This window comes from Tachyglossus aculeatus, chromosome 14 (assembly GCF_015852505.1).
Source record: "Tachyglossus aculeatus isolate mTacAcu1 chromosome 14, mTacAcu1.pri, whole genome shotgun sequence".
Taxonomy (NCBI): domain Eukaryota; kingdom Metazoa; phylum Chordata; class Mammalia; order Monotremata; family Tachyglossidae; genus Tachyglossus; species Tachyglossus aculeatus.
Window position 1 is genome coordinate 37,372,761 of NC_052079.1, and position 144,179 is coordinate 37,516,939.

Below are 144,179 nucleotides of genomic sequence, written 5' to 3' on the forward strand. Positions count from 1 at the left end.
CTTGGTAGCACCATATTTGCAGTGGTGTTAAGCCTAATTAATCATCATCATCTTCATCAATCATATTTATTGAGCGCTTACTGTGTGCAGAGCACTGTACTAAGCGCTTGGGAAGCAAATTGGCAACATATAGAGACAGTCCCTACCCAACAGTGGGCTCACAGTCTAAAAGTCTAATTAATCCAATGGGGCTCCACGTTTCTGTCATTTACCCCTTTTTTCCTCGTTCCTTGATTTTTCTTAGGGAAAAAAGCACATCTGGAAAACCAAAATAGAAACCGCGTAAATGCAAAATAGCGTCCCTCCCTACTGCATTCCTTTCTTCTGTCCCTCTAATCGCCTGAGCACCATTCTTGTCCAAATGACAAGGAGCCCTTGGTCTTTAGGTTAAGTGGATTGTTTCTAAAGCTGTCACGGTGAAAACATTGCAAAAGGGGTTGTAAATGTATTAACACTTTGTTTTTTTGCATATGGCATCTCAATTAGGCAAGGGAACATTCCGGGGCTGGATGTCAAAGGGGGCTTCCTGTGGGGGGGTGGTTGTTTTTTGTTTTTTTTCTTTTGAGGGAGGAAAGGGGGCTGATTATTTGGGGACGGATATTGTCTGTGATTGTTTTATGTGGGTTTATTCTTAGCCCTCATAAAGCGACGCCCCGGCAGAGCGGGACTCCTTCCACACTCATTGATTCATTCAATCATATTTCTAGACTGTGAGCCCATTGTTGGGTAGGGACTCTCTATATGTTGCCAACTTGTACTTCCCAAGCGCTTAGTACAGTGCTCTGCACACAGTAAGCGCTCAATAAATACGATTGATTGATTGATAAAGCGATTATTGCGTGCAGAGCACTGCACTAAGCGTTGACTCCCCAAGAAGACGGATGGAAACACCCCTGGGACCCGCCCTCCTCCTCCTCTTCCTCTCCCTCCCTCCATCATCATCATCGTCAGCACCAATCGTATTTACGTGGACGTGGATTAGAACCCACGTCCTCTGGCTCCCAGTCTTCATCCCCATTTTAGAGATGAGGTAACTGAGGCACGGAGAGGTGAAGTGACTTGCCCGAAGGAGGCGGCATTCGAACCCACGACCTCTGACCCCCAAGGCCCATTTTAGAGATGAGGTAACTGAGGCTCAGAGAAGTGAAGTGACTTGCCCGAACTCAGCTGCAAATCGGCAGAGGCGGGATTCGAACCCACGACCTCTGACTCCCAAGGCCCATTTTACAGATGAGATAACTGAGGCACGGAGAATAATAACAATGATGGCATTTGTTAAGCGCTTACTATGTGGAAACACGAGGTGATGAGGTTGTCCCCCAAGGGGCTCCCAGTCTTCCTCCTCATTTTAGAGATGAGGTAACTGAGGCACAGAGAAGTCCCAAGCCCCGTTTTTCAGATGAGGTAATTGAGGCACAGAGAAGTCCCAAGCCACATTTTACAGATGAGGCAATTGAGGCACAGAGAATAATAATAATAATAATGATGGCATTTGTTAAGCACTTACTATGTGCTAAGTACTATTCTAAGCTCTGGGGAGAATACCAGGGAATCAAGGTTGTCCCACATGGGGCTCCCAGTCTTCATCCCCATTTTCCATTTGAGGGAACTGAGGCACAGAGAAGTCCCAAACCCCATTTTACAGATGAAGTAACTGAGGCATAGAGAATAATAACAATGATGGCATTTGTAAAGCACTTACTATGTGCGAAGAACCATTCTAAGCGCTGAGGGAGATACAGGGTGATCAAGGTTGTTCCCTGTGGGGCTCCCAGTCTTCATCCCCATTTTAGAGATGAGGTAACTGAGGCACGGAGAGGTGAAGTGACTGGCCTGAAGGAGGCGGCATTCGAACCCACGACCTCTGACTCCCAAGGCCCATTTTAGAGATGAGGTAACTGAGGCTCAGAGAATAATAATGATGGCATTTGTTGAGCGTGTACTATGTGCGAAGCACGAGGTGTTGAGGTTGTCCCCCGTGGGGCTCCCAGTCTTCATCCCCATTTTACAGATGAGGTATCTGAGGCATAGAGAATGATAACAATGATGGCATTTGTAAAGCACTTACTATGTGCGAAGCACCATTCTGAGCGCTGAGGGAGATACAAGGTGATCAAGGTTGTCCCCCGTGGGGCTCCCAGTCTTCATCCCCATTTCAGAGATGAGGTAACTGAGGCACGGGGAGGTGAGGTGACTTGCCCGAAGGAGGAGGGATTCGAACCCACGACCTCTGACTCCCAAGTCCCATTTTACAGATGAGATAACTGAGGCACAGAGAATAATAATGATGGCATTTGTTGAGCGCGTACAATGTGCGAAGCACGAGGTGTTGAGGTTGTCCCCCGTGGGGCTCCCAGTCTTCATCCCCATTTTAGAGATGAGGTAACTGAGGCACAGAATGGTGAAGTGACTTGCCCGAAGGAGGTGGGATTCGAACCCACGACCTCTGACTCCCAATGCCCACTTTACAAATGAGATAACTGAGGCATAGAGAATAATAATGATGCATTTGTTAAACGCTTACTATGTGCGAAGCACGAGGTGATGAGGTGTCCCCTGTGGGGCTCCCAGTCTTCATCCCCATTTTAGAGATGAGGTAACTGAGGCACGGAGAGGTGAAGTGACTTGCCCGAAGGAGGTAGGATTCGAACCCACGACCTCTGACTCCCAATGCCCACTTTACAGAGGAGATAACTGAGGCACAGAGAATAATAATGATGGCATTTGTTAAGTACTTATTATGTGTGAAACACGAGGTGATGAGGTTGTCCCCCGTGGGGCTCCCAGTCTTCATCCCCATTTTACAGATGAGGTAACTGAGGCACAGAGACGTCCCAAACCCCATTTTACAGATGAGGCAACTGAGGCCTTGAGAATAATAACAATGATGGCATTTGTAAAGCACTTACTATGTGCGAAGCACCATTCCGAGCGCTGAGGGAGATACAAGGTGATCAAGGTTGTCCCCCGTGGGGCTCCCAGTCTTCATCCCCATTTTACAGATGAGGTAACTGAGGCACAGAGACGTCCCAAACCCCATTTTACAGATGAGGCAACTGAGGCATAGAGAACGATAACAATGATGGCATTTGTAAAGCACTTACTATGTGTGAAGCACCGCTCTGAGCGCTGAGGGAGATACAAGGTGATCGAGGTTGTCCCCCGCGGGGCTCCCAGTCTTCATCCCCATTTTAGAGATGAGGTAACTGAGGCACAGAGAAGTCCCAAACCCCATTTTACAGATGAGGCAACTGAGGCCTTTAGAATAATAACAATGATGGCATTTGTAAAGCACTTACTATGTGCGAAGCACCATTCCGAGCGCTGAGGGAGATACAAGGTGACCGAGGTTGTCCCCCGTGGGGCTCCCAGTCTTCACCCCCATTTTACAGATGAGGTAACTGAGGCACGGGGAGGTGAAGTGACCGGGCCGAAGGAGGCGGGATTCGAACCCACGACCTCTGACTCCCAAGTCCCATTTTACAGATGAGATAACTGAGGCACAGAGAACAATAATGATGGCATTTGTTGAGCGCTTACTGTGTGCGAAGCACGAGGTGATGAGGTTGTCGCCCGTGGGGCTCCCAGTCTTCATCCCCATTTTAGAGATGAGGTAACTGAGGCACGGAGAGGTGAAGTGACTTGCCCGAATGAGGTAGGATTCGAACCCACGACCCCTGACTCCCTAACCCCATTTTACAGATGAGGCAACTGAGGCATAGAGAATAATAACAATGATGGCATTTGTAAAGCACTTACTATGTGCGAAGCACCATTCTGAGTGCTGAGGGAGATACAAGGTGATCGAGGTTGTCCCCCGTGGGGCTCCCAGTCTTCATCCCCATTTTAGAGATGAGGTAACTGAGGCACAGAGACGTCCCAAACCCCATTTTACAGATGAGGCAACTGAGGCCTTGAGAATAATAACAATGATGGCATTTGTAAGCACTTACTACGTGCGAAGCACCATTCCGAGCGCTGAGGGAGATACAAGGTGATCAAGGTTGTCCCCCGTGGGGCTCCCAGTCTTCATCCCCATTTTAGAGATGAGGTAACTGAGGCACGGGGAGGTGACGTGACCGGGCCGAAGGAGGCGGGATTCGAACCCGCGACTTCGGCGTCCCTCCCCCCAGCGGCGCGCCACGGTGGCGGCGTGGCGCGCAGGCGCAGTGCGCGGGGGCGGGGTGATTGACAGGCGGCGGCCGCTGGCGTTGGAGCTCCGGTTAAATAGAGGGAGCGGGGCGGGTGCGGTAGCCGGCGGAGCGGCGCGGTAGCCCGGCGGCCAGCGGCGGATCGGCCCCGTCCCGGGCCCCGCCGGCCCCCAGCGGCTTCCATGGAGGAGCGAGGGGCGCCCGGTGGCGGCGCTTCTTCGGCTTGGCGGCCGGCCTGAGCGCCCAGCCCGCCCCCGCCTTCCTCCTGGGCCGCCTGGGCCTCCTCCGCCCCCATGCTGCTGGTGCTGATGATGATGATGATGATGATGAAGTTCAAGCCGAACCAGACGCGGACCTACGACCGGGAGGGCTTCAAGAAGCGGGCGGCCTGCCTGTGCTTCCGCAGCGAGCGGGAGGACGAGGTGAGAGCCCCGCGGGGGGGGGCCGCCTTGTCGGTCGTAGTGACTGACCTTTTGCTGTGTTTGGAGCACTGGACTGAGCGCTTGCGAATCAATCATTAGTGATCAGGGGAGGAGCGACCCCGACTAAGCTTCTGCCTCCCCCGGGCTGAAAGTCAGCAGGCCACACAGGGCGAAGACCCCAAGTTGGCGACAGCAACAACGGGCTCACATTCATTCCTTCAATCGTATGGTTTTGTCTCCCCCTTCTAGACCGTGAGCCCACTGTTGGGTAGGGACTGTATATGTTGCCGATTTGTACTTCCCAAGCGCTTAGTACAGTGCTCTGCACACAGTAAGCACGATTGATTGATTGATGAATTGCTTACTGTGTTGGCAACAGATAGAGACGGTGATGGTGACGTTTATTCGTTCATTCAGTCGTATTTATTGAGCGCTTACTGTGTGCGGAGCGCTGGACTGAGCGCTTGCGAATCAATCAGCAATGATCAGGGGAGGAGCCGAGAAGGAGCGACCCCAACTACGCTTCTGTCTCCCCAGGGCTGAAAGTCAGCAGGCCACACAGGGCGAAGACCCCAAGTTGGCAACAGCAACAACGGGCTCACATTCATTCCTTCAATCGTATGGTTTTGTCTCCCCCTTCTAGACCGTGAGCCCAGTGTTGGGTAGGGACTGTATATGTTGCCGATTTGTACTTCCCAAGCGCTTAGTACAGTGCTCTGCACACAGTAAGCACGATTGATTGATTGATGAATTGCTTACTGTGTTGGCAACAGATAGAGACGGTGATGAGGACATTTATTCGTTCATTCAGTCGTATTTATTGAGCGCTTACTGTGTGCGGAGCGCTGGACTGAGCACTTGTGAATCAATCAGCAATGATCAGGGGAGGAGCCGAGAAGGAGCGACCCCAACTACGCTTCTTTCTCCCCAGGGCTGAAAGTCAGGAGGCCACACAGGGCGAAGACCCCAAGTTGGCGACAGCAACAACGGGCTCACATTCATTCCTTCAGTCGTATGGTTTTGTCTCCCCCTTCCAGACTGTGAGCCCACTGTTGGGTAGGGACTGTATATGTTGCCGATTTGTACTTCCCAAGCGCTTAGTACAGTGCTCTGCACACAGTAAGCACGATTGATTGATTGATGAATTGCTTACTGTGTTGGCAACAGATAGAGACGGTGATGGTGACATTTATTCGTTCATTCAGTCGTATTTATTGAGCGCTTACTGTATGCGGAGCACTGGACTGAGCGCTTGGGAATCAATCATTAGTGATCAGGGGAGGAGCGACCCCGACTAAGCTTCTGCCTCCCCAGGGCTGAAAGTCAGCAGGCCACACAGGGCGAAGACCCCAAGTTGGCGACAGCAACAACGGGCTCACATTCATTCCTTCAGTCGTATGGTTTTGTCTCCCCCTTCCAGACTGTGAGCCCACTGTTGGGTAGGGACTGTATATGTTGCCGATTTGTACTTCCCAAGCGCTTAGTACAGTGCTCTGCACACAGTAAGCACGATTGATTGATTGATGAATTGCTTACTGTGTTGGCAACAGATAGAGACGGTGATGGTGACATTTATTCGTTCATTCAGTCGTATTTATTGAGCGCTTACTGTATGCGGAGCACTGGACTGAGCGCTTGGGAATCAATCATTAGTGATCAGGGGAGGAGCGACCCCAACTACGCTTCTGTCTCCCCAGGGGTGAAAGTTGGCAACAGCAACAACGGGCTCACATTCATTCCTTCAATCGTATGGTTTTGGCTCCCCCTTCCAGACTGTGAGCCCACTCACTGTTGGGTAGGGACTGTATATGTTGCCGATTTGTACTTCCCAAGCGCTTAGTACAGTGCTCTGCACACAGTAAGCACGATTGATTGATTGATGAATTGCTTACTGTGTTGGCAACAGATAGAGACGGTGATGGTGACATTTATTCGTTCATTCAGTCGTATTTATTGAGCGCTTACTGTGTGCGGAGCGCTGGACTGAGCGCTTGGGAATCAATCAGCAATGATCAGGGGAGGAGCCGAGAAGGAGCGACCCCAACTAAGCTTCTGTCTCCCCGGGGGTGAAAGTCAGGAGGCCACACAGGGCGAAGACCCCAAGTTGGCAACAGATAGAGACGGTCCCTACCCAACAGCGGGCTCACATTCATTCATTCAATCGTATTTATTGAGCGCTTACTGTGTGCGGAGCGCTGGACTGAGCGCTTGGGAATCAATCAGCAATGATCAGGGGAGGAGCCGAGGAGGAGCGACCCCAACTAAGCTTCTGTCTCCCCAGGGCTGAAAGTCAGCAGGCCACACAGGGCGAAGACCCCAAGTTGGCAACAGCAACAACGGGCTCACATTCATTCATTCAGTCGTATGGTTTTGTCTCCCCCTTTTAGACTGTGAGCCCACTGTTGGGTAGGGACTGTATATGTTGCCGATTTGTACTTCCCAAGCGCTTAGTACAGTGCTCTGCACACAGCAAGCGCTCAGTAAATACGATTGATTGATTGATTTATGAATTGCTTACTGTGTTGGCAATAGATAGAGACGGTGATGACATTTATTCGTTCATTCAGTATTCATTCATTCAGTCGTATTTATTGAGCGCTTACTGTGTGCGGAGCGCTGGACTGAGCGCTTGGGAATCAATCAGCAATGATCAGGGGAGGAGCCGAGAAGGAGCGACCCCAACTAAGCTTCTAAGTCTCCCCAGGGCTGAAAGTCAGCAGGCCACACAGGGCGAAGACCCCAATTTGGCAACAGCAACAACGGGCTCACATTCATTCCTTCAATCGTATGGTTTTGTCTCCCCCTTCCAGACTGTGAGCCCACTGTTGGGTAGGGACTGTATATGTTGCAAATTTGTACTTCCCAAGCGCTTAGTACAGTGCTCTGCACACAGTAAGCACGATTGATTGATTGATGAATTGCTTACTGTGTTGGCAACAGATAGAGACGGTGATGAGGACATTTATTCGTTCATTCAGTCGTATTTACTGAGCGCTTACTGTGTGCGGAGCGCTGGACTGAGCGCTTGGGAATCAATCAGCAATGATCAGGGGAGGAGCCGAGAAGGAGCGACCCCAACTAAGCTTCTAAGTCTCCCCAGGGCTGAAAGTCAGCAGGCCACACAGGGCGAAGACCCCAAGTTGGCAACAGCAACAACGGGCTCACATTCATTCCTTCAATCGTATGGTTTTGTCTCCCCCTTCTAGACCGTGAGCCCACTGTTGGGTAGGGACTGTATATGTTGCTGATTTGTACTTCCCAAGCGCTTAGTACAGTGCTCTGCACACAGTAAGCACGATTGATTGATGAATTGCTTACTGTGTTGGCAACAGATAGAGACGGTGATGATGGCATTTATTCGTTCATTCAGTCGTATTTATTGAGCGCTTACTGTGTGCGGAGCGCTGGACTGAGCGCTTGGGAATCAATCAGCAATGATCAGGGGAGGAGCCGAGAAGGAGCGACCCCAACTAAGCTTCTGCCTCCCCGGGGGTGAAAGTCAGGAGGCCACACAGGGCGAAGACCCCAAGTTGGCAACAGATAGAGACGGTCCCTACCCAACAGCGGGCTCACATTCATTCATTCAATCGTATTTATTGAGCGCTTACTGTGTGCGGAGCGCTGGACTGAGCGCTTGGGAATCAATCAGCAATGATCAGGGGAGGAGCCGAGAAGGAGCGACCCCAACTAAGCTTCTAAGTCTCCCCAGGGCTGAAAGTCAGCAGGCCACACAGGGCGAAGACCCCAAGTTGGCGACAGCAACAACGGGCTCACATTCATTCCTTCAATCGTATGGTTTTGTCTCCCCCTTCTAGACCGTGAGCCCAGTGTTGGGTAGGGACTGTATATGTTGCCGATTTGTACTTCCCAAGCGCTTAGTACAGTGCTCTGCACACAGTAAGCACGACTGATTGATTGATGAATTGCTTACTGTGTTGGCAACAGATAGAGACGGTGATGGTGACATTTATTCGTTCATTCAGTCGTATTTATTGAGCGCTTACTGTGTGCGGAGCGCTGGACTGAGCGCTTGGGAATCAATCAGCAATGATCAGGGGAGGAGCCGAGAAGGAGCGACCCCAACTAAGCTTCTGCCTCCCCAGGGCTGAAAGTCAGGAGGCCACACAGGGCGAAGACCCCAAGTTGGCAACAGATAGAGACGGTCCCTTCCCAACAACGGGCTCACATTCATTCATTCAGTCGTATTTATTGAGCGCTTACTGTGTGCAGAGCGCTGGACTGAGCGCTTGGGAAGGACAGGTTGGCAACATATAGAGACAGTCCCTACCCAAACCCTTCCCTATTTTGGTGGCTTTTCAAGGGGCAGCTGTTCAGCCTCCACCCTGTTCTGTTGTCTGTCTCCCCCCTCTAATAATAATAGTGATGATGATGATGGCATTTATGAATTGCTTACTGTGTTGGCAACAGATAGAGACGGTGATGAGGACATTTATTCGTTCATTCAGTCGTATTTATTGAGCGCTTACTGTGTGCGGAGCGCTGGACTGAGCGCTTGGGAATCAATCAGCAATGATCAGGGGAGGAGCCGAGAAGGAGCGACCCCAACTAAGCTTCTGTCTCCCCAGGGCTGAAAGTCAGCAGGCCACACAGGGCGAAGACCCCAAGTTGGCAACAGCAACAACGGGCTCACATTCATTCATTCAATCGTATGGTTTTGTCTCCCCCTTTTAGACTGTGAGCCCACTGTTGGGTAGGGGCCGTCTCTATATGTTGCCAATTTGTACTTCCCAAGCGCTTAGTACAGTGCTCTGCACACAGTAAGCGCTCAGTAAATACGATTGATTGCTTTATGAATTGCTTACTGTGTTGGCAACAGATAGAGACGGTGATGATGCCATTTATTCGTTCATTCAGTCGTATTTATTGAGCGCTTACTGTGTGCAGAGCACTGGACTGAGCGCTTGGGAAGGACAAGTTGGCAACGAATAGAGACGGTCCCTACCCAACAGTGGGCTCACAGTCTAGGAAACCCTTCTCTATTTTGGTGGCTTCTCAAGGGGCAGCTGTTCAGCCTCCACCCTCTGTTGTCTGTCTCCCCCCTTATAATAGTGATGATGATGGCATTTATTCATTCATTCAATCGTATTTAATGAGCACTTCCTGTGTGCAGAGCACTATACTAAGCGCTTGGGAACTACAAGTTGGCAACATAGAGAGACGGTCCCTACCCAACAGTGGGCTCACAGTCTAGGAAACCCTTCTCTGTTTTGGTGGCTTCTCAAAGGGCAGCTGTTCAGCCTCCACCCTGTTCTGTTGTCCGTCTCCCCCCTTTTATTAATAATAATAATAATAATAATGATGGCATTTATGAATTGCTTACTATGTTGGCAACAGATAGAGACGGTGATGATGACATTTATTCATTCATTCAGTCGTATTTATTGAGCGCTTACTGTGTGCAGAGCACTGTACTGAGCGCTTGGGAAGTACAAGTTGGCAACACATAGAGACGTTCCCTACCCAAAAGTGGGCTCACAGTTTACAAAACCCTTCTCTATTTTGGTGGCTTCTCAAGGGGCAGCTGTTCAGCCTCCACCCTGTTCTGTTGTCCGTCTCCCCCCTTCTGTTAATAATAATAATGATAATGGCGTTTATGAATTGCTTACTACGTTGGCAACAGAGAGACGGTGATGATGACATTTATTCATTCATTCAATCGTATTTATTGAGCGCTTACTGTGTGCAGACCACTGGACTGAGCGCTTGGGAAGGACAAGTTGGCAACAAATAGAGACGGGCCCTACCCAACAGTGGGCTCACAGTGTAGAAAACGGTTCTCTATTTTGGTGGCTTCTCAAGGGGCAGCTGTTCAGCCTCCACCCTGTTCTGTTGTCTCTCTCCCCCCTAATAATAATGATGATGATGATGGCATTTATTCATTCATTCAATCATTTATTAATCAATCAATCGTATTTATTGAGCGCTTACTATGTGCAGAGCACTGTACTAAGCTCTTGGGAAGTACAAATTGGCAACACATAGAGACAGTCCCTACCCAACAGTGGGCTCACAGTCTAAAAGGGGGAGACAGAGAACAGAACCAAACATACCAACAAAATAAAATAAATAGGATAGAAATGTACAAGTAAAATAAATAAATAAATAAATAGAGTAATAAATATATACAACCATATATACATATATACAGGTGCTGTGGGGAAGGGAAGGAGGTAAGATGGGGGGATGGAGAGGGGGACGAGGGGGAGAGGAGGGAAGGGGCTCAGTCTGGGACTGAGCGCTTTATTGAGCGCTTACTGTGTGCAGAGCGCTGGACTAAGCGCTTGGGAAGGACAAGTTGGCAACGTATGGAGATGGTCCCTACCCAACAGTGGGCTCACAGTCTAGGAAACCCTTCTCTATTTTGGTGGCTTCTCAAGGGGCAGCTGTTCAGCCTCCACCCTGTTCTGTTGTCCGTCCGTCCCCTTCTAATAATAATAATAATGATGATGATGGCATTTATGAAGCGCTTACTATGTGCAATGCACTGTTCTAAGTGCTGGGGAGGTTACAAGGTGATCAGGTTGTCCCACGGGGGGCTCACAGTCTTCATCCCCATTTTACAGCCGTGTCTCAGTGGAAAGAGCCCGGGCTTTGGAGTTCATTCATTCATTCATTCATTCATTCATTCAATCGTATTTATTCATTCATTCAGTCGTATTTATTGAGCACTTACTGTGTGCAGAGCACTGGACTAAGCGCTTGGGAACTACAAGTTGGCAACATCTCGAGACGGTCCCTACCCAACAGCGGGCTCACAGTCTAGAAGGGGGAGACAGAGATCAAAACAAAACATATTAACAAAATAAAATAAATAGATCAAAGTCCGTGTCCCACACAGTTCATTGCGTGTGGACATGTCTGTCCGTCTTCCTTGTTAGAATGTGAGCTCTTTCATTCATTCAGTCGTATTTATTGAGCGCTGCTGTGTGCAGAGCACTGGACTAAGCGCTTGGGAAGTCCAAGTTGGCAACATAGAGAGACGGTCCCTACCCAACAGTTGGGCTCACAGTCTAGAAGGGGGAGACAGAGAACAAAACAACATATTAACAAAATAAAATAAATAGAATAAATATGTACAAATTAAATAGAGTATGGGTTCAAATCCCGGCTCTGCCACTTGTCAGCTGTGTGACTTTGGGCCAGTCACTTCTCTTCTCGGTGCCTCAGTTCCCTCATCTGTAAAATGGGGATTAAGATGGTGAGCCCCCTGTGGGACAACCTGATTACCTTGTATCTTCCCCAGCGCTTAGAACAGTGCTTTGCACATAGTAAGCGCTTAATAAATGCCATTATTATTATTACTACAGATGAGGGAACTGAGGCACAGAGAAGTGAATCAATCAATCAATCAATCGTATTTATTGAGCGCTTACTATGTGCAGAGCACTGTACTAAGCGCTTGGGAAGTACAAATTGGCATCACATAGAGACAGTCCCTACCCGATAGTGGGCTCACAGTCTAAAAGTGAAGCGACTTGCCCAAAGTCACACAGCTTACACTAGGGACCATCTCGATATGTTGCCAACTTGTACTTCCCAAGGGCTTAGTACAGTGCTCCGCACACAGTAAGCACTCAATAAATACGACTGAATGAATGAATGAATTGGCGGAGCCGGGATTTGAACCCATGACCTCTGACTCCAAAGCCCGGGCTCTTTCCACTGAGCCACGCTGCTTCTCAGACTGAGAGCCCCTTGTTGGGGAGGGACCGTCTCTCTCTGTTGCCCACTTGTCCTCTCCCAAGCGCTTAGTACAGTGCTCTGCATCCAGTAAGCGCTCAATATATATGAATGAATGCCTGGCACTGTCCTAAACGCTGTTGTAACCGAGGCCCTTCTCTCTCCTCTTCATTCAGTCAATCGTATTTATTGAGCGCTTACTGTGTTTGTCTGTCTCCCCCCTTCTAGACCGGGAGCCCCTTGTTGGGGAGGGACCGTCTCTGTTGCTGACTCGTCCTCTCCCAAGCGCTTAGTACAGTGCTCTGCACACAGTAAGCGCTCAATAAATACGATTGAATGAATGAATGTGCCTGGCACTGTTCTAAATGCCTCTCTCCTCTTCATTCAATCAATTGTATTTATTCATTCATTCAATCGTATGTATTGAGCGCTTACTGGGTGCAGAGCACTGGGCAGAGCGCTTGGGAACTACAGGGTGGCAGCCCGTTGTTGGGTAGGGACCGTCTCTGTGTTACTGTGTTTATTTATTTATTTTATGTGTACATATCTATTCTATTTATTGTATTTTGTTAATATGTTTTGTTTTGTTCTCTGTCTCCCCCTTCTAGACTGTGAGCCCACTATGTTGCCAATTTGTACTTCCCAAGCGCTTAGTACAGTGCTCTGCACACAGTAAGCGCTCAATAAATACGATTGATGAAATACGATTGATGATGTTGGGTAGGGACTGTCTCTATATGTTGCCAACTTGGACTTCCCAAGCGCTTAGTACAGTGCTGTGCACACAGTAAGCGCTCAATAAATACAATTGATTGATTGATTGCCGACTTGTACTTCCCAAGCGCTTAGTACAGCGCTCTGCACACAGTAAGAGCTCAATAAATGATTGAATGAATGAATGAACGTATAAAGACGGTCCCTACCCAACAATGGGCTCACAGTCTTCTGAGCGCTTACCGTGTGCAGAGCACTGTACTAAGCGCTTGGGAAGTGCAAGCGCTCTAAGGGCCGTGCCGTGGCGTGGTGGATGGAGCACGGGTTCTAATGAGAAGCAGCGTGGCTCAGTGGAAAGAGCCCAGATTTGGGAGTCAGAGGTCGTGGGTTCTAATTCTGACTCTGCCACTTGCCAGCTGTGTGACCTTGGGCAAGTCGCTTCACTTCTCTGGGCCTCCGGTTCCCTCAGCTGTAAAATGTGGATGAAAACTGAGCCCCACGTGGGACAACCTGACTACCCTGTATCTCCCTCAGTGCTTAGAACAGTGCTTGGCACATAGTAAGCGCTTAACAAATACCAAAATTATTATTATTATTCTAATTCCGGCTCCACCACATGTCTGCTGAGTGACCTTGGGCAAGTCACTTCACTGGGCCTCAGTTACCTCATCTTTAAAATGGGGATTAAGACAGTGAGCCCCATGTGGTTCAGGGACTGTGTCCAACCTGATTAACTTGCATCTACCCCAGTGTTTAGAGCAGTGCTTGGCACTTAGTAAGTGCTTAACAAGTACTATTTTTATTATCATTATTATTATTAATAAGGGCCCCTCCGTGCGCCCTTGGTGGACGGGCCGGGGACAGGGGGCTCCGTAGGCCCAGTGTACTTTCCCAAGCGTTTAGTACAGTGCTCTGCACGCAGTTTGTGCTCAATAAATATGAATGAATGACCCTGCCGCTGGGCGGGATGGTGAGGGTCACCGCACCCTGCTGCCTCATCGGGAATTAATAATAATAACATAATAATGATATTGGGAATTAATAATAATAATGATATTTGTTAAGCCCTTACTTACCATGTGCTAAGCGCTGGGGCAGGTACAAGGTAATGAGGTTGTCCCACATGGGGCTCACAGTCTTCACCCCCCTTTTACAGAGGAGGTAACAGAGAAGTGAAGTGACTTGTCCAAGGTCACACAGCAGACAAGTGGCGGAGCCTGGATTAGAACCCACGACCTCTAACCCCTCCCAGCCCGGGCTCTTGCCACTGAGCCACTTTGCTTCTCAGGGGTCCGGGGTCCCCAGGGTCGGACGAGAAACAAAAGAGGATTCCCCCCTTGCAAAGAACCAACAAAAGCTGTCTTAATAATAATAATAATAATAATAATAATGATGGCTTTTAAGCGCTTACTATGTGCTAAGCACTGGGGAGGTTACAAGGTTATCAGGTTGTCCCACAGAGGGCCCACGGTCTTGATCCCCATTTTTCAGATGAGGTAACTGAGGCACAGAGAAGTTAAGTAACTTGCCAAAAGTCACACAGCTGACAGTTGGCGGAGCTGGGATTTGAACCCATGACCTCTGACTCCAAAGCCCGGGCTCTGTCCACTGAGCCACGCTGCTTCTCCCACCCGGACAAATGAGGGGTTTTTTTTTTTTTGGTGTTTTTGTTTCTTTTTTTAAAAAAGACTCATCACCTTTTCAGTGTCAAGATGGGGAGAAGACGAGGTCTGTTGCTGAAGAGTGTCAATGTCACCAGGGAGGGGAGGAGAAAACTAGTTTTTTCAAACCACCACCCTGTTGCGGTGTTAACTTCATCTCGGGATTAATTGATTCTTGCCTCTGCGTTAACGTGCGAGCCCAATGATGTGACAAAAGGTGGTTGAAAGCCTTTTCGGAATAGTAGATGTTTAAGTGCTCATTTCAGGGAGTCGAAATTTGTACCCTCATCATCATCAATTTAGGAGTAGAGGCCAAACCCTTTCTGTGTGTGTGTGATTATTCTCCCAGTGCCCACCAGTTTAAAGGATGTGAGCTCATTGTGGGCAGGGACGGTGGCTGATGTGACATAGTACTGTCCCAAGCATTTAGTACAGTGCTTTGCACACGGTAAATGCTCAATAAATAGGATAAAGAATAATTGCGCCTCTTGGATGGCGATTCTCGGTTCCGTGCCCTCCGACCGGATCTCACCCATATGTAGACCGATTTTTCGCTATACGGTGCTTCTCATTTACTCCTCTGACTGCACGGTGAAAGGCATTGAATTTGAAACAGAATTAAAGGCAAATGATTCCTGGCCGATGGAGGCAGCTAATTAGTGGACATTATAAAGAAGTTGGATGGACTTTCCGAAGCCTGGTTTCTTGGCTCTTGCAAGCGATTTCACAAACTTTGGGGGAAAATAAGGCCAAACTTTTGTTGACAAGTGGTTGCGTACTATTTTAAAAGACAGCTGAAGGCGAATAAAGTGTTTTGGTAGGTGAAAGCATTCCACTGCATTGATATCCCTTTTTTTTTTTTTTCCCCCGTGGCTTTCGGATCCTGATGGTTTTACTGAAATGGGACAATCCTTTTTCCCATAACCAGATCACTTTGCTTCTGATTAAACACTGAAACTTCATTAGATGTTTTTATAACTTGTCCAGTAAATTGCAGCCGATCCTCAAGTTGGTAAATTTAACTATTTCAGGTGTACTTAGTGAGGTAGCTAATATATTCAGAGGCTTTAGTTGAATTTGCTGTGGCAGCCACAGCTGAATCTCTGTAATCACAATTATGTGTTGCTGTGAAAGGCTAGTTTCAAGTCTTATTTATCTGTCTGTAAAGACAAAATCAGGGCAGTAGTGTAGCTTTTAGTACTGATCTTCTAGTGTACTAAATTGAACTATATGAAATAGTGACTGGCATTCAGGGTCTTCTCAGACAACTTACTACTGCGTTATTGAATGTCGAGTCTTTCAGGGTAAGTGGCTATTTGGTAATGGTTGTCTTGTGTGCATTTGATGGCAAGGAAAAAGCTTGTTGTAAACTTATTTCTTGACCAGAATTTAGAGGTAGCATTTGGCAGGGAGAAACTTACTTTTGAAATCTGTTCTGTTGTCTAAAACTGATTCATAAGTTGTTTGCAATTGCACTGAAGAAATATTTAGCTAAACTTGTCAGAAAGTACCTTTCTAGTTGGAAACACAACTTGGAATGTACAGCTTGTGTGGCACTACTTTCATTGGAAGCAGGATTGATTGATATTGATTCTTTAAAAGAACAAAACTTGGCTAATGGTTTTAAATCAGTTGGATTTTCTTGTTTTTTGTTTCCTGAAATCTCAATAGAGAATCCATGGATGGATTGCCCTGTATAGTATAGATTACTATACAGAAATAGGTGAAAAAATGTATAATATTTCATTCCTTATAGCTATGTTAATGATAGCAGTTGTAATGTAGACCTTTATGAAGTCATTCCATTGTCTCTTTAAATCAAAGCTATGATTTTCATATTTAAAACACCATCCCAAAACTGCTGGGTAATTTCAGTTTATTGGTGTCCTCAGATCCCATAACAATTATCATTATTATTAACAACTGTATTAAGCACCTACTATGTACCAGGCACTGTACTAAGTGTTGGGTTAGATACAAGATAATTGGGTTGGTCACAGTCCCTGTCCCACATGGGGCTCAGTCTTAATTGCCATTTTATGGATGAGGAAACTGGGGTGCAGAGAAGTGAAAGGAGTTGCCCAAGGTCATAATGCAGAATAGTGGCAGAGCTGGGATTAGAACCCAGGTCCGCTGACTCCCAAGCTGGTGCTTTCTCCACTAGGTCATGCCGCTCCTCATTCTGTAGTGAGAAAGTTACTGATACCATGTAGTAACTTTATTTCTGCAATTTGGCATCATAGTCCCATGTGGTTTTGAGTACTCCTCCAGCGCTTAGAACAGTGCTTTGCACATAGTAAGCACTTAACAAATACCATCATTATTATTAATCTATCTCTATCCTTTTGTTTAGTCCATTATAAGTAGGCTTGTCTTCAGTTTTTGTGAAAGTAATTTCTTTCCCTGAAACCTGATAGTCTTGTGGAAAATGATCTCTTTAGGATGGATTCTGATCATGTTGGCCATGAGTCCACAATTAATTTTGCTACACAAATTGTTAGGTGTAAATAAACAGCTCAATGTTAAAGTGTTCTTAGTTTGATTCCTATGCTCAATCTTGTAAATTTTCATTTTTATTTTGTATTGTAGTCGCTTACCTTCTTGAGACCATATAAAAATACAAACTGGTTGCTCTCTAATACAGAATATGGTTTTGGTTTTGGGTTTTTTTTGTTATGTACTGCAAGAAGTATACTATTTTCTCTGTAGTACCAGTGACACTACCTTCTTGAGACCATATAAAAATACAAATTGGTTGCTCTCTAATACAGAATATGGTTTGGGGTTTTTTTTTTGTGTGTTATGTACTGCAAGAAGTATACTATTTTCTCTGTAGTACCAGTGACACTACACTTCAGTGATGTTCTGTACACCTTTTTAGGTATTCTCGAGCATTAGTAGCAGCCAACCATTACCAACATTAGAAAATGAATATGGCTGAAATGATATTTCTTGTCTTGCCCTGACTCTTTCTGTTCCTTTTTTTTTTTATGAGAAAAATGTTTGTGAATAGCTTCATTCAGTAACCTCATTCCTTGGGTCTCATGTGAGGCTTCACAGAATTTTCCTCTAGTTTAACCAGATTTGCATATGTACATAGGGAATTTTAAATTTGTTTTTTTTAGGTACTAAGGCTAGTGGTTAGTAGAATGTAGTTGGCACCATTTTTTACATCTGTCTAGTTTTAGCATACTATATACAAAGTCACCTAGTAAAGGGAATCATTATGCTGAGTAAAAACCTGTCTAGTTTTTGAGTAAAAACTTGAGTTGAGAAAAAGTTAAAAAAGCTGAGTAAAAACCTGTCTAGTTTTAGTATACTATATACAAAGTCACCTAGTAAAGGGAATCATTATGTTGAGTAAAAACCTGAACAAAACACAATGTGTCAACTATTGATATGGGTAGTTAAGTTTCTAACTGAATTAATGGACCACTTGGTAGAGCACTTTAAATTTCTAGTATGATCAATTTTTTTTAATCTTTCTGAATTTTTACTAGTTACAGTAAACACACTTTTCAGTCAGATAACTTTCTGCCATATCAAAAGAGCCCAGATGTGACTATGGTCTTTAACAAAAAAAAACTGAGTGACTCAGGAGGTGGCTGGGAGAAGATGATTTATGTTCATTTTCTTTCCCATACAAGGAATAGGAGTCTGTTTCCCACCTTGTGACAACCTAGTCCCTCTCAGCATCAGTATTTCTTGAGGACCTCCTAGATGCAGAGTATTGTACTGGCACTTGGGAAACATATAGAAGACATGATCCCTGACTTTGAGCTTACCATGGAGGGAGGGAGACAAATTTTACGTACAACAATTTAACATGAAAAAAGAAATAGGCAGTAAGCTAAATCCATTAAAAAATGGATAGGCGCGATGAGGAACTGTCATGAGGTTGAGGCATAGTGGAGAGGTGGCTCTTTTGGAAGGAATTTTGAGGGGAAAGCTACGGTTTGGTGAAGCAAAGCATTACTATTTAAATCCGTTCATAACTGCCCCAATGTAGAAGCGGTTCACAGAATTGTGCGGTCTAAAGCTGCTCCTAGTAGGGAGAGTAAAATTCCCTGTAATGTTTTCATAATAATGTTTTAACCTAGATAAACATTTTCCTCATCAATCATGGGATAAATACACTGTGACTGCAGGTCTTCATGGTTAAGCGTAGCTACACAGCTACCATCCTCATATTACATCCCTGTTCCTGGATGATTTTTTCTAGTGCCCTCTGCATGGACTGAAAACTTGGAGCCCAAACCAACAGAGCCCAGGGAATACGGGGCCTGACTGACTACTTTTTAAGTCCCATGTGCTTGAGGATTTAAGCCATTCCTATCAGAACAAGACTTTTTAGCATGTGATACCATTCCATAAAGTGAATTGGTTGAAGTGGGATGTGACTCTGCCGTAAACGCTGTTCCAAGCAGTATGACGGGAGCCTGTGGCAACCCTTTTAATTAGCGTTCCAGTTATTTAAAATTCATTGCTTTCTGATGATGGATTCTCACTTCAAAAATAATGGAAGACCTGTCACTTCCAGTGTGTTTTTTTGAGGGGTACTTCTGGCGCACGCTCGATCACAGATGGCACCCATGAAGGAGAGCAGTAGTTCTGCAGTGCTCGAAACAGCCTTTTGCAAGCACATCTCTCTACTACATCAGTGCATCTGTCCTAAAAGGACTGAATAACCTAGTGGCAGCTACAACACCAAGAGGCCGTATCCCAGGCTGCAAACTTCTAAGCACTAGTATCAGTAGAAAATGCCCTGTGACTGGCTTTTGGTATGTTCATGTACCTTTTCCGCTGAGGAGAACTCCATTGCCGAGCTTTCTGTGCATAAAGATTAGGTGATCACACCTTGGCAGCCATGCTCCTGTTGTCTGCTTCAGTGCCTCTGATCCAAAGCCTTATAAGACCTCTGTGTTCGGGGTGCAACTTGACATCTCGTGCCAGTGATCTGCCTTGAACTGGGCAAATCACGTTAGAGAGTGTCTGTCCGTGCCTTAAAGCCACGTAGCAGTGTTGTGATGGTGATAATACCATGGTTGACACTGGTCTCTGCCATGACTTTGACTTTCCAGAGCTGTGGTCCAGTTTTCCAGATGCTACACTAGCCATGTTGATGCCTTGTAATACAGCAACCTCAATAGTAGCATTTTCCAAATGCAGTCCGTTCAAGTAGCAGAATTTTTCATCACTTAAGCTGCATATCATCATTGGAGCAGGAGCTGTGGTGTTGAATTTTGGCAGACACATGGCTTTTTTCAGACACTGACTTTTTTTTCTTCATCCCAAAGCAGCGAATGGCTCAAACTTGTTTAGAATATCTTGAAGAATATTGGCCAACAGCATGCAGTCATCTGCAAGTGGTAGCACGTGAATGAGAGTCTTTACCGTCTTTCTTTGAACAGAGTTGCTGCTTAATTTGATTCCACCATCTAGTCAATATTGTAAGATTGACTCCTCACATCCCATGGCTGTGAACTCATCGATTGCTCAGAACATCGTGGCGAAAAGCATCCGTTCGAAAACACAGCTCTTGACGTCACTTGAGACCGAGTTCCGGATCAAGGCTACTTCAACACCTGTTGTTGTCATTCCGTTGTGGCGCGACTTTTATGATAAAAGTTTCTGAGCAGCCAAACGTGCAAAGAACAGCCCACCAGCCATTGCAGTTGACTGAGTCACAAGCCTTTGAGCCCAATATTCAGGTCCTTGTTCTGTTCTCTGCAGTTGTCCAGAAGATCAGATCAGTAGTACCATATCAGAATCAAACACCACACTGCCTTCCAGGAAGTGCTCTTTTTTTTCCCCCCAATTTTTATTTTTTTATTTTTCCTCCCCTCCATTAGCTGGTTAGACAGTCCAGCATTACTCTGGCCAGAACCGTCCCAGCATTGGCCAGGAGAGATCTCATGATTGTTATCACTTGAGGCACAATTGCCTTTCCTCCATACGGAGATCATCATCATCATCAATCGTATTTATTGAGCGCTTACTGTGTGCAGAGCACTGTACTAAGCGCTTGGGAAGTACAAGTTGGCAACATATCGAGACAGTCCCTACCCAACAGTGGGCTCACAGTCTAAAAGAGATGGAAAACGGGCACAGCTGAGCACCTTTATCATTCCCAAATTGAATTATGCACAGTTCACGGATCTTTCCCGTGAGCTCGTGCCCATGAACTCGCACACCCATGTAGGATTGTCACCTGGTCTGAAGCTTGACTTAGTAGCTGTCAGTACTTGTCACGTGGTCGGTGAGAGTGCAAGATGGCTAATTATAGGAAGCTGCTTCTGATCATTTAGGAGAATTTGGGACTACTGGTGGGTAGTTGAGAACTTTTGAAACGTTCAGCCCACCTATCCAACGCTGCAGCTCAATGGGTGATAGTTGTGATTCCTTAGCTTTTAGGATGGGATTAGGGCCCGTAAACTGAATGGGCTCTTCAAAAACTTCTTGCTTTCTTTGTGGTCAGCCAATGCCTAGAGCCCTCAGCTTTCGCCATCCACCACTTGCCTTTCCAGCCCTGCTGTGCCAGATGTGCCAGCTCCTTTTGAGGCCAATTTTTTTTTCAATGGAGTTGATCCATGCTCACTGTTGATCATACTTTGAAAGACAACATTGCATCACAGAAAGACCACGGGGACTCATGTTCTCTTAAGCCCAGCTCTGCCGTTGGCCTATGTGACCTTGGACCAGTCACTTAACTTCCCTGGTGTCAGTCCCCTAATCTGTGAAATGGGAAGAGGATTATGAGTGTTTTCTCTTGGGAAAGCCAAGAAAATCTGTGGACGAGTTGTCGCTGAATACCGACCATCAGATCTCAAGATCTGTGCTTTCGGGATACGAGAGGGAATCAAAAGGCTGTTCCATTTTGTTGGCCAGGTCGTGCCATTTTGGCATCTAGAGCTACGGCTCACGTGATGAATTTCTTCGTAGAGGGCCGGCTCAAATCTCATTTTGCTGGCCACTAGATGGTAGACAGCAAGGGTGTCCCTCCTAAAATGTGACCCTGACACCCTTTCTATCATACTGCCTAATGATGACAATCTCTTAGATGCCAGTGATGGGAGTATGGTGTTATGTCTCGCCGCCAACTGGAACACAGTGTTTGAGATAACTGGCTGGTTCCTCACTCTTCTGAGTACGTGTACGTGTGTGTGCTTTGCCTACCCCAGGCCCAACTAAGACTTTGGACCAGACCTCAGCCACAGCCAACTCTGACATCAGTCACCTAGAATAATGGCTTGTCCTTCCATGGGACTGTCTCGATGGCATTGTCCAGGCCCTCAGAGAAGCGCTGTCTGTCATATACTGCTTACGAGAAAATGACTTGAATCCAAAAGAGCACCAGGCACTGCAAACCACAACCCTAACAGCATTTCTCAGGCCAATTTTTCTACGTGCATAATGCCACTGAGGACCACGTGGGTCCCACAGTAGCCTTTTCGGCTGCATATGCACCCATAGGTGACTTTCACCATCACTGGCATCTTCGAGCATGAAGGACAACTATATATGCTCTCAATTCTACTACCATAATATGTTTTCACTACCTGTTTTGACTAGACTGCTGTTAAGGAGTTTCTTCTAGCAACGCACGTCTGTTTGGACACAGCACACTGTGGTGTCGGAAGGAACGGTTTGTGCGCTTGTGTGCAGCTTCTGAATGGGTGAGTATTACAGCACAAGTTTCCCTTACTGTGGGGTTTTGCCCAAATGCAACCCCGGCATTACAGGAGAACTGGGGGTGTATGTAAAGTTGCAAACAGGTTCCCCATGAGTTGCTAATGTCCACTGTTAAAGTGTCAGAGTAAGGGATAGAAAGTGCAGACTCCTTGAAGCAAGCCTTATAAAGCTTTGTGTCCTTTACAGCCTTCTCGAATTTGCACCAGTGTAACAGACTTTGTCCTGTTTTTGTTTTTTTTTATCTTCAAACCACCTTTCCCCACTTATTGAAATGACTGACTAAACCCCATTTTTGATAACATGAGGGTTTGCAGGAACACTACCGCATTGCCTGGGTTAGTATGTGTGCCAGTGCCATTTCTACTGCATTTGTCTGGAGTCAGTTTTTCTAGCTTTTCATATCTCTCCATTTGTTTAAAATGAAAGGGGCGGGGGGGGGGGGGGGGGTGAGGATGTAAAGCCTGTTGTTCCAGTCTGAGCTTGAGTGTGAAATATCTCTCCCTCTCTGGCTTGTTAGGGAGTGTGGGTGGGGGGCCAGGCTATTATTAATGACTTTAATTCAGAAAGTGGAATACAGTTGAGGAACAGTGGTTCTGTGCAAAGCAACACACTGTGCCTGGTGGCAGGCAAGAGGTGATGCTTGAATCCAAATGGCTCCTTAAATGTTTTATGTTGAATATCCAGCATGCCTTGGCATGTACTTTTTCCTCTGATCAGAGTAGGTTTAAGAAAGCTTTTGGTTTGCGTTAAAAATTGAGTGTTTTATTAACCGGGGTGCGAGAGTGGTGATTTCTGGAAGATCTAGCTTGGGGACTGGCAGTGATGGTTTTCCTTTGTGCTTTCCAAGGGGGAAAAGTACAGGATGTAAATTGGTTCTATGGTTGTCACTGGCCGATACTTGGGTGCCGCAGTTTGCCTACAGGTTCCGGTTGTGCCGACGGTCACATCTCTCCTTTACCTTGAGTGCCACTGCTCCCGTGACCTGAGGCAGAGAATAGGTCAGAGAGAGGACAGCAATGTAGAGAGGGAGGGGGACCTAAGAGGGCAAGAAGGGCCAAAATGTGGCAGGCTATGTCATTCTGGAGCATTGTTTAGTGTTTTGACCCCTTGACCGTGTTCTCCCTCTGACCTGGAGCTCCCTTCTCCTTCATATCTGACAGGCCACTGCTATCCCCCATAATAATAATAGTAATAAGAATTGTGGTATTTTTTTAAGTGCTTACTATGTGCCATACACTGTACTAAGAGCTGAGGAGGATACAAGCAAATGTGGTTGGATACAGTCTCCATCTTCAAAGCCTTAACAAAATTGCAACTCCTCCACAAGGCCTTCCCGTCTGCACAGTCTATGCATTTAGGTCTGTACCCCTTTGATACTCGTCCTACCCACACACTTATGTACATATCCGTATATTCGGGCATTAAAATAGATTATACTTAGAGGAAATGGCAGTCTTCCCCACTCAGCTGTAAGCTTCTAGGGGGCAGGGATCACGTCCACCCACTCTGTTATATTTTCTCCAGTTCTTAGTACGTGGTCTACATACAGTAAATGCTCAACAAATACCATTGTAGTATGTGTTGCTGTGTGGCATGGTCAGTGGGGACTGCTAATGTCTGCTCTGATTTTTCTGGGCCTTAGTTGTTTTTTCATCTAATACTTCCTCCATATTCCTAAACTCTTAGAGTTAAGGATGGAACTGTTGAGTTACTTCACAGCTGTCTTTACTGTAGGTCAATGATGGTGTCTTTGAGTATGAAGAACAGGTTTTTACAGAATTGTGTCATAAGGGAAGCAGTGTGGACTAGTGGAAAGAAGACAAGGCTGAAAGTCTGGAAATCTGGGCTCTAGGCCTCGTTCTGCTACGTGCCTGTGGTGTGATCTTGGACATGTCAATTTTTTTCTTGTAAAATGGGGTTAAGGTGAGCCCGCTGTGGAGCAGGAACTGTCAGATCTGGTTAACCTCTATGTTCAGCACTTGGCACAGAGCTTAATAAATACCAATGTTAATAGGTGTATTTCAAATATTTTCCTTCATTCTTGAAGACAGCACTCTGGTAAATTCATGTTCTTACTATGTGTTTTGGATTGAACACTGTTAGATGTGTCTGAAGAATATTCCCAATCTGAGTAGAACACCAGTGCCTTGCCTGAAGAAAGGTGCACACATTATACATTATTGCACACACATTATTAGAGAAGGAGTGTGGCTCAGTGGAAAGAGCATGGGCTTTGGAGTCAGAGGTCATGGGTTCAAATCCCAGCTCTGCCAATTGTCAGCTGTGTGACTTTGGGCAAGTCACTTAACTTCTCTGTGCCTCAGTTACCTTATCTGTAAAATGGGGATTAAGACTGTGAGCCTCCCATGGGACAACCTGATCACCTTGTAACCTCTCTGTGCTTAGAACAGTGCTTTGCTCATAGTAAGCGCTTAATAAATGCCATTATTATTATTATTTTACCACAAGTTGTCTTAACCCTGAGTTTATCGGGAACGTAACCCCTGTGCTTTAGGATTACTGAGTGTACATCTCTGTCAACACCACCACAATTCTTCCTGTCCCAGGAGCCCTTAGGTGTCTTCTGGTTCTTCTTTTTCAACTGTGAAGGCTGAGCTGGGCAGAACCCACACAGGAGAAGCAAACTCAGAAGTGACTGGCCTGGGGGGAGGTCTCTGAGAAAGGCTGAGTACAGCAGGGAGGACCAAGTCTGAATGGTTGCAGTTAAATCACTGAGGCTAATCAATGGTATTGGGTGTTTACTGTGTGCACAACAGTATACTGAGTGCTTGGAAGAGGACAGTGTAACAGTTGGTAGACACATTCCCTGTTCACAAGAAGCATAAAGTCTAGAGGGAGCTAATTGCCGGGAAATAAGAGGGTTCTGGGGGTGGGAGAAGAAAGTTGTCCCTGCTTAAAGAAAAGGCAGTTATGATATCTCACATTGGTTTAAAGCTATTACCTGATTAAGAATGGTAATTGTTAAAATGTATAATCTATTTTGGAAAACTATTAAGATCACTTACAGAGTCTGGGTTAAGCAGGGAGTGTGTGAGGCTCATGCTTGCCGGAAGCCAAGTTACCTGTAAAAGAGTGGAAAAGGAGGGAGGAGAAGTCAGCCAACTGCCAGCAACCAGCACTCAAGGCAAGACTGGGTAGCTGGATCCCAGCTGATTCCTGTGCCAGTGCTTATCTGGGGGATCAACGGGTGGTGGCAACATAATGAAGTTTCTGGGATCCTTATGGAAAGTCTAAACCACCCCTTTTCATCGGAAGAAAATGGAACAACTCTTGGCATTTGAGCCTTCTTTCCGGTGGTTTTGAAGATGATTCCAGCCCAGAGAAGGACCTAGGAATCACATCTCAATTTGTCACTCAGTTCTGCCCGTGCTTTCTCTGTAACATGCTTCAGCTCTGTCCCTTCCCAGCATGAGGAATGTTTCTGTTTTTCTTTTCAAATACTCAGTGCAGTGCATTTAACTGCAACAACCAAGTGACCATTTCCTGGTTAGAATGTAAGCTCGTTATGGGCAGGGAACATGCCTGCTAATTCTGCTGTATTGTACTCTTCCAAGCGCTTAGTACGGTGTTCTGCATGAAGTTAGCGCTCGATAAATACCATTCATTGATAGATTTGACAAATAATTAGGTCTGTGAAAACTGGGTCTTAAATAGAAATGTAAGATGGAACCAATTTTCCTATAGGAACTACAGTTAGAACGAATGTAATTACATTGAGCAGGAGAATTTCCACAGCAGGGTGGACAACTCCGATTTGGCAATAAAATCAATGTGGACACTCCCTGGTTATTCCACCTGGAAGCCATGTTGCCCTCATCTCTACTGCTCCACCAAGGACCATGCATCTGTTTTATTTTTGAGGAAGTACATTGCTGGAGGCAATAAGGAGAGTTAATATCATAAAGGAGTTTAGGGGAAGAGGTGAAGTGGAAACTCACAAAGCTGAAACAGACTGTAAATTTAGGGGTTTTGAAAATTTACATCTCCTCCAAGAGGCACCTTCCCCAGCTAAGCCCTCATTTCCCCCAATCTCCCGTCTGTGGAGCCCTTGCACTTGGATTTGTACCTTTTATTCACCCTAAGTCCCATGGCACTTAACGTTTATATCTGTAACTTATTTTAAGGTTTCTTTCCTTAGACTGTAAACTCCTTGTGGGCAGGAAACATATCTACCAACTCTGTTCATTCATTCATTCAATCGTATTTATTGAGCGCTTACTGTGTGCAGAGCACTGTACTAAGCACTTGGGAAGTACAAATCGGTAACATAGAGACAGTCCCTATCCAGCAACGGACTCACAGTCTAGAAGGGGGAGACAGACAACAAAATAAAACTTGTAGACAAGTGTCAAAATTGTCAGAATAAATAGAACTGTACCTATATGACATCATTAACAAAGTTAATAGAATAGTAAATATGTACAAGTAAAATAGAGTAATTACTCGGTACAAATATATACAAGTGCTGTGGGGAGGGGAAGGAGGTAGGGCGGGGGGGATGGGGTGGAGGAGAGGAAAAAGAGGGCTCAGTCTGGGAAGGCCTCCTGGAGGAGGTGAGCTTTGAAGGGAGGAAGAGAGATAGCTTGGCGGATGTGTGGAGGGAGGGAATTCCAGGCCCGGGAAAGGACGTGGGCCGGGGGTCGACGGTGGGACAGGGGAGAACGAGGCACAGTGAGGTGGTTAGCGGCAGAGGAGCGGAGGGTGCAGGCTAGGTTGTAGAAGGAGAGAAGGGAGGTGAGGTAGGAGGGGGCAAGGTGATGGACAGCCTGAGGAGTTTTTGCTTGATTTGTAGGTTGACAGGCAACCACTGGAGATTTTTGAGGAGGGGAGTGACATGCCCATAGCGTTTCTATATAAAGATAATACGGGTAGCAGCGTGAAGTATAGACTGAAGCGGGGAGAGACAGGAGGATGGGAGATCAGAGAGGAGGCTGATGCGGTAATCCAGTTGGGATAGGATGAAAGATTGAACCAGCAAGGTACCGGCTTGGATGGAGAGGAAAGGGTAGAGGATGACACCAAGGTTGTGGGTTTGTGAGACGGGAAGGATGGTAGTGCTGTCTACAGTGACGGGAAAGTCAGGGAGAAGGCAGGGTTTGGGAGGGAAGATAAGGAGTTCAGTCTTGGACATATTGAGTTTTAGATGGCGGGAAGACATCCAGATGGAGATGTCCTGAAGGCAGAAGGAGATACGAGCCCGGAGGGAGGGAAGGAGAGAGAGCAGGGGCGGAGATATAGATTTGGGTGTCATCGGCGTAGAGATGATAGCAGCTGTGGAGGGAGGGAAGGGTGGCCTCGGGTGTGGATCCTCCGGTGCTTCGTCAGGGCCGAGTGCTCTATTCTCCCAAGCACTTGGCACAGTGCTCTGCCCACAGTAAACAGTCAATAAATACATGCCATTGACTGATTAACTTAAGTACCTTTCATTGTAGCTCAAAATGTCAACCGAGAGCTGGCTCTTACTGTATCAGCCTCCTCACTGGTTTCCCTGCCACCGTCTTTTTTTTAACTTTCTCTACTGATACTGCACTCCACAGTTCAGGTCATCTACCTCAAATTTTCTGCTCACTTGTCTCCTACTTTCAAAAACCTCCAACGGCTGCCTACTTTCCTCTCCATCTAACAAGCTCGTGGCCATGGACTCTGCACTTTCCACCACCTCTCTCCTTGTTGATGCACCTCTTCATTTCCTACAGAGCTGGAATTCCACAAACCATATCATTTCCCCTTGCTCGAGTCCTTTCCTTTGCTTGGACCTCCTCCGCTTCCACCCCTTTCCCACTGGCCAGACCACCGCTCTTCCCCAAAGTCCTTCTGAAACCTTACCTGCTCTGCAGCGTTTGCCCCATAAGGTTTCCTTCTCCCAACTGCCACTTCCATACTTACTCACAATCCCCTGTAACACTTTTTTTGGTAAATATCTATTTATGTATTGAATTGTTTAAACAATTATTCACTTAACTATCTTTCCTCCCAACTGTAAATAATTTTCTGTCTCACCAGTTAGATTATAAATCCTGGTGGGCAGGGATTGTGTCACTTAGCTGAATTGCATTTTCCCCAAGTGCCTAATGCAGGGCTCTGCACACATGATAGGCAGTCAGTAAATTCACTGCCTGGCTTTTGCCGGCTTAACTCTTGGACCTCTTCTGTGAGCATTTGGGGTTAGGCAGGGTCTGAAGACATGAATACTAGGTCTGTGATTGGGGTGTGACTCAGCAGCTAATGATCAACTCCTGTTTTGTTGAGCCATGTAGCATTAGTCAGAGTGGGAATAAAACTGGATTTGAAATTACTTGATGTAAATCTTAAGTCACTGAAAGATTCTTGTGCTTTTCCCCAACGCTGACATTCAGTGAACACTTCTCATAGATGAGGCTTAACTTTTACTAATATTAAATTTAGATTAATAAATGGCATACATCTCATCAATGCCCTCTCTCCTACTTATACTGTGAGCCCTATGTGGGACAGGGACTGTGTGCAACCTAATTATATTGTATCTACCCTAGTGCTTAGTACAGTGCCTGGCATATATTTAAATGCCTAAAAAATACTTTTTTTTTTTTTAAGGACATCCTGGATGAAGGGCCAACTAGAGGCACTCATTCCCCAAAGTCGTGGCCATTTCAGTTCCCTAAGCAGAGTCTGAGTATGCAAAGCCTTTCTCTTGCAGATACCACCTTCCAAGCTAATGACTTGCTCTGCTAATGCCAGGGTTTTAGTAAATCTACAGTTCAGATGTCTGGGTCCAAGCATCTTGATGACCTCCATTCCTGAGTCTTGATTCCATAGTTCCGGGCCCCCGCACCCTGGATTTTTGAGCCAGCCACATCCTGAGCTTCTTAATTTATCCAGGTGTAGTTATATTCTGAATTCAGAGGGGTGTTTTCTAGTGGCAGAAGTGAAAACCACTCTTTCCTGTGCTTAGAAAACATCATGCCCCACTTAAACTGTCTTTCAATTTTAATTTCAAGATTAATTTCAATCTTTCTATTTTATTTTGTTAGTATGTTTGGTTTTTGTCTCCCCCTTTTAGACTGTGAGCCCACTGTTGGGTAGGCACTGTCTCTATATGTTGCCAATTTGTACTTAAGCGCTTAGTACAGTGCTCTGCACACAGTAAGCGCTCAATAAATATGATTGATTTCAAGTGCACAGATCCATCTGTCTATCCACACCCTCAATTCCGGTCGACTCCCTTGCTGTATACATGATGATGATCATGAAGAGCATTTTCCTTCCCTCCCAAGAAGCACATCACGGATCGATTGGTTGGATGAGCCTCATTCTGACAGTATTATTTTTTAAGCACTTAATGTGTACAGGGCTCTCCTAAGCACTGGAAGAAAATACGTGCGGGAATTAGATGTAGTACTGATCCTCTTGGGGCTGCGGGGTGGAGGCGAGGGTGTAGACAGTGAATCCATCATCAATCGTCATCATCATCAATCGTATTTATTGAGCGCTTACTATGTGCAGAGCACTGTACTAAGCGCTTGGGAAGTACAAATTGGCAACATATAGAGACAGTCCCTACCCAACAGTGGGCTCACAGTCTAAAAGAGCCCAATCCATTCTAAAAGAATCCAATCACAAAGACTTTAGGTCCAAGAAGGAAGTTTAGCGTTGAATGTTTCACACAGCGCCATTTACGATCTCTCCTTCGTGTTGGGCTGTGGGGTGCACAAGAATTTTATGTACACTCCCACTTAAGGCTGAAGTGACCATAACATAGTACCAGGGTTGTGTCTTTGGTCCCCTGGCAGGTTAGCGGGGTTGCCAGGGTAGCAGCTGTGATCTTAACCAGTGCTAACCAGGTACTTTTAGGACTCCTGCTGCCTGTCACCCCCAGCGAAACATCCTAAGGGATCCTCTCATAAACCTTCACCCCTCACACTCCCCTACTTCTGGCTGTTTGTTTTAATCCCTTCCATCTCACGGTGGAGATATGGGTTGGACTTTTAGGAGACCCAGAAAGCATACACGACCGTCCTTGGTTGGTGGATGAACCCTTGACCAGATTGATGGGGTTTTATAGTCTTGTCTGTTGCAAGAATCAAACTTCAAGGTTTTTTGTGACAAATTTTATGATCATCTTTACGAGCAGACAATCTTGAATGGTGAGTAATTTTGTCATTTAGTTGTTGACTGCAGTATACGCTCTGCATTTATATGCCAGTATGTCAACTTCACAGCCATGCGAAAGCTTTACCACCTGTTTAAAGTGTGTGTCACTGCCCCTCTAGGTTGTGAGTTAATCTATTCTATTCTGGTCAGCTGCCTTAATCTTGTTATGCAGGCTTGATGAAGCCAAATATCTTGTCCAGCCTGCCGCGCAGGAGGGCAGATATGCCGGAGAAGGGGTTGGCGGTAGCAAAGCCACCGTATTGCATCTGCCTTTTTATCCACTCGACTCTTAGCAGCCAGGGAGCCACTGCCTTCAGATCTTCTCCCTGCACTGAGACCAAGAGGAGGACCAAAAAGAGACAGTGAAGGGAAGAGTTTAGAGGGTGGGGGAGGTCTTCAGTGCTTCCCCTGAAAGTACCAATGTAGGTGAAGAAACCCTTTTAAACTCAGAGTAAGCGGGGTTGTGTTTTGGAACGCTTATCCTATTGTGGTGCTGAGTCTACATTCCTCAAGACAGGGACACACTGAAAAGCTAGAGAGAGCAAACTCATGCGGTAATGAAGTTTCTCCCCACTTCCATTTTTGAAATTTCTTGCTGATTGGCCATTTCTATTTTCTTCACTGGTTAAAGGGGACCTGTGGGGGCTTAGAGATGTGGACTGTTCACTTTGAAGGTGTGGGGGATTGATTTATTGATATGCTCATTTTCCAGACTCTTGGTGTCTACTGGGGTTCCCAAAAGTATCAGTTCTGAAAGAGATCCTGTCTGAAACATCCCCAGGTCCTGACCTGGGGTGGGAGGGTGGGCAGAGCCAGACCAGAGAACAAGTATGCAGGGAAAGGACAAAAAGGGAGAACTGCCAATTTGGCTGCACTTTTAGCTCTTTTCAGGCTCCCATGAGTGACCCAGGCTAATTCCAACTGCCCACCCTGCCCAAGAAGCTAATGGTGCCCCATCTTAAGTGCCAATCCCCAAAAGGGTAGTGACCTTTCACCTTCACTCCGCACCCCCAGACTGACAGCACTTATGTACATATCTGTAACTTATTTAAAGCTGCTGAAGGTCAGGGAGTGTGTCTGTTTATTATTATACTGTACTCTCCCAAGTGCTTAATACAGTGCTCTGCACACAACTCAGTAAATAGGATTAACTGACTCCATTTCCCACAGTGGAATTGGTGGTCTGGGTATACTCACGGGCATGGGCCAGTATCCTGACAGGACAAACAATGCAAAATTTTTTTTTTGCATTGGTTAAATAATTCAGGGAAAAACAACATTAATTTAATGTGGTGTTTTGCTGCCATGAAAAGTCCAACATTTGAAGTACATATTTTCTCAACTTCATCCCAAACTTGAAGTCATTTAGAGCGTTATAAATAAGTTCAATTCATTGACAGCATTGGTGAGACAAAACACCTAAACATAAATACCATTTGAATCTGAAAAATACATTTTAATGCTATTATCATTAGTAACATTGCCTTCAAAAAATTGAACTGCTTTATCTTCCCATTTCAGCGTACTATCCCAAAGGTGTTTGTGTCCTGCTACCTTTTATTTTCCACGTTTCCTTTCCATTGGCGTTGGGGTTGCAACTAAGTATTGCTTCAGTGCAGATAAACTGGTTACATTTTAGTGCTTTGTGGATGACTCCTAAATCTGCTTCTCCAACCCAGTCATCGTATTTGCCTTATAATGTGTTAATGCCACCTGCTTTCAGGTCTCCAAAAATTGAACTCCCTTCTGCCTTTACATTGTGTGACCTTCAAGTCTTCCCTTAATTACAGTGATTCTCCCTGTCCCAGAAGCTCACAATCTTAGTGTCACCTATGAGTCCTCTAACACATTGTCAGGCTCTAAAAAGTACCATTTCTTCCACCATAACATTTCACAGAACTGGACTAACGTCCCTTGTGGTTCAGTCCTTCTTCATCTCCTGGCTGAATTACTATAGGAGCCTTCTTACTGATCTCTCTGCCTCGGATTTTACCCTTAAGTCTATGTGGAGGGCATTGGTGCTTCCTAGAGAAAAGGACTGCTGAATTCTTATGTGTTGCCACGGAAAATATTTGACTTGGGGTGTGGTTTCTTTGACTTCTTATCAGTCCGTAGCACTCTGCTGAATGACCAGTGACCCTCCTCTTGCAAATCGGAGGGCCTCTAGTCCATACTAATCCTCCTAGACCTCCCAACTACCTTCAACACTGTGGATCAACCCCTTCTTGAAACGTCCAACCTTGATTTCACTGACATAGTCCTCTCCTGGTTTTCCTATCTCTGACTGCTCCTTCTTAGTCTCTTGCAGGCATCCTCTGCCTCCCATCCTCTGTCAGTGGGTGTCCCTCAAGGCTCAGTCCTGGATCCCCTTCTCTTCTCCATCTACACCCACTCATCTGGAGAGTTTGCTCATTAATTCATTCAGTTGTATTGAGCACTAGCTGTGTGCACAGCACAGTACAGTACTAAGCACTTGAGAGAGTACAATATTCCCATGATTTCAACTACCATCTTTATGCAGCTGATTCCCAAACTTACTTCTCCAGCCTGGCTTCTCTCCTTCTCTGCAGTCTCTCAATATTTTTGCCTGCCTTCAGGACATCCCTACTGGATGTTCTGTTGAAACCTCACACTAAACATGTCCAAAACAGAACTCTTCTTCCCACCCATACCCCGGCTTCCTGCTGACTTTCCCATCACTGTAGACAATACCACTGTTCTCCCAAGGATAATAGCCTTGGCGTTATTCTCGACTCATCTCTGTCCCACAACCCACATACCCAGTCTTACCCAAACCTGTCAAGTTTCACAACATCACTAAAATCCTCCCTGTGCTCTCCATCCAAACTGCTACTGCCCTGAGCCGAGCACTTCCCCTATTCCACCTTGGCTACTGGATCTACCTCCTTACTGACCTCCCTGACTCCAGTCCATACTTCATTTACTGAATGATTTTTGTAAAGAGTTCAGTCCACACCACACCCCACACTCTTCAAGTACTTCAGTGGTCACACATTCACCTCCATCAAACAGAAACTCCTTTTCAGTGGCTTTGTCACTCAACTTTCCCCCTTCTACTTTACTTCACTTATCTCCTACTTCAGCCCAATCCAGACACATTATTTCTCTAGCACCAGCCTGCTCACTGAGCCCCAATCTCATCTGACACACCGCCAACCCCTTTCCCACGTCCTCCCTCTTCCCCCTCCATATTTGCCAGATCACCACTCTTTCTACCTTCAAAGCCTTGTTAAGGGTCACATCTTCTCCAAGAGGCCTTCCTTTATTTAAGCCTTTTTATCCAGACTCCCTCTACACACTCTACACTCAGTAAATACTATTGATTGATTGAACCTGTAAAAGTTACTTGGATAATTTTATATCTTTCAAGAAATAATCACCTGGCTGTGTGTTATTCTGGAGTGCACCAAAAAAGGATTTCTGTCTACCCACCATGCTTCCTGTGTTCACTGAAGCTGCCACTGTTGGTTTTTGCTTTCTGAGGAAATTTAGCTTTCTCTCCCCAGTTCTTTAGGGGATGCTTCCTAGATAGCATAAAAAGACGCTAACTAATAGTAAGATAACAATTGGAATTTTTGAGCCCTGGCCTTGCCCTGGCCTTCAGGGTAGACTTTAAGGCTCTGGAGTAGGTGAAAGGATAACGTTACATCAGCATGCCAAAGGTAGAATCCAGCCTCATGGCAGCCTAAGGTCATTCAACCGAAATAAAACATTCAGGTATATTTCCTGTGAATCTTCCTGCAAACTAAGGGACAAGTTCTAGTAGATTTTTTTATATATATATATATATATATATATGTATATATATATATACATAAAGGATTATGGGAGAAATCGCTGAATCTTGAATAACTTATCAGGGAACTTCAGAAGGTGATGCTCAGAGAAAGATTCAGACACAGCCGGGGCAGTATCCTGTTTGAACACTTTTTCAGTTGGCCTGTACTTTGAAATATCTCTTCAGGACAATGGGATGTCTTTTTACAAGGGTTTTTCCCAAGGACAGAGATCCTGTTCTTCCTCAGGGTGATATTACCCAGCATTTTAACTTTAAAGGCCTAGTAATCTTGTTTCAAACCAGTTTACACCAGCTTGCTATTGCACTCCCTTGTGCTTGAGAGGTTTGGTTTCCTTGTAACGAATTATGAAAAGAATTTGGTGTCTTATACCAGAATTATGGCTCCGCACGTGTTTGTTTTATTTTATTTTTAGAAGGTGGAAATTTGAGGCCGCCTATATTGAGAAACTTGCTTTTGTGATTAGAGATGGATCCCTCTGCTGTTAAGGCATTATGACTCGTCTCAAGCTCTGCCTCTGTTTAGGCCTAAGGGCCTGTAGTGACTTAGACCAGTGAGCGGTGGAGCTCAGCCAGGGCTGGAGGCAAAAGTGAGGAGTTCATTCTGTCCCCAGACCTCCATTCCATCAAGCGATAGTCATCAAGCAGAGCAGAGCCAGGCCCTGGGACCACAGAGTGGACCTCAACAGAAATAAGATCTTTGCTTTAGATTGCAGGGCTATTTTTAAGCCCCGGGGACTAAACTAGGAGCGGGTGTAGCTTGCCTGCAGAAGGCTCAGCATCTAGAATAATGCTTTGGCGTTGCAGCAACTTCTGACCTCACTCTAAGTGATATAAAACTGGAAAATGTACATTGTGGAGGTAGGGAGGCGTCTCGAACTAATGCTAACTTGAAGTATGGCCGAGTGAATTAACCTAACTTCTGGTTCTCCTTACACTTCACCCTTATGGGCAAGGAACATATCTACCAACTGGGTTGTACCCTCCAAGTGCTTAGCAGTGCTTTGCACACAGTAAATAGTAAACAGTGGTTTTTTTCACTTCAGAGGGGTGTGTGTGTGCACGGCATGCTTCTCAGTTCAATGTATCTGGGTTTCAGCTTTACATACATTAAATGTTCTGCGTAGTGCACCGTAAAGATGGATCACAGTAATGGAATTAAGGAAGTTGTCCAAGCATCCTGATTTGACAAGGCAGTCTTGAAACTTCAGAATGGGTCTTTGTTCTTGTCTCACCTCCGACTTCTTAGTTATTCCCTCCTTTCCATCTGGAACTCCCTCCCTCTTCACAACTGGAGGACACTGTTTTCCCCCATCTTTAAGGTCCTTCTGAAATCACATCTCCATGAGGCCTTTCCCTAGTCTCTCATCTCACCACCCTATTTCCTTCCCTACTGCTATTTCAGCACTTCCCACATTATCTAAACACTGGAGTACTCAGCCCTTTCTTCTACATTACAAATCTTTAAAAACTGTTCCTTCCCCCTACCTGTAACTAATTTTAGTGTCTGTTAATTTTAAGCCCACTAATTTTCGTGTCTATTACCGCTACTACATTGTAAGCCCATCGAGGGCGGGAATTATGTCGACTGACTCTGGTGTACTCCCAAGGGCTTCAAACAGGAATAAGTGCCCCATAAATATTAACTGATTTGATAGAGCGAGGCATCTCAGCTGACAGCATGTGGGGGAGAAACCTGAGGAAAAATGATTGTGGCACAGCTTGCTTGGCTGGTGAGGTATGATGGCAGTAAAAACCACTTCCTGACCTTGGCCCACCTGGGTGGTGGTGGTGGTGGTGGTGGTGGTGATGATCTGTGTGTAGGTGACTCCCCGCCACTCTCTGTCTTCAAAATGAAAAGTTGGCACCCCTACACAGGAGTACCTATTGTATTTCTGTTACAGTCACAAATACATTACTTGAAGCAGGAGGCTATTAAGATTTAATTTATGTTTTAACTTTCTTTCAAAGGAATAATCTTTCCGAAGAGGATGACCACCTTTTCAGAATTCCAAGTTCAGTATAGAAACATTAGTAGCTTAGGAGCAAACGTGAGTTTTGACTAGCTTTGTGCATTTGTTATTGACAGTCTCATCAGTGATATGCATATTTGCATTTAATTGGAAAGAGTAACTATTTCTGATGCATTATTCATTGCCTTTGCCACTGCAGACTAAAAGTAATCTTGGAGTAGAGTATTTGAGGGACAGAAAATAGATGCACAAAACCAGGGGTAAGGAAATGAGTTTCTCTGCTATGTCATGCCAACAGTATTAAGCAAGTTTTCCTCTTAAACCTGTCATCTTGAGATTAACTATGTATATTAAACACTTTGAAGAGCAATTCTCCCAAATGGAGAAGCAGTGTGGCTTAGTGGATAAACAGTGCTTGACTTGAGTTTTATGCTCTGATGGAGCCCCTAAACTTCATGCAAAGGAAGTGGACAATAACCCCTCATTTTTCTCCCTTTAACTACAAATACCCTTTCACTAATATTCACTTACTGACTCAGAAATGGTGTGTATACTAAACGTGAGCACAGGAGCCTTCTATAGCTGAGGATGCCAAGGTACTTCACACGTGCGTGTGTGTGTGTGTGTGTTTCACACACATGTGCTTTTGGTCATGAGAACAAGGCAGGAGAGAATGGACAGTTAGGTGCATCCCTTCTAGAAAAGCAGAACAAAGCTTCTGAAAATTGAACATGCTAGTCATGCCAGTATTAGATTAAGAAGCGTGATAAATGTAATTACCATTGATGGATTCATTCATTCAGTTGTATTTCTTGAGAACAGTGCCTTGCACATAGTAAGCGCTTAATAAGTGCCATCATTATTATTATTGTTGAGCACTTACAATGTGCAAAGCACTGTACTAAGCACTTGGGAGAGTACGATACAACAATGAATAAACACATTCCCTGCCCATAGTGATCTTACAGTTTAGAGAGGGAGACAGAGTAAATTATATCTATGTACAGAAGTGTTGAGGGGATGAATAATAAAGGGAGCAAGTCAGGGTGATGGTGCACTCATTGAAAGCTGGTTAATCAGGTGGCAGGAACCTGAGAAAAGGTTAATGGTATCTTCCCAAACAGCACTTCGATTTCAGAAGTTTTTGAGGAAAACCAGTCTTAAATCAACACACTTTGAGATACAGGCCTTCTTGGAAATTCATCATGGGCTACATTGTTTCATAGATCCAAATAGGATCACTTAGGCTCCACTCCAGAACCAAGCCTGTAATTAAAAATGACATTGTAGATCATTTCTAGGGATTTTCTTGAGCATCCTATGTATCCCCAAAACGGCCCCCTCTACCCTCCCAGTTTTTTGTTGGTGGTGATGATGGTTTGGTAAACCAGGGAAATGCGTAACTCCTGCCCAAGCCGACTGCTGGCAGAATGGAGATGCTGGTTGAGGGTGGGATGGGGTAGTCCAAGTATATCCCCGAGTCCTGGCCCATCCTCCATTCCCTGACCTGGTCGTGTTCCCACATGCTGCTCTGTCAGCTTGAGAATCCTTCCGGAATAAATTTTGGTCCTAGCTCCGGCAGGGACAGAGTAACAACTGAGCGAGGGTTCGGTAGCTTTCCTAACACAGACTTTCAGCCCAGCATCTCCACTTCAGCCAGGGTCTCCAAAGGGAGGGGGCATAAGTAGGGGCCAGATGGAAGGCCACAACGAGCTTATTCTGAACTAGGTCAGCAGTTAGTGCAGGGCATAGCTCTAGATTATTTGGGATTGTAATTGTTGAGACTTGGATACCCCTGTGCACATAGATTATTATGCACGTGTAAGTAACAGGGCATTTGTCCTTCAGTTTGTAGAAGGTGAGACAGCATCCATCAGTGGGGGTGTCTGAGAGAGAATGAAAATAGTCCATGAAAATAGTTGTGCAGTTTTTCAAGCAGAGCACTGTACTGTCGAATGATACAAGTCAACTTCTATGCACAGACAAGTCTCTGAGCAGATTTTCACAAGTCAGCATGTGGGTCAAGACCTTCACCAAGGCTCTCAAAATGTCTCTACAGACAGGAAGAGAGAAAACCCCCTCCTGAACTTAAAAGGCCCATCTGGCTTGTTCTCAATCCTAGTTTAATTTGGGAAAACTAGTCACCCAGCCCCAGGTGGTGAGAATTCCACTTGCCGAATCCCACTACATCTCTTCCCCCCGATAGGAGCTTGACAAGATGAAATGTTCTTCGAACCTCACTAACTGAATTCTTCCTATCTTATTTTTGGTCTTTTTACCTTGCTAGACTAAACTTTGGCAGTAGTAATGCAGAAACTTTTAAATAAGACTCACAACACCTTAAAGTTAACAAGTCCAAAACACAACTCCTTTAAACAGAGAGAAGTTGCAGAGGAAGCTGTATCTAAAAATGTAGCCCCTCCCTGAAAGGATGTAGCACAGTGTAAAAATGCCTTGAGTGACAGATGTTCTGGTCTACAGAAAGAATGGCAGCATATGCAATTTTGGCTGTTGTTTTGTGTTTGCTTAGTAAGCATGGCCAGGAATCTGCATCTGTAAAATAACCTTTTGGTGGCCTTTTAGGTGTTATTGGTGAGTAGCAGTCGGTATCCAGACCAATGGATCGTACCAGGCGGTGGGATGGAGCCAGAGGAAGAGCCAGGCGGTGCTGCAGTGAGGGAAGTTTATGAAGAGGTAAGTTATATGAATAAACTGTATGTATCCTGAGTCTCTCTCTGCCATTCCCGCCCCCCTACATTTGCGTATAAGCACATGTATTATATCATTCTCCTTACTGGTCTCCCAGTTCTCATCCATACCTCACACTGCTGTCCAGATCACTTTTCTAAAATGTCATTCTACACCCTTCTCCCCTTCCAGTAGGTACCCATTCCTCACTGCATCAAGTTGAAAGATTTGATCAGTGCTCCTCCTTGCCTTCTCCCACTAACCTCAGGCTAACCTTCGCACTGCCTCACTCTCACCTCTTCCAGCGCTGGCCGTTTTTTCTTACTCTCTCCCCTGCCTTTGGGTATCTATGGTCTTCCAGAACCCTTCTGGAATTCCTCCTGAAAGGGGATTTCCATTACCTTCTATCTCCCCCAGCGACACACAGTAAGCACTTGTGTTATTTAAAAAAAAAATCACCTGGGGAAAAGGAAAAAGTAATCAAGTTTGATACAGCCCCTGTCCCTTGACTACCTGAAGTTTTTAGGGGTTTTTGGGGGGGGGGGGGTTATTTTTGTTTTTTTGCCTCATATCAATCTTTTCCTCTTTCTCTTCTCCCTATCTAATTCATTTTTGTTTCAGTCTTCCCCACTAGATGGTCAGATTACAGCTAGGGGAAAGGAGGATGAAGTGAGTAGCAAGTGCTAAAAGGGATCTGAGTGCATAGGGGATGGCGAATAGGAGAAATGAGAAAGTGTGGCCTAGTAGATAAAGCAAGGGCCTGGGAGTTGGAGGACCTGGAATCTATTCCTGGCTCCACCACTTATCTGCTGTGTGTTACCGTAAGCAACTCATTTCACTTCTCTGTGCCTCAGGTACCTCATTTGCAAAATGGGGATTAAGACTTTGAGGGACATGGACTGTGTCCATCCTGATTAGCTTGTATCTAAGCCCTGGGCTTCATATAGTGCCTGGTACATAATAAGCACTTCATAACTCCCATAAAAAGCCACTTTCAGCCACTATAAAACTCATGGTAAATCTCCATCATTCAATTGCTTACTTGATCGTTTGCATATTTGCCATAGAGGCAACCTATATGGACACCTGCCCTTTTTAGTCACAAAGTCAACTGTAAACTTATTGCAAAGGGTAATATAGGAGTTGGGGCTGGAGCTGGGTCAAATGAGTGTATGTCAGTTGAGGGGAGAGCAGACACAAGTTTTACACACTGGGGAGAAGGGTCTCTGTAATAGTGGTATGTGTTAAGCACTTACAGTGTACCAATCATGGGGTAGATGTAAGATAATCAGGTGGGACACAGTCTCTATCTCACACGGGACTCACAGCCAAAGTAGGAAGGAGACCAAGTAATGAGTCCCCATTTTACCTGAGGCATAAAGAAGTTGAATGACCCGTTCACACAACAGGGAAGTGGCATCATCATCATCATCATCAATCGTATTTATTGAGCGCTTACTATGTGCAGAGCACTGTACTAAGCGCTTGGGAAGTACAAATTGGCAATATATAGAGACAGTCCCTACCCAACAGTGGGCTCACAGTCTAAAAGGGGAGAGCCAGGATTAGAACCGAGGTCCTCTGCCCCGGGCCCATGCTCTTTCCACTAGGCCAGCATGGGTCTCTCTCTCCCATTTTCCCCTCTCCCCAGCATGAACCAGAAGTATGACTTCTCTGGTGACAGCTGAGTGCTCATATTGGAGCAGCTGCTGTGGTCCCTTTTGGACTAGTAACACCTCCCACACACATTTCCAAGAGCCACCAACTCCCAGAAACTGGATCGGGGTGGTGTGGACTGCTGAATGAGTTTTATGTGATTTAGCCTCTAATGAAACTTACTTCCCATTAAGTCACCTTGCTGACAGACTCCAAAAGAGCCTTCATAAGGTACGCTGAGGACCATTAAAATGAGGATGCTTCTAGTTCCAATCGCCTACTTCCCATTTCTGATGAGGGTAGGAGAACTGTTGTTTATGGAACCGGTGAATAATTGAGAAACTCTAGTCTCGAGGCACAAAGGCCTGTACTTTTGAAACAGAAGTTGTCATCTTTATCTGCAGGCTGGAGTGAAAGGAAAACTAGGAAGACTGCTGGGGATATTTGAGGTGAGTTCCCTGTAAAGAGTCAAAGATATTCCCACTCTTCCCTCCTGAAGGGCTGTCCGTCAGAGGGGCATCTGGGTGATTGTGCTGCACTTGGGATGGGGCCCTGCTTTCAACAAGGGCATTGCCCTTTTGTCCTGGTCTCCCTCTGACGTGGGCAGCACTTCATGTCTCAAGTGCCCCCTCCTGATTTCCCAGTCAGGCTTCACCCCATCTCCTCTCTCTTCCCAGCCTGTACTCTTCCTCCTCTCCCCTTTTATGAAGGATACATACAGGAATTTGAGGTAAAACGGGAGGGTTTTGAGAGAAAATCAGTGGGTCAGAGTTTTGAAAAGTGTTCCTGTTTTACCTGTCAAAAACTTGGGCCCCACGGAACAGTGAGGGGACCTAGATTCTTAGGCTGTTGTGAGCTTAATAACGTGATTAGGTTTTTGAAGAACTGTGCCCCGCCCCCAGCAGTAGAATTTTACAAAATACCTGCACATGTTTTAGTTTAGGTTTCTACTAATTCCTGATTGCTGAGGCTGTGTATAATACTGTGAACCCACAGCCTTGGGGATTAAACCTAAATAGGAACAAAAATGCCTCCAGAACTTGCAGAGTATCATTCAACTTTACGGGAGGCCAACCAGAACTTTCCTCTAACAAATCTGTTGGTGATGGACTCTCCGGTTGGGAATGAAGGATGAAGTCTCAGCCCCAAGACATCAAGACCCGTGATCTCTTTGGAGGAACTGATTATAGTGCTAAGGCTCCGTACGGCCCCATCGTCATTGCAGACACTCAGATTTGTGGGTTTTGCTTTTTTCTATGGGCAGGACCCATTTATGGCTTAAGTGACCACAGCATAGAAATAACTGGTATTTAAGCAGTTATTATATGGCAAACTATAATCAGATTAAGACATTGTCCCTGTGCCACAGCATCCCAAGTCTCAGTAATAATAATAATGATGGCATTATGTCCAAAGCACTGTTCTAAGTGCTGGGGGGATACAAGGTGATCAGGTTGTCCCACAGGGGGCTCACAATCTTAATCCCCATTTTACAGATGAGGGCACTGAGGCTCAGAGAAGTGAAGTGACTTGCCCAAAGTCACAAAGCTGACAATTGGCGGAGTTGGGATTTGAACCCATGACCTCTGACTCCAAAGCCTGTACTCTTTCCACTGAGCCACGCTGCTTCTCATGGCTTCTCAGTAGCCATGTAGCCTTTTGGCCAGCTATTTTAAAGGATTCCCACCGGGCCTGTTCACCGTCCAAAACACCCTAGGTAGTTTGTCGGTCAGAAACGTTCCCCACTGATAGCAAAGCCCCTGCGGACAGAACTGGAGCTAGAACCGAGATCTCCCGCTTCCCAGAGTGATGCTCTTTCCACTGCACCAGCAGACATAGCCTTTTGGAAGCGAAGTGTGTCTGGCCGGTGAAAACCAAGCAACTTGGAAATAGGAAAAAAAAAAAAAGTCCAAATGAATTTTTCCCATCAAGGCTTCTCCTGTTTCTTGCATTGCAATCATGCCCTGTGTTTGCTATGAAATCTTGGAAAACTAAGAATCCTGGAAACTTGAGTGTCATATTTAGGGGTGAAAAGTCCATTGCATAGTGAAACTGGAATATTGAGGTAACTTGCATCATAATAATAATTAATAATAATAATAATAATGGCACTTAAGTGCTTACCATGGGCCAAGCACTGTTCTAAGCCTTGGGGCAGATGTTAGGTTGGAAACAGTCCCTCTCCCACATAGGGCTCACGTTCTCTATCTCCATTTTACAGATGAGGTAACTGAGGCCCAGAGGAAGGGAAGTTACTTGTCCAAGGCCTCACAGCAGACGTAGGGCAGGGTCAGGATAAGAGCCCATGCCCTTCTGACTCTGAGGCCCTTGCTCTATTATAATAATAATGATAATATAATAATGATGACATTTATTAAGCGCTTACTATGTGCAAAGCACTGTTCTAAGCACAGGGGAGGTTACAAGGTGATCAGGTTGTCCCACAGGGGGCTCACAGTCTTCAGCCCCATTTTACAGATGAGAGAACTGAGGCCCAGAGGAAGGGAAGTTACTTGTCCAAGGCCTCACAGCAGACGTAGGGCAGGGTCAGGATAAGAGCCCATGCCCTTCTGACTCCGAGGCCCTTGCTCTATAATAATAATGATGGCATTTATTAAGCGCATACTATGTGCAAAGCACTGTTCTAAGCGCAGGGGAGGTTACGAGGTGATCAGGTTGTCCCACAGGGGGCTCAGTCTTCATCCCCATTTTACAGATGAGAGAACTGAGGCCCGTAGAAGTGAAGTGACTTGCCCAAAGTCACACAGCTGACAGTCGGCAGAGCCGGGATTTGAACTCCAAAGCCCGTGCTCTTTCCACCGAGCCCCACGCCACTTTCCCGTAATGCAGCTGGGGTGTGCGGTACTTCTCGTTGATATCTTTTCTTAATATACATTACCAGCGCTTAGAACAGTGCTCTGCACATAGTAAGCGCTTAACAAATATTATTATTATTATTATTATTATTATTATTATCAGCACAGAAAATAGTACTGGTACAAAGAAAACCTGGGGCTAACAGATGCATGTTCTGAAGAGGCTTAATTTATACAACATTTTGGCCAGGGAAGGGGAAAACGGTTTGTTGCACGTGTGAGTTGTTTCCACGGAAGTTGGTGGTTTTGTGAGCAACCACATAGTGCCATCTCCTGGAACGAAATTGGAAGCGGCAACACAGCCGCCAACTTTTACGGATCTGAGATTCCGGGTAGCGTGACGCTATTAATAACGATCGTTTATTTAAAATGTTAGGGGAAGCAACATCCAGGGGAGCAGTGCTGATATTAACTGTCACCTCTTGCTCCGGAAAATACTGGTTGAAAGATTAGGAAAAGTTTCTGCTACTATCATCATCATCAGTCGTATTTATTGAGCGCTTACTGTGTGCAGAGCACTGTACTGAGCGCTTGGGAAGTCCAAGTTGGCAACATATAGAGACGGTCCCTACCCAACAGTGGGCTCACAGTCTAAAAGGGGGAGACAGAGAACAAAACCAAACATACTAACAAAATAAAATAAATAGCTATGTACAAGTAAAATAGAGTAATAAATAAATAGAGTAATTATAGAGTACTTGCTATCATTCAGCACATACTTATCTGCTCCCTTGTACATATCTATTCTATTTATTTTATTTTGTTAATATGTTTTGTTCTGTCTCCCCCTTCTAGACTGTGAGCCCACTGTTGGGTAGGGACTGTCTCTATATGTTGCCAATTTGTACTTCCCAAGCGCTTAGTACAGTGCTCCGCACATAGTGCTCAATAAATACGATTGATGATGATGAAATGGTGTTTGATCCATGGTCCTTGTGCCTAAACAAGAAGGGAGGATAGAGGGGGTCTTGTTTTGTTGAGATTGTCCAACAGTCAGGGCACGCGCTTGTAGACTAAAATGTTTTGTGCGTTTCCCTTTTGATATTCAAGCAGAACCAAGACCGGAAGCATAGGACTTATGTCTATGTCCTGACAGTGACTGAAATTTTGGAAGACTGGGAGGATTCTGTTAATATAGGTAAGTAATGCTGCAAGCTTTTGTCAAGCGTAGATGCCGGTAGACAAATCTTCAGACCAACAATACGTACATACCTATCAAACGCCACCTTCTAGGAACCGTGATTCTCTTTTCCAAAGCTAAGCTTCAACTTCCCTCAGTAGCTTAAACTTTTCTGCCTGGGGCATGAGGCATCTCAACTGGTGGATCCCAGCTGGGAGTCACTGGACGCAAAGAAAGCAGCGTAGCGAACCTGCAACCAAGAAAGGAGCAGCTCTTTGAGGTGAAGCTTGGGAAAGCTAAAGAGTTAAGGAGACGTCAGCAAAAACCGTGCCTGGCCCATATATCACTTGCACAGTGTGGGCAGAACTATGGGTCCTGCATTGAGGTACCTCTGGGTGATTTTCAGAGTCCGGGGCATCTTCTTTGGGGGTGAAATTTTATCTATTTGTGACACTTTACCCTGCCAGTGCCCCTATGTCTGCTGATGCAGTGGCCATGCCTCCTGTATTGCAGTTGGCTCTCAATTGGTTCCGTTAAAAGCGTTCAGCAAAACAGGGCTGAAAAGGTAGTTTCCCTTAGGAAAATTGTACGGTGCGTTAATGCATCCCTGTGACCCAAAACTGTCACAAATGTTGGATAATCCAAATAATGGAAGTGTGCCGTGGTTAAGGTTGTTTTGTGGATGAAGATTAAGTCAAAGCCTTAAGTATTTGACATCGTGTTGAGCAAAAGGGCATCTTGTGCTAGCAAAGTAGAGAATTATCTGTGCTAAATTAAGAAAGGCACTCGTCACCCAAGCCCCGTGCCGAAGTCAAGATACGTTGTTGTAGCTCTGAGTCCTTCATGACCAATATTAAAAGACTGAAATGAGCACAGGGAACATTATATTTTGGTTTTCAAAGAAAGAGCAACTGTGGAGGGGGAGAAGTAGTTAGAGAGGTAGGTGTTAATTCCAGGGATTGAGTAGTAAACTGTGTTTAGGATTAACTAAGAGTATGAAGCCTTCTACCTAGTGCCGAGGAGGCGTACACGGGGAAATTAGACATGATCCCTGACGCTCAGGGGGCTCTCTGGAGACCAAGGCAAGAAACAGACTGAGTGTGGACCCCCTTCCTTCCACACCCAAAATGAGTCCCTTTTCCTCCTTCATACAGTGACCTAAACTGGCAGCTGCAGTTGGCCTTCAAATAGGATGACACCTATCTAGGTTTCCCAGTTTACAAGGTGTTTTGTTTTTTTTAAAAAAAATTATTATTGAAGATACATGTATGTCTTGATGTGCAGCATAGTTCTGCCTAGGAAGAAGCTTGTCAGATTGATCGGCTGCTTTTGCAAGTGTGGATATGGGCTGACAGCGTTACAACGGAATAATATGTACTACTTAATAGGAAACATCAATTCTGTTGCCATGGATTAAACTGTGTAAGATGTCTTGTTTTTCATACAGCTCAGTTCTATGCTTCATGAAAATCTCCCTACCTGAGTGGTCCTGCATTACTGATTGAGCGAGCTATATAGTTTTGTAAGGAAAATGGTCCTTATGTGGACCAGGGCCTCCAAATACATACCTTCTCCCGCTGAGGTGCCCCGAGTATATACAGCGTGTCGGCTCGGTATTTAAGCAGTTACTATATGGCTGGCGCTGTACAAAGTGCTGGCGTAGATATCTACCCTGATATCAGGTTGGACACGATTCATGTCCCACGTGGGGCCTTTAGAGTCTTGATCCTCATTTTACAGATGAGGTAACAAGCGGATAAGTGGTAGAGCAGGCATTAGAACCCAGGTCCTTCCGAGTCCCAGGCCCCAGTTACATCCCCTAGGCCATGCTGCTTCTCTTTGCCAATGTGCCTAATCCATGATCACAAAATAAACCAGAGCTTATTTGCAGGTCCAGCTGTCGGCACCTAATGTGCATTGGCCACCTGCACCCCAATCAGGTGTATTGAGGTCCATTAATATAGCTTAATCTGATAGCACTTTAGATGAACCAAGAGCCACTTGGTGGTGACTTTTTTTCACCCTAAGTATATCAAATAGATTGCCGTGAGACTACTTCTGTAATGGCTTATGATTTCTAATATCTTCCAGGAAGGAAGCGAGAGTGGTTCAAAATAGAAGATGCGATCAAGGTTCTTCAGTGTCACAAACCTGTACATGCAGCTTATTTGGAAAAATTGAAACTGGGCTGCTCTCCAATTAATGGAAATTCCATGGTCCCCTCCCTTCCGGACAACAATTCGTTGTATGTCACTTCTGCACAGACTTCTGGGTTACCATCTGCTGTGAGATAGTTTGTGACCCCTTTCCCCAGGCACCAGTACAGGGAAAGAGGGGCACTTCTGGGTTCCCATGCAAACATCTGCAAATATTTAAATTTTGTCTAAAATGCCATGCATTTATGTATCAAATCATTTTTGCATGTACTTAAGCTATTTTGAAATTATTTTCCCTAACAATGTAAAATACTCAGTAAACCAAAGCCATATATAGAATTTAAGATGCCTTAACTGGCTTTCCCCGACCCCCTTCCCACCAAAGCTCTCAGATTTTCTAGTCTGTCAACTTTCTCAACTACTCCATGGAGTACTTTGTCCAGGGGGAGGGGGTTATTTTATAGGGCAGTCTGAGAGGGAGGAGGCATCACTGTAAATGTATTTAAGAAACTGGCTGGATAAATCTCTTGTCCCCCTTATTTGTGGTATTGGGTTTTACAGACTTTCTGGTGCATTAGCTTTTTCTGTAGTGAAAGGAGAGCATTTTAATTGGGGGCTCCACAATTTTTTTAAGGCTATATTTTTACTATTGCAATTTTGTATGTCACTTCAAAGGAAAATAAACTTATTTCTTTAAAGACTCCTGAAATAATTCCAGCTAAGTATCAACCTTGATCTCTTCGCCTTCTCTTATTCACCATCTCCCCATCACCACCCAAAAAAAGGTAGCTTCCTGTGGTCAGAATGTTTTCTGGTTTTGACCTTTTTCAAGGATCTAAAACTTGCAGTCTTATATTTTTTTCCCCCTCTCTCTCTCTCCCCTAAACAGAGTTCTCCATTTGGGAAGGTGAGACATATTTGAGGATTAGGTCACCTTTTGGTTCCGGAAAGCAGATAGGAAGCTAATACAGTCCCACGGCAAACTCTCCGTAGGGATGATGGTTCAGATTCCGTTCAAACATTCCCCTCCACGACTAGGCAAAGACTGGAATCTTTTTAGACCATCCCATTAGCATGAAGTGATAAGCCAGGATGGGAACTGGCCTAATTACATTGTTCTGGATTTTTAAATGCTTTCCATTTCATCACTTGAACCCATCATGGAGAAGTAATTGATGCAAGATCATATAACAAGTGTGTGCTAATATTCTAAATGCCGGCAAGCAGCCGGTCATTAACAAATTACTTCAAAACCGTTTTTTTTCTAAGCAGTCCCTTGTAAATGCATACGTACCTTTTCTGAGAATTGTTTTCACCTTCCCATAACCACACCAGAATTGTGGCTGAAGTCGAATCTTCTCTATTATGAAGCTCACTTTAGAATAAGTGATCATTGTACACATAGCATTTAAACACTCTGTAAATACTCTAACTGGTAAATAGTGAGTGTAAAATGGAAAGTAAATGTAATTTAAGACTTTGTTACTCAGTACATATTAGTCTACTTTAAACACAAATTGTGTAAAATGCTGCTATAAATTGCGTGCTGTTACACTTTTTAAGGAAATATTGGTGCCACAGTTCTTGTTTAAAAAATGAGATCTTGTGCTTTGTGTGTGTGTGTGTGTGTATGTGTGGACTAATCAGAACCACAAGGATTAAGTACAGGTTTCAGTTCAAATGAATCTAGATTTTGAAAATACTGCTAAATGAAGGGAATAGAAAACTTAAAAGGAATTTAATCACCCTAATTTCAAAATTCTAATTAGGCTGTGGCAAAATCAGGAAACCATTTTTCAGTATCACTTTTCTACTTTGCCTTGTTCAGAGATAAATGTATTTTTTTTAAATCTGCACCTAAACTCAGTCTAATAATTGCCATTAGGTTTTGGCTAAAATCTTTTGTGGAGTTTTTGAACTAAAACAGCACAGTAAATGTGGATTTTTTTTATTTTTCCTCCAAATCCTTGGGAATTAAGGTTGAACATGATACTATTAGCAGTAATGCATGATATTTTGTAATTCTTGAATGATATAATTGATAAAAATGTAAAAATGTACAGTATTGTGTTAAATTCAGAGTTGCTAGCCTATAAATACTTTGTTGTATAATGTTGGGTTAACCATTTGTACTTTGGGCCACAGCAAGATTTTTCAGTGCCATACAGTGTGCAAATCTCTATGCAACTTGCAAATTTCCCTTAATGACCAGTCTTAATTCCTTATGTCTCTTTGTACAATTTAACACTTTTTTTGAACTGCAATGATTGTAAACTTACATGATGCTGGTGGTTTGTTTTTTTTTTAATCTAAAATGCTTGAGTAAAACCAGTGATCAGGTTGCATAGAAGGTGAGTCCATTTTGGGTTCTGAGAAGACTTTAAACTATGATTTAGGAGCAGGGGATACTAACCCTTGCGTTAACGGCCTTGGTCGATGGTCCTGTGGCTTTTCTTCCCCATCTGTCACTTTGAGAACTGTGGTGATTGTATGTTCTTAAGTTGTAGATCTGCTCATTTTCCCACTTTCTACTTCACCCCTCTGCCTCTATTCCCACCACCCGAGGAATGACCCAAGGACACTTGTTGAAACAATCTCAAATCATGTCTTGCAAGCCAAAATTGACATTTTCAAGCTGGTTAAGTGCCATACTCTTATACCGTAAGACCCTGTAGCATGCAGAGGCACCTGAAGTATTCCCTTCAAACCCCACACCTATCACCAAAAGGCCCAAAGTTTGCTTTGCTAGCAACAGGGGGCTAGCATATTTAAAGGAAGCCCCATGTTCTGTTTCTTACAAAATTATGGAGGGAGCAAAACAGGAAAAAAGCTGTAAACATTGCATCACTTTGCATGGTTTTCTTTTGAAACTATTGATGTACAAACAATTTTGACTTTTTATAATGGGGATAAAATACCAAAATAAAAACCTAATGCAAGGGCTATGTGTGTGCCTTAGCTTTCTTTCAGTACAGCAGAAGCTAGGTCAGTTATTCACCTACCTCCATGCTACCTTTGACTTACATGACCAACAGGGCCAAGGATGCCAAGTACAATCCCTTTAATTAGGGCTATGTTTGTACATATTTATTACTCTATTTTACTTGTACATATCTATTCTATTTATTTTATTTTGTTAGTATGTTTGGTTTTGTTCTCTGTCTCCCCCTTTTAGACTGTGAGCCCACTGTTGGGTAGGGACTGTCTCTATATGTTGCCAGTTTGTACTTCCCAAGCGCTTGTACAGTGCTCTGCACATAGTAAGCGCTCAATAAATACGATTGATGATGATGAGGAAAGGTTGGGAAGTGGAATGGAGATAGGGGGATTTTGGATTTTGGACTTATCCACTATTTTGGCTAAGTGGATTTTGGACTTCAACTCTGTGTTTGCACTGTGCTGCACCCCTGCCCACCTTTTCGCTCGTTGTCGCAGCGGGAACGTGACTGACAGGGAGAAGACTGTCACGGGGTGCCGCACTGAATCACCTCCCTCACACAGACGCTGGGTGAGGAAGTTTGTGGGCCGGGACCAAGCTCACCTCCCATCTGCAACATGAGCCTCCATCCCTGGCTATGGAAAGGGATAAAATCCTTCAGTTGGAGTGACTGAGAACAGACTCGTCAAGCGCTTGCTCTGTGGTGGGATGGGACACAAATTTGACCCCACCCAGAACTCACAATCCAAAAGGGAGGGAACACGGTCCATTTCAACAGTAAGGGAACTGATTGATCAGTCAGTGGCATCTGGAGCACCTACTAAGTGCAGAGGTCTGTATTAAGTCAGTACAATAGTGGGCATGATCATCGTTGCTCTCAGCTTACGAGGAAGGAAGCAGGTGGACGCAAATTACACGTGGGAAGAAGGAATATTAAATGCAAGATACGTATGGGGGTGCTAGGTGGGGGGTACCTCCGCCTCCAGAGAGGAAGCAGGGAGGGGGTAGCATCCCCAAGCCCATTCACTCCCCCTCACTTCCCTGTATTGACCCTCAGAAAATCGCCCTCTGGCCTTTCCTGATGCTCAGACTCTGAAGGAGTCAGTTGCCAGGAAGCGGCTCTGCCCTTCTTCCTGCAGAAGTTGGATGGGCCGGTCCAGCGTGCGCTGGAGAACCACCCCGGGAGGGAGACACCCTCAAAGAAGCCTCTTGGTGCCTGGCGTGACTCACTCTCTCCTCCACCCAGAAACCTGTTTCCCCAGAGTCTGAGAGGAAAAGGGCTGGGGGCTCCTCACCTGGCTTCAGTAAAGCACGGCAACAGCAAAACAAACTGAAAAGGTCCTCCCTCACTCCCTCTTCTACCCCTCAAATCCTTCTCCTTCCCACCAGAGCCACTGGAGAGAAGTGCGGTAGGGGAGGGATGGGGACGGGAGAACAGAAGCCCGTGCAAGACCCTCCAGCAACTCTTGTCGGCACGATGATGGAAATGGACCAAGGACCATCCAGGAGGGGCAGGAGGCAAACGGTGGTGGAATATAAGATAGCGAGAAACAACAAGCAGGGGCAGCGGGGCACTACCAAGTCACTTGGAAAAAGATCAAGCGTTGTTCCAGAACCGCGACAGCAGAAAATAGCTTTGATGCTGAGCCAAGATAACAACCCCAAAAGGAATAAGACGCAGAGGGGGAAAGGGCCTCACAGGCACAAAGAGTAGGGAAACCTGCCCACATAACCCAGGGAAGCACGGCTATTTCAGCTCGCTGACAGCGGAACTTCCTGGGACACAGGCCCAGCCCTCGAAAATCTCCACAAACTAAGTCAATGCTGTCCAAGTCGTCGCCAACAGCTCAAGGGGTTAGATTCTTGAAGGCCTCAGGTCTTTCATCTAAAAAAATACATGCAATAGACACCTCTTTAAGAACGGTGCTCTTAAAACGGGCCATTATCCTTATGTATCTTCGTGCATCAATCTGCGTTTTCTACCTTTCTGTAGGAAAGTGTGTGTTTTCTTGTGTGTGCTGAGTATAGCTCTCTTTCGGTTTTAATCGTAAATTCACTTTCTGACAGATTTAGCTGTGCAGAGCAATTGCTTTCAGAGCAGTTGTCCTCTACAACTCTGGGGACGTAGCAGGAAATGCCCAGGACTTTTCACTTGCAGCTCCCACAGTGGGCTCCATCCATTTTTGGCAACTCCTGCCAAGAGAATCTGCCTCCGCGGCCTTCCCAAGGCCAACGGGGGACTCTGCCCCTCTCTCCTTTCCTCCCCATCCCGCCCCAGGCTTTCTCACTGAGATCCACCCATGGCTCCATCAGAGGTCGAAGACAGGCCAGGCCAAGATCCAGGAAGAAAATCATGGCAGGTTCCCACCAGGAATCTCGGATGCGGTTCTTGTTCCTGCACCTCAGGAAGGAGAAAATATCAGGCACAAAGAAGAGTGCAGAAAAGACCCACTAAAATGATCAGGAAGACGGTGCAGCGTCCCGGTCTGACTGAAAGATGAAGACCGAGGGGGACGGGGTCGAAGGGTTTGGACGGAAGACCAAACAGCATGGGCTGAGGAGTCGGGAGGACTTGGGTTCTAATTCCAGCACTGCCACGTGTCTGCTGTGTGACCTTGGGCAAGTCGCAACTTCTCTGTGCTTGTGTTTCCTCACCTGTGAAACGGGGATTCAATACCTGTTTTCCCTCCCACTTTAGACTCAGCCCCAAGAAAGACAGGGACTGTGTACGATCTAAAGTGTTTCATGTATAGTATAATTAGTATATTAATATAGCGTAGAATATAGTATAGTATTTTTAATAAATACCATCATCATTTTCTTGGATTTTGCTCACAAGCAATTGATAATAATAATGGCATTTATTAAGCGCTTACTATGTGCAAGGCACTGTTCTAAGCACCTTCTAGACTGTGAGCCCACTGCTGGGTAGGGACCGTCTCTATGTGTTGCCAACTTGTACTTCCCAAGCGCTTAGTACAGTGCTCTGCACACAGTAAGCGCTCAATAAATACGATTGATTGATTGGTTCTAAGCACTGGGGGGTATACAAGGTGATCAAGTTGTCCCACAGGGGGCTAACAGTCTTCATCCCCATTTTACAGATGAGGTAACAGGCCCAGAGAAGTTATGTGACTTGCCCAAAGTCACACAGCTGACAAGTGGCAGAGCCAGGATTCGAACCCATGACCTCTGACTCCAAAGTCCGTGCTCTTTCCCCTGAGCCATGCTGCTTCTTTAATTAGCTAAATCAGACAGGTGAGCAGAGGGAAACGGTTGTGTAAAGGTGCATTTTATTGTCACACTTCCTCCCAGCATCCCACTGGATCAGACTCAGAAGATGGAGCTGGATGGGCTATTAGGCTTTTTTTAATGGTATTTGCTTACTATGGGTACTATGTGCCAGGCACTGTACTAAGCGCTCGCGTAGATACAAGCTAATCAGGTGGGACACAGTCCATGGTCCAGGAGGGGCTCACAGTCCTAATTCCCATTTTACAGATGAGATAACTGAGGCACAGAGAAGTTAAGCGACTTGCTCAAGATCACACAGCAGACGAGTACAGTCCGAATTAGAATCCAGGTCCTTTCGACTCCCAGGCCTGTACTCTATCCACTAAGCCACGCTGCTTCTCCCGGTAATCATCATCATCAATCATATTTATTGAGCGCTTACTGTGTGCAGAGCACTGTACTAAGCGCTTGGAAAGTACAAGTTGGCAACATATAGAGACAGTCCCTACCCAACAGTGGGCTCACAGTCTAAAAGTAATGACTACTAATGAACCAGAATGCAGTTGCCAAGGGTGACAGTGGATTATTGTCCAAGTAAACTATGCAGGAGCCTAATGGGATCGACCTGTAGGACTAGCAGGGTCTGAACGCCACATGCAGGGCATCTGATCGGACTCTCTCAGTTGCCTTACAACTTTCGCTCACGGCCACAAATCCAGGGGAACACCACTAGCCAGAAAGCAGGGGGCTGCCTCTGAAGAAGGCAATCAGCCCATTTTACAAATGTTGATTTCCAGAAATAAGGCGGGTGAATGGTCATTTTGTTGGTCAACGTCAATCAGGAGCCGCCGGAGGTTTGCGCTTCCCTACTACGGCTGTAAACAGATGTGGCCACCGGGCAGTTCCAAGACGAACCCAATTTATTTATTTTATTTGTACATATCTATTCTATTTTATTTTGTTAGTATGTTTGGTTTTGTTCTCTGTCTCCCCCTTTTAGACTGTGAGCCCACTGTCGGGTAGGGACTGTCTCTATTTGTTACCAATTTGTACTTCCCAAGCGCTTAGTACAGTGCTCTGCACATAGTAAGCGCTCAATAAATGTGATTGATGATGATGAATGAGGAAAGAGCGAACAGCGACCGACAGAACCAGAAAAACACCCACGCAGGATGAGAGATTGACACTGATCCATGAGATGGGTACCAAATCCAGGAGCCACCAGCAAGAAGAAGAATGGTGGTATGTGCCAGGCACTGTACTAAGCACTGGGGTAGATACAAGATAACTGGGTTAGAAACAGTCCCTGTCCCACACAGGTACTCCCACTCAATCCCCATTTTACAGACGAGGAAACAGGCATAGAGAAGTTAAACGGCTTGCCCGAGGTCACACAGCAGACAAGCGGCAGAGCCGGGTGGTTTTCAGTTGTAGAGTCACTTAATGTGAGGCTCATGGAGAAGTTAACACGATGGATTCTACCAGGAAGTTAGGTGTCCCCAGTTTCTTGACTGGAACTTACCTGCGTCTGTAAGCGTGACTCTGCCCCTTTTCATAAAAGGAACGTGCCGAAAACACCCGAGTCCTCTGCCAAGCCGCACGCCAGGGCTGTTAGCCACAGTCATCGGACACGCTCTTGTTCTGGACGGGAGAGATCCGGTCAGAAACCGGCTTTCGACCTCTGCCACTGTGCCCCGCTAGTAGACCGAGGATGGCGGGCACGCACACGCTAACCTCACCCGAGTTGGCCTCCCAGCTCTGGGCGAGGCCGGGCACCAGAATCACTCTCCAGAGTTTAGAGAGGCTCTGTTTTAAGCCAAAGGTCTGAAGGTTTGCAAATATAAGTGCCCTGGCAGGCTGAGGGGCACGTTGAAGGGTCACTGGATTGCAGCGTCCACTCCCTGGTCTCTGGGGTTAGAAGGGTCTTACCTCCAGGTCGGGAAAAATCAACTTCTAGGTGTGTTTATGTTGTTTCTTGGGGTACACAAAGGCTGATCCTGGCCCAGTTAAGGATTTTCCAACTTTCAGTCCCTGCCCATCACATTGCTCTTGTACAGGGCAGCTTCTATGAAACACTTCCCAAAGCCCAGCTTCTCAAGGCCTTCAGGAGGGATTGCATTGCATCTGTAATGAGCAACATCAACCCCAAACTCAACTCAGCCAGGGAAGCCAAGCCCTTGCACTTGGCACTGAATCGTCACTCTGCTTTCAGATCCTTTCCCAGCTAGAAGCCAATATATGCAGGCTTCTCGAGGGCAGGGATCATGTCCCCTTATCTACTGTACTCTCCCAAGTGCTTAGCACAGTGCTCTGACCCTCGAGAAGTGCTCAATAAATACCACTAACCGGGGGGACTCCAGAAAGATTCTGCGATTCTTAGACCTCGCTCAGCCGGCAGTTTTCAGGTAGGAGGGCTGTATGTTCCTCCTGACAGAATGTAAAGCCATAAAAATCCAGCAAGATCTACACTGACTTTGGAACATACAGAAAAATGGGAATATGCAAGGTAGTGGGACCGAAGCAGCCACAATGGCTATCGAGAAGCACATCTTTTACTGAGCTCCTCTCCATCGCACTGGCCTGGAAAACAGTGATAGGTGAGAAGACACAGCTTGTTTTACCATTCAAACCTCTCTCCATTAACACAGAGCAAGGTCAGCGAGTAGAGCCGCATGCACGGCCCCCTTAATTTTTCTAATTTCTTCCCTTAGATGATCTTTTTTACACCCCCGAAACTGGCATTCCTATATAAACTAGCTACCTGGTTTTATTAGTTTCTAGGCAAATGACAGCACCATTTAGCAGAAAGACTATGGGACTGAGTGAGGAGGCCTGGGTTTCGAATCCCAGTTCTGCCTCTTTTCCTACTCAGTAACCTTGAGCAAGTCACTTAACTTGTCTGTGCCTGTTTCCTCGTCTCTAAAATGACGATACCTGTTCTCCCTGCCCAAGACCGTGAGCCCAAGACCGTGACCATATTCGATCCGACACCGTATCTACACTAGTGCTTGGTTCATCATAGTTGACAAACACCAACTTTTTATTCATAATAATTCTGCTCTGCTCAAATTGCTTTGCAATCCCACACACTGAAATTTATCCTATTGTACAACCTTGTGACAAAGAAGTTGCCTGTTTGGGGGGAAAAAAAACACCACCACAAACTTCACTGACCACCAGTTGCAATTATTAGTGGCTGGCTAGTATGTTAATAGCTACTGGAAAATAATCAATTTTCTGGTTCCCAAATGAACCAATATTCGAACATTCCAATTTTCTCACAGATATGATGCTCTAATTCTCAGGGGGAAAAAAAGATCTAAGAATTTGGGGGGCGGAGAGAAAATAGGGTAGAGAGGATGGCAAGGGAGAGTCACTGGGATTTTTTCCCTTAAATACCATGAACTGAAAATAAATATGGAGATATTCAACATTTAAATGCCAAAGTTTATTTTTTTTTTTACATTTTGCACAGACAAATGACTTTTATGACCACTGTTCAACAAAAGCACGGTAGTACCATGAAAAGGACTGCTGTCTTTCAAACTGAGTTCAATGGATATAATGAATAATTAGTCTTCCTTTAATTTCAGTATTTTACATTACAATCAAGACATGTTATAAATGGAACCAGTCATGTCTCTAAGAGTAACCCTCCATTATTCCGAGTAGGAATGTACATACATTTTAAGGGAAATACCATCCCATTCGTACATTTTTACACTGGCTCAACTTTAGCTTGTCCATTAAATTATTAAACGGTAACTAATGGGTTGGGAATACGCTTTCTTGAAAGCTATTAAAGTGACATTTTGTTTTAGACTCCAGAAATCCCCAACCTCGAAAACAAGTTTATTCTAATGATTTTATGTAAAATTACATTCTTAAACCTCATTTCCATGCCAGTGTATGGCTAAGCATCAGACAAGGACAATTCACCAAGAGGATTGATTGTTAGTATAACTATAATAAAAGGTAAAGGACCCTATTCCTTTTTTCTTCCCTAAATACACACACATACACACACAGATCTTAGTGTTAACATGACTAGCGTGATTGTTCTTTTCAATTTAGAGAACTGGGACCCCAAATTTGTGAAATCCACCCTGTGGCTATCAATCCTAATACAGTATATATAAAATAGTCCTATTTTTTTTTTCATTTGATTTTTGTGTGTGTATTAGTTCTCAGAGCAGCCAAAAGCATTCGAAGGGCCACTCGCTCACTGAAGTTCTGTTAATGGGGAGCGGAAAGGTCTGAAAATAGGATCTGCTACATTGAAGGCCAACACATTCATTTCTAAACTATGCGGCATACTAGAATTTCGGCTCACTCCGTCACACTTGGGAATCCCAAATGGAAAGCACAGATGTTGGGGCATCATCAGAGACTCCTGAAAGATATTCCTTTAACACCTGAAAGAAGAGTCACGTGTGTGTGTGGATCGAACACGTCAGATAAGAGAAAGAAGCTGGGGTTGGGGTAAAAATGGAGGGACACATGAGAAGCTTTACACATCAGCCTCAATGAAGACAACTCCCTATCAGAATTCATCCGGGAGATCGAGAGACATGCACACTAACGTGATACAGAGGGATAAAACACATGCAAATACTGTGTGTCCTGTACTGCCCTAAAACGTTGCATTTCATATCTTAAGTGAAACTGCTTAAAAAATAAAAGGTCATGACTGACTCTGAAGAGGAATCTTAGATCGAAATTAAAATTTTTTCCAAGAACTGGTGTGCCTCAAGAAGATTTCTCTTCATGTTTTTACACCCTTTACCAACAGCCTCTTCCAATGTGATTCCAAAGCAAAATCAGTTAGGCCCTACCTCCAGCTCCTTCCAAACCAATTAGACCTAGCCTCCACAGCCTCTAACAGGTCTCTTAAAAAAAAAGAAGAAGAAAAGAAAAAAGGACCGTGAGAGAATGTTTTTATCAAGACAAGTACATCCGTGCAAGCATTTGAAAAGAAAGAAGATGTTATTTGATTATTATCACCAACAGTGCTCTTTTCCTTCGAAAATTTGGACTTAAATAGGTATGTCGTATGGTCAAGTCAGAAGATAACAATTCCGAGCCACCTGCTATGTAAAGATAAGTTCAAACTGAGTCGTGTACTTGATGGAACAGTACCTTGATCAGTTACCTGTAATATGATCAGTTTTCCACTAATGGCATGCACGGAAAGTCCAACAGGGATCCAGACTCCCTCGTCTGGGACAAAAAAATCCGTTTCGGAACTGTAGTCAAAGATGTTTGACCATTCTGATCATTACAGATCTACTGCAAGTTGCAATGTGCCCTCAGAATTTCTGCATGTTTTACAGACTCACAAAAATCTCATTAGTTCTGAATTCAACTAACACGTTCATCTGGCAGAGCATCTTGAGGGACAATACCAGTTACCAGTCACCAAAAACAATTACATTGAAAATGTAATTTTAATAGATATTTCTTCATCTTACATAAGAGCACAATAAAATACACCACATTTTGAAGAAACTTCAGATTTACTGGAATAGGAGTGGGAAGAGGTCAAACAGACTACGTGACTATCACCTTGAATTATAAGAGACGAGGTTTGCACTGCAAGATACAATTTACATAGTTCAGATTGGCCTGTCCACTATTTGGAAAAGAACGAGGAGTCAGAAAAAGGAGGAAGGAAGAAGGCAAAGGAAAGCCTGAGGCGATGGAGAGAAATGATGAAGCAGGGGGTAGGGGAATCAAATCAGAGACCTGGGCCGGAAAACATATTCACCAAGATAAAAACTGAGGTCGAAGAAAATAATCAGCTAAGAAGTTCATCACTCTTCCTAACGAAGAAATATTTTTGGTGGCACTTAATCAGACTAGTTGCTGATGGTTTGTTCTTCAGGTCTGGGGTAATTAATTAGCTCAGTAAATTAAAACCAATGATTAGCAGGGCTTTTGACCTCTAATTTTTCTCCAACCCACAAAATGACATCCCCAGAAATTAACTGGGATTTAAAATAATTTACAAATTCATTCCAGACATGATGTGACATATCAAAGGAAAGTTACACACCGGCCCGCCACAACTGTTGTATTTCTCCTGGACAGTGATTTTCAAACATCCTAAACAGGGCCATTCGATAATCAAACCAATGAGGTTGCAAACGTTTAATCACATTTTCTTAAAATCATTTAGAAAGAACATCCATTACTGATGAAATCTTTGTCTATCCTCCTGGCCAGTTTGTACATACTCGTGCGGCAGGGTGCGATCACAAATCTGCTTCAAAAACAGTAGTTGGCCATCCAACTCTTAACTATTTAATATGTTGGAGGGGGAAGACCAAAAATATAAAGTTGTTCCTTCTGGTTTAAATCCTTAAATACGATTGTCACATTAGGGAACCGAAATAAACACAGCAAAATAAACTGTACAAAGGCAAATTAGAATAACAAAAAAATATTTTACTAAAACATAGGATTTACAGAAGAGTTTCCAGACAAGCCATACAAAATGGTCACAAGCTTTTTCTTGAGAGGTTTCTACACCTGATGGCAGAATCACAATATCAGTAAGGGCTGTGATGCTTTGCTTAATGTTCCCATTTTTGTTCCAAAAAAATAATCAAGCTTGTCCATCTACAGCGTCTAAGGAGTTAGACTTAGCTAGAGGGTATATTCTAAAAATATAACTGGTTAGCTGCTTTAACCAATGCAATTAGCAACACCATAAAAAGGGGGGGGGGGGAGGAGGGAGAAGAGGAGCCCACAGAATTTAAAAACAATAACAAAACAACAAAAAGACACAACCCTGCAGCTAACCCTGACAACTACCTTCATTCACAGTGCTTATACTCAAACCATGATGAAAGAAACGAATAAAAAGCAGGCATATGCCACTGCTCTTAAACCATTTCACAACAATCCAAATGATACTGCTAGTCTCTGCTCATGCTTTATAACAGTGAATCGGGGACAAGACATAGATTTGCTAATGTGCATTTAATCACCAAAGGACTGAAGATGTCTGGGACTTTTATTCTGTACTGTTTCTAAGACTGTGTCCATTAAATGCAAACCAAAAAAAGGGAAGGTCTTGGCAGAAGAGAAGTGATGCCCACTTGATGATCAGATCCAACTTAAATATTGTTCATGGCATATAGCCTAGTCCATGCTCTGGCTGCAGAGAGACAAACATGCACAATATTTAATAAAGAAATCACAAACCGCTGACTTCGGTACGCGCTATTCTATCAAACTCATTTTAATAAGCACAGTGGCGATGAATAGAGTCTGTTACGGCTACAGGGCTGTCATCCTCACCCTCCAAAGTTCCTTTAAAGTTGTTTTCGGCAGACTTGGATGAAAACGCAAATAAGGCCATGGAATCATTGAGGTCTATCAAACTACAATTCATTCATTCATTCAGTCAGTCAATCGTATTTATTGAGCGCTTACTGTGTGCAGAGCACTGTACTAAGCGCTTGGGAAGTACAAGCTGGCAACATAAATAAATAATAAATAACAATAATAAAATAAACAAATAAATAAATAAATAAGTAAATGAATGAATAAATAAATAAATAAATAAACAAGCATACAATCGCATTCCTCTAGCAGAGACAGGTTCAGGGTCCAAGTGCCCGATTCTCCTGGACTCCTAAGGCTACGAAAATGAGCTGGAGGGACCCACGACTCTCTAGGCCAACCCCGCTGTGATCTGTCGGTGAGTTGGCCTATTGACTTGCCTGGACCTTGAGAAGTACAAAGCTAGTACTCGCGGTCACAGAAGCAGTCACTCACTGACAATTCCCATATTTAGATGCATTTTTAAAGCCTTCACCGATGCTGGGTGCCAACAGGGCTGCAGAAACTCAGACCCGGCAGGAGCACACGGAAATGCATACCTGTTTCTATGGCTTGGGCTTCATTGGTCTTCCACTGCTCCGCTACATCATTTGCTAATGGATCGTCAGGATTGGGAGCGCTTAACAAAGCCTGAATTGATAGCAGCACTGTACGGATCTGCAAAGCTGGAGACCATTTATCTAAGAAGACAACAGTCAACAGGTTTCAAAACACATGACCTCCAAGGGGCTTACCGCACCTCCTTCCCACAAAGCTAAACTGTCCTTTAACAAAAGAAAATTAAGGCAGTAGATCGTTAACAACAGGTCATGCTCAAGGGAGAAGGAGAAATTTTGCTAACACAGTAAGGGTGACACTTACCTTTCAAAATATCTAAACATATTCTTCCCAACTTGTCTACATTAGGGTGATAAATTTTGGTCATGAAACGTACTTTAGGAGCTGCCATCGGGTATTCTTCTGGAAGGAAGAGTTCAAGTTTAAATGTCCCTCCCTCAAAGGGGGAATCCTGTGGACCTGCAATGACCACATGAAAATAACGTGCGTTGCTTTCATCTGGTTCTGCTTTTATCCCAGGAACTGGTTCGGCCAGCAAGCGCTGGGTTTCCTACAATACAAAACAGAACACAAAACAGCTCTGTATAAATATCGTTACCTCATAGCTTTGACAAACACGAATAGGTTCGCTTCAGCAGAAGCATCCATAAAAGATTCTTTACCACTTCCTAAATGGCAGGCAGGTTATACAACAAAATTCACTAGTGTAGCAATCAGAAATATAACAGAATTTGGATCGCCTGATTCCATTTGGGCTCATGATTTCCAGCGAACATCTGACTTACCTCTTCACAAAATTACCTTGGCTACCCCTTGCTAAATTTAGATAGCAAATCAGACTCTAAGACTACTAATTACACCTGTTCTGTGATCAGGAATTAAAAGTCACTAGGGTAACCCGCCGGAGAATTTGTAAGGAGTGAGACAGAGTTAATGAGTCCTTTTCACAACTTCAAAAGCATCCAAAGGAAAAAAAATGAAGGGGAAAATTCTCTTTTAAAATTGCTCCCCCCCTTATTAAATACAAAGGAATAAGGGAGCTAGAAATAAAGTTGTCACATCTATAATGTGCCTTCATTCATAGTGCCATGAAAATAATTCCTGTATTCTGCACACAATAAGCGCTCAATGAGTACAATTGATTGATTGAAAACAGACTAGCCTTATCAGAATTCATAAAGTTTATTTCTATAATATGGCATAAAATGAGATGGAAGAAAAAATGGACTTAGCAATGATTCTACTATCCATCACTGAAAAAAAACCAACCATGCCCCCCTCCAAAAAAAGAAAATCACCAAGTTTTCAGTTAGGGAGTGAATTAACAGGATTTACTGTAGACACTTTTTAAAGTCCCTGGGGAATAAAGGCAATGAAACCCCTGGCTGCAGCAACGGTGACAGCTTCAAGAGGCTGGTAGATGGAAAGGCTATCTATTATGGTAGAGTAAAAAAGCTGTGCTCCATCTTTTAGACACTTCCAAACATTTTAACCAATAAAAAGAGAGGTAAAATGACTAAGGTTTGAAAGCAAGCCTTCAGAGACTGTCGTTTAAACGGTCGGGAGCTACCAAATATGTCCTTTGGTAACAGGGTTGGCAAACGGAAAAGGTCAACACAATTGTCCATCAAGACAATTCATACGTTGCACTTGAAAAGTATTTCCAAATGTTTATTTTTACTCTAGGACTTCCATATAAGGGGGTCATAGGAACCCTAAAGAACCCTTCGTTCACAGTTTGAGCAAAGGGGCACCTGATTTAATCGATACTAAGAGCTTGGGTGAGGACAATAATACAGAGTTGGTAGACACGCTCCCTGCCCACAATGAGCTTACACACTAGAGGGGGAAACAAACATAACTTATGCACATCTCCACAAATCTCCGGGGGGCTGAGGTATGGGTGAATAAGGGGTATAAATCCATAAGACTTTTAGACTTTTAGACTGTGAGCCCACTGTTGGGTAGGGACTGTCTCTATATGTTGCCAATTTGTACTTCCCAAGCGCTTAGTACAGTGCTCTGCACATAGTAAGCGCTCAATAAATACGATTGATGATGATAAGACATAAGAGAGTGGGAGAAGAGGAAGTGAGGGCTTAGATGAGGAAAGCCTCTTCAATGAACTGTTCCCGGGGACAAAGTGTTGGGGATGAGAAGTGAAATGGCCAAACACTGCTTTCCTTTCCACACAACAGCACGTATTGAGGAATTACTCTGTACTAAGAGAGTATGGTAATAGTTAGCAGACATGGCGCCTGCCCTCAAGGAGCTTACAATCTACTGGGGGAGACTGACACCAAAATAAATTACGGGTAAGAGGAAGTGACAGAGTTTAAAGATACACATATGCAGGTTACCAGTGGGAAGTGGGGGTTCCTGGGTACTTCGGTGACATCAAAGTGCAGAAGTGGCAGCTGCTTTTGGTGGGGAAGGGGAGGGGGAGGAGAACAGGTTTAAGAGATTAATCAGGGAAGGCCTGCGTCTTGGAGATGGCAATAATAATGATGGTATTTTTTAAGCGCTATGTGCCAAGCACTGATCTAAGCGCTGGAGTATTTCAGCGCTGGAGATTTGAAGTTGGGGTCAGCAGTGGTCTGCTGGATGTGAAGAGGGGAGGACTCTCAGGTAGAACGGAGAGTGTGAGCAAGACCTTGAGAGGGAAGGATACAGCAAGCTCGAGTCCAGCAGAAGAGGGGCAAAGATAAGTGTGGGGTGGGAGGGAAGAGAGCTGATTGAGTCCCTTAAAGATGATTGTCAAAAGTTTCTGCCTGATCCACAGTGAAATGAACAATCACTGGAGGTTTCTGAAGATGGAGGAGACATGGGCAAAACAATGTTTTAGAAAAATGATCTATTTGATCTATCTGATCTATCATTTAGAAAAATGAGGTACGGGCAGGAGAGGGGAGAAACCGGAGTCTGAGAGATCTGGGACGGGGGTTGACGCAGTAATCGAGATAGGACATTAAGGATTTGGACCAACGTGGTAGCAGTTTGGAGAAGCGAGGGACAGATTCTGGAAATGGCGTGAGGAAGTAAATCGACAGGACTTCCTCAGACCTTTCAAGTTTTCCAAGAGACAACTTTTATCCCTTCATTTTAGAACTGCCCGACAGTACCCCCTAGAAACAGTGAAAATTAATAAAGAAAACTTTAAAGCTTGCATGGACATTTTTCTTCCTGGTATTACTCACATATGGCTAATGTGAAATACTTCCTAGCAGGAACCAGAGACCTAAGAAGCCTGGAGGCACTATGGTATGACATAACAGAAGGAAAAAGGGAGGATATTCTGAAAAGCGGGGAGACAATAATATAGTCATTTTTTCAACACTTGACCTCTGCCAACCCTACTACATTTCTGACACATCACAAAACAATTCCACGTTGGATAATGCGATGCTAGGGCACCAGGATTTCTAAATACACACGGGCTGGGCTTAAAAACAAAACCTGGTGAGCCATGCATTAGCAACCCTGGCGTGTTTCAGAATGTTTGAACTGCCTACTGAATAGCTGCTTCTAAAGCTTCAACATCAACCCAGGCCCAAGCTACTCACCTCACCCCTCCCCTCCGCCGTCTGCTGAGAAGCCAGGCGGGGAAAACCGGAGCAGAAGCAGCACAGAGAGCGGTTAAAGCAGTTCAGAATCCCCAACCACCAGGGCTAGTAACAGCTTCTGACTTACCACAGCAGGGCTGACACCCACCCGCTTCCACACCCAATCATTTTCCCTGCTCTCCCTCCCAGAATTACATACCAACAGAGATATGACTGTTAGGGGTCTACCTATGGTAGATTCCGTGTGTTCTGAACTACAGTTACCTCACCAGCACGGAGGCAAATCTCATCCAACTGGAGAGGAATGAAGCAGACAATGGGGGAATACCCAAGCAGCACTGTTTTAGTAAACTGAAATGGGGCCCAAATACAGACAAAAAAGGAAGACCTGACGATGCGTGGTCTCGAACAATGAGGTGCAGCAATGAGGTGTTGGAAAACAAGCGGCCAGGGACGGGTCAGCCTACAACATGGCCATCAGGAAGGTGGGTTGCCTTCCCCGAGCAGAGATTTTGGGGGGCCGGGGGGGGGGGGGAGACAGTTTGGAAAACAGCAAAAAGTAGAGCTCTGCATGCCCAACAATTTATCCAGCCTGAGGAGTAAGTGCCCACAAGAAAGCTGCGGGTTGGGCCAGGTAATTAAGGGTTGTTCCGTTGTACTGGACTCTCCCAAGCGTTGAGCACAATGGTCAAAGCTCAATAAATGCTGTTGACTGACTGACTGATTCTAGCAGTAGCTGTGGCCACCCCGCGGCCTACATGGCGGCTACCCTCCCCATCCTCATCCTTTCCGCCTCCAGAATCCACTCAGGCCCACCTCCTCCTGCCCCGTGGGTCCCCCACCCGACCTGTTCCTTCTTCTCTACTCACTCGCATCCCCTTTGGATTCAGAGAATCTGTGGGAGAGGGCACAACTGACGGGAGCAGAGAAGGCCGTTCTGCCAACCCTGTCTCAGAGTTAGTCAGTCAGTCAATAGTATTTATTGAGTGCTTACTCTAAGCAGGGTACTGTACTAAGCCCTTGAGAGAGTACGATATAACAATAAACAAAGCCCCTGCCCACAACGAGCTTACAATCTAGAGGGGGAGGCAGACATTAATATAAATAAGTACATCAAGGATCCATGATTCCACCTGCAGGAAAGCTGGGGGGTTGGGACAGTTGATCTTCTTTGGGGTTATGGGGTCGTATACAGCGTTAAAACAGGGTACCTCTGTAGGTTATAGGTTGTCTAGCAAAAGGGACTGCAAAGAGCAAACTCAGGATAGAAGCACCATGCTACTTTTGCACGGATATAATGTGCCACTCAAGGGCAAGTGCCTTTAGAACAGGGATCATGTCTATCATCATCATCATCATCAATCGTATTTATTGAGCGCTTACTGTGTGCAGAGCACTGTACTAAGCGCTTGGAAAGTACAAATTGGCAACATATAGAGACAGTCCCTACCCAACAGTGGGCTCACAGTCTAAAGGGGGGAGACAGAGAACAAAACTCTCCCAAGCGCTTGGTAGTAATAGCTCAATAAATACCATTAATTGGTGTGGAATGGATTATTGTTTGCACATTGGTCTTTCCAGCCAAATTCCAATGCATGGATAGCATTTTACTTAATGTCATTTTTCAAAAAGGAAAAAAACGCATATGTAGGTGTGGGTTTATATATACATAAACATGTCTCCATATTTTCATCTGTATACAGTAGCATTAAAATATACACACACACACATACATCTACTGTATACAGATGAAAATATGGAGACATATACATATGTGAATATGTGAGACAATTACTTCGAAGCAAGAGGAAAGAAACAGAAAGGGAAGAGCCCACAGACTGATAGAATGTACTTAGACAGAATGTCAAATTGGTCTCTAAACCAAAATAAATATTTGTCACCAAGAGTGTCACCAAAGAAGCATAGCATGTTAATTCTATTTTCCACCATTTGGAAAACATCTGACTGTTTTAGAACTCTGGGACCAAAAAGACTCAATTCCTGAATAAACACAAAAATAAAAAGGCAAGTGAAGTGGCCCAAAAATGACAACATTCTTTATTCACAGAGATCTACGTAAACCACCTCTCCACATCACAGCAATAAAAATCTCAAAAAAAAACCACCCGAGGAATCTATACTTTCCAAATTTTACATTTCAAAAATTTACTACCTCAATCCCAGTGCTCCCCTTGCCATATGGCCTACAGATCCCCAACTCCCTTTCAACTCCCTGGCTAAGCCACTCTACTAAATCCCAAGAGCTTGGCTGAGTGAACCTATCACAGCAATTACCCATTTGAGGACAGAACATCATCTGTTCCATGCTGAGTTTCCCCTGCCTCCCTACTAATGTCATTTGTACTCCCCAAGCACCTAATACAGTGCACCACAAAGAGGAACTTAGTATTTCCTCTTCTGCACTTTTTAGGTTTAATACCAGTAAGATGACTTCTGCCCTTCTTTCAACTCCCTTGAAGTGAAAACTGGACTCTAGAACTCATACAAGGCATTAGTGAGTCAAAAAATAGCAAAGGGATATTTGCGTCACGGAGAGAATAAGGCTACTACTTTTCTAACAGTGCTGTCACCCTTTGTGCCAACTTTTCATTTTGAGTCTAGGTACAAAAGGGTAGGACTTAGTGGAGGGAAGCAAATGAGATGGGAGGTTTCATGGAACTAGTGTGTCAGCAAATCCCAATTTGGGGAGTCTTCAGGCTACTCAGAAACTCTTTTTAGTCACGGAAACTCTCAGGTATCTTTGGAGACCTGGGATGAGTGAGGCAGGGGTCAAGTCCCAAAAATCAATCAGTGGTATTTATGGACCTCTTACTGTGTGCAGGGCACTGTATGAAGTGCTTGGGAGACGAGAGGTTGTGTAGACAAGTAGTGGGGGGGCCAAAACAATGGTTTCCGCCTTCAAATGACCCCCGCCCCGTGCAACTATCAACTATGTTGTTAGACACAGGATTCAGGCCATGTATGGCTCCTGTACATTTTACAAACCTTTTTTTGAAAGGGGTGTTGGGGGTGGGAGGGGGCTGCAGAGGCTGACCACAGACAAGAAGATGGGAGGACATAATAGCTGAGGGGAAGGATGTTCCCAATCCATCTAATTGCCTGTGAGATCCAATCAGAGACTGCACAGGTGCTGTGAGGAGTGTTAGAGGACAAGATGAAGAGACTAAAAAAGGAGAGTCCTGAGGCTTGTGAGAGTAGGGGGGGAGGGCTGGGTGGGGAAAGGAGCATTGCCTGAGGAGGGGAGGGGAGGGAGGAGGTAGATCTCTGGCATGGGAGTCCATGGGGGTGGAGAGGAACTCATATGTGAGGGAGGAGGTGGAGTAGGGATAGGAGGAGAATAATATCTTGTGAAAGGACAGTGGGTATTGGATGGAAGAAGGGAGGAGGAACGGAGAAAGATTAAGATCTGAAAAATGCATGGCAACAAAACAGGGACCTGCCCAAAGCATTTAGCTTCTCCATTCCACCCGCACTCCTCTGCCCTTAGTAACACCAAGCTGTCTGCACCCAACCCCATGGGGCAATGGGAGTGATCGCCCCCACACGAGGTGGAGCTGAGCTCCCAGGCCTCATCCGCTTCGAGTCTGACAAGCCCCGATTCTCCCCCAAGATGGGCTGAAAAGACCCTATAATGGTGGCTTCTTCCAATCCCATTCCTCTCAGATCTTCTCTTCCCCCAAACCCCTCTCCCGTTCCGCTTTCACTGTGGCAATGTGAAGAGCTGGCGCCTATGCCTGCATCCTTCCCACCTCTGGCCCAAAAATATTTTCAGGAGATAAAATTTGGCTCATGAATGCATGAGTTAAGGTAGCTGTGCCCCAGAGGGTGCCCTAAGAACACACTCATTTATTCTCTTTCTCCCTCTCCATTCCCCACTCCCATTTTTAGCAGCAATGACCCCTGGGGACTTTCTTCCACCCCCACCTAGTGCGTCCAGTCTGACTCGTGGCTTGTCCCAATAATAGCTGGAGGTTGGCACGTCCTCTCGGACCGACATGCTATGGGTTGCCAATCCCTGCCCTGCAAGGGGCTCCTGGTTGCTTCCTACCACTGTTTGAAGAGCTGCTCTTCTGCCTTTCCCAAATGGCAGGGAGGGAGGGAGGCAAAGCAGCCTTCCAAATTTTAGCAATAACTTTCCACTCAGGAAAGTCCTGTTTTTTTGGGGTTGTTCCACTCTTACCCATGATTTCTCGAGCACTAGTCTCCCCTACATCCTGCATCACAATTCAGTGTGCACCTCATATATCAAATGATGTCCCTTAATGTGCAAAAATTTACCTACTCTAAATGCCAAGATCCAACAGAACCTGCCTCTGGCTGTGGAAATACATCAGAGGCATTTTCCTAAAGTACCAAGCTTCACAAACCTTAATTCCTGGAAAAACAACCTTAAAATCCAAACTCCTCATGATCAGAGATCTTTCAGAACTTCTCTATTAGACAGAGGTACAGCTAATGCAGAGACTAGGTTTATTATGGTTATAAGAAAGAGAATCGCTTGGAAAACTAGTCTTGTCTTATCCAGCTTACAGTATGCATCAGAGTTCTGTCTTATTTCTTAAGCTGCTTTTATGTATCATACACACATAGATGGACACTTAAAGAAGACCAAGAAAGGGATATAGCTGGCTGGGGGTGGGGGAAATGCCAGAGAACCTTGAGTTCCAACAAGTAGGGCTTCATAAATAGCAGATCGTGCGCTACTACCTCATCTGTAGAAGGGGGATTAAGACTGTGAGCCCCACGTGGGACATCGTGATCACCTTGTATCCCCCCCCCAGCGCTTAGAACAGTGCTTTGCACATAGTAAATGCTTAACAAATGCCATCATCATTATTATTATTATTATTATTATTATTATTACTAGAGGTGGACCCAGTCAGAAGTACAGGGTCACCCTGAGTACCTACCTCAGAGAATGGAATAACAGCTGCCTCTCCCTCACTGAGCCTCACTCTCCAATTCCCGACTGGGACATTCCACAATGCCACAGAGAGATGCACAAAGGGTGGAAGGGAACAGAAGGCTGCCTGGGTCAGAGCTACAATGAACTAAAATGGGACCAAAGAAGTTCCGTGTCTCAAGATCTCCTGAATGGCCGTGAGAGCAGCAGAGAGGCCCCCACCTCTCTTGATCCATAAAAATAGTTATGGGGGTGGGGAGAATGGTCCAAATCATACCTACCTCACCTGTCATGGTTAGGCCCATCTTGTACAGGGCCCTGGGGGGTTTATCTTGTATCTTAAGGCTCCCTTTATCCCTCTAGGCCCTATTCCCTTATTTACTCTCCCCACCAACTCAAAAGGAAAAATTGGCACGTCTGGCAAAACCCTAGTTTTAAACTGTCTCATTAGTCAGGTGATTTGGCCCTTCTGCAAGAATTCCACTCTGGAACTTGTAGAAAGAAGGGAGAGAGAGAGAGGGAGAGCGTTGGTGTCTGCCAAGGTAAATCCTACCCCTTTACAACTCGCTAACTTAGAACGACAATTAACCATACCACATTTCTCCAGAGGAACATGTCACAATCTTAATCTTATCCTTTTGACAATATAGGACCTGAAATAAGCCTCCCACCGTATTTCACATTCACTTTGCAATGCAACCTTAAATATGGCTATATGTACATTGTAAAAATGGGTCTTTTCCAATAATAATTATTAAGCAATTTCTCCGCACCAAGCATTGTGGTAAAAAACGGTTAACCACATCAGACACAGTCCCTGGTCCAACACGGAACTATGTCTTTTAGAGATGAGGAAACTGAAGGCCAGTGACGTTAGATGACTTGCCCATGGTCACACAGCAAGTCAGTAGCAGAGCTGGGATTCGGGCCTGGGTCTCCTGACCGCCAAACCCAGGCTCTTCCTACGAGAACATACAGTCTCTCTAAATGGCAAGAATGTCCATCTAAGGATGTGTCGTCGTAAAACCAGAAGTACGATCAACAAAACTTGCAGAATACCATCTCTCAAGCCAGAAAGTAGGGAGATGGTGGAAGAGCACCGAGGGGAACTCTCCCACTGTCTGGGCCTGCAACAGGGCCAGGAGGGAAGGAAGGAGTGCAAGACACTCAGTGAGTTAAGGTGAACTTCGCCATTACGTCAGGTGGAGAGTAATTAAGGCCTACTGTTGCCATGTGCAGCTCCAGTCCTCCTCCTCATGCTTCAGCGGTGTTGGATTTTTGTATTTTTCAAAATCTTACACATTGCTACTATCCACATGGCATTCTGTTAAAAAGAAAAGGACTGTCGATAATGGCAGAGGACCCCTGGAAAGATTCAGAAACCCCATTTTCAATGGACACTAGGGAAGAAAAAGAAATAGAAATTCTTGAAATTCAAATGGCAGCTGGTTTCCTGAAGTGAGAATTAGAAATCCCCCAGTGTCTTGATGCCAATAAAGCAATTAACAGCACTCTGCCCGAAACCCATTTTGCTCCCCAAAGCTTTACAGCCAAATTACCAGGTCCAACTTCCCTCTCCCGCCCACTTGTTCTGAAATCTAATTAAACAGTTTCTTAAACTTAAGTACACGTACCCAGACCTAGATACTCAGAAGTCATTCAGGCAGAAGAGGCAGAGTGTGGCTACGACAAAGCCCAGGAGGCTTACTGATTCATTGACTCCCTGAGGTCTTTAAAGGCTCTTTTCCAGACTCACTTCCAATTTCCAGGTTCTACATCCCAAGAAGTTAAAAAAACAAATAAACAAAAACCAGTCCTCTGAGATTTGGTTAAGTGTACTGTTCATCAGACAGGAAAAAGCTACTAAAATGACGGGACTTTCCTCCTCCTGCAGGAGACTACCTCCTTAGGAGTCTCCTAAGGAGACTTCACTCCACCTTCCACACAGGCCCAAATAATCCCACAAACAAGCTCCCTCCACAAACCCTGGGAGGGTGGATGGTAGCCTGACACTCAGAAACACTTGCTCCTACTGAAGTAGCGAGTGCTTTCTGACAAATGACGCTTCAGTGCAGAAAACACGGTATGAAATGGACTTGTGGAACTAATTTTGCGAGGGCCTAACAGTTTCAGTTGGAACTAACGTGCAGGGTAACTACTATCTTGAAGGACTAATGTGGAAAACTTGTGGTCTACAGTTTTTAGCCATGAATAAGCAAAATGGGATGCCTTGCACCACAAGCTTAGGTCACGGTAAGACTTGTTGCTGACTAGCAAATCCACGCACAGTATTGCAAACAATAAGATATTGTCTGCAGAAACAGGCAAATAAAGGATATGAATATTATTATGATATTTCAAGCACTGTTCTAAGCACTGGGGTAGACACGAGTTAAGTAGGTTGAACACAGTCCTTGTCCCACATGGGGCTCAGTCTAAACAGGAGGGTGAACAGGTACTGAATCCCCATTTTACAGATGAAGAAACTGAGGCCCAGAAGTTAAGTGACTTGCCCAAGTTCACACGACACGCAATTGGCAGAGCCAAGATTTACAGACCCCAAGGTCCATGCTCTTTCCACTGGGCCTTGCTGATTCTGTTGCCAATATGAGTGTGAAAAATGCAAAGCTGAAATGGGCATGAACGTTGTGAGGATCGATGAAATACATAATGACTGTGAAGAATTGAGTTCCTGGGTTAATACCTTTAAATATGCCACTGGTGTAAACTGGTTTGTTGGTATGTTTGGTTCTGTTCTCTGTCTCCCCCTTTTAGACTGTGAGCCCACTGTTGGGTAGGGACTGTCTCTATGTGTTGCCAATTTGTACTTCCCAAGCGCTTAGTACAGTGCTCTGCACATAGTAAGCGCTCAATAAATACGATTGATTGATTGATTGATTGGTCAAAACTTTTACGAAACTGCCAAAAACTAACCGCAAACTCTCGGATGTCCAGAGAGATGGGAACCAAACCTATTTCAGAAAATTGATTTGGGTTTTTTTCCTGCACAAACAGAAAGTGGAGAAATCTGAGGACCACTTCCAATTCATGGGTGGTGTCTTCCTGGACCCCATCTCAATCACATACAGCACTTAGTACAGTGCCTGGCACATCATAAGTACTTAACAAATACCATTAAAAAGAAAAACACCTTTGCATCCTGTTCTTCCCCACAGCATTTAACAGGGTGGGCTACACTAACCACCGCCCTGCTCAGATTCCAGGGCTGCAATGGAGCCAGAGGATGCTGGGGTCCCATTTCTGGTCTTGGTAGGGTGGCCCAAAAGAGGCATTCTCTTCTTTCACAACAGTCGCAGCCCTGGAAACCAAGCAAAGGAATGCCGTGACAGAATTCTGATTTTTCCTACCTCTGCCGAAACCCAGAAGTGACTCTGCTCTGGGTCCTCTACCCTTCTCGCTTTCACTCTCTTAGGGAGTTCATCTGCTCACAGCACCTACGTGGATGGCTTCCAAAGCCACTCTATAGCCAAAACTCCTCATCTCCTCACACCTCTATGCCATTCCCACCCAGGTGTCCTGCTGGCACCTCGAACTTAACATGTCTAAAACATACGATTGAATGAATGAACTCCTCATCTTTCTCCTTCTCCTGCCTTCCCTTCCCAGTCGACAATATGAAGAACACCCGCCCCCTTCCCGGTTCCAGAATCTCGCCGTCTTGGGGTCATTCCTGATTCTTGGCTATTATTCATCTCTCACAGTCCATCTACTGCCAGATCCTGCCGGTTTTTCCTGCCCAACCTCCCTCGGATCTGTGCCTTCATCTCCACCCAACTGCTACCGACTCTGGTCCTTCCCCAGCTAGATTATTGCATTAGCTTCCCAGCCTCTCACCTCTCCCACTTGCAATCTCTAGTTCACACTGCCGTCCAGATCATCTTCACGCCGCACTGCTCAGCCTTCACCTCGCCTCTCTTCAAAATCCTCCACTGGCTCAATGCCTCTCGACGTCTCTTTGTGGCAAACAAAAACCCCTCCCAATCAGCTTCAAAGCTCTTCACCATCTGGCTTTATTGCTATTTATTCTGATGACTTGACACCTGTCCACATGTTTTGTTTTGTTGTCTGTCTCCCCCTTCTAGACTGCGAGCCCATTGTTGGGTAAGGACCGTCTCTATATGTTGCCAACTTGTACTTCCCAAGCGCTTAGTGCAGTGCTCTGCACATAGTAAGTGCTCAATAAATACGATTGAATGAATGAATCTGGCCCCACCTGACCTGTCTGCAGTCTTCTTCACTCCTCCCAAGCCAATCTTCTAGCTGTACCTCACTCTCTCCCCTCACTCACACTGTTCCTCTGGCTTGGAACCCTCCCTCCCCATACCTCCCCTCCCACAGTTTTGCCTCTAAGATAGGTTCAGTTCAGTGACACTTTAGCACCAAACTCCCACAAATCTCACTGCACTTTATACATATCTTTATATTCTACTGCTTCCTACCTGCAATTTATTTTAGTGTGTCTCCCCCACTAGACTGTTGAGATCCTTGAGGATCGCGTCTAATAGCTGGCTTCCTCTCCCAAGGGCTATGTTCTACTACTTGACTGATAACCAATTTGCATCCGGTGGGCAAAGATTAAATGATCAAATGATTTCAGTCCAAAAAAACCACTCATTGGTAATTATGTGCAGCTTAAGCAAATGCCAACACAAAGCACAAAAATGAGAAGATATTTTCCAAATGCTAAAAAGTTTCAGAATTATAAACTCAGTAGATATAGCCAAGGCGAGGGACTAATTAAAAAAGACAGTATCAGCAGAGAAGGAAAAATAAGGTTAGATGACAGCTACTACACTCATTTCTCTGTTAAATGTGGCAGTTTCATTCCCAAGGAACCAAGTGTTAAAGAATACTTACATTATTGCACATGCAACATTATTATCATTTGTTAAGCATTTACTATGTGTCAAGCATTGTTCTAAGCAGTGGGATAGATTAAAGCTAATCAGGCTGGACACAGTCCCTGTCCCACATGAGGCTCACAGCCTAAGTAGGAGGAGGGAGAACAGGTATTTAATCCCCATTTTACTGATGAGGAAACTGAGGCACGGACAGTGAAGTGGCTTGCCCTAAGCCACAAAGCAGAAAAGTGGTAGAGCCAGGATTAGAACTCAGGTCCCCTGACACCCCCCCACCCAACCAGGCCCACACTCTTCCCACTAGAGCATGCTGCAACAACCGGTGCTCAGAGCATGCTCAAAAACATACATTCCAACATCACATTATTTTCTATTCAGAGAAGCCCACTGCCAAAAGCACTTTCCCTAATTCCCTAACAGCATTTTACCCAAAACACAGCACACAAACCTGTATTATGGAAAAAAATTACTGAAATAAGAATACCTTGCTTTGGAATAGTACTTTTATTCCCCCAGTGCTCTCACATTAAGTACCTCATTCTTGCCCTCACACAACTCTGTGAGGCAGGTAGGAAGTATTACCCCCATTTTACAAATGAGGAAACTGAGGACAGATTGACTGACTTTCCCATGGTCACATAGCAGGCTAGTAATAGCTCAAACTCAGGTTCTCCGGCTACCAGACCAGAGCTCTTCCAATAATAACCCAATAATCCCGCTGAAAGAAGCCACTCTCTCTTAACATAGCCTGTTTCAAAAAAACACCTTTCAATCAGTGGAGTTTACTGTATTAAAATTTGATGCGGAAATTACTTTTGAAGTCCTGGTCTTCCACTGTTTCCTAGCAGACAGACATTATCCAAATGGCAAAATCAGGACATTGTTTCACATGACCAGTCACCATATCATACCTAAGAAAGTCACGGTTCTGATATTTTACTTGGAAATTTTAATAAATATGTTAATCTGTTTATCAATCCAAATCAATACTATTATCAAAAACACTTTAAAAGTTGTCTCATTCAGTGGCATTTACTGAGAGCTTACGGTGCGCAGAGCACTGTACTTAGCACTTAAGAAAGTACAATACCACAGAATTGGTAAACATGTTCACTAGGGGCCTAGGAGCCATTACAAAGTTCATTTTCCAGCTTTGTTCATTTTCTTTCATTCATTCAATCATATTTATCAAGCGCTTACTGTTTTCAGCGATCACTGGGGGTGCGGGGGTGAGGTAGTAATACTTAACCTATTATTACCATCCCTTAACTGTATAGAGGATTGGGGCTAAAGCCAGAAAATAACTGTCCTTGACCCTCCCTAGCTCCCAATATTTTTAGCCTTTGGAAACAATGATACATATTCTGGTTCATTAAGGGCACTACATTTGAAAATCCAAGTTGACATTTACACAAGCCAAGATGCTACCTACTACAAACAGAAAAACAGAACATAACTAATTGGTCATCTCTAAATGTATATGGTTTCAACTGCATGAATCATGATCATTCGGTTGAGCAGGATCTAAAACATTTTGAAAACTAAAGGTTCCTCCAGAAAAAGTCCAAAATGGGCTGGTTCTTGCCAATTCCTGCTTGGTTCAAATTGTCAGCATTCTCCAGGCAGAAGCAGAAACACTGCTTCTTCCTGTTTTCTTCTTTTTTTTTTTTAGTGCAGATCGCCCACACCAGATCTTTCCTCCATCCCCTACCACATTAAAACCCCCTCCTGCAATGTAAATACTCACCTTAAATGCATTTTATCGATTATTCATAAGTAGTACCATAAAAGATCCAGTATAGAGAAATTCTGGATTATGGTCTTCAATCTTTATCTTTTCACAGACTTGTGGTAGTGGCTTTAAAAATCAATCACTGGCTATGAAATTTATCAAGACAGTTACATTTACCTCACTAGCTCACATATAGGGGGGACCTAGCGTATTGTAATATTAGTCTTTCTTCTGGCATCGGCTTTTAAAAAATCTCCTGATCAACAACAGCTTACATCATCATGCACACACATCATTTACCTACTAAGAAACATCTAGTTCTAGCAGTGATTTTAGCACATTTTTTGCTCCTCAAAACAGCCAATTAAAGCACTTAGGTTGAGGGGTTTAACGCCTCACACTCTCCTCTGCAAAAAAAACAAGGTGAACACTAGCTCTGCTCCTGATTTCTGGGACCATCAAGGAGCCTGCTGCCGGGGAGACCCCAGAAAACGGGGGGGGAATACGAGAAACCTGCAAACCTCGGGCATAAGGGGGACGTACTGTAGGAAAGAGTGGAGGGGGTCTGAAGGGCTGGAGGGGGAGAGAATCAGGGTGTAAGAAGTGGTCAGCCCAAAAGGTCCAACCCTCTGAGCCCCTTTCTCTCAATATGAGGAAAGTTGGCTTGGGTTTCAGGACATGGGAGGCCTGGTGGGGAAGGGGAGTTCCATCCACTTTAGCTGGGCCAGGCAGGGACGGAAATCAATCAAAGGCATTTATTGAGCACTTACTGTGTGAAGGACTGTACTAAGCAACTGGCCGAGCATGATATAACAGCATTGATAAGTACGTTCCCTACCCAGAGGAAGAATTACTGTGCCACTTCCCCCCTCCGGATCTGCCCTAGATTCTGCCACCTAACCCTGGGTGGTGAGTGAAGGACAGAATTTTCCTGAATCCTGAAGAGAAGATAGGTGGGAGGCTTTTTAAGGCATCCTCATTTCAAAGTGGTGAGTGAGACTGCAGAAGGTCTGTTGACACACAAAAGCGGAAATCCAGTAAGGAAGCAGAAGCCGCTCCAGACAGGAAGGGTTTCCTGTTGAAGTGTTTAAGCTGGCTACGGAGGCTGTCCACAGTCTTCCCGGAAAGGGGTGGACCGAGATTATCCCTGTGGTTTATATCCCTGAGGTGCAATCCAGGAGAAATGTACTTTCCTTAATCCTAATGTTGTCTCAAAGCCAGAGTTGTTTCTTCTTCCAGGCTTGTAACTAGAGAGGGGTGGCTAACTGCTTCAAGGAGGCATATAAAGAAGGCAGCCTGAGGTGACCTCGCTCAAGTTACTGAGATTTCCATCAGATTTTAAGATCTGCCCAATTTGACAGCCTCATACCTGATCCCAGCTCTTCCACTTGCCTGCTGTGTGACCTTGGGCAAGTCACTTAACTTCTCTGTGCCTCACTTACCTCATGTAAAAGATGGGGATGAAGACTGTGAGCCCCTGTAGGACATGGACTGTGTCCGACCTGATTATCTTGTATCTATCCCAGCACTTCGTACTGTGTTTAACAAATACCATTTAAAAAAAAAATCTTACCCTAGCACTTACCACAAAGTGCTTAAAAAAGCCAAAATTATTACTATAATTCAAATGTTTACAGTCAAATGCTGACACAACAAAGTTAGGCAAATACATCAAAGAGACTATTAAAAATTAGTATAGATAGCCAATATTATGGGAATACCTTTACTACCTCAATTACAACTACAATTCATAACCAAAATCTCCAAAAAGATACAATTCTCAAGAGCAGAGAAACAAAATGAGAAGGAAGAACGGGAATGATTTCAACGCATCCATCTTCGACTCATAGAAACTGATTTCACTAATGAAGTAGGAATGAGGCTTCGGGTTTCAGGGGTTAGCTACAGGATTATTAAACCATGTTGTAATACTCAATGTTCCTTCAGGTAAAATATAAACCAAAAGGGCCAAAACCAGTAAATTTTAAGCCAGTCTTGTTTTGTTTCCAGCCTACCTGCACACAGGGAGAGTCCCTGAGAGTACAGTTAATTAAATCAATTTTTGCTTCTCATTCAGTGCCCAATCACTGGCTTGGATCCACCAGGTGAATGGCTATTTCTAACACTGTCCAAAAACAGTAACTGAGTCAAGTTGATAAAAAAAATTAACAGGCCAAAGTGACTTTTACCATTAAATACTCAGGATCGGGGACGGGGTGAGCCTAAAATGAGATAACTGTTGTGAAAGAGCTTTGGAAAAATAAAAGTAATGCCCTATATCCGGCTCAGTCTAGTCTCAGCTCTGTCACCGGCCTGTTGTGTGACCCTGGGCAAGTCACTTAATTCTCTGTACCAGTTTCTTCATATATAAAGCGGGGGTGGATTACTCCTGAAACCAAGAGTTTTTATGTACGCAGGGACTGTGAGCTGATTATCTTGGAACTACCCCCATACAAACCAAAATTAGAATTCAAGGTATTAAAAAAAACATAAAAGATTTGAGAGTTTAACAACAGTAGGGCCTCATGAAAGTTTGTCGCCACTTACAACTGTCCCAAAATGTATAGTAAAACAAACTGCTGCATCATATTCACTCTGAATATGGCACAAACAACTGTAAATGATGGCACAGAGGGGAATAAAGGGGGGAACTCTACAAACACCATTTTACAAAGTAACCTCAAAATAACCTCTTCCATCTGGATCAATACAATACAGCTAAACTAAAAAAAAAAGCACCAAAAACAAAACATCACTGAAACTTGACACTCTTCTATTTCACAGCAATGCATCAATGATATTCATTGATTACTTATGTGCAGAGTGCTGGACTAAGCGTTTGGGAGAACACAATACAGAGTTAGCAGACACTTTCCCTGTCCACAACACGTCAGCATTTACGTTAACACATGAGCAATCCTATTCAAAGTAATCAAGCCTCAAGGCAACAAATCCAACCCTGAAATTTAATTTTTAATGGTATTTATTAAGCACTTTCCATGTGCCAGGTAACTGATCCACTGCCTATGAAAAAGATCAAAAATAAGGAATCCACTCTGAGCTGTTGAAAACACCAGCACAACAGCCACACATCACGCAGACTGTTTCGCTTTTGTAAAGAGTCACTGGTAAGGCTCGCCAGTTGTAAACCGAAACTGGGAAGCATAAAACCTAGTGAAAATCCAAGGTGGCAACTTTGTAACCACGGTGGCAGACGGAAAACTGAAACAAGAACTTTTTCCAATTCACTGCACAAAATCTAGGAAATGGGCTTTGCTACAAAGGAGTCCTCTCCCAGGCAAATCACTGTCCAGTCCATCACTGGCTCAGCAGCTTCACCTTCTAACTCCACCCAAACATAGCAGTGCCTAAATGCAGAAATTGGGCTTCACCACTAAAGACTGCAACGTAGAAAACCCTATTTTATTTTCATAAATTGCTCAAACAAGTGATGGTGAAACACCCTTTATTCTTCCTAAAAGGAGTTTAAAACTCAAACAATCACATCCTGCCCTTATATTGTACTCTCCCAAATGTTTAGTAGGGAGTGAGCTCTGCATACCAGCAGGCACTCAAATTTCATCAACTGCCCTGAAAAAACAAGTGGAAGATAAAAGCTTCACAACATCTGCCAATCCATTCCATCACAAATAGGCAGGGGAATTAATAGTGACTCACCTACAAAACTTGGGCCCTCAACAGCTGACTTTCAACCTCCTCACGTAGATCAGGGCCTCCAAAGTAAATATGTACCCTCTCCCTCATAGAAGTGTACCAAATATATACTCTGCAGTGTGTCAGCTCCTCGGAGACTATTTTTTTTTCCTTTATGGTATTTGTTAAGCACTTACTATGTACTGAGAACTACAATAAGTATTGGGGTAGATACAAGATGATAATAATAATAATAATATTGATGATGATGGTATTTGTTAAGCACTTACTATGTGCCAAACACTGTTTTAAGTGCTGGGGTAGATACAAGGTAACCAAGTTGTCCCACTGGGGTTCACGGTCTTAATCCCCATTTTACAGATGAGGTAACTGAGGCACAGAGAAGTTTGGTGGCTTGCTCAAGGTCACACAGCAGACAAGTGGCGGAGCCAGAATTAGAACCCACATCCTCTGACTCCCAAGCCCGAGCTCTTTCCACTAAGCCATGCTGCTTCTGCAAGTAATCTCTGCAGTCATCTCATCCATCTTTCCTTGAGCAGTCAGCAAGAAGAAAAGGTATCCTGGTTGTCAGACACGCATTTTGCAGTCCTTTTTAGAAGGGCTCAGCAGCACCTACCTCTCAATTTCACTGATTTTGGGAGACATTTGCTCTAAAAGCCCAACATGATCTGAAATACTTGCCCCAGCAAATCCTGTAAAACTGCAGCACTCTTTAATTCAGTCAATTGGAGAGCTGCAAAATTTATTAAGTAAACTGAGGACCACCACACCCCCAATCTGAGGAATTCAAGAAAAGAAAAATACCTTGGCCTGAATTGCCTAGAATGGCTGTAAAGAAGAGTCCTAAATTTACTATATAAATATGCAGCCCTTTGTTTTACTTTGGTGAGCACACGAGTCATTAAAAATCCACACTATATTTGGAGCAAATGGCTAAAATGGCTGCTGAGGTATAGCCTAGCTAAATGTGCGCTGAGAGATTTATAACGTGTCCACTCTACAAGCTTTGAAGCATTCTTAATGCTTCATGGTAACATCTATTCTATTCAGAGCGCTTTGCAGGAAAAGCTAAAGGGTGCTCTGAAAACCTTATTTCACAGTTTCAGGTGGGGCATCTAAGATTTTTAAAAATGGCAACCACTGCAAAAAATGTTTTAAGAACTGTAAATTTTGGCATGCAGAGAAAAGCTCTGAGAAAGCGTTTGGGGAATTTACAGAGAACACTGATTTACAAGATTCAAGAGCCAAACTATGTACCACACCCTACCAATGTACAAAAATACTGTGTTACTCAAACAGAGATCAGTGGTAGAGTGCTCTGCCCACATAGTAAGCACTTACTAAATACTACTGATAGATTCATCAGTATCCTCCTGGCTATGGCCTGCTTCTCTTAAGACCAAGAAAAGACAGTCTCCAAAGCTTCAAGGGATCCCTGTGGTTCATTTTTGACCCTCAAAATGGTCATATATGAGATGCTGGGGCCCCCTCCACTCCTACGAACCACTATTTAAGTATGAGCTTTTTTAAAACACAAAAATCCTTCACCTCAAAGAGCACGGTAACAGAGACGAGTTGGAGTAGGGTTGCTCCGGGGGTAAAACAAAAAAAAAGGGGGAGTTTTCTGGCAGTATGTCCGTGTGAATGTGCAGCATTTTGTTAATCTTATCAGTCAAAAAGTAAGGAGTTAGCACACGTGTGCGTGTATGTGTGTACCTAAGCATTTTAGAAAGCTCTGACCACTCCAGTCTATGGTTTAGGACACAACGGACAGTGCTCAGTAAGCACTTTATAAATACTATTACTACGATTTTACAACACCAGGCTTCCAAAGAGATTATATAACCCCTTCCCCTCCCTCCTCCCGGCTCTCTTATTCTTCTTTGCCAAGTTCACACAAGTGCACAGGTCTCCATGCAACCTTCTTCTTCCCCCTCCTTCCCATTCTTTCCCACTGCTGCTGTGGGAGCCTCGGGGTTGGGGAGAGGGATGGAAGGCGTGTAGGGAAGGGAGAGAGAAGACATGTAGCAGCAACAGCTCCCAAACAGACAGTCTGTCTCCAGAACAACCAATACCCACGACTCCAACTAAGAACACTTTAAAAAATCCTTCCAAATTACCGCAAAACTCTTCAGAAACCTCACTCGTGAGCACGTTTTTTGTTTGGAAGCAAAATTTATAAACACAATTTTTAAATTTCTCAATGCATTTTATATCACTTGTGGGCAGAGGTGATGCACGTTGCAGAGTACAGTTCTGAACTCTGTTCCTTTACATACGTGTGCTTTAAACATTCTATGCGATTTTTATGGTGCAGTGATTGTTATTTACAATATAAAATACATTAATGTAGTTTATCTGAAATTGAGAGAGTACCCAACTCGGGGTAGTTTAGGTAAAAATAGGGTATTGGGACTAAGTTGCCAACTTGTACTTCCCAAGCGCTTAGCACAGTGCTCTGCACACAGTAAGCGCTCAATAAATACGATTGAATGAATAAGTTCAGCAAAGGGCCCCTCAGGTTTCGACCTATGTTTTGACTTTAGACATGGTTTTCAAGAGCCAACTGTGCCCAACTCTGAGGATTTCTTGCAACAGTTTCCAAGGTCGTTAAAAAGACTAAAAATCAACCATGCATCCACCAGGGGGGATTAGTAAAGGTTAAAACTCAAACTCCATTCTCAAACTGTACATAGAATTTGGGGGCAACACTGCAGAAAAATACTGCAGTTTTTTCATTATAGGAGTGAGGGTTTAAGACGGGCAGGAGACTCTTCAGAAAACAAGAATGATTTTTTTAATGGTATTTAAGCTCTTCCTGAGTGCTGAGCACTGAGGTAAATACAAAACGATCGAATTGGAAACAGTCCCTGTCCCACAATCTATTTTATTCCCATTTAACTGATGAAAAAATTGTGTGTGGCAGGGAGGTGAGGCACGCGCACAGACAGGTCAAGTGACTGTCTTGCTCAAGGTCACTTAATAATAATTGTGGCATTTGTTTAAGTGCTTACTATGTGCTGGGGTGGATACAAGCTAATTGGGTTGGACACAGTCCCTATCCCACTAGGGGCTCAAGTCTCAAGCTCCACTTTACCAATGAGATAAATGAAGCATGGAGAAGTAAAGTAACTTGCCCAAGGTCACACAGCAAACAGGTGGAGGAGCCAAAATTAGAACCCATGACCTCTTGACTCCCAGGCGTGTGCTCTATCCATTAAGCATCTGGAACCAGAAACGGCATCTTCTTCCTAACAGCCCCATGCTCTTTCCACTAGCCCACAATGCCTCCCTATTGAAACAAAATCCTCTCTTACACACTATTTTGGTCTAGTATGTTTAACATTCAACTGAATCACAGGTTTGATTTTTGACTTTTATAAACCTGCTGCTTTGAAATCCTTAGTTTTATTGCCTAATCTTATAGTTGTGAGTTAGTAAAGGCATCCCTGTTCCAATGGCATAATTTGATCAGTAAAAAAAAAAAAAGGCCTTTTCATTTTCTATTACCAGTTCTGCAGTGGATTTCTAAAATCGTTTTAGGTAAATCAATTTTCTCTCCACAGCCACAATACCTATAACCTTAAATACAGCTGGAAAATTTGAACTACAGATTTGTAAAAGAATGTGATCTCTATACTGACTCCCTCAATGTCTGTCAGAAAGACTCCTATTAATTGGGAAATAGCTAATTAGTTGCTAGCACCTTGGGTCACTCAGGCTACATTTCTGTGCGTGAGAAATGCAGAAATCTTTACTCTGACTTCTGCAAAAGCCATAATTTGCCCTTGCATCTCCCCAAATACCCTATCCATCTGCATCCACACCTGTTAATGACCACAGCGATCCTGGACCCTACTCACCAACACCAGACAACCAATCGGTGGTTGATTTTATTGAGCATTTTCTATTTGCAAGAAAGTGCTTGCAAACTACAATTAATAGAGGTGATAGACACATTCCCTGTTCACAAGGAACTTATATTTGGTTGGGGGGCGGGGGGGGGCAGGGGGGGCCTGTTGCAATAAATTACAATTAGAGGAAATTGGACAGTGCAAGGATATGTACATAAGTGCTTTGGGGATGGAGTGACTATCGGGTGCTCAAACTAATCTAACTTCTGGTGAGGGGAAAGATGATTTAGTTTACTTTTCAATCACAATATTAATGATGGTGTTGTTTCCCCTGAAGTCAAGCAATGGAAAACAAATTATAAATGACATTCCAGTGCATTCAATCGTATCTGAGCACTTACTATGTGCAAAGCATTGTACTAAGTGCTTGGGATGGAATTGGTAGACACGTTCCCTGCCCATAACGAGTTTACAGTCGTTACAGATAATAATTTACAGATAAATAATTTACAGATAGTTTACAGATAATAATAATAATCATGATGATAGTATTTGTTAAGTGCTTACTCTGCACCAGGCACTGTTCTAAGCTCTGGACTAGAGGGGGAGAGACAGACATTAATATGAATAAGCAATTTATAATTAAGACGACTTAATCAGGAAGGCCTCTTGGAGATGTGACCTTAATAATGGAGAGTGGTGGTCTGGCGTATATAGGGCTGGGGGTAAGGAGGGGAGAGTTCCAGGCTAGGGGGATGACTTGGAAAAGGGGTTACTGGCAAGAGAGATCAGTGCAGTGAGCAAGCTGGAGTAATAAATATTACTCTATTTTATTTGTACATATTTATTCTATTTATTTTATTTTGTTAATATGTTTTGTTTTGTTCTCTGTCTTCCCCTTCTAGACTGTGAGCCCACCGTTGGGTAGGGACTGTCTCTATATGTTTCCAACTTGTACTTCCCAAGTGCTTAGTACAGTGTTCTGCACACAGTAAGCGCTCAATAAATACAACTGAATGAATGAATGAATGAATAGAGGAGCGGAGTGTGCAGGCTGGGGTGTATTAAGAGGCTAGTGAGGTGCAGTGGGGTGTGGTGAGCTGATTAAGTGCTTTAAAACCAATGGTAGGAGTTTCTGTTTGATGCAGAGATGGATGGGCAGCCATTGGAGGTTCTTGAGAAGTGGGGAGACATGAACTGAACACTGTTGTTGATATATGATTTGTGCAGCACAGTGGATTGGAGCGGGGAGAGACAGGAGGCTGGGAGGTCAGTGAGGAGGCAGTAAAGGCGGGATAGGATAAGTACTTGGGTCACCATGGTAGCAGTTTGGATGGTGAGGAAAGGGCAGATTTTAGCAATGTTGTGAAGGTAGAACCGACAGGATTTGGTGACAGACTGAATATGTGGGTGGAATGAGAGAGACGAGTCAAAGACAAAGCCAAGATTACGTGCTTGTGAGGTAGACGGGATAGTGGTGTTGTCCACGGTGATGGGAAAAATGGGGAGAGGACAGAGTTTGGGTGGGAAGAGGAATTCAGTTTTGGACATGTTTAATTTGAGTTGTTGGTGGGACATCCAAGTAGATATTTGATGGGTATATTAAATTATACCTTTAGGGCCTGAAAGTGAATATACCTCCAAAACGTGGACAGATTATTTTCCTCAACGGGATTAAGAATCAAGCACTTTAATACAGAACTAAACTAATGACAAATCACTAAAAGAGTTACCCTCCAAAAATGTCTTGTGTGTGTAAAAATAGGGAGCTACTTACTATCTAGAAATGAATGTACATTCAGTACATCCACTTGTCTGTCACCCTTTTTGAGGGGGGCGAAGGGCTGGGAGGGGAACGCCAGGAGAAGAGGTTCATATAAACATATGCCCACCAAGGACGGGCATGACACAAAAGGGGACAAGCAATAAGAGGCAGCATGGCCTAGTGGAAAGAGCACGAGCCTGGGACTCGGAAGGACCCGGGTTCTAATCCCAGCTCCGCCACTTGTCTGCTGTGTGACCTTGGGCAAGTCACTTCACTTCCCTGGGCCTCAGTTACCTCATCTGTAAAATGGGGATTAATATTACAAGCCCCATGTGGGACATGGACCACGTTCAACCCGACTAGCATATATCTACCCCAGTGCTTAGTACAGTGCGTAGCACCTAGTAAATGCTTAAATACCATTTAAAAAGAAAAAAGGAAAAAAAAAAAAGAGAGCCCAGGTCTGGAAGTTGGCCCCTGGGCTCCAATTCCAGCCTCTTCTACTTGCCTGCTGAGTGATCTTGGGCAAAAACTTCTCTGTGACTCATTTTCCTCATCTGTACAATGGACAGTTCTCCCTCGTACAGTGCTCTGCACACAGTAAGCGGGCGATAAATATGACTAAATGACTGAGAGCTCCATAATTATTCTGTATTTACCCCGGTGCTGAGAACAGTGTTTGGCCCATAGTAAGCCCTTACCAAAAGGCAAATGAAGATGATGATGATGGTGCAGAGCTCTGGGCAGGCAGAAGCTAATCGAGGTGCAGCTGCAAGCAAAACAAGGGGGAGCCCAAAAACCAGTCCTATTTCAATGCAAGGCAGGCTGCAGCTTCTCTTCCCCCGCCCCATCCACACACCCACAGACTGGACATGTAGAGGAAGCCCAATCAGCAGCACGGCTACAAGGACTCTGGCAAGCATATTCTCTCCTTGGCCCAGGCCATGAGGACTATACGAAGGGGACACACACACACGGACTTCTTTTCTCTGTACGTGGAGGGAAGCGGAGCACTGAAAGACTACAACCCTTTGTTTTTCTGTAGAAAACAACCCAAAGGACGTACTTGCTCTAAAAAAAATGGACATTTCTGAATTCGCTTTCCTCTCCACTTCTAAAAATGCCCTCTTACACCCCAGGAAGAGATGTGAATCCAGCAGAAAGAATGAAAGACTTTAAGAACTCCATAGAACACACACCACCAGCAATGACAATCCCAGGTTCTTTCTCCCCTTAAGCCGTTAATACGGAGAGAATATCAGACTTCTAGACTGTGAGCCCGCTCTTGGGTAGGGACCGTCTCTATATGTTGCCAACTTGTACTTCCCAAGCGCTTAGTACAGTGCTCTGCACACACTAAGAGCTAAATAAATACGATTGAATGAATGACTGAATGAATGAATATCAAAAAATAACGTGGTACTTATGCATTTGCTGTATGCCAGGAGAAGTAGAGTCTCAAAGAAAACTGATTAGGCATTTTTCAGGTATTTTCAAACTTTGAAAAGCCAGAATGATTAAATTTATTCTCAAACATTTATGGTTGTCAGGTCCCACTGGCAATCACCATCTTCTGCCCCACAACTGGGCTGTTAGAAAGGGGCAGCAGTACTCCTGCAATGATGCATGTACAAAAATACACTTCCTGGTCACCACACCTCTTCCTGTCAACTGCGGCAGTGGGAGCCCAGCATATAGCGCTCAGTCAATTAATGGTGTTTATTGAGTGCTTCCTGTTCACAAGAGCACGGTACACGCTTGGGAGAGTACAAGAGGTGTTAGATACTATCTCTGCCCACAAGGAGCTTACCATCTAGAGGGGGAGACGGACACTGAAATAAACGACAGGCAGGGAAACGGCAGAGTCAGTACTGTGGGGCCAGAGGTGGGGTGAAAACCAAGAGTTTAGGGGCTTGATGATCACATGAAGTCAAGCTGACTAGTCAAAGGACATGGGATAGAAGCTCGATCATCAGCAACGTTGATGAGACTCCTGCTTCTGTAAATCCCTGTAGTAGAATTACGAAAGAAATAGTAGCTACAGTAGGAAGAGCCTTCCTTTATCAAAGACGTTAGGAGGAATGTCAGAGAAACAGGCAGAGGGAGGCTCCTACACCCACTCAGAATTCCAAACCCATTCGCTCCCACCCAGTGATTGATATACTTCCCGATAGACAACTAGGGCACGGAGTAGGGCAGAACAGCAATGGGGGAAGGAGATGGTTTACAGAACGGAAGGTATCGACTCCGTGGAGGCCTGCACAAGGCTGCAGTTTCTCTAAACCCAGCTACTCAGCTGGGCCGGGCTAAGGATTTCTGTACCACAGAATACAGCAATCTGAGGCCTGCACACCCCAGCGACTACGGGTTGAGCACCTGGGCAGCTGTTGCAGCTGCAGCAGTTCTGTGGCAGGCAAGGAGTAACTGAGGAACCGGGAGGAGGCTGTCAGTGGCTGTTCCCTCCCTCCCAGCTATTCTCCCCCTTCACACAAACCCCCCAATTAGCCAGTCTGGCAGGATTTAGGGCTCAGGCTGGGGATTGGGGGGTGACCAGCAGTAGGTAACTGCTGTCCTTCCTCCTCCAGGGCTATTTTCTGTACAGACCATGAGGTCCACGAGGGATGGGGACCATGTTTAAGTCCCACCTGTGTATTCTCTCCCAGTGCTTAGTACTGTGCTCCGCACCCAGAAAGCACTTATTATTACTACTTTGGGAATTGTTTCATGAAAGGGAGTGTGGGGGGCTGCAACGAGCTAGCAAAGGTGGTTACACTGCAGCCCAGGGGCTGTTGGCTCCAGCCATTCACCACCGAGGAATGTGTCTGAACCAACTGGAAAGCTCAGAGACGGCGATCCAGATGGTTACGCTTCCAATTCTATTTCATTTTATTCACATCTATTTGACAGAATAATTTTTCAAATAAAACACAAGGTGAACGAGACAAGCTTTTGTAAAAATAATGGAAATACAGTGACAAATGGTACCTTTAGGATCTCAACTCTCTACACTAGAATTAGTTCAGTCTGACATCCATTTGATCGTATTTATTGAGCACTTACTGTGTGCAGAGCACTGTACAGAGCACTTGATAGGTTTCCTTTCCTTTTTACTTTTAACGTTGTAACCTGTCGCTGTTGGAGACGTGGGCTGCTGGTCAGCCCTAACCCATCTTCCTGCCTCCACAGTTGTACAGGTCCCTGAGGGGGAGTCCATGAGCAGGCCTATTGCCCCTCTCCTCTTCCCTTCTTCCCTCTCTCCTTCCCAAGCAGGCAGAAACCAGAGTCCTCCTCTCTGTCAACAGCAGCAGCCATTAAGAAGGGGCCTTTGCCTGCTCTACCCTTTTCTCCCCTCTGCTGGCTAGGAAATGGAGAAGAGGAGGAGGGTAAGGATGAGGTGGAGGAAAAAAGGAAGAGGAGGAGGAGGAGCAAAAGGAGAAGAGGAAGACGGAAAGGATGAGGAGGAGAAAAGGGGGAAGAGGAGAAAAGGAGGAGCAAGATGCGGAGGAAGAAATGGAGAAGAGGAAGAACAGGAGACGAGGAAGAGGGTAAGGGTGAGGTGGAGGAAAAAAGGAAGAGGAGAAGGAAAGGGGGAAGAGAGGAAGAAAGGGGAGGACGCGGAGGAGGAAATGGGGAAGAGGAGAAGGGGAAGAGGGAAAGGATGAGGTGGAGGAAAAAAGGAGGAGGAAAGGAGAAAGAGGAAGAAGGGGAAGGATGTGGGGGAGGAGAAGAGGGAGAAATAAATGGCCACGAAAACACAACTACCACTCTAGGGTCCTGTTGGCCAAGCCCCCCAACCAGGTTCTTCAGGTATCAGCTCCATTAGGTGTGTCTGTAAGCAAAGCAATTCCACTTACCACGGAAATTTAAGGCCCTGTACATTATAGTGCCTAAAATACATTTAACCAGACTTCTCTTAATGTTGACAACACAAATATTCGTGTCTGCTAATTCTGTTGTATTGTACTCTCCCAGGCTCTTAGTACAGTGATCAGCACACAATAAGCACTCAATAAATACTACTGATTAGACTTCAGAACATTTTCTCATATCCTGAGGACAAAGCACCCAAGTAAACCCACACTAAAAATCAAGAACATGGACAAACCTACATGCTCGCCTTTTAACTTTTCAGTATATCCATTCATAATTTTGGTAAGTATAAACTCCAAGAATGATAATGGGCACGATTTGCATAACTAGAGCTCACTGTATTCTTTTCATTAATTTTCTAACTACTGTCTTCTAATTAGTGTCAAATTTGCTTTTTTGGCATCTACTCGGTCAAGCCATTGCCAAGAAGAAATTGCATAACCTGAAATTTGTGAACCTCATTTAAATCAAATGATACACTTCTTTTAATAAATCCTGGCAAACCCCAGATTTCCACTTGTTAAATCTGAGTGTGACATTGAAACTGACTGAATCTTGGGGAAACGCACATTTTTCAAGTGTTCTTAAGGCTGGATCTTAACAGGGGAGAGCAGAATGCAAACGAGGGAGGCTAGAAGAACACAAATCCATTTGACTCTTGCTGTGAGAGTGCCGCAGGTGATGAGCAAAGGTGTGGGCGATTTGTAAAGGCCAGTGGCAGGCTATGTGCAGCCACCAAAAAACCACCAGTCACTCAAAACTGAATATTACTGTAGCCAGAATTATTTACAAAATACTAGGCAGAGATTCTCAAAGTCACTCAAAGTTCACAAGGAAAAGTGGTACAACCATTTCCCAATTCTCAAAAGATGTGAGCAACAGATGGTTTAAAAAAAAATCTTCCCCTTTTTTTATTTAATGCCTAAACTTTTTGCTAGCACACCAGCAAGTGAAACATTAGAAGCACTCAAATTTCAAGTGTTCGTTTATGCGGAGCCCACCATCCATTTGCAAAAATATACTGCAAGTACAAATGATCATATTTTTTCCATTTTTTGGAACGAGTTATGTAGTTTCACTATCTGAAAAAGGAAACCATAACGAAAGGAAATTGTTGATATTGTGAGCAAAATCACTGCTCGATCATCCTTTCAACCTGACTTATGGCTAGACCATTTAGTTCAGCTGAAAAGTGGATGAGGAAGTGCATTTTAAAAATTTACATTTTAATCTCACTGTGGGCAGGGAAATCTACCAACTCTCCTCCAAGTGCTGGGTACAGTGCTCCGCACAAGGTAAGCGCTCAATAAATACCATCAGTTGATTGATTAACCTCGCCAATAATGTACCTTGGGCTGAAAAGTGTAAAAAAAAAACTTGCCAGGATCAGCTGTTCCAGAGAACTACTTAGTTGTTGAAAACTGGCGTCTCATGTCCAGGTTTAGAGTAATGAATGAAAATTATTATCGTACTTGTTAAGCTCTTACTATGTGCCAAGCATTGTTCTAAGCGCTGGGTTACACGAGTTGATCAGGTTGGACACAGTCCCTGCCCCGTGTGGGGCTCACAGTCTTAATCCCCATTTTACAGATGAGGTAATTGAGGGCCAGTGAAGTGATCAGTCCAAGGTCACAGCAGACGTGCGGCGACGGTGGGATTAGAACCCAGGTCCTTCTGACTGCTCTGTCCACTTCACTCATTTATTCAATCGTATTTATTAAGCGCTTACTGTGTGCTTTTAGACTGAGAGCCCACTGTTGGGTAGGGACTGTCTCTATATGTTGCCAACTTGTACTTCCCAAGCGCTTAGTACAGTGCTCTGCACACAGCAAGCGCTCAATAAATACGATTGATTGATTGATTGCAGAGCACTTGGCAAGTACCATTCAGCAACAAATAGAGACAACCCCTACCGAACAGAGGACTGGGAAGGACTAGAACCTGAAAATGTCATCATCTAGGGAAGCAGCGCGGTTTAGTGGAAAGGGCCCGGGCTGGGAGTAAGGAGGTCCTGGGTTCTAATCCTGACTCCGCCATTTGTCCTCTGTGTGACTCCGGGCAAGTCACTTCACTGGGCCACAGTTCCCTCATCTGTAAAATGGAGATTCGGGCTGTGAGCCCCACGTGGGACCACCTGATTACCTTGAATAATAATGACGGCATTTGGCATTGAACCTAACCCACCGCTTAGAACAGTGGTTGGCCTATAGTAAGCGCCACCCAAAATACCATCATCATCATTATTATTATTACTGTTGTCATTGTTATTTAATCATGGAGGCCTCACGTGCAGTATGAACAAAGGGATCGTTTGGGAAGCTCGAAAACGATGTTAGCCGGCGGCGAACGCTCGAGTGAAGTCCGCCCCGGCGCTTAGAACGGTGCTTGGCACACAGTAAAAGCGCTTAACAAATGCCATCATTAGGATTATTATTTAATCGTGGAGTCCTCACGTGCCCTGTGAGCGACAGGATCGTTTGCACGGCACGTTTGGGAAGCTCGAAAATGAGGAGGTGGGGGACGGAGAGCCGGAGGCAGGGAAACGCTCGAGTGAAGTCTGCCCCAGCGCTTAGAACAGTGCTTGGCACATTCATTCCATCGCATTTATTGAGCGCTTACTGTGTGCAGAGCACTGGACTAAGCACTTGAGAGTGTAAAATCCAGCCGAATTAACGGAAATGTTCCTTACCCATTATGCGTTTATGTGTGTGTGTGCATATATGCATACACACACAAACATATAGATATATATACACATTATATATACATACATTTTTTAGTGGTACTTGTGCTTACTGTTTGTCACACACTGTTCTAAATTCTGGGGTAGATTCAGTCATTCATTCAGTCGTATTTATTGAGCGCTTACTGTGTACAGAACACTGTACTAACCACTTGGGAGAGTAAAATCCAGCCAAATTAACGGAAATGTTCCTTGCCCATTATGAGTTTACAGCATTTATCTGTGTATGTGTGTAAAATATATGCATACATACACAAACATATATATACATTATATACATACATATTTTTTTAATGGCATTTGTGCTTACTGTTTGTCACACACTGTTCTAAATTCTGGGGTAGATTCAGTCATTCATTCAGTCGTATTTATTGAGCGCTTACTGTGTGCAGAACACTGTACTAACCATTTGGGAGAGTAAAATCCAGCCAAATTAATGGAAATGTTCCTTGCCCATTATGAGTTTACAGCATTTATCTGTGTATGTGTGTGCATATATGCAAACATACAAAAACATATAGATATATACACATTATATATATATATATATTTTTAATGGTATTTGCGCTTACTGTTTGTCACACACTTCTAAATTCTGGGGTAGATTCAGTCATTCATTCAGTCGTATTTATTGAGCGCTGTGTGCAGAACATTGTACTAACCACTTGGGAGAGTAAAATCCAGCTGAATTAACGGAAATGTTCCTTGCCCATTATGAGTTTACAGCATTTATCTGTGTATGTGTGTAAAATATATGCATACATACACAAACACATATATATACATTATATACATACATTTTTTTTTAATGGCATTTGTGCTTACTGTTTGTCACACACTGTTCTAAATTCTGGGGTAGATTCAGTCATTCATTCAGTCGTATTTATTGAGCGCTTACTGTGTGCAGAACACTGTACTAACCATTTGGGAGAGTAAAATCCAGCCAAATTAATGGAAATGTTCCTTGCCCATTATGAGTTTACAGCATTTATCTGTGTATGTGTGTGCATATATGCAAACATACAAAAACATATAGATATATACACATTATATATATATATATATTTTTAATGGTATTTGCGCTTACTGTTTGTCACACACTTCTAAATTCTGGGGTAGATTCAGTCATTCGTTCAGTCGTATTTATTGAGCGCTTACTGTGTGCAGAACACTGTACTAACCACTTGGGAGAGTAAAATCCAGCCAAATTAATGGAAATGTTCCTTGCCCATTATGAGTTTACAGCATTTATCTGTGTATGTGTGTGCATATATGCATACATACAAAAACATATAGCTATATACACATTATATATATATTTTTTAATGGTATTTGTGCTTACTGTTTGTCACACACTGTTCTAAATTCCGGGGTAGATTCAGTCATTCACTCCGTCGTATTTATTGAGTGCTTTCTGTGTGCAGAACACTGTACTAACCACTTGGGAAAGTAAAATCCAGCCGAATTAACGGAAATGTTCCTTGCCCATTATGAGTTTACAGCATTTATGTGTGTATGTGTGTGCATATATGCATACATACACAAACATATATATACACACATTTTTTAATGGTATTTGTGCTTACTGTTTGTCACACACTGTTCTAAATCCTGGGGTAGATTCAGTCATTCATTCAGTCATATTTATTGAGCGCTTACTGTGTGCAGAACACTGTACTAACCACTTGGGAGAGTAAAATCCTGTCGAATTACTAATAATAATAATAATAATAATGATGATGGTATTTGTTAAGCACTTACTATGTGCAGGGCACTGTTCTGACTCATCTTCTAGACTGTGAGCCCGCTGTTGGGTAGGGACCGTCTCCATATGTTGCCAACTTGTACTTCCCAAGCGCTTAGTACAGTGCTCTGCTCACAGTAAGTGCTCAATAAATACAATTGAATGAATGAATGAATGAATGAGGGAGATGTTCCTTGCCCATTAGGAGTTTACAGCATGTATGTGTGTGCATATGTGGATGCACTTCTAGACTGTGAGCCCGCTGTTGGATAGGGACCGTCTTTATATGTTGCCAACTTGTACTTCCCAAGCGCTCAGTACAGTGCTCTGCACACAGTAAGCGCTCAATAAATACGAATGAATGAATGATGGAAATGTTCCTTGCCCATTAGGAATTTACAGCATGTGTGTGCATATATGGATGCTTGAAGGATGAATGAATGAACTTGTACTTCCCAAGCGCTTAGTCCAGTGCTCTGCACACAGTAAGTGCTCAATAAATACGACTGAATGAATTAATGAATATGGATATAAACACTTATATATATTTATACATGCATTACATATACACATATATTTTAATGGTATCTGTGCTTACTGTTTGTCAAACACTGTTCTAAAACCTGGAGTAGATTCAGTCATTCATATTTACTGAGCGCTTACTGTGTGCAGAGCACTGGACTAAGCGCTTGGGAAGCAGCATGGCTCAGTGGACAGAGCCTGGACTTTGGAGTCAGAGGTCATGGGTTCAAATCCCAGCTCCGCCAATTGTCAGCTGTGTGACTTTGGGCCAGTCACTTCACTTCTCTGGGCCTCAGTTCCCTCATCCGTAAAATGGGGATGAAGACCGTGAGCCCCCCGTAGGACAACCCGATCACCTCGTATAATAATGATGGCATTTGTTAAGCGCTTACTATGTGCAAAGCACTGTTCTTGTATCTCTCCCAGCGCTTACTACAGCGCTTTGCACATAGTAAGCGCTTAATAAATGCCATTATTATTATTATAAGTGCTTAGAGAAGCAGCATGGCTCAGTGGAAAGAGCATGGGCTTTGGAGACAGAGGTCATGGGTTCAAATCTTGGCTCCGCCACTTGTCAGCTGTGTGACTTTGGGCAAATCACTTCACTTCTCTGAGCCTCAGTGACCTCATCTGTAAAATGGGGATTAAGACTGTGAGGCCCCCATGGGACAACCTGATCACCTTGTATAATAATAATGATGGCATTTGTTAAGCGCTTACTATGTGCAAAGCACTGTTCTTGTATCTCTCCCAGCGCTTAGTACAGTGCTTTGCACACAGTAAGCGCTTAATGCCATTATTATTATTACAGTGCTCTGCACACAGGAAGCACTCAATAAATATGATGTATTTACTCTATTTTATCTGCACATATTTATTCTATTTATTTTGTTAATATGTTTTGTTTTGTTCCCTGTCTCCCCCTTCTAGACTGTGAGCCCACTGTTGGATAGGGACCGTCTCTATGTACTTCCCAAGCACTTAGTACAGTGCTCTGTACACAGGAAGCGCTCAATAAATACGATTTATTTACTCTATTTTATTTGTACATATTTATTCTAGTTATTTTATTTTGTTAATATGTTTTGTTCTCTGTCTCTCCCTTCTAGACTGTGAGCCCACTGTTGGGTTAAGGACCGTCTCTATAATGTTGCCAACTTGTACTCCCCAAGCGCTTAGTCCAGTGCCCTGCATACAGTAAGCGCTCAATAAATACAATTGAATGAATGAATGTGAGCCCGTTGTTGGGTAGGGACCGTCTCTATACGTTGCCGACTTGTACTTCCCAAGCGCTTAGTACAGTGCTCTGCACATAGTAAAGGCTCAATAAATACAATTGAATGAATGAATGTGAGCCCGTTGTTGGGTAAGGACAGTCTCTATGGGTTGCCATTTTGTACTGCCTAAGCGCTTAGTACAGAGCTCTGCACACAATAAGGGCTCAATAAATATGACTGCATGAATGAATGTGAGCCCGTTGTTGGGTAGGGACCGTCTCTATGGGTTGCCAACCTGTACTTCCCAAGCGCTTAATCCAGTGCTCTGCACATAGTAAGTGCTCAATAAATATGATTGAATGAATGAATGAGCCCGTTGTTGGGTAGGGACCGTCTCTATGGGTTGCCAACTTGTACATCCCAAGCACTTAGTACAGTGTTCTGCACATAGTAAGCGCTCAATACGATTGAATGAATGAATGTGAGCCCGTTGTTGGGTAGGGACACCGTCTCTATGGGTTGCCAATTTGTACTTCCCAAGCACTTAGTACAGTGTTCAGCACATAGTAATCAATAAATACGGTTGAATGAATGCTCTGTACACAGTAAGCGCTCTATAAATACGACTGAATGAATGAACGCTCTGCACACAGTAAGGGCTCAATAAATACGATTGAATGAATGAACGCTCTGCACACAGTAAGGGCTCAATAAATACGATTGAATGAACGGATGCTCTGCACACAGTAAGCGCTCAATAAATACGATTTAATGAATGCTCTGCACACAGTAAGTGCTCAATAAATACGATAGAATGAATGGACGTTCTGCCCACAGTAAGCACTCAATAAATACGATTGAATGAGTGCTCTGCCCACAGTAAGCGCTCAATAAATATGATTGAATGGATGAATACTCTGCCTAAGCGCTCAATACGACTGAACGGAAGAACGCTCTGCCCACAGTAAGCGCTCAATAAATACGATTGAATGAATGGATGCTCTGCACACAGTAAGCGCTCAATAAATACGATTGAATGAACGGATGCTCTGCACACAGTAAGTGCTCAATAAATACGAGTGAATGAACGGATGCTCTGCACACAGTAAGCACTCAATAAATACGACAATGAATGAACAATCAGCCAACAGTAAGCGCTCAATAAATACGACTGAATGGATGATCTGCCCACAGTAAGCGCTCAATAAATACGATTGAATGAATGGACGCTCTGCACACAGTAAGAACTCCATAAATACGATTGAATGAACGCTCTGCCCACAGTAAGCTCAATAAATAGGATTGAATGAACGCTCTGCACACAGTAAGCGCTCAATAAATATGATTGAATGAATGCTCTGCCCATACTAAGCGCGCAACATACGACTGAATGAATGAATGCTCTGCCCACAGTAGGCGCTCAATAAATACAATTGAATGGACGCTCTGCCTACAGTAAGCGCTCAATAAATACGATTGAATGAATGAACGCTCTGCCCACAGTAAGTTCTCAATAAATAGGATTGAATGAATGAACGCTCTGCACACAGTAAGCGCTCAATAAATACAATTGAATGGACACTCTGCCCCCAGTAAGCTCTCAATAAATAGGATTGAATGAATGAACGCTCTGCACACAGTGAGCGCTCAATAAATACGACTGAATTAATGGACGCTCTGCCCACAGTACGTGCTCAATAAATACGACTGAATGAATGAATGCTCTGCCCATAGTAATCGCTCAATATACGATTGAATGAATGAATGCTCTGCCCACAGTAAGCGCTCAATAAATACGATTGAATGAATGGATGCTCTGCCCACAGCAAGGGCTCAATACGATTGAATGGATGAATGATCTGCCTAAGCGCTCAATAAATACAACTGAACGAATGAACGCTCTGCCCACAGTAAGCGCTCAATAAACACGATTGAATGAATGGACGCTCTGCACACAGTAAGTGCTCAATAGGATAGAATGGATGAACGCTCTGCCCACAGTAAGCGCTCAATAAATACTACTGAGTGAATGGATGCTCTGCCCACAGTGAGCGCTCAATAAATACGATTGAATGAATGAATGCTCTGCACACAGTAAGCGCTCAATAAATACCAGTGAATGAACGGATGCTCTGCCCACAGTGAGCGCTCAATAAATACGATTGATTGAATGAACGCTCTGCCCACAGTGAGCACTCAATACGATTGAATGAATGAATGCTCTGCCCCCAGTAAGTGCTCAATATACAATTGAATGAATGGACGCTCTGCCCACAGTGAGCGCTCAATACGATTGAATGAATGAATGAATGCTCTGTCCATAGTAAGCGCTCAATATACGATTGAATGAATGAATGCTCTGCCCACAGTAAGCGCTCAATACGATTGAATGAATGAATGCTCTGCCCACAATAAGCGCTCAATAAATATGATTGAATGGACACTCTGCCCACAGTAAGCGCTCAATAAATACGATTGAATGAATGAACGCCCTGCCCACAGTGAGCACTCAAATACGATTGAATGAGTGAACGCTCTGCCCACAGTAAGTGCTCAATAAATACGATTGAATGAATGAACGCTCTGCCCACAGTAAGCGCTCAATAAATACGATTGAATGGATGAGTGCTCCGCCCACAGTAACAGCTCAATAAATACAACTGAATGGATGAATGCTCAGCACACAGTAAGTGCTCAATAAATACGATTGAATGAACGGACGCTCTGCCCACAGTGAGCGCCCAACATACTATTGAATGAATGAACGCTCTGCCCACAGTGAGCGCTCAATAAATACGACTGAATGAATGGACGCTCTGCCCACAGTGAGCGCTCAATAAATACGATTGATTGAATGAACGCTCTTCCCACAGTGAGCGCTCAATAAATACGATTGAATGAATGAACGCTCTGCCCACAGTGAGCGCTCAATACGACTGAATGAATGAACGCTCTGCCCACAGTGAGCGCTCAATAAATACGATTGACTGAATGAACGCTCTGCCCACAGTGAGCGCTCAATAAATACGATTGAATGAACGGATGATCTAAACACAGTAAGCGCTCAATAAATACGACTGAATGAATGAATGCTCTGCCCAGAGTAAGCGCTCAATACGATTGAATGAATGAACGCTCTGCCCACAGTAAGCGCTCAATAAATACGACTGAACGAATGAACGCCCTGCCCACAGTAAGCGCTCAATAAATCCGATTGAATGGACGCTCTTCCCACAGTAAGCGCTCAGTAAATACGATTGAATGAATGAATGCTCTGCCCATAGTAATCACTCAATATATGATTGAATGAATGAACGCTCTGCCCACAGTGGGCACTCAATAAATACGACTGAATGAATGGATGCTCTGCCCACTGTAAGCACTCAATACGATTGAATGAATGGATGCTCTGCCCACAGTGAGTGCTCAATACGATTGAATGAATAGATGCTCTGCCCACAGAGCGCTCAATACGATTGAATAAATGGACACTCTGCCCACAGTAAGTACTCAATAAATGCGATTGAATGGATGAACGCTCTGCACACAGTAAGCGCTCAATAAATACGATTGAATGAACGAACGCTCTGCACACAGTAAGTGCCCAATAAACACGATTGAATGGATGCTCTGCCCACAGTAAGCGCTCAACAAGTACGATTGAATGGATGATCTGCCTAAGCGCTCAATAAATACAACTGAACGAATGAACGCTCTGCCCACAGTAAGCGCTCAATACGATTGAACGAATGAACGCTCTGCCCATAGTAATTGCTCAATATACGATTGAATGAATGAATGCTCTACCCACAGTGAGCGCTCAATAAATACGATTGAATGAATGGACGCTCTGCCCACAGTAAGCGCTCAATAAATACGATTGAACGAATGAATGCACTGCCCATAGTAATCGCTCAATATACGACTGAATGAATGAACGCTCTGCTCACAGTGAGTGCTCAATAAATACGACTGAACGAATGAATGCTCTTCCCACAATAAGCGCTCAATAAATACGATTGAATGGACGCTCTGCCCACGGTAAGCGCTCAATAAATACGATTGAATGAATGGACGCTCTGCCCACAGTGAGCGCTCACAAATAGGATTGAATGAATGCACGCCCTGCCCACTGTGAGGGCTCAATAAATACGACTGAATGAATGGATGCTCTGCCCACAGTGAGCGCTCAATAAATACGACTGAATGAATGGATGGTCTGCCCACAGTAATCGCTCAATATACAATTGAATGAATGCATGCTCTGCCCACAGTAAGCGCTCAATAAATACGACTGAATGAACGGATGATCTAAACACAGTAAGCGCTCAATAAATACGATTGAATGAATGAATGCTCTGCCCAGAGTAAGCGCTCAATATACAATTGAATGAATGGCCGCTCTGCCCACATTGAGCGTTCAATGAATACGATTGATTGAATGAACGCTCTGCCCACAGTAAGCGCTCAATAAATACGATTGAATGAATGAACACCCTGCCCACAGTGAGCGCTCAATAAATACGATTGAATGAATGAACGCTCTGCCCACATTGAGCGCTCAATAAATACGACTGAGTGAATGGACGCTCTGCCCACAGTAATCGCTCAATACAATTGAATGAATGCATGCTCTGCCCACAGTAAGCGCTCAATAAATACGACTGAATGAACGGATGATCTAAACACAGTAAGCGCTCAATAAATACGATTGAATGAATGAATGCTCTGCCCAGAGTAAGCGCTCAATATACGATTGAATGAATGGACGCTCTGCCCACATTGAGCGTTCAATAAATACGATTGATTGAATGAACGCTCTGCCCACAGTAAGCGCTCAATAAACACGATTGAATGAATGAACGCCCTGCCCACAGTGAGCGCTCAATAAATACGATTGAATGAATGGACGCTCTGCCCACAGTGAGCGCTCAATAAATACGACTGAACGAATGGACGCTCTGCCCACAGAAAGCGCTCAATAAATACGACTGAATGAATGGACGCTCTGCCCACAGAAAGCGCTCAATAAATACGACTGAACGAATGAACGCTCTGCCCACAGTAAGCACTCAATACGATTGAATGAATGAACGCCCTGCCCACAGTGAGCACTCAATAAATACGATTGAATGAATGAACGCCCTGCCCACAGCAAGCGCTCAATAAATACGATTGAATGAATGAACGCTCTGCCCACAGTAAGCGCTCAATAAATACGATTGAATGGATGAGTGCTCCGCCCACAGTAACAGCTCAATAAATATAACTGAATGGATGAATGCTCAGCACACAGTAAGTGCTCAATAAATACGATTGAATGAATGAATGTTCTGCCCACAGTAAGCACTCGATACGAGTGAATGAATGAACGCTCTGCCCACAATAAGGGCTCAATAAATACGACTGAATGGACGCTCTGCCCACAGTAAGCGCTCAATAAATACGATTGAACGAATGAATGCTCTGCACACAGTAAGCGCTCAATGTCCACAGTAAGCGCTCAATAAATACGATTGAATGAATGAATGCTCTGCCCACAGTAATCGCTCAATATACGATTGAATGAACGCTCTGCCCACAGTGAGCGCTCAATAAATACGATTGAATGAATGAACGCTCTGCCCAGTGAGCGTTCAATAAATATGATTGAATGAATGAATGCTCTGCCCACAGTAATCGCTCAATATGCGACTGAATGAATGGACGCTCTGCCCACAGTGAGCTCTCAATAAATACGATTGAATGAATGCTCTGCCCACAGTAAGTGCTCAATAAATACGATTGAATGAATGAATGCTCTGCCCACAGTGAGCGCTCAATAAATACGATTGAATGAATGGACGCTCTGCCCACAATAAGCGCTCAATATACGATTGAATGAATGAATGCCCTGCCCATAGTAATCGCTCAATATACGACTGAATGAATGAACGATCTGCTCACAGTGAGCGCTCAATAAATACGACTGAACGAATGAATGCTCTTCCCACAATAAGCGCTCAATAAATACGATTGAATGGACGCTCTTCCCACAATAAGCGCTCAATAAATACGACTGAATGGACGCTCTGCCCACATTAAGCGCTCAATAAATACGATTGAATGAATGAACGCTCTGCCCACAGTAAGCGCTCAATAAATACGATTGAATGAATGAACGCTCTGCCCACAGTAAGCGCTCAATAAAAACGATTGAACGAATGAATGCCCTGCCCATAGTAATTGCTCAGTATACGACTGAATGAATGGACGCTCTGCCCACAGTGAGCGCTCAGTAAATACGACTGAATGAATGAATGCTCTGCCCACAGTAAGCGCTCAATAAATACGATTGACTGAATACACGCTCTGCCCACAGTGAGCGTTCAATAAATACGACTGAATGAATGAACGCTCTGCCCACAGTGAGCGCTCAATGCGATTGAATGAATGAATGCCCTGCCCATAGTAATCGCTCAATATACGACTGAATGAATGGACGCTCTGCCCACAGTAAGCGCTCAGTAAATACGACTGAATGAATGAATGCTCTGCCCACACTAAACGCTCAATAAATACGATTGAATGAATGAATGCTCTGCCCACAGTAAGCGCTCAATAAATACGACTGAATGAATGAACGCTCTGCCCACAGTAAGCGCTCAATAAATACGATTGAATGAATGAATGCTCTTCCCACAGTAAGCGCTCAATAAATACGACTGAATGAATGAATGCTCTGCCCACAGTAAGCGCTCAATAAATACGACTGAATGAATGAACGCTCTGCCCACAGTAAGCGCTCAATAAATACGACTGAATGAATGACTGCTCTGCCCACAGAAAGCCCTCAATAAATACGATTGAATGAGTGAACACTCTTCCCACAGTAAGCGCTGAATAAATACGACTGAATGAATGAATACTCTGCCCACAGTAAGCGCTCAATAAATATGAGTGAATGAATGAACGCTCTGCCCACAGTAAGCGCTCAATAAATACGACTGAATGAATGAACGCCCTGCCCACAGTGAGCGCTCAATAAATACGACTGAACGAATGAACGCTCTGCCCACAGTGAGCGCTCAATAAATACGACTGAATGAATGAACGCCCTGCCCACAGTGAGCGCTCAATAAATACGACTGAATGAATGAACGCCCTGCCCACAGTGAGCGCTCAATAAATACGACTGACTGACTGAATGATTGAATGAAGGAACGAAGGGGAAGGGCGACAGCCCACAACGAGCTCCCAGTCTACAAGGTGGGGGGGGGGGGAGGGGGCGCCTAACAAGTACCATCGTCCTTATCGTTATTATTAGGGGGGGCGTCTAGCAAATACCATCGTCCTCGTTGTTATTAGTGGGATGATTATTACGGAATAGTGGGGGGGGGGAAGGCCCGCGCGCGCTGAGGCGGCTGAGGCGACGGCGTCGTGTCGGGTTTGGGCCGCGGCCCTCCGCCGGAAGTCGGACCACCCCCGTCCGGCGCCGGACCCCTCCGCGGCTGCCGGGCCCGCTGTGGGGGGGGGGGGGCGGGGGCGGCCTCGCCTCAGTCCTCCCCTCCCCTCGCGCGCGCTTCTGCCGTTACCTTGATGATCCTGCGGGGCAGCCCGGCCATCTTGTCCGCTCCCGAATTCGGCCTGCGGGTCTGGTCTCCGGCTCGGCTCGCCTCACGCCCGAGTGGAAGTCCCGGCTCCACTTCCGGGGGGGGGGCGCGCGCATGCGCGCCTGCCCCCCCACCCCGCCGTGGCCCCCTGGGAAACGTAGTCCCGGCCGGCGAGCGGGCGGAGGGAGCCGCCTCCCGCCCGCCTGGGGCGGGCCGGAAGTGACGTCAGGGGGCGCGAGGGACGGGGGGGAAGGGGGAGGGCGCCTGAGGAGAATTGGGCAATGGCGGACGGCCAGTCCTTCATTCATTCATTCATTCGGTCGTGCTTATGGGGCGCTTACTATGTGCAGAGCGCTGTACATCCATTCAATCGTATTTATTGAGCGCTTACTGCGGGCAGAGCGTTCATTCATTCAGTCGTATTTATTGAGCGCTTACTGCGGGCAGAGCGTTCACTCATTCAGTCGTATTTATTGAGCACTCACTGTGGGCAGGGCGTTCATTCATTCAGTCGTATTTATTGAGCACTCACTGTGGGCAGGGCGTTCATTCATTCAGTCGTATTTATTGAGCGCTCACTGTGGGAAGAGCATTCATTCATTCAATCGCATATTTATTGAGCGCCCGCTGTGGGCAGAGCGTTCATTCATTCACTCATATTTATTGAGCGCTTACTGTGGGCAGAGTATTCATTCATTCAATCGTATTTATTGAGCGCTTACTGTGGGCAGAGCATTCATTCATTCAATCGCATATTTATTGAGCGCCCGCTGTGGGCAGAGCGTTCATTCATTCAATCGTATTTATTGAGCGCTTACTGTGGGCAGAGCGTTCATTCATTTAGTCGTATTTATTGAGCCCTTACCATGGGCAGAGCATTCATTCATTCAATCGTATTTATTGAGCGCTTACTGTGGGAAGCGTGTTCATTCATTCAATCGTATTTATTGAGTGCTTACTGTGGGAAGAGCATTCATTCATTCACTCATATTTATTGAGCGCTTACTGTGGGCAGAGCATTCATTCATTCAATCGTATTTATTGAGCGCTTACTGTGGGCAGAGCATTCATTCATTCAGTCGTATTTATTGAGCACTCACTGTGGGCAGAGCGTTCACTCATTCAGTCGTATTTATTGAGCGCTTACTGTGGGCAGAGCGTTCACTCAGTCGTATTTATTGAGCGCTTACTGTGGGCAGAGCGTTCATTCATTCAATCGTATATTTATTGAGCGCTTACTGTGGGCAAAGTGTTCACTCATTCAATCGTATTTATTGAGCGCTAACTGTGGGCAGAGCGTTCACTCATTCAATCGTATTTATTGAGTGCTTTCTCTGGGCAGAGCATTCATTCATTCAATCGTATTTATTGAGCGCTTACTGTGTGCAGAGCGTCCATCCATTCAATCGTATTTATTGAGCGCTTACTGTGGGCAGAGCGTTCATTCAATCGTATTTATTGAGCGCTTACTGTGGGAAGAGCGTTCATTCATTCATTGGTATTTATTGAGCGCTTATTGTGGGCAGAGCGTTCATTCATTCAATCGTATTTATTGAGCGTTTACTGTGGGAAGAGCGTTCATTCATTCAATCGTATTTATTGAGCGCTTACTGTGGGCAGAGCGTTCATTCATTCAATCGTATATTTATTGAGCGCTTACTGTGGGCAAAGTGTTCACTCATTCAATCGTATTTATTGAGCGCTAACTGTGGGCAGAGCGTTCACTCATTCAATCGTATTTATTGAGTGCTTTCTCTGGGCAGAGCATTCATTCATTCACTCGTATTTATTGAGCGCTTACTGTGTGCAGAGCGTCCATCCATTCAATCGTATTTATTGAGCGCTTACTGTGGGCAGAGCGTTCATTCAATCGTATTTATTGAGCGCTTTCTGTGGGCAGAGCGTTCATTCGATCGTATTGAGCGCTTTCTGTGGGCAGAGCGTTCATTCATTCAATCGTATTTATTGAGCGCTTACTGTGGGAAGAGCGTTCATTCATTCAATCGTATTTATTGAGCGCTTACTGTGGGCAGAGCGTTCATTCATTCAATCGTATATTTATTGAGCGCTTACTGTGGGCAAAGTGTTCACTCATTCAATCGTATTTATTGAGCGCTAACTGTGGGCAGAGCGTTCACTCATTCAATCGTATTTATTGAGTGCTTTCTCTGGGCAGAGCATTCATTCATTCAATCGTATTTATTGAGCTCTTACTGTGGGCAGAGCGTTCACTCATTCAATCGTATTTATTGAGTGCTTACTGTGGGCAGAGCGTTCATTCAATGGTATTTATTGAGCGCTTATTGTGGGCAGAGCGTTCATTCAATCGTATTTATTGAGCACTTTCTGTGGGCAAAGCATTCATTCATTGAATCGTATTTATTGAGCGCTCACTGTGGGAAGAGCGTTCATTCATTCAATCGTATTGAGCGCTTTCTGTGGGCAGAGCGTTCATTCATTCAATCGTATTTATAGAGCGCTTACTGTGGGAAGAGCGTTCATTCATTCAATCGTATTTATTGAGCGCTTACTGTGGGAAGAGCGTTCACTCATTCAATCGTATTTATTAAGCGCTTACTGTGGGCAGAGCATTCATTCAATCGTATTGAGCGCTTACTGTGGGCAGAGCGTTCATTCATTCAATCGTATTTATTGAGCGCTTACTGTGGGCAGCGCGTTCATTCATTCAATCATATTTATTGAGCGCTTACTATGGGCAGAGGCGTTCATTCATTCAATCGTTTTTATTGAGCGCTTACTGTGGGCAGAGCGTTCATTCAATCGTATTTATTGAGCTCTTACTGTGTGCAGAGCATTCATTCATTCAATCGTATTTATTGAGCGCTTTCTGTGGGCAGCGCGTTCATTCATTCAATCGTATTTATTGAGTGCTTACCGTGGGAAGAGCATTCATTCATTCAATCGTATTTATTGAGCGCTTACTGTGGGAAGAGCGTTCACTCATTCAATCGTATTTATTGAGCACTTACTGTGGGAAGAGCATTCATTCATTCACTCATATTTATTGAGCGCTTACTGTGGGCAGAGCGTTCATTCATTCAATCGTATTTATTGAGTGCTTACTGTGGGAAGAGCATTCATTCATTCACTCATATTTATTGAGCGCTTACTGTGGGCAGAGTATTCACTCATTCAATCGTATTGAGCACTTACTGTGGGCAGAGCATTCATTCATTCAATCGTATTTATTGAGCGCTTTCTGTGGGCAGAGCGTTCACTCATTCAATCGTATTTATTGAGCGCTTACTGTGGGAAGAGCGTTCACTCATTCAATCGTATTTATTGAGCACTTTCTGTGGGCAGAGCATTCATTCATTCAATCATATTTATTGAGCGCTTACTGTGGGCAGAGCGTCCATTCATTCAATCATATTTATTGAGCACTGAAGAGCATTCATTTAGTCGTATTTATTGAGCCCTTACCGTGGGCAGAGCGTTCATTCATTCAATCGTTTTTATTGAGCGCTTACTGTGGGCAGAGCGTTCATTCAATCGTATTTATTGAGCGCTTACTGTGGGAAGAGTGTTCATTCATTCAATCGTATTTATTGAGCGCTTACCGTGGGAAGAGCGTTCATTCATTCAATCGTATTTATTGAGCGCTTACTGTGGGCAGAGCGTTCACTCATTCAATCGTATTTATTGAGTGCTTACTGTGGGCAGAGCGTTCATTCAATCGTATTTGTTGAGCGCTTACTGTGGGCAGAGCGTTCATTCATTCAGTCGTATTTATTGAGCGCTTACTGTGGGCAGAGCGTTCATTCATTCAGTCGTATTTATTGAGCGCTTACTGTGGGCAGAGCATTCATTCATTCAGTCGTATTGAGCGCTTACTATGGGCAGAGCATTCATTCATTCAGTCGTATTTATTGAGCGCTCACTGTGGGAAGAGCATTCATTCATTCAATCGCATATTTATTGAGCACCCGCTGTGGGCAGAGCGTTCATTCATTCAATCGTATTTATTGAGCGCTTACTGTGGGAAGAGCATTCATTCATTCACTCATATTTATTGAGCACTTACTGTGGGCAGAGTATTCACTCATTCAATCGTATTGAGCACTTACTGTGGGCAGAGCATTCATTCATTCAATCGTATTTATTGAGCGCTTTCTGTGGGCAGAGCGTTCACTCATTCAATCGTATTTATTGAGCGCTTACTGTGGGAAGAGCGTTCACTCATTCAGTCGTATTTATTGAGCGCTTACTGTGGGCAGAGCATTCATTCATTCAATCGTATTTATTGAGCGCTTACTGTGGGCAGAGCATTCATTCATTCACTCATATTTATTGAGCGCTTACTGTGGGCAGAGCATTCATTCATTCAATCGTATTTATTGAGCGCTTACTGTGGGCAGAGCATTCATTCATTCAGTCGTATTTATTGAGCACTCACTGTGGGCAGAGCGTTCACTCATTCAGTCGTATTTATTGAGCGCTTACTGTGGGCAGAGCGTTCACTCATTGTCGTATTTATTGAGCGCTTACTGTGGGCAGAGCGTTCATTCATTCAATCGTATATTTATTGAGCACTTACTGTGGGCAAAGTGTTCACTCATTCAATCGTATTTATTGAGCGCTAACTGTGGGCAGAGCGTTCACTCATTCAATCGTATTTATTGAGTGCTTTCTCTGGGCAGAGCATTCATTCATTCAATCGTATTTATTGAGCGCTTACTGTGTGCAGAGCGTCCATCCATTCAATCGTATTTATTGAGCGCTTACTGTGGGCAGAGCGTTCATTCAATCGTATTTATTGAGCGCTTACTGTGGGAAGAGCGTTCATTCATTCATTGGTATTTATTGAGCGCTTATTGTGGGCAGAGCGTTCATTCATTCAATCGTATTTATTGAGCGTTTACTGTGGGAAGAGCGTTCATTCATTCAATCGTATTTATTGAGCGCTTACTGTGGGCAGAGCGTTCATTCATTCAATCGTATATTTATTGAGCGCTTACTGTGGGCAAAGTGTTCACTCATTCAATCGTATTTATTGAGCGCTAACTGTGGGCAGAGCGTTCACTCATTCAATCGTATTTATTGAGTGCTTTCTCTGGGCAGAGCATTCATTCATTCACTCGTATTTATTGAGCGCTTACTGTGTGCAGAGCGTCCATCCATTCAATCGTATTTATTGAGCGCTTACTGTGGGCAGAGCGTTCATTCAATCGTATTTATTGAGCGCTTTCTGTGGGCAGAGCGTTCATTCGATCGTATTGAGCGCTTTCTGTGGGCAGAGCGTTCATTCATTCAATCGTATTTATTGAGCGCTTACTGTGGGAAGAGCGTTCATTCATTCAATCGTATTTATTGAGCGCTTACTGTGGGCAGAGCGTTCATTCATTCAATCGTATATTTATTGAGCGCTTACTGTGGGCAAAGTGTTCACTCATTCAATCGTATTTATTGAGCGCTAACTGTGGGCAGAGCGTTCACTCATTCAATCGTATTTATTGAGTGCTTTCTCTGGGCAGAGCATTCATTCATTCAATCGTATTTATTGAGCTCTTACTGTGGGCAGAGCGTTCACTCATTCAATCGTATTTATTGAGTGCTTACTGTGGGCAGAGCGTTCATTCAATGGTATTTATTGAGCGCTTATTGTGGGCAGAGCGTTCATTCAATCGTATTTATTGAGCACTTTCTGTGGGCAAAGCATTCATTCATTGAATCGTATTTATTGAGCGCTCACTGTGGGAAGAGCGTTCATTCATTCAATCGTATTGAGCGCTTTCTGTGGGCAGAGCGTTCATTCATTCAATCGTATTTATAGAGCGCTTACTGTGGGAAGAGCGTTCATTCATTCAATCGTATTTATTGAGCGCTTACTGTGGGAAGAGCGTTCACTCATTCAATCGTATTTATTAAGCGCTTACTGTGGGCAGAGCATTCATTCAATCGTATTGAGCGCTTACTGTGGGCAGAGCGTTCATTCATTCAATCGTATTTATTGAGCGCTTACTGTGGGCAGCGCGTTCATTCATTCAATCATATTTATTGAGCGCTTACTATGGGCAGAGGCGTTCATTCATTCAATCGTTTTTATTGAGCGCTTACTGTGGGCAGAGCGTTCATTCAATCGTATTTATTGAGCTCTTACTGTGTGCAGAGCATTCATTCATTCAATCGTATTTATTGAGCGCTTTCTGTGGGCAGCGCGTTCATTCATTCAATCGTATTTATTGAGTGCTTACCGTGGGAAGAGCGTTCATTCATTCAATCGTATTTATTGAGCGCTTACTGTGGGAAGAGCGTTCACTCATTCAATCGTATTTATTGAGCACTTACTGTGGGAAGAGCATTCATTCATTCACTCATATTTATTGAGCGCTTACTGTGGGCAGAGCGTTCATTCATTCAATCGTATTTATTGAGTGCTTACTGTGGGAAGAGCATTCATTCATTCACTCATATTTATTGAGCGCTTACTGTGGGCAGAGTATTCACTCATTCAATCGTATTGAGCACTTACTGTGGGCAGAGCATTCATTCATTCAATCGTATTTATTGAGCGCTTTCTGTGGGCAGAGCGTTCACTCATTCAATCGTATTTATTGAGCGCTTACTGTGGGAAGAGCGTTCACTCATTCAATCGTATTTATTGAGCACTTTCTGTGGGCAGAGCATTCATTCATTCAATCATATTTATTGAGCGCTTACTGTGGGCAGAGCGTCCATTCATTCAATCATATTTATTGAGCACTGAAGAGCATTCATTTAGTCGTATTTATTGAGCCCTTACCGTGGGCAGAGCGTTCATTCATTCAATCGTTTTTATTGAGCGCTTACTGTGGGCAGAGCGTTCATTCAATCGTATTTATTGAGCGCTTACTGTGGGAAGAGTGTTCATTCATTCAATCGTATTTATTGAGCGCTTACCGTGGGAAGAGCGTTCATTCATTCAATCGTATTTATTGAGCGCTTACTGTGGGCAGAGCGTTCACTCATTCAATCGTATTTATTGAGTGCTTACTGTGGGCAGAGCGTTCATTCAATCGTATTTGTTGAGCGCTTACTGTGGGCAGAGCGTTCATTCATTCAGTCGTATTTATTGAGCGCTTACTGTGGGCAGAGCGTTCATTCATTCAGTCGTATTTATTGAGCGCTTACTGTGGGCAGAGCATTCATTCATTCAGTCGTATTGAGCGCTTACTATGGGCAGAGCATTCATTCATTCAGTCGTATTTATTGAGCGCTCACTGTGGGAAGAGCATTCATTCATTCAATCGCATATTTATTGAGCGCCCGCTGTGGGCAGAGCGTTCATTCATTCAATCGTATTTATTGAGCGCTTACTGTGGGAAGAGCATTCATTCATTCACTCATATTTATTGAGCACTTACTGTGGGCAGAGTATTCACTCATTCAATCGTATTGAGCACTTACTGTGGGCAGAGCATTCATTCATTCAATCGTATTTATTGAGCGCTTTCTGTGGGCAGAGCGTTCACTCATTCAATCGTATTTATTGAGCGCTTACTGTGGGAAGAGCGTTCACTCATTCAATCGTATTTATTGAGCACTTTCTGTGGGCAGAGCATTCATTCATTCAATCATATTTATTGAGCGCTTACTGTGGGCAGAGCGTCCATTCATTCAATCATATTTATTGAGCACTGAAGAGCATTCATTTAGTCGTATTTATTGAGCCCTTACCGTGGGCAGAGCGTTCATTCATTCAATCGTATTTATTGAGCGCCTACTGTGGGCAGAGCATTCATTCATTCAATCGTATTTATTGAGCGCTTACTGTGGGAAGAGCATTCATTCATTTAATCGTATTTATTGAGCGCTTACTGTGGGAAGCGTGTTCATTCATTCAATCGTATTTATTGAGCGCTTACTGTGGGAAGCGTGTTCATTCATTCAATCGTATTTATTGAGCGCTTACTGTGGGCAGAGCGTTCATTCAATCGTATTTATTGAGCGCTTACTGTGGGCAGAGCGTTCATTCATTCAATCGTATTTATTGAGCGCTTACTGTGGGCAGAGCGTTCATTCATTCAATCGTATTTATTGAGCGCTTTCTGTGGGCAAAGCATTCATTCATTGAATCCTATTGGGCGCTCACTGTGGGAAGAGCGTTCATTCATTCAATCATATTGAGCGCTTTCTGTGGGCAGAGCGTTCACTCATTCAATCGTATTTATTGAGCGCTTCCTGTGGGCAGAGCGTCCATTCATTCAATCGTATTTATTGAGCGCTTCCTGTGGGCAGAGCGTTCACTCATTCAATCGTATTTATTGAGCGCTTACTGTGGGCAGAGCGTTCACTCATTCAATCGTATTTATTGAGCGCTTACTGTGGGAAGAGCATTCATTCATTCACTCATATTTATTGAGCGCTTACTGTGGGCAGAGCGTTCATTCATTCAATCGTATTTATTGAGTGCTTACTGTGGGAAGAGCATTCATTCATTCACTCATATTTATTGAGCGCTTACTGTGGGCAGAGTATTCACTCATTCAATCGTATTGAGCACTTACTGTGGGCAGAGCATTCATTCATTCAATCGTATTTATTGAGTGCTTTCTGTGGGCAGAGCGTTCACTCATTCAATCGTATTTATTGAGCGCTTACTGTGGGAAGAGCGTTCACTCATTCAATCGTATTTATTGAGCACTTTCTGTGGGCAGAGCATTCATTCATTCAATCATATTTATTGAGCGCTTACTGTGGGCAGAGCGTCCATTCATTCAATCATATTTATTGAGCACTGAAGAGCATTCATTTAGTCGTATTTATTGAGCCCTTACCGTGGGCAGAGCGTTCATTCATTCAATCGTATTTATTGAGCACCTACTGTGGGCAGAGCATTCATTCATTCAATCGTATTTATTGAGCGCTTACTGTGGGAAGAGCGTTCATTCATTCAATCGTATTTATTGAGCACTTACTGTGGGAAGAGCGTTCACTCATTCAATCGTATTTATTGAACGCTTACTGTGGGAAGAGTGTTCATTCATTCAATCGTATTTATTGAGCGCTTACTGTGGGCAGAGCATTCACTCATTCAATTGTATTTATTGAGCGCTTACCGTGGGCAGAGCGTTCATTCATTCAATCGTGTTTATTGAGCGCTTTCTCTGGGCGGAGCATTCATTCATTCAATCGTATTTATCGAGCGCTTACTGTGGGCAGAGTGTTCATTCATTCAATCGTATTTATTGAGTGCTTACTGTGGGCAGAGCGTTCATTCAATCGTATTTATTGAGCGCTTACTGTGGGAAGAGCGTTCACTCATTCAATTGTATTTATTGAACGCTTACTGTGGGAAGAGCGTTCATTCATTCAATCGTATTTATTGAGCGCTTACTGTGGGCAGAGCAGTCACTCATTCAATTGTATTTATTGAGCGCTTACTGTGGGCAGAGCATTCATTCATTCATTCAATCGTATTTATTGAGCCCTTACTGTGGGCAGAGCGTTCATTCATTCAATCGTATTTCTTGAGCGCTTACTGTGGGAAGAGCGTTCATTCATTCAATCGTATTTATTGAGCGCTTACTGTGGGAAGAGCGTTCATTCATTCAATCGTATTTATTGAGCGCTTACTGTGGGCAGAGCGTTCATTCATTCAATCGTATTTATTGAGTGAGTGCTTACTGTGGGCAGAGCATTCATACATTCAATCCTATTGAGCACTTACTGTGGGCAGAGCATTCATTCATTCAGTTGTATTTATTGAGCGCTTACTGTGGGCGGAGCATCCATTCATTCAGTCCTATTTATTGAGCGCTTACTGTGTGCAGAGTGTTCATTCAGTCAATCCTATTTATTGAGCGCTTTCTGGGGGCAGAGCGTTCATTCATTCAATCGTATTTATTGAGTGCTTACTGTGTGCAGAGCATTTATTCATTCAATCGTATTTATTGTGCGCTTACTGGGGGCAGAGCGCTCATTCAATCAGTCGTATTGAATGCTTACTGTGTGCAGAGTACCGTACTAAGCGCTTGGGAAGGACAAGTTGGCAACGTATAGAGACGGTCCCTACCCAACAACGGGCTCGCCCACTGTTGGGTAGGGACTCTCTCTATATGTTGCCATCTTGTACTTCCCAAGCACTTAGTACAGTGCTCTGCACACAGTAAGCGCTCAATAAATACGATTGATTCATTCAGAAGTATTTATTGAGTGCTTACTGTGGGCAGAGCATTCATTCATTAGTCATATTGAGCACTTACTGTGGGCAGAGAATTCATTCATTCAGTCGTATTGAGCGCTTACTATGTGCAGAGCACTGTACTAAGCGCTTGGGAAGGACAAGTCGGCAACGTATAGGGATGGTCCCTACCCAACAACGGGCTCGCATTCGTTCAATCGTATTTATTGAGCGCTTACTGTGGGCAGAGCATTCATTCATTCAGTCGTATTGAGCGCTTACTATGTGCAGAGCACTGTACTAAGCACTTCGGAAGGACAAGTCGGCAACGTATAGAGACGGTCCCTACCCAACAACGGGCTCACATTCACTCATTCAATCGTATTTATTGAGCGCTTACTGTGGGCAGAGCATTCATTCATTCAGTCATATTGAGCGCTTACTATGTGCAGAGCCCTGTACTAAGCGCTTGGGAAGGACAAGTCGGCAACGTATAGGGACGGTCCCTACCCAACAACGGGCTCGCATTCGTTCATTCAATCGTATTTATTGAGCGCTTACTGCGGGCAGAGCATTCATTCATTCAGTCGTATTGAGCGCTTACTATGTGCAGAGCACTATACTAAGCGCTTGGGAAGGACAAGTCGGCAACGCATAGGAACGGTCCCTAACGAACAACGAGCTCACATTCGTTCATTCAGTTGAGGAAGGAAATGAACGAAATAAAAGGAAGACTCAAGACCTTGGTTTGACTTTCACTTCCTTGGTCTCCAACCTCTCTATAATGAATTCTACACCTGCTCACGTGAACACTGAGCCACGCACATGCTCTCCGTGAGTTTCCTTGCGCCCAGCGGCTCGTGTTGCGAGATAGCCGGTAGGAAGAACAGCAGCCGACACATTGAACACCCATTTCACAAGCAGCAGATAAGTGTGATCTGCAAAAAGTGGCTTTAGATGGGGGTAGGGAGGTCTTTTCGACTTTTTTGCAGAAAACAGGCTTTAAACAAAGTAAAACAAAGAACAGCAACTGTAAAATACACTTGTTCAAACATGTGGCAACGGTGAACTTTAAACACTTACGATTAGTTTCCAGTGTAACGCTAACAGACCGATGGTGTTTCTGAAAGAAAGCACAATGCAATTATGCTTGGAAACTTTCCCAAATCGTATTCCCAGTCACATTATGTCCACTTAAGGTTTGAGCTTTGGCCGTGTTCCCCTCCATTTTCATCACGTTCTGTCCAAACCCGCACTAAAAGTGGCACCGTGGCAGGAATAATCGTATTAGATCTGGGCTCTTCTCTGCCACCCCCAACTCCCTAAGAGCATGATAGCCACCGTAGCGATACTATGATAATAATAATAAAAATAATGGTATTTGTTAAGCACCTACTATGTGTCAAACACTGATCTAAGCTCCGGGGTAGATACAATCTCATCAGGTTGGACAAAGACCAAGTCCCACATGGGGCTCACAGCCTTAATCCCCATTTTACAGATGAGATAACTGAGGCCTAGAGAAGTCAAGTGACTTGCTCAAGGTCACACAGCAGACGAGTGCCGGAGCTGGGAATAGGACCCAGGTCCTTCTGACTCCCAAGCCCGTGCTCTATCCAGCGGACCACGCTGCTACTACGAACAGAATTATCTGAAGCCTGGGAAGAAAAGATAAATAGAACCGGCAGAGCCCTGTAAAGTATTGTAGATGGATTAGATGTCAATCCTGGGCTGCCTTCCAAGCTTGGTCACGGATTCACTACATGGCTTTCAATCATACTATTTTGGTTTTTCCAGCTGCTTAAAGGAGGATTCTGATAATACCTGCTGCCAAAATCATGGAGAATAATGAATGAACGTGTCTGATCTCCTCTCAACTGGAATGCTGAGCGGAAGAAAATTTCCCTCCAAAAGTCACCAGGAATTTTTCACCTCCTGGCAACTTTCACAGCCACTGATGAAAAAGCTTTGCAGTGCTCTTTCCAAATTGGCACAGTAAAGACCTTGCTGGGGCACTTACAGGAGTCTGAAAGGGCTCCTTGGAGGATTTCAGAGGGGTGTACTGGTGCATCTCTTCTCCCAGACCAAGCTCCCTTCAAGGGCTGCAGGCCCAGGAGCCGGATTCTATGGCCACAATCAATCAATCAATCATATTTATTGAGTGCTTGGGTGCAGAGCACTGTATTAAGTAAGGGCTTGGGAGAGCACATAAGCACAGAGTTGGTAGACATGTACCCTGCCCACAACGAGCTTACAATCTAAAGGGGAAGACAGACATTAATATAAATAAATTATGGGTATGTACATAGGTGCTGCGGGGCTGAGGTGGGTGGGGGGTGAATAAAGGATGCAAATCCAAGTGTAAGGGTGACACGAAAGGGAATAGGAGAAGGGGAAATGAGGGCTTACTTAGGGAAGGCCTCTTGGAGGAGATGTCCTTTTAATACGACTGAAGGTGGGGAGAGTGATCATCTGTCGGATAAAAAGAGGGAGGGCGGACCAGGCCAGGGGCATGACATGAGCAAGGGGCCCGCAGCAAGATAGATGAGATAGAGATACAAAGAAATGGTTTGCACCAAAAATGCTGCAGCACCTGTATGTGTGAGGGGGTGTCATTCATTCATTCATTCACTCAATCGCATTTATTGAGCGCTTAATGGGTGCAGAGCACTGTACTAAGCTCTTGGAAAGTACAATATAGCAACAGAGACAATCCCTGCTCACAACGGGCATACAAGCAGATGCTTGTCTTATGAGAAGCAATCAATCAATTGCATTTATTGAGCGCTTACTGTGTGCAGAGCACTGTACTAAGCGCTTGGGAAGTACAAGTTGGCAACATATAGAGACAGTCCCAACCCAACAAACGCTCTGGTGAGTCTTCCCCGTGTACATGGGAGAAAAGTCTGGTAAAACCTCTGAGTTGCTTAGAATGTGCTTTATCATTTTTCATATAATTTTATATGCTTTTTTCTACCTAGTTCAGTGGCATCTGCCCATATTGTCAATTAATCAGTTGTATTTACTGAGTGCTTACTCTCTCTGGAGCACTGTACTAACTACCTGAGAGCAGGGAGAGGTACCAGAAGGTTTTTTTAATGGTATTTGTTAAACATTACAATGGACTAAGCACTGTGGTTAATCAGTTAATCAGATTGGAACAGTCCATGTCCCAGATGGGACTCGGAGTCTTAATTCTCATTTTCCAGATGTGGGAACTGTGGCACAGAGAAGAAGGGACTTACCCAAGGTCACACAGCAAACTGGCTGAGCTAGAATTTGAACCCAAGTCCTTCGGACTCCCGTGCCCGTGCTCTATTCACTACGCCATTCTGTTTCTCTCAAAATTATTCTTTTTGTCAGAGGCCATGGCATTCCCTGTTTTACTCTAGCAAGGGATGGCTGCAGGCCACGTTGATTTTAGGCAGGGTTTCCGGAGACAGCTACTACGATGGTTTTGCTGGTCTGGAGCACTGAGAGTAATAATAATAATAATATAATAATAATAATAATAATAATAACATTTGTTAAGCACTTCCTATGTGCAAAGCACTGTTCTAAGCGCTGGGGGGGATACAAGGTGATCAGGTTGTCCCACGTTGGGCTCACAGTCTTAATCCCCATTTTACCGGTGGGGTAACTGAGGCTCAGAGAAGTTAGGTGACTTGCCCAAGGTCACACAGCAGACATGTGGCTCTGACTCCCAAACCCAGGCTCTTTCCACTGACCCACGCTGCCCCACCCTCACAAGCACGGGCCTGGGCGTCAGAAGGTCATGGGTTCTAATCCCGACTTGGCCACTTGTCTGCTGTGTGACCTTGAGCAAGTCACTCTTCTAGACTGTGAGCCCACTGTTGGGTAGGGACCGTCTCTATATGTTGCCAAATTGTACTTCCCAAGTGCTTAGTACAGTGCTCTGCACACAGTAAGCGCTCAATAAATACGATTGAATGAACGAATGAATGAATTTCACGTCTCCGGGCCTCAGTTCCCTCATCTGTAAAATGGGGATTGAGAGACTGTGAGCCCCACATGGGACAAGGACTGTGTCCGACCCAATTGCTTGTATCGACCCCAGTGCTTAGTACAGTGCCTGGCACAGAGTTAAGCGCTTAACAAATACCATTATTATTATTAAATACCATTCTAGACTGTGAGCCCGTCGTTGGGTAGGGCCCGTCTCTATATGTTGCCGCTTGCCCAGCGCTTAGAACAGTGCTTTGCACATAGTAAGCGCTTAATAAATTCATTCATTCAATCGTATTTATTGAGCGCTTACTGTGTGCAGAGCACTGGACTAAGCGCTTGGGAAGTACAAGTTGGCAACATATAGAGACGGTCCCTACCCAACAGCAGGTTCACAGTCTAGAAGGGGGAGACGGAGAACAAAACAAAACACATTAACAAAATAAAATAGAGTAAATATGTACAAATAAAATAGAGTAATAAATATGTACAAACATATGTACATAAATTCATTCATTGAATCGTTTTTATTGAGCGCTTACTGTGTGCAGAGCACTGGACTAAGCGCTTGGGAAGTACAAGTTGGCAACATATAGAAACGGTCCCTACCCAACAGCGGGCTCACAGTCGAGAAGGGGGAGACAGAGAATGAAACAAAACATATTAACAAAATAAAATAAATAGAATATGTACAAATAAAATAGAATAATAAATACGTACAAACATATATACATATATTCATTCATTCATTCAATCGTATTTACTGAGCGCTTACTGTGTGCGGAGCACTGTACTAAGTGCTTGGGAAGTACAAGTTGGCAACATAGAGAGACGGTCCCTACCCAACAGCGGGCTCACAGTCGAGAAGGGGGAGACAGAGAACAAAACATATTAACAAAATGAAATAAATAGAACAAATATGTACCAGTAAAATCAATCAATCAATCAATCAATCGTATTTATTGAGTGCTTACTGTGTGCAGAGCACTGGACTAAGCGCTTGGGAAGTACAAGTTGGCAACATATAGAGACGGTCCCTACCCAACAGTGGGCTCACAGTCTAGAAGGGGGAGACAGAGAACAAAACCAAACATATCAACAAAATGAAATAAACAGTATAGATATGTACAAGTAAAATAAATAAATAAATAAATAGAGTAATAAATTTGTACAAACATATATGAAGGTGCTGTGGGGAAGGGAAGGAGGTAAGATGGGGGGATGGACGAGGGGGAGAGGAAGGAGGGGGCTCAGTGTGGGAAGGCCTCCTGGAGGAGGTGAGCTCTCAGTAGGGTTTTGAAGGGAGAAGCAGCATGGCTCAGTGGAAAGAGCCTGGGCTTTGGATTCAGAGGTCATGGGTTCAAATCCCGGCTCTGCCAATTGTCAGCTGTGTGACTTTGGGCAAATCACTTAACTTCTCTGTGCCGCAGTTACCTCATCTGAAAATGGGGATTAAGACTGAGAGCCCCCTGAGGGACAACCTGATCGCCTGGTAACTTCCCCAGCGCTTAGAACAGTGCTTTGCACATAGCAAGTGCTTAATAAATGCCATTATTATTATTATTAAGGGAGGAAGAGAGCCAGCTTGGCGGATGTGCCCGTTGTTGGGTAGGGCCCGTCTCTATATGTTGCCGACTTTGCCCAGCGCTTAGAACAGTGCTTTGCACATAGTAAGCGCTTCATCAATGCCGTCAGCGTTATTATTGTCCTTCCCTAGCGCTTAGTCCAGGGCTCTGCACACAGTAAGCGCTCAATCAATACGATCGAATGAAGGGATGAATCATTAATATGGTTGCGATGTCCCCATCCTCCTCACCTTACTCCCACAACACCTGTATATATGTATATATGTTTGCACATATTTATTACTCTATTTATTTATTTTACTTGTACATATTTATTCTATTTATTTTATTTTGTTAATGTGTTTGGTTTTGTTGTCTGTCTCCCCCTTCTAGACCGTGAGCCCGCTGTTGGGTAGGGACCGTCTCTATATGTTGTCAACTTGTATTTCCCAAGCACTCAGTCCAGTGCTCTGCACACAGTAAGGGCTCAATAACAGAACAAAACCAAACATACTAGCAGGATAAAATGAATAGAATAGATATGTACAAGTAAAATAAATAAATAAATAGAGTAATAAATGTCTGTTTATTGTTGTATTGTACTCTCCCAAGCGCTCAGCGCACAGTAAGTGCTCAATAAATCCGTTTTGCTGGCCAACTGTTCGCCTAAACGCGTGTATTCAGTAAATGGATTTAATATTAATAATAATAATAATGAGGGCACTTAAGCACTTACTATGTGCAAAGCACTCTAATGAGACTGTGTCCATCCAGTTTGCCTGTATATATGTTTGTATGTATTTATTACTCTATTTTATTTGTACATATTTATTCTAATTATTTTATTTTGTTAATAGGTTTTGTTTTGTTCTCTGTCTCCCCTTTCTAGCCTGTGAGCCCACTGTTGGGTAGGGACCGTCTCTCTATGTTGCCGACTTGGACTTCCCAAGCGCTCAGTACAGTGCTCCGCCCACAGTAAGCGCTCCATAAATACGATTGAATGAATTGTACGTATTTATTACTCTAGGCATTTATTTATTTAACTTGTACATATTTATTCTATTCCTTTTATTTTGTTATTATGTTTTGTTTTGTTGTCCGTCTCCCCCTTCTAGACTGGGAGCCCGCTGTTGGGTAGGGACCGTCTCTCTATGTTGCCAACTTGGACTTCCCAAGCGCTTAGTACAGTGCTCCGCCCACGGTAAGCGCCCAATAAATACGATTGAATGAATTGTACGTATTTATTACTCTAGGCATTTATTTATTTAACTTGTACATATTTATTCTATTCCTTTTATTTTGTTATTATGTTTTGTTGTCCGTCTCCCCCTTCTAGACTGGGAGCCCACTGTTGGGTAGGGACCGTCTCTCTATGTTGCCAACTTGGACTTCCCAAGCGCTTAGTACAGTGCTCCGCCCACAGTAAGCGCTCAATAAATACGATTGAATGAATTACACGTATTTATTACTCTATGAATTTATTTATTTAACTTGTACATATTTATTCTATTTCTTTTATTATTATGTTTTGTTTTGTTGTCCGTCTCCCCCTTCTAGACTGGGAGCCCACTGTTGGGTAGGGACCGTCTCTCTATGTTGCCAACTTGGACTTCCCAAGCGCTTAGTACAGTGCTCCGCCCACAGTAATGGCTCAATAAATACGATTGAATGAATTACACGTATTTATTACTCTATGCATTTATTTATTTAACTTGTACATATTTATTCTATTTCTTTTATTATTATGTTTTGTTTTGTTGTCCGTCTCCCCCTTCTAGACTGGGAGCCCGCTGTTGGGTAGGGACCGTCTCTCTATGTTGCCGACTTGGACTTCCCAAGCGCTTAGTACAGTGCTCCGCACGCAGTAAGCGCTCAATAAATACGATTGAATGAATGAATATGATTGAACGAACGATGGACTACATTTCCCAGGAGGCTCCGGGGCGGGGTGGCGCGCGCATGCGTCGCCTGCGCGGCTGGGGACCCGGATGAAGAAAGATGGCGTCGGTTGTGCTCTGATCACCTGAAGGTAACAGGAATGGCCTTAAGCTGCTCGGCCATGCCCGGGTGATGATGATGATTGATTGATTGATTGATTGATTGATTGAGACCCCTACTGGGTGGCAAGACCCTGGCACAGCCGGGGGCAAGTCCAGAGCCCTCGGGGCTTCCTGTTTGGGCCACCTCTCCCCCCTCCCCCACAAAATGGGCTGAGGCCTATGGCCTAGCTGGGCCCTGGAATCATAATAATAGCATTTGTTAAGCGCTTACTATGTGCAAAGCACTGTTCTAAGCGCTGGGGGTGGATACAAGGTGATCAGGTTGTCCCACCTGGGGCTCACAGTCTTAATCCCCATTTTACAGATGAGGGAACTGAGCCTCAGAGAAGTTAAAGTGACTTGCCCAAGGTCACACAGCAGACACGTGGCGGAGCCGGGATTCGAACCCATGACCTCTGACTCCAAAGCCCGTGGCCTTCTCCACTGAGCCACGCGCCTCCATCCAGTTTGCCTGTATATATGTTTGTATGTGTTTATTACTCTATTTTATTTGTACATATTTATTCTAATTATTTTACTTTGTTAGTAGGTTTTGTTTTGTTCTCTGTCTCCCCCTTTTAGACTGTGAGCCCACTGTAGGGTAGGGACCGTCTCTATATGTTGCCAGCTTGGACTTCCCAAGCGCTTAGTCCAGTGCTCTGCACACAGTAAGCGCTCAATAAATACGATTGATTGATTTATCAGTCACTTATCGATCACTCGGTAGTACTGAGCGCTTACGGTGTAGAGAGAGCACTGCGCTGAGCGCTTGGGAGAGCACAGTACATCAAAGTTGGTAGACACGTTTCCTGACCACAAGATGCTGGCCCCTGGAAGCTGGTGATTTCTTAAACTGGCGTGTCACGGAGAAGCTAATTTATTGGAAAACTGTGCGAGGCTATTAACAGTTGAATGGCTACTGGAACCGTTTGTTAGGCTATTTGTTTCCTCCCGGAGAATTGTTTGCCTTTTCTCATAATCATAGTATAATTGCGGTATTTGTTAAGGGCTTAGTATGTGCCAGGAGCCTGGGTAGATACAACCCAGTCGGATGAACCATGTATTTATTGTCTAAGGGGGATAGAGAGCAGGTATTCCCCATTTTCCAGCTGAGGGAATTGATGCACAGAGAAGTGAAGTGACTTACCCAACTTTTCACAGCTGGCAAATGGCAGGGCTGGGACTAAAGCCTAGGGCTCCTGACTCCCAACTCTGTGCTTTTTACAAGCAGACCATGTTGCTTCTACATCTGTCGCGTTGGGAACCATCTATCGGAAAGGGAATCGTCGTGTTCAGAAAAATTTCATTAAGGGGATGACTCTCCCTCGTTTGGTCCTAATATTAGATGAGGGCTGTGTAAGACAAGACGCCAGGAGATGAAACTGCTTTAAGTAGAATAGCAACTGAACTAGAGGAGGTGAAACTGCTTTAAGTAGAATAGCAACTGAACTAGAAGATAATTTATTTGTAGTAGGCAAGAGATGCTACTGTAGGAAATAGTCAATATGGAATGGATTCTGATATTTTCTATGCCGTTGGAGCTGCTGCTGACACAACACAAGTCCTTTCTAACTTACCACCTTGGCTGTGTAAATGGAAGAGGTCTTACTGCCTTCACAGAAAACTTTTTTAAATTGTTAGATCACCTTGAAACTTGACAGTTCTTAGGAGCAGTAAGTGGACTGGGTTTCCATCAGTTAAACCTTTTTTTTCTTTGTCATTTGAACAGTGGAATAAAAAGCAGTTGTGTGGAAGCGCATATCCAGGAAGCTGTAAAACCAAAACCAAACAGGTTTCCTTCAAAACCTCTCTTCTCATGCCACTGGATTCTCATCTTAATTCAGCATGACATCGACAGTAAGATGGACTTCAGGGCCCAGGGCAGCGTTGGCCCGTTTAGTTGCGTTCAGCAGACTGGTTTCAAAACAGAGTAAGTAACCCTTTTATTTTTAATTCTTCCGACCTCTCTGATACAGCAGCAGCTGAGTAAAATAACGCAGGCTTATTGTACATATAGCTAGGGCTTACTATATGCCATGTACTGTGTTAAGCCCTGGGGTAGGTACGAGATAATCAGATAAAACCCAGGTAAGACTGTGGTGGCAGAATTAGGGAATATTCATCTGACGTTGTAACTCTACAGCACGAAGCCCTGGTGTAAGTAACAGCTGTTCGTGTGAGCATTAGGCAGTGAATACTAAAGCATGGGGTTTCTTAATGAGAGCGACACCCACCTGGGAATAGAGTGAGGTGTATTAAATACATTAATAATTATAAGATTTATTAAGCCCTTACTCTGCACTAAGTACTGAGGTGGGTGCAAGACTGTGAGCCCCCTGTTGGGTAGGGACTGTCTCTATATGTTGCCAACTTGTACTTCCCAAGCGCTTAGTACAGTGCTCTGCACACAGTAAGTGCTCAATAAATACGATTGATTGATTGATTAATGAAATGGGACAAACTCCATGGCTCATGTAGGGCTCGCAATCTATCTTAGCCACATTACAAATGAGAAAACCGGGATCCAGAGGGAATTGAAGGTATTGCTGTATTCAATCAGTGGTACTTATTGAGTGCTTAGCATGTGCAGAGAACTGTACTAAATGCTTGGGGGAGTACAGTACAACAGAGTTGGTAGACATGTTCTCTGCCCACAGTGAGCTTATGGTCAATACCAAAACTCAAAGAGTGCTAATAGTGTGCCGGATTAGTAAATTACAGTAGCCTCCTTAGGTTCTGAAAAATAGCGTCACCACGGGTTGATTCCTTTTGGCATTTAATGCAGTAGTTTTGCAGCGAGTGGCTTTTTTATTCACAAAAATTTCACAACAAAATGTGGAAAATAATTACCATAAAATAACTGATCTACCATGTTTAAAAAATTTACCTTCATTTGTATTTAAAAGGTGAGTGTAAGAAGGAAAGCCAAAAAAGTGTGGTATGTCTCGATTTTCAATAATTTAATAATAATAATAATGGTATTTGTTAAGTGCTTACTATGTGTCAAACACTGTTCTAAGCACTGGGGTAGATACAACGTAATCAGGTTGTCTCATGTGGGGCTCACAGTCTTAATCCCCATTTTACAGGTGAGGTAAGCGTTTTATTCCTGCATTCATTCATTCAGTCGTATTTATTGAGCACTTACTGTGTGCAGAGCACTGTACTAAGCGCTTGGGAAGTACAAGTCGGCATAATGTTTCTTAACAGAAGCTAAATCTTGCTCATTGAGTCTAAACTCAGGAAAAATTTGAGGGGCCCAGTGCAGAACTTTAGTCTGAATATGGCAGTATCAATATCCTACCATTTAGCTTTTATTATTTCTTGTCTCTGCAGATGGAGCTGTATTTTCTGCTTGTCACAAATCTACATATACTCCCCTTCCAGATAATTATAATTGGTATGTTTTTGATCCAAATGAAGCACAAAGAATTCTTTCATTTATACTTGTTTTAGAAATAGCAAGTTATTTAATTTGGTAACTTGTTTGGGGTCTGTGCCACTTTCTCGCATCCTTTTCTCTATTATTTTCAAATTTGCAATTTTGACGATGTGCTTGTTAGCCAAATGGGTTCCTAATACAAATAGCTAGTGATGATTTTGGCTGAAAACCCAGTGTGTTTTCCAGATCATAGAAGATACGGCCAGAAATTCTTTCTCCGGTTTTTCTGCAACAAAAGCCTGTAGCTTCAGGGGACTAGTAACTTATTTTCGAGCCTTTTCCCTTTGAGGTCACTGACACATCTAGTGTTTGGACTTTTTCATTTCCTTTATTTCACTCTGGACAAGAGTGTGACTTTTTACAGTGTCTTTTGTTAGTATTCTATCTGGAAGTTAGGGAGTGTTCTTCCAACAGTGTGTGTCTGTCTGGATTCAGCAAATGCAGTGTCAGATGAAATGATTTTTTGTGCGCACTGGGTGTCAGATACAGCATCAATACCTACCACAACGCCTTTTCTCCTTAATGTGAGGTTCTTTGAGGACCCGGCACCCGTGTCAAAGGACAGACGACTGTGTTGCACAATGTGAAACATTTCACTACCGAGTGATCGCCTCCCCTCTAGATCCTCGCTTGCTTTCGGGCAACCAGCCGGACTGAGAATTGAGCCAAATCCCTCTTGAACCTAAAGACGTGAGGCTTTCTGTATTTTGGGCTCAGCTCTCTTGAGCTTGCAGTCATCTGCCTATGTGACATCCTATGAGAACAAATTCCAGAAACCTACCACTTTATGCATTAAGGGTTTCCTTTCTTCTGTGTGAGGTTACTCTTCAGGAAAAAAGAAGTCTTACTGCAGTAGGATTCAGTATACTGAAATCTGCTCTGTTCACCCCATTGCAATTTTATAGGCTCCTTAAATTGCGTTCCCTCGTAGCCCTAGTCTTTGCAGATTGAGGAGTAAGAATCTGTCCAGCAAGCTTTCAGCCTGCTGTGGATTTTCCTGGTTGCCCTTCTCTCTACTTTTTTCAGCTCCACCCTAACTCTGGGATGAGTAGAGGTGCCAGCAGTATTCCAGAGGCAGGCAGGCACTCCAGAGTGGTTTTTATAGTAGCAAAACTAGCTCCTTCATTTTGTTCTCTCTCCTCTTCCAGACAGTGCCCAAGGTTGCCCAAGGTTCAGTTGGCATTTTTGGTTGCTTTTTTTTCTTTCTTTTTTTAAATACGGTATCAAAGCACCCGCTTCCTGCCAGGTACTGGGGTAGACACAAGTTAATCAGTTTGGAAACAGTCCCTGTCCCACATAGGGCTCACAGTCTTAATCCACCGTTTTACAGATGAGGTAACTGAGGCACAGAAAAGTTGTAACTTGCCCAAGGTCACACAGCAGACAAGTGTTGGAACTGTGATTAGACAGGTTCTCTCTTTCAGGCCAATGCTCTTTATCCTGGGTCAGGATGTAGTTGCAGTAGGGGTTGGATTTTTTTTTTTTCCCTAGGTTCATTATTTCCATCCTCATATTGAAGCTTATTTGGCATTTTTCAAGCTAGTTCCCTTCCCTGCCCGTGCTTTTTGGCCCCCCGCAGAATACTTTAGGAAATTAATGGGGCACAATCACCCCTTTCAGAAATCATGTTGTCATTCCCCCAGTAGGTTGAGTGTTTTAAAGACTCACTGGTACTAAACATAATTATCGATTCTCCTAACTTGATAGGTATACCATTGAGAGCCAGTGGTCCATAATTCCCAGAATCTTTTTTGAAGCCCTGCTTATAGGTGGGAATTAGAATGGATTCTGTTTTCCTTCAGAACAGATATCAATAACTGTGATATGTTAAGTACTTAACTATGTGCCAAATTCTGTTCCCAGCACTAGGTTCAGTCCAGTCCAGTCAGACACAGTCTGTGTCCCACATGGGGCTCAGAGGTTTAGGGGGTAAGAGAACAGATATTTTATCTTCATCTTCCAGATGAGGTAATTAAGTTTAGACTTGCCTAGGGTTACACAGCAGAGACGTGTCAGAGCCAGGATTAGAACCCTGGTCCTCCGGCTCGTGTTCTTTCCGTTAGGCTGTGCTGTTTTTTTTAACCTTTGGTAAAGGCCAAGTGTTCCACAGCTTCCCATTCAGATTCCTTCAGAATTTTTTTGTGTGGTGATTTGCTTCCGTCTAGTTTATCCATTTGGCCTCATCAGTCCGTGTGGTTACCTCAATTTGATCCAGCTCTTGCAGACAACTGCAAAATATACCTCCCTCATAAATCTTTCAGAAAGTGCTGTGGAGTTAGAATCTTCCTTAACTTTTCCTACTGCTAATAAAGGCAAAGATTCTGTGATGTTGAGCTGAAGCATTTTTATGAATTCGGTAATTGGGCCCACTGTGATGCCAGTGGCTTATCTGAGAAAGAAGTTGGGAGGCCAGAAGGTACAGAGTCTGGGGCAGAGTTACAGGTCGAGTCCCTCCAGGTGTGGTCCATTTTTGCCAGAAGGGCAATCTGGCATCTGGGGACTTGACGTGCTCTGAAAATAGGAGATCAGAAGCAGGCTGGGCACCTCTGGCCGGACCTGGCTCTGAGCCCGGCAGCCGTGTTCTTCTCCAAAGCCTATGGAGAGGTTCCTTCACGTGCGTGTCGACGTATATTACAAGGGAGAGCCTTCCAAGGGTCTCGGCTGGCCCACGACCCTCAGGTCCGGTAGCTTACAGTGGAGAAGACGGGCCCCATCCCCTTTCTGGTCTGGGTGACAGACACTCCTGGAGTTTGTCTTGGGTCCAGCTGGTCTTCGGTTGACCAAGGCTCTACTCTCACTAGGCTTCGAGAAGAAGCTGTAGGGAAAGGATGAAAGGCCACGTGCCGAACGGCAGCATTTTGAGGCTTGGGTCAGGAGTCAGGAAGAGATCATGAGGTGGGCACAGAGTGCTTTAGGCCGCACTTTTGAGTTCAAGTTCTAGTGTAACTGTTTAATGTACCCACGAATCATGCAGCTTGGGAACACCTAGCACCCTGCCCTCGAGTCATTTTCGGTGAATCGTGCATTTTTAATTTTAGCAAGGACATGTTCTGTCGCAAATAAAATGTCACTTTCTTTCGTAGCAAGGTGGAGCTAGCTTTGACATCCGATGGCAAGACTGTAGTTTGCTACCACCCGACCTTGGACTTTCCGTATTCGCATACAAAGGTAGGCGTAAATATCTAAGGATGATTTGATTCAGCAACAAAAGTGCCACTCGGTGCCATTTACCACCGAGGGCTTCTTCCAAAAGAAGAAGCAAGTACTTCGCTTTCAGCAAGTACTTGCTACTGTGTGCAAAGCACTGTTCTAAGTGCGGCGAAAGAAGTCTGTGGATGTGATTGTAGATACGGTCCTTGGCCTTTGAGCCCAAGGGGTTCACGATCTGAGAAGGGACCGAGGAGAAGGAGAAGGCTTGGCAACAGACTCATTAGGAAGGGTAAAACCAAAATATCAAAAATTCACAGACATTTCGGACTAATCCCAGCTCAGCTAAGCTCTTGGGAAGTACAAGTTGGCAACATATGGGGACGGTCCCTACCCAGCAGTGGGCTCACATTCTAAATGATAAATGCTATCATTATTATTATTATTATTAATAAATATCATCATCATTGAGAAGCAGCGTGGCTCAATGGAAAGAGCCCGGGCTTTGGAGTCAGAGGTCATGGGTTCAAATCCCAGCTCCGCCACTTGTCAGCTGTGTGACTTTGGGCAAGTCACTTCACTTCTCTGGGCCTCAGTTCCCTCATCTGTAGAATGGGGATGAAGACTGTGAGCCCCCCGTGGGACAATCTGATCACCTTGTATCTCCCCCAGTGCTTAGAACAGTGCTTTGCACATAGTAAGCGCTTTATAAATGCCATTATTATTATTATTATTATTATTATTATCATCCCAAAAGTCACAGAAGTCACAGCCACAGCGGTGACCGGCCCAGTGTTCTGGAAGTCGAGGAGGGCTCACGCTGCTGCTGTTTGAGTCCTTCAGGGCTGCAGCAGGGCCCAGTGGAAATCCGGGTGGCTTGAGAACAGGGCAGCTTCTCTCGTGCATGGTAGCCCCGGAGTTTGGCCGGCTAGACAGTTGACGGTGGCAAATTGATCAGTTTTGAACAGTGGGAACATTAGGTTTGTGAGAGACATGGAAAGAATGCGGGAAGTGATTCAGTAGCCCAGGAATGGGATAGGCCAGATCTTAAATGTATGTTGTTACCATTTTCATTAAGAATTTCAATTACTTCTCTTTTAAACAAGAAGAAAATGGGGATTCGGATTCTGAATTTGTGCTTTTTTTTCAAAGGCCATCATTTGTTCTTTCCGATTTAATCTTTTGACTCATATTTTTCACTTGTTGCGTCCTAATTTTCCTGTCTTCTGAACCTGCTTTTGATATTTTATAGCCTCTACCTCGACCAGATCCTAGCAGAAACGAAGCTGAAACACACGATCAAATATTGAAAGCAAATTGATCAGTTTTGAACAGTGGGAACATTAGGTTTGTGAGAGACATGGAAAGAATGCGGGAAGTGATTCTGTAGCCCAGGAATGGGATAGGCCAGATCTTAAATGTGTGGTGTTACCATTTTCATTAAGAATTTCAATTACTTCTCTTTTAAACAAGAAGAAAATGGGGATTCGGATTCTGAATTCGTGCTTTTTTTTTCAAAGGCCGTCATTTGTTCTTTCCGATTTAATCTTTTGACTCATATTTTTCACTTGTTGCGTCCTAATTTTCCTGTCTTCTGAACCTGCTTTTGATATTTTATAGCCTCTACCTCGACCAGATCCTAGCAGAAACGAAGCTGAAACACACGATCAGATATTGAAAGCAAATTGATCAGTTTTGAACAGTGGGAACATTAGGTTTGTGAGAGACATGGAAAGAATGCGGGAAGTGATTCTGTAGCCCAGGAATGGGATAGGCCAGATCTTAAATGTGTGGTGTTACCATTTTCATTAAGAATTTCAATTACTTCTCTTTTAAACAAGAAGAAAATGGGGATTCGGATTCTGAATTCGTGCTTTTTTTTTCAAAGGCCGTCATTTGTTCTTTCCGATTTAATCTTTTGACTCATATTTTTCACTTGTTGCGTCCTAATTTTCCTGTCTTCTGAACCTGCTTTTGATATTTTATAGCCTCTACCTCGACCAGATCCTAGCAGAAACGAAGCTGAAACACACGATCAGATATTGAAAGCAAATTGATCAGTTTTGAACAGTGGGAACATTAGGTTTGTGAGAGACATGGAAATAATGTGGGAAGTGATTCTGTAGCCCAGGAATGGGATAGGCCAGATCTTAAATGTGTGATGTTACCATTTTCATTAAGAATTTCAATTACTTCTCTTTTAAACAAGAAGAAAATGGGGATTCGGATTCTGAATTAGTGCTTTTTTTTCAAAGGCCATCATTTGTTCTTTCCGATTTAATCTTTTGACTCATATTTTTCACTTGTTGCGTCCCAATTTTCCTGTCTTCTGAACCTGCTTTTGATCTTTTATAGCCTCTACCTCGACCAGATCCTAGCAGAAACGAAGCTGAAACACACGATCAAATATTGAAAGCAAATTGATCAGTTTTGAACAGTGGGAACATTAGGTTTGTGAGAGACATGGAAAGAATGCGGGAAGTGATTCGGTAGCCCAGGAATGGGATAGGCCAGATCTTAAATGTGTGATGTTACCATTTTCATTAAGAATTTCAATTACTTCTCTTTTAAACAAGAAGAAAATGGGGATTCGGATTCTGAATTAGTGCTTTTTTTTCAAAGGCCATCATTTGTTCTTTCCGATTTAATCTTTTGACTCATATTTTTCACTTGTTGCGTCCTAATTTTCCTGTCTTCTGAACCTGCTTTTGATCTTTTATAGCCTCTACCTCGACCAGATCCCAGCAGAAACGAAGCTGAAACACACGATCAAATATTGAAAGCGCAGTTGGAAGTTGAGAAGAAACAGTTGGGGACAGAAATCAACATAGAACAGCTTAGCAAAATATTCTACACAACCAAGCATCGCTGGTACCCAGTGGGGCAGTAAGTAGTACAATTACTGTTTTTTATTAACCATTATATTACTTCAGAGACCTTTGCTGTATGTAAAAAAAAAATAGAAAAATAGATTTTCTGACATAGAAATTCACAACCTTAAAAAACATCTTCTGTGATGCTATTCCCTCTGATGGGAAAAATTAAGAGAGAAACGTCCAGGTTGCAATATGTAATGTATTCCTTGTCATACTAACAATCTAATAGATGAAGTGGGTTAAAATATTTCTCATGGATGTTTTATTTGAGTCGTTAATGGAATCTCACCAGAGCTTCTGATTGGAAACTAACAAAAATCTGCAGATTTTTTTCTGCAGCTTTGAAATCTCTAATTTTTTTTTTATGATGCTCTTCATAAATTTGTGATCATTAAACTTATCACAGATTGGAACATGATTTGCTTTATTGGTACCATCTGTTTAAACGAGGTGATTAAGAATTTATGATCAAGATAGTGCAAAGAAGTAGAGAAAAACAAGTGATTGAGGTAATATACAAGTTAGGAATTGTGCCAGTCTTGTTCTTCTAGAAATCCCAGTTGTCCTTGTCTTTATATTTATCAGTTTTATGAAGGATGGTGAGCCCCTCTAGACAGTAAGCTTGTTGTGGGCAGGGAATGTATTTGCCAACTCTGTTGTATTGTACTCTCCCGAGTGCTTAGTATAGTACTCTGCAAGTTATAAGAGCTCAAACACCACGGATGACATTTTACCCCCATTTAATCATACTGCTTCTCCAGACTCTCTCTGGCCTTTATTTCCTAGGCTTGGCCTTTATGGATTTTCCTTTTATCTCTCTTGACTAACACTTTTGCTTTCTCCTTTGAAGGCAGTTCTTCTCCCCTGCTCTCAATTCCGAATGCAGATGGCCAAAGGTCTACCTGCTTCCCACCCTCTCTCTCACCATCCAATTTTATCCAGTTCGCAGGACTTTTCAAACTAGGTGTTTGATCACATTGCCGCTCCCTGAAACTGTCTTACCAAGGTTCCAGGGAAGTTTTTCCAATTCCTAATGTATCCTTCAGTCCTGACATCCAAGCTACCAACCTACCACTTCTTTCTTTGTCTTACTCCTTAAAAAACACCTTCTCCAAGAGGCATGTCCTAATTAAACCCTCCACATACTTCAGCACTCATGTATTTATTCTATGTATTAATCTATGGGTCATTCATATTACCTATATGTCTGCTCACTCTCAGCTATAGTATATTTGTTGAATTATGTTGCCTCCCCCGTGAGATTATAGGACTCCTTGAGAGTAAGGAACACATCTTTTACTACTTTTGTGTATTCCCCAGCACATGTGGTACAGTGATCCTCACACTGTGGGCATCCAATAAATACTGTTTTTTGGTGCCATTTGATTTTTACTATTACCAATTCAACTCCATCATTATTTATTGAGGGGCCTAGGGCATATCTTTGCGCTCTTCACCGTCGATGCTGTAGCCATGTCAACAAATAGCAGTGAGCCAGAAAAGGAGCATTACTGTATTTTTACAGACAAAATAGGCAAGCTCTTTTCTCTCAGATGAGGAGGAAGAAATGCAGCGCTTCCAAGGAGGCAACTCAGAAGCAGAGGATTTATCGGTCCCTCCTCTTGTGGGCAGGGAATGTGTCTTCCAACTCTGTTGTACTGTACTCTTCCAGGCACTTAGTACAGTGCTCTGCACACAGTAAACATTCAACAAATAGCCTTGATTGATTGATTGGGCTGGTTTAAGAAAGGAGAGTTTGCCCAGCTAGCAAGTTTACCCTATTTCCCCCCACCCCCGATTTCTCATCAGCTCCAGGAAAAAGAACACAAAGACAGGCAGTGACCTCCCCCAATTCTACCCTTAGCTCCATTCAGATGCACACACAAAGGCAGAGTGAAATAATATGGGGAGCAGAGAGGAGCCTGGAAGAAAATTATCCCTTTTGAGAGGAACTGGTTAAAAGCCACACCTGAATGATTGCAGGAACAGAAGAGCGGCATTGTTCTTATGCTGAGAATCACTTTGTTCATCACATTCATCTCCCAGTCCTTTGAAAGAGTCGCTGTCTTCTGTTGTGTGAAAATAGTGCCAAAAATAAAAGCACACAACAATAACACAGCCCTGCCTCCCTGCTTAATGCAACGAATTGCTTACAGTTTCGGATCACAAACAATGAAAAAAAGATGCAAAGCAGTTTAGTTATCACCTTCCCTTTGCAAGGTGAAAGAGTAGCTTTAAGGCACAACTTTTGGAGGGCCATAGTCATATGCTAGAGGGCACCCTTGGAATTCAGAAGTAACAGCAGCTGATGCAGCAGACCACAAAAGAAATCCTGCCCTGGGCATCTCTCAGCAGGGCTTTGTGACATTATTAGCCATTATTATTAAGGCTCTTCATTTCTCACCATAGGTTGCTTTCATCTTTTTACTCACCTTTCCACCATCCCTTTTCACTGTGCCTCTGTTAAACACCCAATCGGTGTCTTTGTGATTACACCAAGTACCCCTTTATCATAAAGTCCGAAGCATTGTCATAAGGTGGTCTGAACTTATTTGGGGCCTTTAATTCAACCCCTTAGATCACTAGTCCATTAAAGGACCTGGGTTCTAATGGCGGCTCCACCACTGCTTGCTGTGTGACCTTGGGCAAATCACTTCTCTGGGCCTCAGTTACCTCATATGTAAAATGGGGATTCATTTATTCAGTGGTATTTATGTGGCATTATCCTGGACTCAGCCCTCTCATTCAACCCACATATTCAATCTGTCACCAAATCCTGTCGGTCTCATCTTCACAACATCGCTAAAATCCACCCTTTCCTCTCTTCCCAAACTGCTACCGTGATAATACAGTCACTCATCCTCTCCTGCCTAGATTACCGCATCAGCCTCTTTGCTGACCTCCCGATCTCCTGCTTCTCCCCACTCCAGTCCATACTTCGCTCCTCTGCCCAGATCATCTTTTTACAGAAAGGTTGAGGACGTGGGGATTAAATCCTACTCCCTCCTACTTAGACTGTGAGTCCCATGTGGGACAGGGACTATGTCCAACCTGATTGACTTCTTCTACCCCTGCGCTTAGAACAGTGCTTGCCACATAGTAAGCACTTAACAAGTGTAATTATTATCCTTAATCAACATGGGGGCTCAGTTTGGGAAGGCCTCTTGAAGGAGGTGTGCCTTCAGTAGGGCTTTGAAGGGGGGAAGAGTAATGGTTTGGCAGATTTGAGGAGAGAGGGAAAATCACAAGATTGAAAGATTGAAAGCTCCTTGAAAGCAGGGACTCTGCCTACCAGTCGGTCAGTAGTATTTTTTAAACGCTTACTGTGTTCAGGGCACTCTACTGAACGCTTAGGAGAGTACTGTACAATAGACAAGACCCTTGCTCTCAAGGAGCTTACAATCTAGTGGGAGAGACAGACATTAAAAGAAATTCCTGTGCTTCTGTTTTTCTTTCCCAAGCACTTCCTACAGTGCTCTGCACCTGGCTGTTCAATAATACCATTATTGACTTCCATGAGGAGCAGTATCACTTCTTAGAGCTTCCGACTGGGAAATCCAAATCCATGCTGTTTTTAAAGATTACTTACCAGGCTTCTTTCTGTTTCCAAGGTACCACACTCGGCGCAAGAAGGTCAACCCTCCCAAAGAACGGTGATTTTGAGAACTTCATATCAAGTAATTGTTGGTCAACAAGATGAAAATTGTCCAATGTTTAATCATCGGTCAACATTTCAGAACAAAAACAAGTACTGGTTTCTTTTCAAGTAATATTTAATAAAAATGCTTTTCAAGATCCATAGAATTCAATTCATATTTCTTGTGTCGGACGATGCATTTGGCATTTTGCTGTAAGGACAGTTCAGTATTCTGTGGGCCTTTTACAAACACATGAAATGAAGTTCTTTATCAGGCTGTTCAGGTCAATCAATCAATAATATTTATTGAGTGCTTACTCTGTTTAGAGCAGTGTACTATGCGCTTGCAAGAGTACAACACAGTTGTTGGGTTCAATCTGTGCCCTTAAGGATTTTATAATCTAGTTTAGCTTGTAGCTAATTCCAAAATATAATTGGCACTGTTCATTTTTCTGTGGCCAGTTTGTCCACGTGTTACAAGGTATCACCAGTATACTGTCATTTACTTTGATGATATTAGTATACCCCGTAGTTGAAAGGCAACCTCTTAAAGTGTTCTGTGCGCCTCTGAAAATAAATCAGGCTATCCACTAGATAGAGGACCATTCATTACGTATTTACTGGAAAAGTTTTGAAAATGGGACCGTTTTCTTCACTCAAATGAATGCTTCCTGGAAGTCTCATTGAACAAGAATTCCTTCCAACCTTCTGTGACCAGGATCGGGGCTGGGACCCTCCCAGAGGCCAGATGTCTGGGTCCTGGGCCCTAGGTTTTGCTGTCCCCCCTGCAGCTATCTGACTTTTGATCTTCCTCACATACCTCTTTTCTCCCTGCCCCTACCAGGAGCAGCAAAGAAGAACTTCCTCCCTTTGTCTTGCCTAATTCACCAGAGCCTCAGTCACCACAGAGCCTCTCTTGGCAGGGGGGGAGGAGGTGGGCTACTATATGCTGCCTCGGTGGGCCTGGGATTGTGGAAAATAAGGCCATTTAAGGGTTAGTAGAATTAAGGATGGAATACAACTCTGGGGACCCTCCCTTGGTGCTTGATTTTTCCTTTGCTTTCAAATATGATTGACTTTCTTCCTCCTGTTTGTTCGCCTACCCTTCTTTTTCCTTACCAGGATGTCAGCTGGAACCAATAGTTGGTTTATACTTTATATATTTTGGCTTTCTTCCCTAATGTCCTTGGTTGGGGACTGGTTCTCTTATTGACGGGTGGTCCTTTGAAAGGGGTTGCCAGGTAAATAAGGGGCTTTAGTATTTGTGCGAGGGGTAGTTTAGGATTCCCTTTTGAAGGAGGGGCTTTCTTTGCTAGGAACACCTGAGTTTCTCCCCTGCCTCTGGGTGTGGAACTATCTAGAATGAAGGGGATTAAAAATTTACTGTTGGAATTAATAACGTCTCATTGCTGACAAAAGAGACCATATGTCTTTGAGGCTGAGCAGTGTCAGCCTGAAATAATCCTTCCATGCTCGAGAAGGGGCTGGGAATGAAGGTTGAACTTATGTATGAAAGGAAAAAGTTACCAGAATGCTTGGGTACCAGCCCTCTGGTGACCCAAGGGAGTTTAAGGGAACAAAAATCTATCCATGTGGTGTGACTTCCTTCGGTCCCGCTCGTCAATTTGTCAGAGTTATGTTTTATCCATGTGGTCCTGGCACAGTTGACGGGCTTGTTGTCCACCCCCACTAGATAGCCATGCTGTATTCCCGGGAACCTGCGCTGTCTGTCCTCTCTGTCGTTGAGGAGGTGCCCACCTGCTCTGACTTTCCACCACCCTGGCAGGAAGGAAAATAAGGCCCTATCCCTTCCGCGTTGTCTACGCGCTTGGATCCGTGCCCTTTGGACGTTTTGATATTCACTCCACCCTCAGTCCCACATCACTTGCGGACCTACCTGTAGCTGTTTATATTATTGTCCGTCTCCCCCTGTAAGCTTTAAGCTCATCGTGGTCGGGGAACGTGCCTACCAACTCTTATATTGTACTCTCCCTACACATAGTAAGTACTCAGTGAATACCATTGATTGATGGAGGCCTCCACAAAACCTCGGATAGGCTGGTAACTGCTGTAGTGATCCCTGTGGCTATGGGTGTGCCTTGGATTCTGAGTCATGAGGAGTCTGAAATCCCGCTACAGTATCCTCCTGATTTTCTTTTAAATTTTGTGTACTTGTCCTTGTCATTTGTTGGTTTAGTGTGCTGTTATTTCACCACTCCATATGTCTCTGGCTCCTTCTCCCCTCTTACATTATTTTAGATTGTGAGCCCTATGAGGGTCAGGGATTGTGACTAACTTCCATCTGCGTATTCTTTCCCATCACTTGTCGCACGTTACTGTGCACGTAGTGCTTAAAAAATACTATTTCTTGTGTTACCTCATGCACACTCAAGCCTTTTGCGTGTTTTCTGTTGCGGGCCTGGCATTGCTTGTGTTTTGCTCCCTAGTTTCATAGTTATTGTCAGCTGCATGACTTTGGGCAAGTCACTTCACTTCTCTGTGCCTCAGTTCCCTCATCTGGAAAATGGGGATTAAGACTGTGAGTCCCCCGTGGGACAACCTGATCACCTTGTATCCTCCCCAGCGCTTAGAACAGTGCTTTTCACATAGTAAGCGCTTAATAAGTGCCATCGTTATTATTATTATTATTTCCAAATTCCACTTGAACCTTTCCTTAATTTCAGCATTCCAGGTTGGCTAGGCGGCCTTGGTGGTCAACCAGTTTTCATTGTGATGCTGTGTTTTCTCAGATTCTGCTTTACGACAACCTTAGAGCCTTTCTTCTGTTCTTCCCTGTTTTTAGTTGCTTATTTCAGTGTTCTGATCAGCAGTTGTCTTTTATTTTCCTCACATACCCCATCCGGCGAAGTTATTCTGTGGTGGCTTCCCACTGATAGTGACCACCCTCAACGGGCCACATGCTAACATACCTGATTCATTTCCTAGCATCTCCGGATCTATAGCTAGTGAGGTGGTGGGTGGCAGGGAGGTTGTCTTGTAGCACTTAGCATCCGTACCGACTTGGGAGCATTAGCAATGCACTCAGTTCTGCCGTAACAGGTATTTTCAATTTACATTTTGGCTAGAATGTGATGAAGGGAACATCCTGCCGACAACGCAAGCTTCTTTGGGCTTGGCCTGCCGCGTTATCGAAGCAACGGCGTCCGAACCGGTGAACGCAACAGCGTGAGTTTTCCTTAAGGCGGATTTATGTAGAATGTAACTCTTGGTTTATAGTAAAACTGGGTAACTTACACTGCATTATATTTGGTAGACACGTACCATGCCCACAAAGAGCTTTCAGTCTAGAGGAAGAGCTTGGTCTAAGACCACTCTCAAATTAACTCATCCTAGCTTCCCTTTTGCCCCAGTTAACTTCTGCAGAGAGCTATATCGTACCTCATGGAAATCTTGATATGGTGTGGTCTCAACTAATAATGGCATTTATTAAGCGCTTACTATGTGCAAAGCACTGTTCTAAGCCCTGGGGAGGTTACCAGGTGATCAGGTTGTCCCGCGTGCGGCTCACAGTCTTAATCCCCATTTTACAGATGAGGTAACCGAGGCCCAGAGAAGTGAAGTGACTTGCCCAAAGTCACACAGCTGACAATTGGCAGAGCCGGGATTTGAACCCATGACCTCTGACTCCAAAGCCCGGGCTCTTTCCACTGAGCCACGCTGTAGAAGCTGATCCCCAAGTCCTCAGCACTGCTGCAGAGGCAACTCCAACATTTGACTTCCTTTTGCAAGCTCTCCTCAGGAGAATTTGTCCTCACCCCGTTGGAGGTTCAGAAGAGCCAATATCCTCCCAATCTCCCAACAGCCTCAGGGAAGTGTGGGCAAAACCTGTCCGTTTCCCCTCTGTCTTCCCCTCTAGACTGTAAGCTCCTTGTGGATGGGGAATGTGTCTACCAAGTCTGTTGAATTGTAGTCTCCCAAGCACATAAGTGCTCAGTAAAAGCCACTGATTCATTTTGTAGTCCCTGCTCCCTTTCCTGCAATTCTCATGTCATCCCTGTGTGAAAGAATTTTCAAGCAGCTTGCTCCAGTGACGGACACGCAAGCACAAATACAGAAGAAAGGGAGATAAAAATACACATTCTCGCTCTTTATCCCCCTCTCTCCGCCCTGTCCCCCCCACCGCCCACCCCCAACGTACACGTGGCCATCCCTAAGATAGAGGAAAGTGGAGCAATCCGGGATGAGTGGACTAGTGCAAAGGGCAATGTATTCATTCAAAGGCCCAGACGTGTCCAGTTGGAACTCTCCCACTATCGGCTCTGTCTCTCCCTCTCCTTCCCACCCCTTCGTAACATTTCCCCCGGTCCACAGACAGCCCACCCCCTGCTAATTCTTCCAGTCCGTAGGCCACAGGCTTACAGTCCCTTTCACATAGTGAGCACTTTCATTCATTCAATCGTATTTATTGAGCGCTTACTGTGTGCAGAGCACCGGACTAAGCGCTTGGGAAGTACAAGTAGGCAACATATAGAGACGGTCCCTACCCAACAGTGGGCTCACAGCCTAGAAGAAGCACTTAACCAATACCATCATTTTCACAGGCCGTCTTGCACCTGCAGTGTGTGGTTCTGCCACCCTAGACCTGTTCCGAGCCCAAAACGACAAATCATTTCTAAATCATTTCTAAAAAGAATTGTTTACTGAAGAAGAAAAACGACAAAATTCAAATTCAGTCAGATTAAAAGATCCATGGTCATTTCTTCTGTTGGTCAACCAGATAACCCAGTGCTTAGAACAGTGCTTTGCACATAGTAAGCGCTTAACAAATACCACCATTATTATTATTATTACTCATTCATTCATTCAATCGTATTTATTGAGCACATACTGTGTGCAGAGCACTGTACTAAGCGCTTGGGAAGTACAAGTAGGCAATATATAGAGACGGTCCCTACCCAACAGCGGGCTCACAGCCTACAAGAAGCACTTAACCAATAGCATCATTTTCACAGGCCGTCTTGCACCTGCAGTGTGTGGTTCTGCCACCCTCGACCTGTTCCGAGCCCAAAATGACAAACCATTTCTAAATCATTTCTAAAAAGAATTGTTTACTGAAGAAAAAAAATGACAAAATTCAAATTCAATCAGATTAGAAGATCCACGGTCATTTCTTCTGTTGGTCAACCAGATAACCCAGCGCTTAGAACAGTGCTTTGCACATAGTAAGCGCTTAACAAATACCACCATTGTTATTATTATTATTCATTCATTCAATCGTATTTATTGAGCGTATACTGTGTGCAGAGCACCGGACTAAGCGCTTGGGAAGTACAAGTAGGCAACATATAGAGACGGTCCCTACCCAGCAGCGGGCTCACAGCCTAGAAGAAGCACTTAACCAATAGCATCATTTTCACAGGCCGTCTTGCACCTGCAGTGTGTGGTTCTGCCACCCTCGACCTGTTCCGAGCCCAAAACGACAAACCATTTCTAAATCATTTCTAAAAAGAATTGTTTACTGAAGAAAAAAAATGACAAAATTGAAATTCAATCAGATTAAAAGATCCACGGTCATTTCTTCTGTTGGTCAACCAGATAACCCAGCGCTTAGAACAGTGCTTTGCACATAGTAAGCGCTTAACAAATACCACCATTGTTATTATTATTCATTCATTCAATCGTATTTATTGAGCGCATACTGTGTGCAGAGCACCGAACTAAGCGCTTGGGAAGTACAAGTAGGCAACATATAGAGACGGTCCCTACCCAGCAGCGGGCTCACAGCCTAGAAGAAGCACTTAACCAATACCATCATTTTCACAGGCCGTCTTGCACCTGCAGTGTGTGGTTCTGCCACCCTCGACCTGTTCCGAGCCCAAAACAACAAACCATTTCTAAATCATTTCTAAAAAGAATTGTTTACTGAAGAAAAAAAATGACAAAATTCAAATTCAATCAGATTAGAAGATCCATGGTCATTTCTTCTGTTGGTCAACCATCATCATCATCATCAATCGTATTTATTGAGCGCTTACTATGTGCAGAGCACTGTACTAAGCTCTTGGGAAGTACAAATTGGAAACATATAGACAGTCCCTACCCAACAGTGGGCTCACAGTCTAAAAGAGGAAGACAGAGAAGATAACCCAGCGCTTAGAACACACATAGTAAGCGCTTAACAAATTCCACCATTATTATTATTATTATAACAGTATTTACCCATCCAAAATCCTTGTACCACACACGGTTTGTTCGTGTGCCTGTAGCAAGGATAGAGCTTTCTTCTAGTCCCGGACAAAATCATTTGTAATCAGGTCAATAGCTATCTAATCTTTTAAAACCAATGTAAAGCGGGAGTTTCCCTTTCTCTTCCTGATAAACGATTGTACTGTTAATGACATTTTCTTCTTTCTACAACAAAGAGGATTGTTGTAGAACCAGCAGAGGTCCCTCTCCACTCCAGTTTTCAGCTAGAGCAGGCAATTAGCCGTTACCACTGATTAATGACACCGAAGCCACCTTCCCTACAGTGACGAGAAGCTTGTCTTAGCTTATCCGTTTAAGGGAAATAAGGGAGGAGAAATTGGAAGAGTGAAATGTAAAAACGTAAGTGCCAAGTGGCAAGGGAATGAATAGAAACAGATTCACAGATTGCTTAATAGCCTGCAATTCGGGAGCTCCAGCCTTTCAGGACAAAATAGAAATCATTTTGCCACAGGCTGCTGTCTCAAGCTTTTAAATGTGGTCTATAGTCTCTCGAGGCCTTGGGCTGGAAGGGAACCCCACCAAACATCCGCAGTACACGGGGCCACTATCACACACCTCACCACATCTAAAAGCCACGGCAGACGGCACATAGCTGCTGTTTCCCTCTGCCTCATCACCCCGGGGATCTTTCAGGGTTACTGTGGCCTGGAGCTCCCTTCTGTCCCGGCCCTATCTTTATGCCTGGCCTGTCGTGAGGCGGGACCACGGGTCCTTTACCCAGTTGCCTCTTCTCAAGATTTCTCTTCCGTGTCGCAGCCTCATACCAGATCGTCCACTTCTCCTCTGGCCTGTCCCCTGGCCGGTTCAGATCCCATCCTGAAAAGTCCCCAGCTTCCCTCCGCCTCGGCTCCTGCTGCCGAGTTCCGCAGCTCGGGAGCAGTGTCCTTATATACTGGGGGAGGGAATGCAAAGGCTCGGGAGTAAGTTATGAGGCTCCCGGAGAAACACTCTAGGTTTCTGGGACCCTTGGGCAGACTTCCACAGGGGTGTGTTAGACATCTGTGCAGCCGAGAGCCAGAAGGGCCACCTTATAATCCAGGTAGCCTTGGCTCCTCGACTGTCTTCCATGGACACTAAGTTCAGGTCTACAGAACCCACCATTGAAAGGATGTGGGGGTCAACGACAGCCTCGAAAATCAGTTAACATTCGCCCTTGGTTCCAACTAGAAGATAGGAGCAAATGCAGCCTTCTGTCATCTTGAGATTTACTCTGTTATTCTGTATCAGCTAGCAAAGGTTACAGACAGAGCCGTGGATTGAAAAGGGAGTTAAGTAATTGCGGGTGGCAGCTGAGCTTGGAAAACCAAAGGCAGCATTAAAGAGGTAAGATGCCCAAAAGCGGCATTGGGTGGAATCTCATTTATCGAGGGCCATTTAAGAAGGGATTAGTGAGAACTGGTGGTATTTTTGGTCAACTGCGTAGAAAATTAGCAACCCCTGTAAGACGAGGCAGCGGGAAGCAGGTTGGAGGCCACAGAGGTGTGTGGGCCCCACTTGGTGGGCAAGGCTGCTCTAAGAAGTTCCCCTCTCCTCCAGTGCTTTTGTCTTCAGTTCTCCAGGGTGGCACATCTGCTATTTTGCTTCACTAGCACAAGTGCAGTCTAATCCTGACTCGTCCGTGACCTTGGATGTCACTTCACTGCTCTGTGCCTCAGTTACTTTATCAGTAAAATGGGGATTAAGAGTGTGAGCCCCATGTGGGATGTGGATTGGATCCAACCTGCTTATTGTGTATCTATCTCAGTGCTCAGTACAGGTCCTGGCACATAGTAATAATAATAATGATGACATTTATTAAGCCCTTACTACGTGCAAAGCACCGTTCTAAGCGCTGGGGAGGTTACAAGGTGATCAGGTTATCCCACAGGGGTCTCAGAGTCTTCATTCCTATTTTACAGATGAGGTAACTGAGGCACAGAGAAGTTGTGACTTGCCCAAAGTCACACAGCTGACGATTGGCAGAGCCGGGATTTGAACCCATAACCTCTGACTGCAAAGCCCATGCTCTTTCCACTGAGCCACGCTAAGTACCATAAAAAAAATCAATCAGTGGTATTTATTGAGCACTTATTAAGTGCAGAGCACTGAACTGAGCACTCGGTAGAGTATGATAGAATGAGTAGACGTGATCCTTGCCTTTATGTTGCCAACTTGTACTTCCCAAGCGCCTAGTACAGTGTTCTGCACACAGTAAGCGCTCAATAAATACAATTGATTGATTTAAGAAGCGCTTGGATTTGCACCCTTTATTCACTCCACCTTCAGCCCCACAATACTTCTGTACGCATCTGAAATTTGATTATATTAATGTCTGTCTCTCCCTCTGGACTGTACGCTCCTTGCCGGCAGGGAAGTGTAGCGGCTGAGGTTAGGAATTAGCGACTCTGCCGTGGCTTGGGAATAAATAGCCAGCGGCAATGCCAGTGGCGAGAGTGGCTAGCCAGAGCTGGCTCTGCTCACAACCTAACAAGCCTCTCTTTTCTGACCCTATATGTCTCCCCAGTTTGGGCTGCACTCCATCGTTCTCCGGATTTCAAGCACCTCTCCTCTCCCTGCGCTTGGTCCTGTGCTGGTCCCCGCCCCAGACGGGAGGTTTCCTCCTAAAGCTTTGGCCCACTCTCCCTTCCGCTCCCTCCTGCATTTTCTTTTGAGATGAGTCAATCCTCTAGTCTGGGGACAGTCTAAGTGATAACCCAGAAGCTTTCTGAGGCAATAGGAAGAGAGAGGTTATCTTTTGTCTATATTTGTGTCTGATGGGAAAACTCAGTTGGGACCAGATAGATGGGTTCGGCCATTTCCAGCACGTAATATCAAGAGGGCGGGGCTGGATCACGTTGTACAGCACGGAAATGAGGGCGAGTGTTTGGAAAGGAGGAATAGAGTTGGAACCGTAGGTGTCCGTTCCATAGGAGCTATGGGGGTGATGACCCCTGTGGACTTAGCAGTGTGAGGGCGATGCCAATCAGTCAAATCAGTTGAGCGCTTACAGCGCGCAGAACAGTACTAAGTGCTTGGGAGCATACAATATAACAGGGTTGGTTGACACATTCCCTGCCGGCAAGGAGTGTACAGTCCAGAGGGAGAGACAGACATTAATATTAACAAATTTCGGATGTGTCCAGAAGTATTGTGGGACTGAAGGTGGAGTGAATAAAGGGTGCAAATCCAAGTGCATTTGTTTCACCCTCACAGGTTTTTGGGTAGGAAAGGGAGCTCAAGCCCACCCCGCTCATTCAAGTCGGAAAAGTGGAGCCCTATTCCTTGGCATCTGCCAGGAAGATGTGGTCTCTGGCCCTCCCCGGTGACCTTTGGGGTTCCCTTCATCCTCACTGGGCTGCAGGGACATTGGAGCTGTTCTTCCCTGAGGCCCTGGCATCGGTTGAACTGAGTCGTTCCTTTCCCCACGTTTATGGGATTGAGCTCTCCCCACTCCTCAACCCAGGATGTTGTCAATCAATTCTGTTGAGCACTTGGGAGAGCAGGATATAATAGCCTTGGTAGACGTGTTCCCTGTCCACAGTAAGTTTATAATCTAGAGGGGAGATAGACATTAATATAAATAAATTATAGATTTGTCCCTAAGTGCTATAGGGATGAATAAAGGGTGCAAGGGCATCAGAGAAGGGAGTGGGACAAGAGGAAATGAGGGCTTAGTCAGGGAAGCCCTCTTGGTGGAGATGTACTTTTAATAAGACTCTATTCAAAGCCGCAGCAGGACTGTTGGAGGGTTCTTTCCCGCCAAAGATTTCAAACCCAATTCTCACCTCCAATGCATTTTTCTGTTTTGACAGTCAAATAGCAACGTATGCAGATGCGAATACCTATATGAGCAGTTTGCCGTTGGGAAACAATACTTGAACTGAGCCTCAAGAGGATGGCGAAGGTAGGAAGAAAACAAAGAATGCTAAACTACCACACAAGCCCATACTCTAATAATTGGCACCCAAAAATGAAACCTTTGAAACGGTTGAGATCAGCAGTGAAAGGGATAGAAGGAAGGTCCCCAACCTCCCATTTCCTGACAGTCTTTGCCTCCGAAGTGTCAAGGGAAGCAGATGAAGACGTTTTGGAAAGTACTGCTGAGATCTTTTTATGGAATTTGTTAAGCTTTTACTATGAGCCAGGCGCTGTACTAAACGCTGATGTTGGTTGGAAACAGTCCTTGACTCACTTGGGGCTCACAGTATTAATCCTCACTTTACAGAGGTGGTAACTGA

The 144,179-nt window shown here is 44.3% G+C and overlaps 3 protein-coding genes across 5 annotated transcripts; 2 read left to right on the forward strand and 1 right to left on the reverse strand.

Moving 5' to 3' along the window:
• Positions 1-4,316: 4,316 nt before the first annotated feature.
• On the forward strand, positions 4,317-49,721 carry NUDT4 (nudix hydrolase 4). 3 transcript variants are annotated; one of them, XM_038756363.1, is made up of 6 exons: positions 4,556-4,573; positions 22,222-22,325; positions 38,866-38,976; positions 41,031-41,075; positions 44,553-44,640; positions 46,714-49,721. In XM_038756363.1, the coding sequence occupies exons 3-6, from the start codon at positions 38,923-38,925 to the stop codon at positions 46,914-46,916; spliced, it is 390 nt and encodes a 129-aa protein (XP_038612291.1). In that variant the 5' UTR covers positions 4,556-4,573; positions 22,222-22,325; positions 38,866-38,922; the 3' UTR covers positions 46,917-49,721. The 3 variants fall into 3 exon arrangements, with proteins under 3 accessions (XP_038612289.1, XP_038612290.1, XP_038612291.1); XM_038756361.1 differs by lacking the exon at positions 22,222-22,325 and having other exon boundaries at positions 4,317-4,573; XM_038756362.1 differs by lacking the exon at positions 22,222-22,325 and having other exon boundaries at positions 4,317-4,573; positions 44,556-44,640.
• Positions 49,722-56,379: 6,658 nt separating this feature from the next.
• On the reverse strand, positions 56,380-103,021 carry UBE2N (ubiquitin conjugating enzyme E2 N). The gene is made up of 4 exons (XM_038756364.1): positions 102,922-103,021; positions 61,162-61,408; positions 60,840-60,980; positions 56,380-60,112 (listed from the first exon to the last, which is right to left on the reverse strand). Exons 1-4 carry the CDS (start codon positions 102,949-102,951, stop codon positions 60,072-60,074), a joined length of 459 nt encoding a protein of 152 aa, XP_038612292.1. The 5' UTR covers positions 102,952-103,021; the 3' UTR covers positions 56,380-60,071.
• A 17,540-nt stretch (positions 103,022-120,561) lies between these two features.
• Positions 120,562-133,894, forward strand: MRPL42 (mitochondrial ribosomal protein L42). Its single transcript, XM_038756889.1, has 6 exons — positions 120,562-120,622; positions 122,362-122,562; positions 123,969-124,032; positions 127,158-127,242; positions 129,944-130,107; positions 133,709-133,894. Exons 2-6 carry the CDS (start codon positions 122,478-122,480, stop codon positions 133,752-133,754), a joined length of 444 nt encoding a protein of 147 aa, XP_038612817.1. The 5' UTR covers positions 120,562-120,622; positions 122,362-122,477; the 3' UTR covers positions 133,755-133,894.
• The last annotated feature ends 10,285 nt before the right edge of the window (positions 133,895-144,179 follow it).

Coding starts and splice junctions, on each gene's coding strand:
- NUDT4 (XM_038756361.1), top strand. CDS start 4,445: ATGCTGCTGGTGCTGATGATGATGATGATGATGATGAAGTTCAAGCCG. Junction 41,076..44,552: donor GACTGCTGGGGATATTTGAG/GTGAGTTCCCTG, acceptor TTGATATTCAAG/CAGAACCAAGACCGGAAGCA. Junction 44,641..46,713: donor GGAGGATTCTGTTAATATAG/GTAAGTAATGCT, acceptor AATATCTTCCAG/GAAGGAAGCGAGAGTGGTTC.
- UBE2N (XM_038756364.1), bottom strand. CDS start 102,951: ATGGCCGGGCTGCCCCGCAGGATCATCAAG. Junction 60,981..61,161: donor ATGTTTAGATATTTTGAAAG/GTAAGTGTCACC, acceptor TTGTCTTCTTAG/ATAAATGGTCTCCAGCTTTG. Junction 60,113..60,839: donor AGCCCAAGCCATAGAAACAG/GTATGCATTTCC, acceptor GTCTCTCTGCAG/CCAGAGCATGGACTAGGCTA.
- MRPL42 (XM_038756889.1), top strand. CDS start 122,478: ATGACATCGACAGTAAGATGGACTTCAGGGCCCAGGGCAGCGTTGGCC. Junction 122,563..123,968: donor CAGACTGGTTTCAAAACAGA/GTAAGTAACCCT, acceptor TTGTCTCTGCAG/ATGGAGCTGTATTTTCTGCT. Junction 130,108..133,708: donor CGCTGGTACCCAGTGGGGCA/GTAAGTAGTACA, acceptor TCTGTTTCCAAG/GTACCACACTCGGCGCAAGA.